This window comes from Taudactylus pleione, unplaced genomic scaffold (assembly GCF_031769625.1).
Source record: "Taudactylus pleione unplaced genomic scaffold, aTauple2 ptg000539l, whole genome shotgun sequence".
NCBI classification, from domain to species: domain Eukaryota; kingdom Metazoa; phylum Chordata; class Amphibia; order Anura; family Myobatrachidae; genus Taudactylus; species Taudactylus pleione.
The window spans coordinates 3,839,809-3,973,970 of record NW_028284941.1 but is presented as its reverse complement, the minus strand read 5'-3'; the positions used below and the strand labels follow the sequence as shown (position 1 = coordinate 3,973,970).

At 45.4% G+C, this 134,162-nt stretch overlaps 2 protein-coding genes across 2 annotated transcripts; one reads left to right on the top strand and one right to left on the bottom strand.

Annotated features, from left to right (window-relative positions):
- Positions 1-12,503: 12,503 nt before the first annotated feature.
- On the bottom strand, positions 12,504-45,923 carry LOC148500940 (protein kinase C delta type-like). Its single transcript, XM_088451162.1, has 8 exons — positions 45,681-45,923; positions 20,801-20,925; positions 20,655-20,715; positions 18,985-19,140; positions 18,655-18,716; positions 16,298-16,322; positions 14,289-14,417; positions 12,504-12,791 (listed from the first exon to the last, which is right to left on the bottom strand). The coding sequence occupies exons 1-8, from the start codon at positions 45,921-45,923 to the stop codon at positions 12,660-12,662; spliced, it is 933 nt and encodes a 310-aa protein (XP_088307288.1). The 3' UTR covers positions 12,504-12,659.
- Positions 45,924-51,174: 5,251 nt separating this feature from the next.
- On the top strand, positions 51,175-113,204 carry LOC148500939 (protein kinase C delta type-like). The gene is made up of 9 exons (XM_088451161.1): positions 51,175-51,604; positions 56,148-56,248; positions 72,664-72,837; positions 75,877-75,968; positions 77,213-77,275; positions 82,080-82,218; positions 92,827-92,982; positions 109,088-109,216; positions 113,076-113,204. The coding sequence occupies exons 1-9, from the start codon at positions 51,175-51,177 to the stop codon at positions 113,202-113,204; spliced, it is 1,413 nt and encodes a 470-aa protein (XP_088307287.1).
- The last annotated feature ends 20,958 nt before the right edge of the window (positions 113,205-134,162 follow it).

Below are 134,162 nucleotides of genomic sequence, written 5' to 3'. Positions count from 1 at the left end.
GCTCCATGCACAGCAGGGAGATTTGTTACTGTATTTGCCTTCCTGCCCTTGCTCCACGCACAGCAGGGAGACATATTACTGTATTTACCTTCCAGTCCTTGCTCCATGTACAGCAGGGAGATATGTTACTGTATTTGCCTTCCAGTCCTTGCTCCATGCACAGCAGGGAGACATATTACTGTATTTACCTTCCAGTCCTTGCTCCATGCACAGCAGGGAGATATGTTACTGTATTTGCCTTACACCCCTTGCTCCATGCACAGCAGGGAGATATGTTACTGTATTTGCCTTCCAGTCCTTGCTCCATGCACAGCAGGGAGACATATTACTATATTTGCCTTACAGTCCTTGCTCCATGCACAGTAGGGAGATATGTTACTGAATTTGCCTTCCACCCCTTGATCCATATACAGCAGGGAGATATGTTACTGTATTTGCCTCCCAGCCCTTGCTCCATGCACAGCAGGGGGACATGTTACTGTATTTACCTTCCAGCCCTTGCTCCATGCACAGCAGGGGGACATGTTACTGTATTTACCTTCCAGTCCTTGCTCCATGCACAGCAGGGAGACATGTTACTGTATTTGCCTTCCTGCCCTTGCTCCATGCACAGCAGGGAGATATGTTACTGTATTTGCCTTCCTGCCCTTGCTCCCTGCACAGCAGGGAGATATGTTACTGTATTTACCTTCCAGTCCTTGCTCCATGTACAGCAGGGAGACATGTTACTGTATTTACCTTTCAGTCCTTGCTCCATGTACAGCAGTGAGATATGTTACTGTATTTGCCTTCCACCCCTTGCTCCATGCACAGCAGAGAGATATGTTACTGAAATTGCCTTCCACCCCTTGATCCATATACAGCAGGGAGAAGGAGAGGTTCTCAGGTGCCACAGCCCAGTGGAGGAGTAGAGGCAGAGTCACTGTGTAGGGAACAAATGATGTTGCACTGACTGACCCTTAACCCTATTCATATCAAAGGTGCTGGTAATAACTCACCATTAATTACTGTAATTCCCAATGGTGTTTTCACATACGCTGCTCACTATCAAAGCTACAGAGCGACAGTTGTTTCACTATTGTACAGATGTGTTTAACAAACAGACTGCTATATGTTTCATCATTAGATTTTTATTACATTTTTAAATAGGGAGGTATGGGGGTACACAAAAAAGGAGAAGGGATTGGAGGGTACAAAACAACACAAAAATACACATGATATAACAGGCTGCATACGGGTATAACATAATAACATGTAGTAGCACAAAGATGAATACCAAGCAAAACCAGACCATGAGGGAAGCATCAATCTATTCACAGGAGGTGCGTGGTTCAGTCAGGATGAATAGTTGGGAAGGGGACTGAACAGCAGGGCAAGGCCGAAAAACCCCTCACCGTATTCTTGCCACAGAACCTTTTAACCATTAGGGAGGATGCTAAAATTGAGTAATGAGTTACCAGAGTTTCCATCTCATAGAGGAATTGTCTTGTAGCAATAAGCTTGGCTAAAGGGGTGGGGGGGTGGGGAGAGAGAGGCTGATTTCCACTTTTGGTCTATGGCTGCCCTGGCACCTATCAAATGAAGACCAAACACATAATGATGATGTTTTAGTACAGAGTAAGGCCAGAGGTGGAGAAGGGCCTGATTCAGAGACAGACGTAGTAGCAGTTACAACAGCGTCTTTTTACACAGCGCAACAACATACTTATGCTAATACCACAGCCGTGGGAATTCGTACAGAGACGCCCGACGGCTGTGTCTCATGCACCGCTTTGCATAATAAGTCGCTCCATTGGACATTAGAGCAGCCCTATGGTTGCTCAGCATGTCAGTCGGAATATGGCTGCTGATGCCAATGAAACTGTGAAAAAAAAGATAGTCGCTGTCCGCAACACGCCTGCATCTAGCTAGCCCCCCTCTTACCACTTGGGAACACCCACTGAAATGGTCTGAGTCCAAATTCATTCTGCATCCCCTGGTAGTAACCATCGGGATGTATGCGCAGGCTTAACATATCGGCCGCTTGCATCCGACATCGACGCTTCACCTCTGAAACAGGCCCTAAGTCAGATATGAATAACTTTGGACATCAATATGAAAACCTGATGTAAAGTAGTTGAATGAAAAGACAATCCCAGGAGATGTTCATGATGCTTTCCTTCAGGTCACAGCTATGCCACCAAAATTATGAGTACTCTAGTCACATTTTATACAACTTGATAGCTGTCAAGTACAGTGAATTAAGCAATTTAATATACATTTCAGTGTGGTTTAATTCAGGGCCGGTGCCAGGGTGTTTGGCGCCCCCTGCAAACTATAAATTTGTGCCCTCCCATCTGCTATAAATGCACAGTGTGCACCTTAGGCCCGCGCCACAAAAAATGTGGCATGGTCTCACAAGGAAGGGGTGTGGCCACACAATAGTACCCCCAATTCAAATTACGTCACACAGTAGTAACAATCTTATTCACATTACGCCACATATTAGTGTTCCTTACACATGCCACACAGCACTGTACTTACCTGAAACCCTGTGCATGCTGCCGCCAGATAGGTACTCGCGCTTGGCACTATGGGAGAGACGTCATAATGTTTCCCCTCTACACACACTGTGGGAGCCAAAGGTGGAGCGAAGAAATGAGCAAAAGAGCAGCTGGGCGCCCGCTGGTAACAAAATCTCAGTGGGCGTCTAGCAAATGGGGAACACATCAGCACCTCTCCACCCTGCTGCGCAGGGCCAGCTTACCTTATCACGCTGGCCCTGGTTCAAACATCTTAGAGGAAGACCATTGTAACGGTTGGGGGACTTATTTGAGGGACCTGGAGGTGATCAGAATTTATACCAGAATGATATCACACCTCTAGATGTAACGTTTATAAGCCTGTTTAGAATCAGGAGGGAAATGGAGTGGGTTCTAAACTCTCCACATTTCTCATAACCAGTGGTGAATTTGCTTATATTGATAATGGTCAGAAGTCAGCAGACCAGAAAGGTCCTGAAGCTGCACATAGGGAAGTATGGAGTCAGGGGACAGCAAGTGATAAGTTTGCTCTGTGAAATAAAAAATGTTGATTCAAATTTCCGGCCTCCAACCACCCCTCAATAGCCGGCCAGTCACACTCCTTTTTAGTTCTTCTATTCCATTCTCTGGGAGAATCAGCCAGGAGTTTGACACTTAAAACCATATCTGCACTGTGTGAAAATCCTGCATGGAATTATGTTTTCCTTTGAGTGCCCGCAGATGTAGGGTGCTTTGGCACTGAGATGCTCTAGCAGCATGTTGTTTTATGATAGTTTTGTGTAGGAAATCACTGACAATGGTCAGGAGAACAAACACAACCAACTCTGGCTGCAGATGGCAGGGAAGGCTGAGGATATTCTATTCTGGCACCTCACCCAGCTATCCCCTGCTCCTTATATGGGACTGCCCTGCCACTGGGTACAATATAGTTGATACTGTTGAAGGTGGTTACCATGTTGCTATCATACTGAGCACCACAGCACTTGTAAGTACACCAGAGTTCCAGCTGCAAGTGAGTGACTTCCCTCTCAGTTGGGAGAAGAGCATTTCATTTGGAGCCAGAACTGATTGACTAAGGGCCTGATTCAACAAGAATGCAGTTGCTAATACGGACGCAATCGGCCGATTGTTGCATACTGCGAATGCGTATGGATCGTAGTGTGAGTGCGAGAACTAGCCATTGCGATCAAAGTGACAACGCAGACCCATCGCAGAGTGATTGACAGCAAGTGCCGTTTGTGGGTGGTGATGGGGGGGAGTGGCCGGCCAAACACAGGCGTGCCATTGCATTTGATCGCGTTGCATGGGTGTGCATAAATTATCCACTGCGATGCCCTATGCATTCTAGGGCCCGATAGCGTGTGAGGAAGATAGCAATTTCTGAGTAAGGTCAGGGCTTGTGCAAGTGTGCGTGAGGCTGCGATGGTACTCAATTGTACCAATGGTTTCGCAGTCTTGCTAAACATTATTGATATGTGTAAGGTAAAGTGGGCGTGCTTATGGAGTGCAGCGTGCATAATCGCTACTGCATTCCGCAGAGAATGAGGCCCTAAGTCCTGCACAGAAATTCCAAATCTTTGATGTTCAGCTAAAGCTACCACACTCAGAGAACTGTTCATTACGGGCCGGCTATGAATGTGCTGGAGCCTGGGGCAGGTGTTTAGCACTAGACAGCTCAGCACCTGGTCTCTAGTGCATTTGTGTTTCACTGATGGTACCCTGCCAAATTACTCAGGCCTGCAGCTCCAGCTCTCTTTTTTATATTACCCCTGCAGGAAATGTCAACAGGTTTCAAAACATCAATGGGATATGAATATGTGAAAGATTACCACAATAAGGGGCATATTTATCAACTATCAGGTTTAGATCCGATGACTAAAATTTCTTATCCCCGCTATGTGTGGTAATAAGAAATTAAGGGCCTGATACTGATATGTACGTAAACTCAATGGTTTACATGCAAATTTGATGTTTGGGGGACTGTGCATGCACAGAACGGGTTCTGCGTGATGGCAAACATTTCCCCCTTAGCCACAGCATGATTGGCATGTCGCAGCGTTTGGGGGAGGGGGGGGCGACCAAGACAATGGTGATCTGATGTAGCGTCTAAGGACACTGCACTCTGGCACCTCGCTTCCTTGCAGCTGTGCAATACTGTCCACATTGGCATCAGGCCCTAAGATTTGACCGAATGTTAAAAATATACACAAGCAGGGACAGGGGCTCCAAAAGGAGTCTGTCCCTGCGATGTGTAAGAAGTGATCACATTCACTTCTCTTTCAGGACCACATGGCACTAATGCACATGCATGGAACCCTCTCGCAGTAATTTAGGCAGAGTGTAGTCCATAGGCTACTGCGACTAACACTGAATATGCCATTAGTTGCTGGAGCCAAGCTTTGGAATGCTTTGCTTTCTGGAGCTTGGTAAATCTGACAGCATAGCAGCCCCTATAGAAACCTATGGGGGCTGTTTCTGCTGTCAGAAATGGAGGGACCTCGGCAGATATCGGAAATATTCCCCGACGGAACGCCTGCCGTTTGGGGACGGCCCCACTGACATCACGAGTGATGTCAGTGGTGAGCTTCCGGCTCTATTAAGAGCCAGAAGCTCACTGGGGCTTGCAGGAATGAGACCCAAGCCCCGATGGTCGAGACCATCGCAACCATCACCTGGCCGCTCGCAATAGCTATGGGTGGTCACCCACAGCTATGCGAGCGGCCCGGAAGCCGAACCACACAAAAAACGCCCTGATTCTGAGCGAGCGCCCGGCTCTGAATCAGGCCCTTTGTACCCATCCCCCCTCCTCTGCGCCTTTAATTTCAACACAGGGCAAATTTTATTTTAAGTATCAAATGCTTGACTTCCGGTGGGCGGACCAAACGACCTGGCCGCACTTTTAATGGGCTCCCAAGCCGGCTCCATATAGCCGAGACATAGCGCCGCCGGAGAGACTCACTGCCTCACCTAAAGCCACCCTGAGGTCTCTAGGATAACGCGGGTAAGAGCGGCGCATGCCCCGGCCCCCCGCACTGCCCCACAACACCGGAGTACAGCTGCATTGGAAAAGCGGCACTGCCCGCGGCCGCCATCTTGGATCGCGGCCGGGCATAATCTCTCCCCTCCCCACCTCCAGCAACAGCCACCGGGGCTACCATTAGACCCGAGGAACAAGCGGGACGCCTGGACACCGTTTCAGGGACGTTCCTCAGTTATAAGCTCCCCGCTGGCCACACATCACCCGCGGCCGCCATTTTTCAGACCTGAACAAGTTGCTGCAGCCAGCGCTTACCTCCTTTCACAATCCTCTCTATTTGCTGCTCATACCAGGGAGCAGGGTGGTGTTGCTGGGTCCTCATACTGTGATCTTGTCTTGTCTGGTCCAAAGATAGTGCTCACAAGCCATACTATAGGTTCTAATTTACAGACCCAGTGTCATATATATCCTGAACACCTGGGGCTCCCCCTAGTGGCTCCTGATTAAATCGCACGTCACATCCCTATACCATGGAGAAGTTTGTGGCCAGACCACAGCGTGCACCTAAAGGTCAAACTACTAAAGGGAAAGACAAAAATGTAGCTCCATCATCATCTCCTGACTCTCCTACTTCACCTCCAGCTGACAATATCCTGGACGGAGCCTCTAACTCGACTCAATTTAGTACCGCCTCAATAGCTAAAGCCCAAGAAATATCCGAGCTTCTTTCTCCCTTGCTTGACAAATAACTGGCCGGTCTCAAAGAAGCTATAGAATCAGCAGTTTCGCAACTTAAGGAACATGGTCGACGCTTTACGGAAGCAGAACAACGTATCTCCAATGTTGAAGATGAGCTAACAGAGGCACAAAGCGTAATACGTACACAGGAATCAGCGATCTCTGCTATGCAGGAAAAATTGGAAGACTTAGAGAATAGGAATCGCCGCAACAATTTAAGGTTAATAGGCCTACCGGAATCTGTTAAGCAAAGAGATCTCATGGATTTTGTCTCTAAATGGTTACCCTCTGAGCTCAATTGCTCGGCTTCTTCCAGTACCCTCATCATAGAATGAGTTCACCGCATAGGCCCTGACCGTGCTTCTGACCAGAGAAGACCTAGGCCTGTCATAATGAAAATGTTGAACTACCTAGACAAAACTTGCATACTGGACGCCTACCGTAAATCAGAAGGCCTCACCTACCAGGGGCACAAATTGTTGTTGTTTCAGGACTTCTCGTATCAAGTAGCAATGAAAAGAAGGGAATACTCTACTATTTGTAAAGCATTATTTGATCTGGGACTGAGATTTGCATTAATGTACCCTGCGAAGCTGAAAGTCCTACATAACGGCAAACAACACTTTTTCGATTCTCCATCGTCTGCAAAGACTTTTCTGGACTCTCTAACTGACCAAATCACTCCTCAAAATGATATCGTGACTTAAGAAGATACATTTAATTGTACAAATCCATCTCCTATAGCAAACATGGAGAGTTTGTTATTGGAAATATATATCTTATGCTTGTTTTCAAGATTTCTGGTTATTTCAACAACTGCTAAACGTCAACGGCAGAATTGTCAAGATAATCTCTGGTTTGTTGTTTTTTCCCCTTCCTTTTGCACATTTACCATTCCTCCTCTTTCATATCCCCTTTTTTATTTTCTTTTATTTCTTTTTTTCAATTATCGATACTTTTATACCTCACTGGGTTTAAATAGGCCCGTAGAGCCTTATTTTTTGGTTCTAAAAATTTTCAAAAATTGTAAGACTGCATTATGTTTGTTATATTCCATATATTATGGCAGGTCATGTTTTTGTTTTTGTGTTATGTGTATTTCTGTAATGGCACTTTCAAAGTTTTACTGCAGGCACTCTCTGCGTGCTGGGACTGAGAGCGTGATGGTCTCTTTACGATGGTTCACTTTTTTGATCTACAGGACAGGTATAGGATAACACAATGTCTCACTCTATTGCTGATCTCACTAAAACACAAAAAAACATAAGATTTTTAACTTGGAACGTAGAGGGTTTAAACACCCCGATTAAACGGCGTAAAATACTACAACAACTTAAAAAATTTAAACCTGACATAGCAGTGCTACAGGAGACCCATTGGAGACAGGGTGACCCCAATACTCTTAGAGACTCATGGATAAAAGATTATACAGCTGCATCTTTCACATCTAAAAAAAGAGGGGTGCTGGTGATTTTCCATAAATCTTTAAAATACACAGTTGTAGACTCGATCCTGGACACCGAGGGCAGATTTCTCTTTCTTAAACTGAATTTAGAAGGTGAATTAATCACGCTTGTCACTTTGTACGCTCCCACAGGTCACAACAATGCATTCTTCTCCGATCTCTACGCCCGACTCCAGAATTGGGCAGAAGGCGCCCTCGTCATAGGAGGAGACTTCAACACTACTCTTTCTCCTAGTCTGGACAGAACGGGAGCATCCGGTGAGTGGCGGGGCAGCACATCTCCAACGCTACAACTTCTAATTGAATCTCTCGCCCTAGTAGACCCATGGAGACACCTCCATCCCTTAGCACGTGATTACACGTTTTACTCCCACCCCCATCACTCCTCAGCTAGATTGGACTTCTGGCTGGTCTCAAGCTCATTAATTAATAGGATTCAAACATCTCATATAGAAAACATAGTCGTCTCCGATCATGCGCCTACATGGTTCACGTTACAACTATCTACCCCCAAAACATCTTCCTTCAATTGGAGATTCCCCTCATACTTATTCACTTCTCCAGACTTCAAAAAATACTTAGAACTACAATTTCTTAATTATAATAATGATAATGCTTCTCATATTGGCGACATATCATTGTTTTGGGCCGCATCTAAACCAGTAGTGAGAGGGCATATTATGGGATATGTTTCCCATAAACGCCGTAAACTTAACACACGTTTCACGGAATTGAGTAAAGCCCTATCACAATCGTATGCCATTATGCTGCAAAATAACAACACAGAGACACGGCGGAATTATTTGAATAACAAAAATTTATATGACACATTGTGCACTGAAAGAGCCCAATATTATCTAGATTTCCAGAAACATCGCTATTTCCGTTGGGGAAATAAAGCGGGCAAACTGCTAGCTAATATAGTGAGAAGTCAGAAAACATCCTCTCCCATTCTTTCTCTTAAAGGTCCCCTAGGATCATTACATACCAACGAGGACATTGCGGCCTCTTTCTTACAATATTACACAGACTTATACTCCACACAGGATGATAACCCTGTTCTGGGGATGAACTTTTTGAAAGAGGCTAATCTACCTTCCCTCTCTGAAGAGGCCCGCGACTCCCTAACAACTCCTGTTTCGGAGTTGGAGGTTGCTCTAACTATCAAATCCCTGGCCAACGGAAAGACACCCGGCCCAGATGGCCTTAGTGCCGAGTACTACAAAATATTAAATCCACTTGTAACCCCTCATTTAGTTTCCTTATTTAATTCAATATTGAAGGGAGCCTCAACACCACCAGACTTTAACCAGGCCCGAATTATCCTTCTCTTGAAACCTGAGAAAGACCCTACGCTGACCCAATCATATAGGCCAATATCTCTGCTCAACCAGGATTTTAAAATCCTCACTGGTATTATCGCTCAACGTTTACAATTAGTATTGCCACATCTCATACACACCGCACAAACTGGGTTTATGAAAGGACGACACTCAGTGATCAACGTCCGACATTTGATTGCAGGATTAACTAAATCTCACCAAATGAGAAATAACCAAACGCTCCTTGTCAGCTGCGACGCTGACAAGGCCTTTGATAGGGTGTCGTGGAACCATCTACTGCGCATCTTCCAGCTACAAAATTTTGGTCCCGAATTTATTACATTATTCAAAACAATATACCACACTCCTATAGCATTCCTAACAGTTAACGGCCTGAATACTCCATCCCTTAGACTACATAGGGGCACCCGACAGGGTTGTCCCCTATCCCCTTTATTATTTAACCTGGCTATAGATCCTCTTATCCGCACCTTTTTGCTATGTCAACAATGGCAGGGAATAAATATCGGAAATAACACTTTGAAAGTCTCCGCGTATGCGGATGACTTATTACTGTATTTTGAGAACCCACATTCTGCCATACCTAAACTCCTTCATATCCTGAAAGACTTCCATATTACCTCTGGTTTTTTGATAAATTATAACAAAACAGAGGCCTTGGCCCTACACTCGGACGTCACAAAAAACTGGAAAAATACTTTCCCATTTAAATGGGCCAAAACAACTCTAAAATACCTAGGCCTTAATATCCCGGCACATCCCTCCGCCCTATACTCAGTCAATTTCCCTGCTTTAATACAACGTACACTTTTAGATTTTGAAAAATGGAAACATCTCCCACTCTCATATCTCGGTAGATGTCAATTAATTAAAATGATATCTTTTCCTAGGATTTTATATTTTTTTCAGATGCTCCCCTTGCTTCCTTTAGAATCTGATTTAAAATTGATTAACAAAGCGATCAGCAAGTTCATTTGGGCGAACAAAAAACCCAGGATTTCACTATTCAAACTCAGCCAACCACCTGCTTTAGGCGGAATTAATCTCCCTTGCTTAAAATCTTATGCTATTGCGTCAAATTACCGATACGCAATTGACTGGATTAGAGGAACAAATGGATTTGCTGACACGCTAATAGAACAATCTTTTAGTGTTGAAATGCCATTAGCTAGTTTGCTACACACACACGACCCTTGTCTCTTCCACCTCACGTAGCACAAAATCTACTACTACATACTACATGCTTGGCTTGGCGACGAGCCAGAACTCAAATGAGAGTCCCTCCCAATGTCTCCTTGTTCCTTCCTATCGGCCATAACCCAGGGTTTGATGCTGGTTTTCTAACACAGACTTTCAAAACCTGGAACACACAGGGATTGCGTTACATATATCAATTATTGGATCTCTCCACAATGACTATTTACTCTCATAACCAAATACAGGAAAAATTTCCCTGTATCCAAATCCCTTTATTTATATATTTCCAAATACGTAGTTATGTCAATACTTTACTCCCTAAAATTCCCATTATACCTGGGAAAAATGGTTTGGATGATGTGCTGTCTCGCTGCCTCTCTATGTCATTTTCCACTTCTATGCTATACACCTATATACGCCGGGAAATAAATTTGGAAGTGGAGACAGTGGGATTTGCCAAGTGGCATTCCACATTCCCTAACATACCCCTATCCACCATTTTGAAATCTTTTGTTAGACTCAATAAGCAATTAATTTCGGCTTCATACGCGGAAATGCAGTATAAATTATTGCATCGTGCCTATTTCACCCCCAAATTAAGACTCATCACAGGTACTTCCACAGACTCAAATTGTTTTAAATGTGGTCAACCTGATGCGGATCTAATGCATTGTATGTGGCACTGTGCGGAGGTACAGAGGTTCTGGTCCTTGGTACACACCTATATATCCACCAAGTTGGGAATTGCTTTTGAACTAACACCCGAGTGGGCTATGTGGGATATTGTACCATCATCTGGGTCATCCTGTGCCCCTGGAGGTGCCCGTCTATTACTAGCAAAGATTGCAGCAGCTGCGAAAAAAACATTATCATCTCAATGGATATCCACTGACACTTTAACGCTCAGTCTTTTACAACCTAGAATTACACACCTATTTAATATGGATTGGCTAGAACTATCCCTTAATAAAGACAAGGAAGCAGAGAAGTTCTTTAATATTTGGCTTCCATATGTTCACACATTAACACCTCAGGTTAAAGACACGCTTCGAGCTGCAGTTCAACTTACAGCCTGGTATAATGAAGAAACCTTGTCTTCAGGTGAACCACCATTTTAATTCCTGTATTGTTACGTTCCTCATGGATACATTGTATTGCACATTACTGTTGTGGTCCCTGTTGATGTCTTGTCATTTTCTGATCAACATGTTATATTGTTTATTGCGGTTTTACAATAAAAATATGTTTTAAAAAAAAGTATCAAATGCTTGGCTGAGCCTCTGTATCCAGGTAGGTAATAGAGATGGGCAAACCTGCTGTATGGGATATTTGCCTGATTGTGCATTTGGCCTCAACATGTAGCACATTCACTTACAAATGCTAATCTTACCTTGATCTTCTAGGTGCTGTAGCGGATCACGTGTAGAGGATGTGAGAAGACTGATGGTAAACACAGAAATGATGTATGTTCTGGTTTGCTAGGGCCGCAGAGAAGTGATGGGCGATGTTCTGCCACATAAAAAGTAACAGGGCCATGGAGGAGGCCAGAAGTGTGTCACGGCAGGATTGACTATATCCAGGGCCGGATTAAGAGATTGACGCTAATGCGATTTTAATGCAAATTGAGCGATTGTTTGCCAACACGCCTACGTAATAGCAACCCTGCGCATGCGCAATCGCATTACAATTACGGATGCACAGAGCATCCCATCACAAAGTGACTGACAGGTTGTCAGTGTTTGGGGGAAGGGGGTAACGGGGAATGGTCAGAAAAACGCAGGTGTGTCTGTCTGTTTAATCAGTTACATGGGCGTGCATAAATTAGCCATTGCTATTGCATGCGCAGCTCTGCATGTCAAAAGAGCTCACAAAGCTGCGGCAGGTCAGACCTCTTGCAAGGGTAAGGTGGCCGCCGATGTGCTTTGATGTTACCGATATTTATGCAGGTATGCGTCGTCGCACGCAGGTAAGAAGGCAGCAGTGGGCATCTTTATGCTCGGGTGATCTTTGCAGACATTAGCATATTTTCAATGCTGCGTTGCGTATGAAATTGCAGTTGCGATCGCATTAGCGTCCATCTCTGAATCAGGCCCTAAGGGCATAATGGGCCTGGAACTGAAAATGTTCAAGGGCCTATACTAAGAAAGTAAGGAGCTGTGATCAGCGCTGTGTGGGTGGTGCCAGAGCCAAGTGGGCGTGTACACTCCTACACTAACAGCCGCACTGTCTCCATAAATACATAAAAAGTGACAATGCATAAGTTCTTGAGAAAACTAGAAATACAATTTTATTACGTATGATTTATAGCCAACTGTGTGGCCAACTGGTCAACATCATGGTGCCATGAACGTGGGCCTATTTTACTGTGGAAGCCTGGAGCTGGAGCTCCACCCGCCCCATTGTTAATCTGGCTCTGACTATATCATAATCACAAAGGAGAAGCCACGGAAATGCTCTTGATGGAAGGAGCCGATTTCCCAGTCCCAGGCGGATCCTGCTGTTGGCATCAGTTGTTGTAATGTCAGGTGCGGGAATGACTCCTCAGATGGCTGCAGAGAGAAGGAATATAAGATGTGTATTTCCTATAAAGAGTGAGAGCAAACTCCCTTATATGTGTCAGACAGATCCATTTACTGTGAGAATAACCAGTGATACAAATAAATTATTAAGTATAAATGTTATCTATCTGGCTAACCAGCTATGTCTAATTATTATATATTTCATCCATATTAGGGGAATTTACATTCACCTTCCCCGATTAAGGAGTTCTATCACCTGGCTGCAATTTACATAACCAACTACAAGTGTCAGAGGCTCAGTAAGAAATGAGTCATGGCGCCTTCACTATACTCTAATTCACTTTTATAATGCCAGGGCCTGATTCATACTTGGGAATAGAGTATTATAGTGCAAGTAACTGTGTACCTGGACAAACCATGTAGCAAAGCAAGGGGTGTGAATACATAAATTTTTTTTCATGCATGGTAAATACTGTCTGCTTTTGCCTGTAGCCCACAAATGCTGGACTGCTTTATTTTTACACTACAATATAGATTTTAGTTTGGACAAAGCCATCTCACATCTAAATCTTTCTGCACATTTATATCTGCCCCCACTTGCAGTGGAACATGGTTTTACCCAGGTGAACACATACTTGCTCTATCGTACTCCATTCCCAAATCTGAGTCAGGCCCCTAGTCAAATCAGACCAACATAATACCAGATTCTCTGACTTTTTATTCAAAATTGGGAGATTTATCAAGTTGCAATTTGTTAAAATTATCCCTTTTTGGATAATTTTTGGGTCGAATTGCAAAAAGGGTCAACTGACTGTAAATCACTGGAAAATGCCATTTAACCACTGCACCACATTACAAATTGCCATCCTGGTGTTTAGCCATTACAACAATACAAATTGTTAGATGTATAAAGCAAACCACCAAATTAAACACCAGTAAAATAGAGGTGGTTGTGAGAAGCGAGATAGCTAAGTCAGAGGCAGATTTAGCTGTCTTGTATGTCGACATGTGGGGAAAACAAATCCTTCTTCCTCTTTATTAAACAGGACATTCTATTTAGGTGTTACCAATACAGTAGAGAGGAACACAACTTATCTAGCCACAGATATGGGGCTGTCCCCGATTGGTTGCCCATGTATTAAGTAGGCGGAGTTACTTGAAATGAATCCATATCACTTTGGGAGCTACTAAGTATAGCTGAGGCCAGAGTAGCACAGAGTGGGGGGCAGACTGTGGTGACTCAGCATATGCTAGCTCCATTTATTGCTTTATTGTGGGGTGGAAAAAAAATGTATTTAAACTAAAGGCGCACTTATAAATTAGGGGAAGGCCCTCTGTTACTTTGCATTGGAAATGGGCATGCCTAGTTGCAGCATAATGTATTGGGAGAAAAAAAACAAAAACACATAGATGTGACATGAACCCGATTAGCACCCAAAGTAAAATGATTTAGGCAACTTGCAGTGCTTTCTAGTCTGCCCAGAAACGCACACCTTGGTAAATCTCCTCCAATATCTCTGCACTTACTGTGCCGGGTATGAAAGGGGGTTCTAGCTGGAGGGCTTCCAGCTTCACCCAATCAATGCTCCGGAAGAAAGGGTGGTACCGAATCATTCCATCCGCACCCAGACGTCTCGCAGGATCTTTGCTCAGGAGCTGATAAGAGAAACAAGAGCACAACTGTGTAACAATTCAGCTGTAAATGAGTCTGTAACCCATACTGTGTATCTAGACATTAGGTACTTGCATAATCACACAAGGGGGGGGGAAATCCCTTTGGCCACTAGCAGGTGAGTTCAAGAATAAATGTATAACAAGATATGGGGCATCTACACCAAATGATATTTCAGAAATGTAACAGACTATCAAATAACGTTAACGATCGATATCTGATCGTCCTGCATGTGTTGGATGATCGTTATCAACCAACCAACACATGCACTAAACCCCTAATGACTATAACGATCCGCGATTAATGATCGCGGGTCCCTATAGTAAACAAATAAAAAATTTTTGAGGAAACCCCTTTTTTTAAAGGATATAAAATACCACTTATCTTAATAATGAAGTGTCCTGATCTGTGTGGATTATGGTAGGAAGCCACCCTTATCAATATATCTCTTTAGTTGTATCAGCTGTGAATATTTGACCTGCATTCACATTCAGATTTTACTACTTGGACTATGTTTTATTAAAAATATTTTTTGTAATTTTATTTGGAATTTTCTCTTTGTTATACTGTGATCGTTTGGTTACGAATCACCATACAAATTTGGAAATCCAATGTCTCTATAAGAAGATTACCTAATTATGTTGATCTTATGTATGATATTAAGACACTTAACTGGAATTGTCTGCACTAGATTGTCTGTGTTTTGTATCTTTACATGTTTATCATTACCGGATTGCATACCTCTTATTTTTTGCGAAAACATCCTTTGCGAAGGAGTGTTGTCCACACAGCTCAGGACACTTCATTATTAAGCTAAGTGGTATTTTCTATCCTTTAAAAAATAGTGCAGAGGGTATCCTCAAAATATTTTTTTTCTATTTATGCTCATCTTGGTGAGGATAACACCAGGGAGATATATACCCCTTTACGGAAGCTTTTTAAGCTCAATAATTGGTTGATACCAACTTTATTTGTTTCCCTATAGTAAAACAGGCTAACCTGCATGCACAGACAACGGTCGATGGTCGTCATCGACCATTCGTGCCCGCGCATCGACCGTTGTTTGCAGGGGCCAGACTCTGTAAGATCTTAACGATATGATCGTTAAAATCGTGCAGTTTATCTGACCGTGCCGGGCCATAAGTGGGTATGATGTCTGTGTTGTAAAATATGTATATTGAGTACCCAGTTTTGTCTGTTTATCCCTGACCGATATGAAATGGACGTTCTGCTTGGCTGCTTTGGTTATTGCTATGTATAATGCATAAACACAAATAGTAACTGCCAACATGCATTATGTGTCTGTGTAGTCATGACATTAAGGATATTGTAATAAATCCACAAAGAAAATGACTAATAATATACAAACCCAATTTTATTCACAACATTAAATAATCAAACACAAGAACATGTTTCAACATAAAAGTAGAATATAATATGAGGTAAAGAAAAAATCCCAAAGGCATTTCTACCAATTCACAATGGGGTAACATTAACATATGCAATTATTGTAATATGTGCTTTATACATTTATTTTAGATGGGTTTTATAATTATTTTGCAGGTATATGATTATTGTCTAGGTTTATTATGCTGCATGTGTTCCCTCTGGTTTGTTTGCTTTTGCTGTCTGATAAGGTATTTAGGAGAGAACATTTGGTGGGTATCACTCTGTTAGACAAGGGTTTTGTGGCAACTCCGCACAGAGCAAGGAGGTAATGAATATTAGTCAATATCCCCTAGAACTGACCTATGGTGGTCACCTGTAGAAACAAATATTCCTAACCTATTCTACATACATATAATAGTAGTTATGTTGGGTAGTCAGTGGTGCTCCCCTCAAACATGATCAATATGGTACTTACCAAAAAAGGGGGAAAGAAGAAGACTCTGTGTGGGGGCACACTTGTAAGGAGAATAACTAATTAAAACTTAACTTTTAATATTATATACAAATAAAACCATACTTACCTACATTGCTGGGCAGCTTTCCGGGAGCAGCAGGAGGGGACCTGCTGCTCTCCTCTTCAGGGGGCGGGACCAGACGATAGATGGCATTAGGCCCCGCCCCTTTACAGAAAACCCCCGTGATTCGCGGGTCCGTGAGGAGGGGGCGGGGCTAAATGACGCGATTTGCCCAATTTAGCCCCGCCCCTTCCCGGCGGACCCGATAATTTCAGGTAAAATCTCCCCATCCTGCCCACTTCACTAGGAAGGGGGCGGGATGCGGGAGATATGCCTACTCTTCCGGGATCGCGGGGGGTTACCCGAAAAATAGGGAGCCTCCCGCGATTCCCGGGAGAGTAGGCATGTATGAATAAAACACTATGGAGCATAGTAAACAAATCTGATTTATAACAATGACTACTGCAGGACGAGAAGTATAATCCTCAGTAAAACATACAATTCAAAAGTATCATACTGTAATATAGCTGCCGGTCTGTATAATTAGGCTCCTATAAAGTTCATTACAGGGATATGATCCCCAGATAATGAGCACCAATCTTGGTCTCTCATAAATAATATGAGTATTGCTCCTCCAGATTATTGACTACCATGCTTCAGATTAATGTATATCATGGTTCGGATTTAACCAATTAATTCGATTCAAAATCTTATTCCAAACAACTGCCCTTGCTCCACTCCGAGATATTTAACAGTATAAGTGATTACTATATATCTTCCTTGTCTGCATATAACCCCTCAAAGAGAATACAGTGTAAATCAGTCCTCTGGAACTAGAGTGTAAATTTAAAGATGGTCAATCCTCCAGAATACTATGTCATAGTTAATACCAAGTACACAACATATGTATCCACAAAGTGCAATGTGTATAGTAGATATAACTTTTCGAAAAATAATTATTGCAAAATCTTCTGTATTATTCATCAGCTATTCACATAAAATCCAGGCAAATAATTCCATATCAGGTATATCTCCTCACAAAATTGCTGCAGAATCCTATTGATGCTGGCTTGTATTCCTGTATTATTCATAGGCATGGGCAGTCACATAAATCCCTCATAAATACAGGCAACTAATTCCATATCGAGCAGACAGAGCAAATGCATTTAGTGTTTAATGTCCACATAATTAGTAAAGGACACCATATTTAGTAAATTGATACAATTCGCAGACATAATAATGCACCAGCTTGCTGCAAAGCCAATATTACGAGGAGCTATATATTAGAAAAAAAACTTTAAAAATGCACATATATTTAATATCGGAGTTATACAGGTACTTTCAGTAAATATCTTGTGGATACACACTTAGAGATGGATACAGCACAGGATTAATTTTCTTCTTACGTATCCACACCGGTTCCTGCAGCCTTTATTTGTTTACATTGCCTCGCCTATAACCCCATTCCATTGATCCTGACAAGGACCCCACTGTTTGCCAACATACATGCAAACAGTGGCGTAACTATCGTGGGTGCAAGGGGTGCAGCTGCTATGGTGCCAAAGCTGCTTCTGTGGCCAGCCGCTTCCTTTGCACACAGTCACGCATGTAAGGTGGGCCAGTCCAGTCAGGGCCGTCGAGGGGGGCTCGGTGTCAGCGATGTTGATTTAGTGCTGGCCCACTAGCTGATTACAGCTGGTGCACTGGCAGGCAGACATGGAGAGAAAGCGCCGTTGGTCGCGAGGCGTTAGTGGCTCCTGATTGGATGCCGGTCCACAAGCGCCGTTTGACTCGCGGGACTCAAATTGCGCCGCCGCTATCTGTCCATGTAATTAACTGGCAGCCCAGCCTCAAATCCAAACCTACTGGCTGCTGATGGCACACAGGGAGCCGAGAGGCTGCTGGAGGGACACGAGGAGGTGAGTTGCTGGGGGACTATAATGTGTAAGGGGCACTACTATTGTTTGGAATAATGTGTTATATGGAGCACTACTACTATGTGGCATAATCTGTAAAAGGTATAATGTGTAAGGGACATTACTGTGTAGCATAATGTAAAAGGTATAATGTGTAAGGGACATTACTGTGTAGCATAATGTATAAGGGGCGCTACTACTGTGTGGCATAACCTGAATGGGGTCTGTGTTGGGGGCAAATGTGTGGGGTTTTTTTACCTCTGGGGGGGGGGGGGGGTCATTATAAGATCTTGCTATGTGGCCTACAAAGTTACGCCCTTGCATGCAAGCACAGAGGCTCTGGATTTAATATGAACTTTCATGAGTCATAAAGTTTGCCAAGACTGAGGTTAAAAGGATACTTTTGTAGTTTTCTCACAGGTTTTTGCAGACTGCCAATTTCCACTGGAGCCAGCCCCAGAATCTGTGTAATTTAAGAATGTGCCCATTTTTAAGGATTGGGTGATAGTATGTGGCCCTGATGAAATTCAAACCTAGGCAAAAACCTAATCCTGGTCAAACTACACCACCTTGCCAAATTTGGTGGAGCTAGGTCCAAAACTCTGGCCGTGCATAAAGGACAAACAGATGGACAGACACGTTTTCTAGCTTATTATATAGAGGTTTCCCATAATAAATGAGAGATCTGACAACCAGAGCTGTATATTCAGCACTTACACACACACACTCACCTTTTCAATTATGTTCTCTGCCTCAAGATTGAGAGAAAAGTCCTCTACACTGAGCAGCCTAATGTTGAACTGGGAATCTCTGGATAACATCTGGAAGAGGACAACGCCAAATGAAAACCAATCGGCTCCAGCATTGTACTTGTGGCCACAGAGTATCTGCCAAAACAAAGACGCAATTTACTACATGCTATTGGGAAGATATAATTAGCTGCGGTAAAATCTATGTTTACTGCTGCTTCATTTAACGCGTAATTGCACTTAGAGCTGCTATGCACGCTAATGCTTAACTCTCAATGCAATTGTAAGTGGTCATGCAGTAATTTTCTTTTATGTTAGCCACGTTAACTGTTGGGAAAAATGGGGAAATCACTACCACAATAAAACGTGCAAACTAACAGCAAATTAATGCTCTTGTTTAATACATAAAAATGCCTGTAAGTTGATTTTTCTTTTTTACAATTTACGCTACTTTTAAAAATGTGTTAAACCCCCTGTAACTCCCACCTACATGCTTAACCTGTCCCATTCATAGAATACTTCCATATACCTGTCCCACATCTCTGAAAGAGGTGTTGTGCCTGACACAAAGCCCTGTACACGGCACAAAGTTTCATCATGTTGATGGAAAGAGGGCTCTACTGACGCATCAAACGGCCCTGAAAGGTTAGATGATAAGTTACTGCCCCCCACCCCTGAAGGCTTGCTTCGGTGGTAAGTAGGACCCAGTCCTGGATCCAAAAGGGACGTCCTCCACCATGTCGAACTTTGAGACCAATGACCCCAGAATCTGCATGCACGAGTGTATGGACACCACACGCTGACTGAGAAAGGTGCGTATTCTGGCTTGTAAGGTCAAAATCTTATCCGGAGGGAGGAAGACTCCGAGCTCTAGAATCCAAAAAGGCTCCCAGGTGGAGCATCTCCTGGAACGGAGATAGCGTGGATTTCCTCCAATTGATTACCCAGCCGTGGGACTGTAGGAGCTCTACTGTCAGACATAGATGATCTGTGAGAACTGTGCCAGGAGAAGCAAGTCATCCAGGTAAGGTAAGATTCTGATGCCCTTGTGTCGAAGATGTGCTGCCATTACCATCATGGGCCGTGGACAGACCAAAGAGAAAGGCCTGAAACTGACAATTGTTGTTTTGTACTGCACACCTGAGGAAGCGTTGGTAACTGTGGCATTCTTTAAATAGGCATCCGGGATATCTAATGATGCCATAACGTCCCCAGGTTCCAATGCTAGAATAATGGACCGAAGGGACTCCATGCGAAACTTGGGAATCTGGAGAAATTTTTTCAGGTGTTTCAAATTGAGAATGGGTGGAAAAGAGCCGTCCGGCTTCTGAAGAAGACACAGACTGGCGTAAAAGCCTAACCCTCTTTGGGATGGCAGAACCGAATGATGACCCCAGAGGCCATGAGAGAGCGAATAGATGCCTCGAGAGCTTCTAACTTTTCTGGCTGCGTAGTAAGGCCAGTGGAAAAGAACCATGGATGCTGTCGAAAAGTGAGAGTGTAGCCCTGAGACGCAACATCTCTGACTCAAGGGTCTATTGTTGTCTGCATTCACATTGCTGCAAAATGACGAAGCCAGCCTCCCACTCAGAGGTCCCCCGGGAGAAGGCCCGTCCCATCATGCAGCAGGCTAGTGGACAAGGATTGCTTACCTCTTGGCTTGGAGCTCTTAGAGGCCTGGCTTCTGGGAAAAGGCTAATCTCCTGCTTTGCCCTGTGGACGAAAGGAACCCGATACTGAAGCTTTAGGTTTCGGGGTGACAACAGACGGCAAGAAAGCAGATTTAGATGATGCTAACATTGCCACTATATTGTCCAATTCTGGACCAAAACAGACCATCACATAGGGAAGGGCCTCCAGGACCTTCTTTGGATTCCGTGTCCTCCTTCCAGGTGAACAGCCAGATGGCCTTTCTGACCGCCACTGCAGAAGCTGAAATTTTAGAAGTTAAAATTCCTGAATCTATAGCTGCTTCAGAGAGATAAGAAACAGACTCTCTAACATTGTAACCATAGTGACCAAGTCATCTCTGTGTGCGCCAGAGAAAAGCCCTTTCTTCACATAAATGGTTTTTAATAAATTTGCTAGCTTCCTATCTGTAGGATCATTAAGAGATGCCATATTAGGAATAGGAAGGATGACCTAATTACATGAATAATATGGACATCCACAGGGAGAGGCAACTCCCTCTTAGCCCTATCCGCTGCTGGGAGAGGGTTAAAGGTAGAAATGCGCTTGGACACTTGAAGCACCTAGTAGGGTGAGTCCGTGCCTCCGCTAGGAAGTCTTGTAGCTGAGCGGAAGACGGAAATGCTATAACTGTCTTATTCTGCCTTTTAAATACAGGTGCTTTGGATCTGGGAGGTTGCTCTGAGTCCACCACTAGGAGAATGGGCTTTACTGCTTAGACAGGAGCCACTACGTCTACTGTGGACATAACGCAGATAAAGAAGTAGGGCTTTCGCATATATATAATCTGTCCAGTGGTGTCCCCAAGGTGACCGAAGCACAGACACACAGTACGAATATACTGACATGCACCCAGACCACTCAATGCTGAGAATAAGTAGGCTAATAATGTTATGAATGCTCATCTAACCATCTTAGTAATAACAAGCGGGGGCTGATTGCATAATCTGGCTTTGAAATGCGAGATATGGAGGAGACAGAAGCCCAAATGTCTCTCCCAGAGCTGTGCTGAGGCGGGCAATGCATAAAATGGCCGCTCAGCATCTCAAAGGAGGTGGAGGTTTGAACCTGTCTGCAGTGAGAAATCACACCCAGGGCTGGGGAAGGGACTAACAGGAGGAGCCCTGCTTCCCCGTCTGGTATGGACCCCAGGGTATCGGCCAGCACCGCTATTAAGCGGTGTTCCAGTGGAGACAACCATTGCCCTGACAACCAACACCAGCGGTGGTCTCCTGCACCGCAGTGACTGCCGTGGGTGTGCAGCTCCCTGCTAGCAGGGAGCCGCCCTTACCTGTGAGCCGCCGACTGTGGCATGCGGCTCCGTCCTGTGGAGTCCGCGGCCAAAGTCACTGACCCAGTCGCCAGTACTGCGGCACCGGCGCTGACTTGGTGGAGCACACGGTGACGGCGTCCTATAGGACGCCCTGCACCGCTTGATCAGTAAAGAAGTAAAAATAAAATAAATCTAATGGAAGGCCACTAAAAAGCAGCCCCCCTGACAAGGTGCCGCTCCTAGCCGGCATCAAACTACAACTGGATTGCCTCTGGCTGGGGGCGGAATATAGAGGAGCCTGGGCTTGTGGGTCATTTTATTAACTATTTGGTGCCTAGATTCTCCTCTCCAGGCTATACCCATTGTCATCCCTGTGCCCCCTAGTGGAGGAAGAAAAAAAGCCTGTGGCCAGCAGCGTTAAGTTGCATTTAGCCTAAACGGGTTAACGTAGTTAATTCAATTCCCCCCTATAGATTATTTCTCATGTAGCTGTAAATTTGTACAAAAAACACTCAGTAAGAGCAATATTTTCCATTGGGTAATCCCTATATATGTATGCATGTAATACATGTAACACACATATGTAACACATGAATGATCAGAATAATTCTATTGGTAAATACTATAAATTATAATTATAAATGTGTGCAGAGCCCCATGTTTTGGTTTTGATTATAAACCATCTGCAGGTTCTGGTTTTGGCAAACAACCGTGATGTGTTATGGCTTTGGAGCCATTTTTCTTTATACATTAGTATTTGTATTATTAATATTCCTTTACAATCATTTATAGCCCAGTTACTAATGATCACCTCACACCTGTCAGTAAAGACCAATACTGGTTGGAGGCTGCAGTAAGCTGGTTGGCTAACATTAGTGACATAGGTATGTAGTCATTATGCCGCCAAACACTGTAACAACATTCACAAGGCCAATACCCGCATGTCTGCTGTCATAATGTTGAGTCATAGGATTAAAATAGGGTAATAGAATGACTGAGCGCTCATCCTATTACCTTGTCTAAATCGAACTACACTGAGCTGCTTATATATACACAGCGCAGCATACTATTATCTACCTCAATATGATTAAAATGTTGATACCCAAAATGTGAACATATGAAATGTTGACAATAGAAATTTTAAAGTTAGGCTAAAAATTGCGTGTCAACATTATAAACCCGTCAACATTCTGAAGATATCAACATTTTGTAACTATCAACATCATGGCATACTTGCCTACCTTCCCGATTTGGTCGGGAGCCTCACGAAAATCGAGTGCTGCTCCCGACCTCCCGGGAAGGCAGGCAAGCCTCCCAGCTGCCTCTCCTATCCTCCCGCATTTACATGTAAAATGCCTGCAGCAAGGAAAGGGGGGGGGCGGTTTATGCGATTCACGTGGAATCACGTTATTTTGGCCCCGCCCCCTGCTTCACACTTCCTGTAATATCGGCAGTGTGTAGTAGGGGCGGGGCTAAAATGACGTGATTGCGTGGCTCCGCCCCCGCCCCGCCCGCAAACTCGTCGTCTGGCCAAACCCGCCCCGTTTGCTGGCCACGCCCCCCCAGTCATGCCGATCTGGCTGTCTCCCGGAAGGGACAGCCAGATAGTCGGCAAGTATGCATTATGGGGTCTAATAATGAATGTCGACAAAACATACGGAACCTGTGATAGCTTACATACAGGTCTGTCCTCATACACTATTGCAGCAGTGACGCCAAACAACCCTTCTCGGCACGCCAGGTCCCGTGCAGCTGGGCTTGTGCTGAGCATCTTTTTCGGTTAAATGTGCATGTTAGTCAAAATGTTATCCAACAAAACGGCTTAATGAGACCGACGTCTCTGGTACACAATAAGAGGTGTTTTGCTGCCACTGTGATGCGAATATGAGGCAAATGTAAAGACAAAGTCACTATGCTACAGCTCCAGGTGGCTCATGCATCTCGTGCTGCATGGTGTATTGAGGCTAGGTGCATGAGGACACATCTATACTAAGGGAAAGGAGTGATCAATTGGGGCACGAACTTGGAAGAATACAGTACATGGTGGAGGGCTGGAGCAGATGAGACGAGAGGGCGGTGTGGCCGTCACACAGAGCGCACTGTGCCCTGGGGCGGAATCGGCCGCCCGCAGCAATTTCTATTTGCCGGGCCGCCCTTCGATTTCAACTCCTGTTCACTACAAGCAGGGTTATTTCAGAGCCGAACGTTAGGAAACACCGTTCCTGAAGCTCTTTTCATAAAGGAAGTCATCAGGAACGGCGTTCCGGAACCCACGTGCTAGCTCTGCAATCACGCGCCGGGAATCCATCCATCAGCACTAATGGAATTAAGAGACACTAACAGCTAACGCAGCATATCGAATATAGTGCCGGCCGTGTGCCAAGTACAGCTCGCAGTCCTAGCAGCCAATCAGGAGTGGCCGCTCCTGATTGGCTGCCAATCTGCAATTGGCTCACGGCCGCTCCATATTCAAAATGCTGTCATTACGGTGTAATGGATGGCTGCCCAGTCCGCGACAATCCTCCTCCTTTCCTTCCATATTTAATTCATAGTCATGTGGGCTCCCCAAGTCCCAGCCTTCCCTGGCCTGTGCCCCCACCTAGTCCAGAATTCCCTGCCATGTGCCCCCCTAGTCCAGCATTCCCTGCCCTGTGCCCCTTCACATTCAGCCTTGCCTGCCCTGTGCCTTCCAATAGGATCCAGCATTCCCTGCATTGTGCCGCCCCAACCATGTCTAGACATCCCTGTGCCCCAAATACGCTCAGCTCACCCTGTCTTGCACTTTAGTCTAGCCCTACCATCCCTGCGGCCCATTTTTCCCTGTCCTGTGACCCTCCAGTTGCAACCTTTACTGGTCTCCCATATAATCCCCCACCACCCACCTTTTACCTTGTGCCCCCATTAACCACTTTTCCCCTGTGCCCTTCACAAACCACTTTTCCTCTTCCTGCCACCCCCTTTGAAGGCGATGGAGTCCTGCTGGCCGATGATCAGAAGCGACGTGGAGAACCTGAACACTAGGGGAGTTACAGGTCAGGGAATTCTGGACTAGGGGGTACAGGGCAGGGAACGATGGACTGGGGGACACAGGGCAGGGAATGCTGCACTGGGGTGGGCACATGACAGGAAACGCTAGACTGGGGGATACAGGGCACGGAAGGCTGGATCTGGGGCGCACATGGCAGGAAATGCTGGATTGGGGGTGCACAGGGAAGGGAAGGATGGAACTGGGGGTTACAGGGCAGGGAATTCTGGACCTGGGGCAGAAAGGGCAGGGAAAGCTGGACCTGGGGGGGGGGCACATGACAGGAAATGCAGAACTGGGGGGGGGTGCACAGTGCAGGGAATGCTGGGACTAGGGGAGAGCACAGGACTATGAATATAATGTGGAAGGAGAGGGATTGGCTCCAGCCCAAAGCTGGTTAAAGTCGCAGGGTGGGTATTCATTCAGTGACAATCATGACATGAAGAGATACTAACAGCCACAGCATTTTGAATATGGCACCAGCCACCATATTCATATAATCAGGAGTGGCCGCTCCTGATTGGTTGCCAGTCCGCCATGGCTGTTAGTGTCTCTTCATGACATGACTGTCACTGGATGGATTCCCAGAGTGCAAATGCATTGCTAGCAGGCGGGTTCCGGAACGGCATTCCAAAGTCATTTTTGAAAAGAGCTTCAGCAACGGCGTTCCGGACCATTCCGCCTCAAAAATAACCCTGCCCATAAGCAGCAGATCTCTAACCGTCGCATCAGGAAATAAAAGTTCAGTTCCAAGAGATTCTGAATGTGAGGTGGCATATGGTTAACAAAAGTTTCTGTTTTGGTACTATTGACTCTGTAATCCAAGTAACTACCATAGGTATCGAGTTTGAAAATGAGATTAGGGAGGGAAATTTAAGGGGAACACAGAGTCAAAAGCACATCATCTGCAAATAACTAGATTTTGTACTGTGTATTACTGGAGTAGAATACCCCTTATACGAGAATGTACGCGAACGCAGGCCAAGAATGGTTTGACTCTGAGTGTAGAGGAAAGGAGTCAACTTGTATCCCTGTCTAGTCCCATTTCTCTCTCAAACTAAACACAGATAAACATAAGCCATTAGTCAGAATGGAGGAAGCAGGATTGAAATATAAGGCAGCAACTGCAATTTTTCCTTAAGCTGAGCTGCCAGAAGAGTATCGGGTTTATTACTCATCTCATAAATATTTGGTTGAGCCAGCATAGGGCCCTTTCTGTCTTCTCCCCCAGGAGAGTTTGCAGCTTCTCTCTGGATTTTTAAATAAGTTTGTAAAAGGAGGTTGAATTAGTTTTTTTGTGGGTTTGTTCCAGATCCTGAAATTGAGTAGAGAGCTAAGTAATACTTTCAGGGGGATATTTACTAGTGTTCCCGCTAGGCTGTTTTAGCGGGGCGCCACGCCCTGTCTGATTTCTGAAGTGCAGAACGCGCCCTGCCCTATTTCTGAAGGGCAGAACACGCCTTACCCTATAGTGCGGCAGCCCGCTGAGACAGCCTGTGGGTTCTGCCTCCACCCGCGGATTGCTGTGTCCCGCGGATGGTCAAAACGGCAGCGCAGCGGTCACCGCCGGTGAATGGACGCCGGGCGCATGCACCCGGCATCCATTCACAGTGACCGCAGCGCTTGGGGGCTGCCCGGCATGTCCGTTAGTACCGGGCACGCCCCCTTTTCGGGCGCGCACCTTAGTTAGTGCCCTAACTCTGGGTCTGGCGCCCTGCCTCCCGTCGGACCTAGAGTGAACACTATGTTTACTATTGTTTGATTTTGATTTTAGTGTGATTTTCATTTGATTTTGCATTTGGAGATTTACTAAAGGCAAAATCGAATGTTAAATCAAACATAAAAACGAATTTCACTCCAAACCCACTCAAAAATCGAACATTGGAAAAACATTGGTACTTTTACAAACAAAAACACACAAATCCCTTATTTACTTGTATTCTATTTGAAATCAAACACAAAATCAAACTTCAAATCCTCAAATGTATAGACCTGCTTTATGCTTTCGATTTTAGCATAAGCAGGTCGGATTGACACAGATACATACATACATAAGTGAGATGCATGCATGTATCTTACTGTAAAAAGCTTGTTAAGTGTTAATTTTTTTTTATTTTTTTTTAAAGTGGGGTCCCCCCCTAAATACACAACCAGCCCCGGACTTTGCATAGCCAGTCCTGGTTGTGTAAGTACAGGCTCAGATCCGGTCCTGGTTCTTGAATTGCAGGGGAGAAAATGCATAGGGTTCCCCTGTAATTCCCATAACCAGCACCGGACCCTTTATAGCGGGGGTGTAATGTCACAGCCAGGGAAACCCTATCACCAGGTTCCCCAGCCGAAACATTACTCCTGACCGCTAGTCAGGGAGCTGTTCTTTGGCTGAGATAGGCGGGGGCTGACCTCTCTCAGCCAATGAATGCTCAGATACGGCTCTACAAAAAGGGAGAAGCCGCGTCTGAGGGCTTCATTCGGGAGGTAACAACCATCGTGGTTGTTACCTAGTTAATGGGTCGCATTTCTCGTTTTTTTATGTTACAAAGACCTAGGATGCTTACAGGGAGAAGTGGACCACCAGTCCAGGTAATGTAGGTGAGTATGAGTGAGTGTGTAGCGTTCCCGCTAGGCTGTTTTAGCAGGGCGCGGCGCCCTGCCCTCCTTCTGGAGGGCAAAAAGCGCCCTGCCCTCACAGCCTGCGGGTGCCGTCCTCACCCACAGGACGCAGTGTCCCGCGGGTGGAGAAACATGCGGTGTCCCGGTCACCGCCGGAGAATAGAATTGCAGGGGAGAAAATGCATAGGGTTCCCCTGTAATTCCCACAACCAGCACCGGACCCTTTATAGCGGGGGTGTAATGTCACAGCCAGGGAAACCCTATCACCAGGTTCCCCAGCCGAAACATTACTCCTGACCGCTAGTCAGGGAGCCGTTCTTTGGCTGAGATAGGCGGGGGCTGACCTCTCTCAGCCAACGAATGCTCAGATACGGCATCTATTCTCCCTTTCTGCAGCGCTTGGGGGCTGCCCGGCATGTCCGTAAGCGCCGGGCACGCCCCCAAGTATGACGAAAAGGGGATGCGTCTTATAGACACGCCCCCTTTCCATGACCACGCCCCCTTTGCGGGCGCGCGCGCATAAGGTTGCCCTCTCTGGCTCCGGCGCCCTGCCTGCCGCCAGAGTGAACACTAAGTGTGTATGTATGGATTACAGCTATACTATCACGGTGTGTGCGTGTGTATTGTGTTTATTTAAACATTTCTTTACAGGTGAACTACAGGTACCAAACGGGCCCTTAATGCCCGCTTGCTGGTACTTGTGGTTCTCCAAGTACCAGCATGCGTGGGAGGCTTGCTGGGACCTGCAGTTCTACTGTAAAAACAATGTTTACACATCTTTTTTAACACTACACTTACACTATCAATCCGCCACCCACCGCCCAGGGGTGGCGGGATGTGTAAAACAATGTTTACACATCTTTTTTAACACTACACTTACACTATCAATCCGCCACCCACCGCCCAGGGGTGGCGGGATAGTCCCGGGCTATCAGCCTAGGCCTAGAGAGGGGAACCCCTTTATTGGGTATTTTACTCCCCAGGGATCCCTGGCCTGGGCTGACTAGCGGTCAGAAGTAATGTTTTGGCTGGGGAACCCAGTGATAGGGTTTCCCTGGCTGTGACATTTTTACATCCCCGCTAGAAAAGTCCGGTGCTGGTTGTGGGAATTACAGGGGAACCCTTCGCATTTTTTCCCCTGTAATTTCAGAACCAGGACAGGATCTGAGCCTGGTGCTGGTTGTACTAAGTACAGGGATACCCATACGCAATTTTTTCCCTGTACTTACACAACCAGCACTGGCTATGCAAAGTCCGGGGCTGGTTGTGTATTTAGGGGGGGACCCCACGTTTTTTGTTTTTAAATAAAAAAAACACTTAAAAAGCTATTTACAGTAAGATACATGCATGAATCTCACTGATGTATGCATGTATCTGTGTCACAACGAACTGCTCATGCTGAAAATGAAAGCATGAAGCAGTGCTATTCATTTGGGGCTTTGAAGTTCGTTTTGAAGTGGAATTTGCTGTTCGATTTGTACATGAACATGTAAAAACAAACAGCAAATCACTGTTCATAGTCGAACCAAATCAAATTCGACTTAGAAAAGGCTTCTAAAATCGAATTCTAGTAAATGTGGGATTTGAACTTTCGTTTTGATTTGTGGTGAGCTAAATCGAACATCAAAACGAAAGTAAAAAAGAACTTTGATAAATATACCCCTCAGTGTCTTTTCTGATTGGAAGCATATTTAATAATAGCCCCATGGACAACAAATTTATAGGCATCCCAGGCTGTAGTAAGGAGTGTGTTTGGGGTCAAATTAAATCAAAGTGATTTTGAATCTGGGTTTACAGATCCGGCAGCAGCAGGGAGGACCATCCGCCAGTATATTCCAGCGCTGCCCACCCAGTGTGTACCCGGTGGCTGCAGGGAGGAGCAGCTGCCGGAGACATATAAACATGGAGAACCTCTGTAGCACCAGTGTTCTGCATTCACCGATATACTGAAAAACACAGATATTCCACACAAAAAAAAAAAAAAGATTTTATGTGGTTCCTAATTTCGTGTCCTATTGATTAGAACAATCCTATAGCAATCAAGAATATCAATACAGGACTGCAGAATAAGGCATGGTTATATAGTTTAAAAGTGTGTAAAGCACAGGTTCATGCACAGTATAACATAAATATTGCTATTTTTATGGTAAATTGTGTTTAAAAAATATACTGTATATATATTTTAAATTAAATCCTGTTGGCTATAAATAGATGTTCTTGTCCTAATTCAATCATAAAAAACAGACAATTTTTGACCATTTTTTTGGAAAAAACATTAGCCAGGTAAGTAGTTACTGCACAATAGCATAATATTATGAAGTCATGCACAGAGGTAAGCCGGCCATTGCTACAAATACACAATCACGTCACCCAGGAGTGTCCTATTTCAGTGACCATAAAATCTGAGTGTTCAAAGGGATTGTTATTATTAATAATAAACTTTATATATATGGTGCCACAAGAAGTCCGCAGCGCCGTACCGAGCATGCACATAGGCCGTGATTCAGAGATGTACGCTTATGCCATCGCAGCTGCAAATTTGTACACAACTGCTATGCAAAAATATTTAAAATGTCGCAGCCGCTGGGAGATGTACTGAGACGCCCACCTGCAGCTTTGCAAATCCAAGCATCTGCATAAACTGCAGCAGCATCTGCGTACACAGACGCAACATCGCTCGCAGATCATTCCATTGTTGCAGTCCTGAGTGAGTCTATTGTCGCGCAGAATGACCATGGCAATTGAGATGCCAGAGCCACATTCTTTGTGTACAGTCACAGGGTGAGACAGGCCCCCAAAACTCCCCATTACCTCCCCCAAATGCTCCAACTGTCAATCACACTGCGAATAAAGAATCGATGCGAGCAACTACGGTAATGGCTCCTTGACGCATGCTCGGTTTAAAGATGATCGCTAAACTCCGTAAACATCAGAATAGCGTACAATTCTGAATCATGCCTATAACTCGTATTGGCTTGTACATGTCTTTCTGCAACTTTTACTAGAAACAGCTTAATCTAACTGGCAGCCCCATGTGCTTTTTATTCATGTTTCTATGTATGTGGATTGGGATTTTTTTAGGGATAGCAATTGAAAACTGACAGTTATTAGCAACCACTGATGTTTCTGATTAGATGAACACTAGGAAGCACTGTCTGCAGCTGACCTCCTTTGCATGTGCAATCTCTTGGGGTCACTGTGAATGTGCACTAGCCAATGAATGGTCACCTTGCACTGGCCACATGTCGCCTCTGTTCAATGGCTGTCTTACGATAGTTTGTTTTCATTGCCTGTGAACAGTACAACTGGATAACATTGCATCCAATGCAGAGAGCATAGCAGTGTTGCGTCTGGTAGCAAAAAATAAATAAATAACATTGCCTCATAAAATATTGCTAAAATATCCAGCTTTAAGAAGATAAAAACATTGGGGGGGGGATTCAATTCAGTGCGTTGTAGAATAGTCGCAGGAGGGAGCTCCTGCAGCTACTCAATACACCACGCTGTTTGGGTGGCTAAAGGATTTCTTCTCGCACCCCCCTGGGGATGCGAGGAGAAATCAGACAAAAGAGCTGGGCGCGCAGCTGTTTACTGGCTTAGCGCGGCGCTAACAGCCGAACGCCCCGGCACTTTAGTTGGAGAATGCCGGTTACCGCGTCTAAACACCCAGGTTAAGTCGCGATAACCGGCATTCTCAGACTTACCTGCTTCCCGACAAGGCACACAGCGCATTGAATTGCATTGCCGCGGGAGCTCCCTTACGCAGCTATTCAACATTGCACTGAATTGAATGTTTAGAGTTGCAGAAATATGCTTTAAATTACAGACACCAGAAGGACATGAACTTGAACCAATGCCATCAGGAAAAAGGGAGCCTATTACCCAATTAACTTCATGTGTATATGTATATATAAAGACAAATGATATAAAATGCATGTGGCCCATCAGGCTCTGGCATAACACAGGGCTCATCTGACCCAGGTAACCTTAAGAACAATGTCCAAAATACTGGCCAGGATAGAAGACAAAGCCCCCAGAATGAGAACAGCTCTAATGAATTGTTGTGTATACTGCACACACCCAACCTGCTGCTCCCCATAGAAGATTATTTATATAGCACTTCCTCTTATACGTCTGCTGCTGCAGAACTCGTCAGAGTCTGTGACAGACCGGGAACGAATCTCTATAGCCAACAGCACTCCAGACCCAGTCTAGCCAGCACTGGTACATACATACAGCTCTTCACTGCTGCTAGCCCCAGCACCACCAGCAGAAACACTCACTATATCCCTTGTACCCGGATCGCTATATCTTAAAATCATGTGCTCAACTATTTTATACCGAGGCACACTATTGATAACGCGTCTGCGGCACTCCACACGGCAAGCGCTTCTGGGAAATGTAGTTCTGCGCGTCGTACTCGCCATAGGCTGCGGGGAGTAATAAACTACAGCTGCTGCAGAGCGCACTTCCTGTGCAGGGCGAGAGCAATCAATCGTCAGCAATCCTTGCGGTGCTAGATAGTAGATACTAGTTTTTCTTGTAGCTAGAACTGTGTTGAGCGAATGAAAAATACCACATCATCTACTATTGTTCTGGTATAGAGAAGTGATCATTACAAAAAGGTTAAACATTCATTTAATTCACTAATAAAATAATAGATTAATCACTAGTTATTCATGTTTGGATAAGGGTTAAATAATAATGCACTTGCCGGCAAGAATTACATGTTAGCAGGAATAATCAGGAATCTTGCTTATGCTTAGATAAGAAGAACCATGGCCTTACTATGGGGTTTATTCAAAATGACTATCTAAATCCATCAATTCTTTCTCACTGAGAATCAGGGCCGGATCAAGGTCTGTGGGGGCCCCAATCAATAAAATCAAAGTGATTATATGGGTGATGTTATAAAAAAGTATAATGTATCAACCAGCATTGTGATATATATATATATATATATATATATATATATATATATTTCTGTGTAAAAAAAATAAAAATATATGTATATATATATATTATATATATATAATATATATACACACACACACACACAGTATACATGTGTATATAGATATATGACCACACACATACTACACACAGTATAAATGTATGTGCGTATATATATATATCTATATATCTATACACACACATTTATACTGTGTATGTGTGTATATATAATATATATATATGTACACATATATATATATATTATATATACAGACAGTATGTGTGTACATACCCATACATTTATACTGTGTATGTGTGTGTATATTACATATATATATATATACATACACAATATAAATGTGTGTGTAGGTATATATATATATATACTGTGTATGTATGTGTATATATATATATATATACGCTCATATAATACATTAATGATAATAATGTGTGCGGTGGTGGGACAGCGGGCTACCTTTCCTTCAGCCCTCAACTCCACGTCCCGCCGCCCGGGGAAATGGTTCCTTGAGTGCCCGACTCAGCTGCTATGCCCCGCACGCACTTCAGGGTAGGTAGCCTGGGCTGAGAGTAGCCACAGTCTCGCGAGATTTGACATTTTTACAGCAGCTGCCGCGGATAGCAGCAGGGAACAGTTAAATGTTAGTAGAAGCGGCCGGGGATCGGGGACAGTGTGTGGGGCCCCCCTATGTGTGGGGGTCCCGGGACGACCGCCCCTGTCGCCCTGCCTTTAATCCGGCCCTGCTGAAAATTAGTCCACACCAAATAGCCTGATAATATAAAGACATCAATGAAAAGCACAGAAGGAAGTCAAAAAGATTAGGCAAGTGTTTAGTACAGTAACCACCAACTAGAAAATATTCTTATTAAATTAGAGAGATGCATGCCAGTGTTCAGAGACCTGCTACATACATGTTCCATACATTTCTCTCTGCACTCGCTTGTGTGTTTTACTCATACCCCTTTCAGACAGAAAAAAAAATTACCGGGTTAAACACTTCAACCCAGTAATTTGCTGATTTAGGGCCGTATTCAATGTGAGGCGAAAAGTCAGTTTCCGCGATACTTTTTCACCGATGATGTCATTTTCGCCTGTTTTGAGTTTCCTCTGTATTCAATTTAGAAGACTTTTCGCCTAGGCAATGCAATGTAATAGGCGAAAAAGTTTTGCCTATGAATAGCAGGTGGAAAAAAGTGCAGAATTGCGGTTTTGGGGTACAACATTGCGGGAACCCTCGTGCAGCCTTAAGACAGTCCCCTAAAGGTAAACTGTGTCAAAAAAAGTTAAACAATATTCGGGACACCCAAAAAAAATTATGTTTAATTGTGGGGGTAAAAAGAAAAAAGGGAGAACAAAGGCCCTCATTCAGAGCGCTCGCTATTTGCGGTCGTTCGTTCTAAAACAAGGGGTGGCTATTCAAATGAACCGTTCGCTAATTGCGGTCTGTTCACGCCTCTAAGTCTGAACGAGCGCGCAAAACTTGCGGTTGTAATTTTGTAAAATATGCCCCGTTGCCGCTCGCACCATACGTCATGTCCGCTATTTATTAGATTAATCGAGTACATCGAACAGCGTATGAACTGCTCGCTATTCTTGTGGCTGTTTTTTTCAATTGCTATTTTGCGAGCAGTTCGGAGTAAAAAAAAACCAAGTGACGTGGTCAATGACGCTGCTGTATTAATTATGCACTCCCTTGAAACGCCCGTTTTGACCTTTAAGCACGCCTGCGATCTAATTCCACACCCCCGTTTTCAAGCACCATCCCGTTACCACCCACATACGCCTCCTTCTGTCACTCAAAATAGCAGGCATTCGCTATATAGCGAACAAACGATTTTCGGCCGCACTGACTGGTTCGCGCATGCGTATTAAAATCCGTACGCATGCGCAGATGTGCGAACATCGGTCAGAACGAACGAGCGGCTGCTTACGAGCGGCTCTGAATCAGGGCCAAAGTGCCAAACTATCTAAATTAATTCAGGTCGGGTCCCCATGTATGCGGTAGGTGTTTTCTTTATTGCGGGGACAAGCGGCAGGTGCAAATTTGCAGATATGTAAAAATAACTTTAGGGACTTAAAAAAAATGCTTACCCCCCATTTTCATGTACCCCAAATTTGATAGGAATAGTTATTTTCCCCCAAAAAATAATCTAAGTGCTATTCTTTACCACTTCTTCATAGCCGCAAAATTGCACCTTGCGGCTATTACAAACCCTGACTTCCTTCAGCAGGCCAAAATGGGGGTACCCATAGTGATCCCCCATGTCTGGACATCTTTAGGGGGGTCCCAGGCATATTTCCCTAAAATACCCGTTTTTTTTCTGTAAATGGGGTGAAAGGTCATTTAAAAAAACAGGGATAATTTTTCAATTGCATATAGCAGGTGAAAAAAAGTGCAGATTTGGGGTTTAGGGGTGCAGGCTTAAAAAAAAAAGCCTGCACCCTTGTGAATGCCCCCTTAAAACGAAATGTGCCACAAAAAAAAATCGGGACACCTGAAAAAAATTATTCATAATTTTGGAGTGAAAAGTAAAAAAGTAAAAAAAAAAAAAATTGTCAAACTAACGAAATTAATTCTAGTGGGGTCCCCAAGTATGTGGCAGGTGTTTTTTTCATTGCGCAGAGTAGCGGCAGGTGTATTTTTGAAGAATTAAAAAAATTACCTATAGGGTCTTAAAAATATGCTTACCCCCATTTTCATGTACCCCAAATTTGATGGGACCACTTTTAAAAATGAAAACCAGCACTCTTCTGCATCACTTCCTCAATGTCGGGAAAAATAACCACCTGCCGCATCTATTTAAAAAGCCGACTTTCTTCTGCAGGCAAAAACGGGGGTACCCATAGTGGGGATGTAATCGGGAAACCGGCTGTCTTAAACGCGACAGCCGGCTTCCCGATTGCTTTATCCCGGCGTGGGTTAAATGACAGGCGTCTATATCTAGACGTCTGTCATTTTCCTGACGCTGGGAGACTGGACCCTTCGATCGGGATGCCGGGCGCCGCGAGCGAACAGCCACGGGGGGGGAGGGTTAGGTTTAGGGCACCCGGGGGGGACTTAGGGTTAGGCACCCCCCGGGATGGTTAGGCTCCCCGTCTGGGAGGCACGCCCCCGGCACGCCCACCAAAGGGGGCGTGCTGTCAATCAACATCGACAGCACGCCCCCTTTGATCAGACACAACGAGCGAAGGAAAGTCCTTCGCTCGTCGCGTCTGGCGCATGCGTAGGACGGAGCTCCCGCCGTCGTGCGCATGTGCAGTGCACACCATCGACCCACTTGCGAGCGGACAGCCGCTTGCGAGTGGGTCTGAAACAGGCCCATTGTCCCTTATAACCAATACAGGGATTATAACCAATAACCAATACTAATTATCCTATTTAAATGTAAATATATCTGTTTATTTTTATATATGACATCTTCATAAGGGGGGTAAGGTGTAATCAGGGAGATTGCTAGCATCTTCAGGGAGACAGGGAGATTGATGCTATTTCAGGGAGTCTCCCTGACAATGAGGGAGAGTTGGCAAGTATGGTGCAATACTTTTCCACCTGGAAAACAGGCGGAGGCGAAAAGTCCAGCAGGCGAAAAGTCTGGACTTTTCGCCTCAAATTGAATACGGGCCTTACACGGGTATTTCTTCTGACTGAAGGGGTCATGCCGGGTCTAAATACCTGGGACTTCAACCCAGGAATTTACCAGGGTCGGAGACACGGGAATTTAGACCCGGGTTGAACCTTTCAGACAGAATAAATACCCGTGTAAATCAGCAAATTACCAGGTTGAAATGTTTAACCCGGTAATTTGCTCTTCTGTCTGAAGGGGGGTACAGCCAGGAAATGGCAAAACATCCCGGTACGCAAATGCCGGATAAAATCAGAGTATTTTGCCATTTTCTGTCTGAAAGTGGTATAAGAGGGCTTCCCTGACAAAGTAAAAATGGGCAAGGCACGGTACAAAATAGTCTTTATGGTGCTGTGCACAGGGCCTAGATTTCTCAAAAATTAAACAGAAGCCAAATGTGCTGTACGGTGTTACGAGGACTGTATGCAATATCCAAGCATACTTGCCTACTTTTGAAAAAGCATTTCAGAGAGATTGTGAAAGCAACACCTATGAGCGCGGCGGTAAAGTGGGCGTGTACTGCTACATCTGAGGGGCGTGTCATATAATTGATTTACAACCAAATGTAAATGATCCCCAAAGCAGTTAGTAAGATTTAGGCCTGTATTTAATTAGTTTCGCACCCGCGATACTTTTCCGCCTGCTGCACTTTTCGCCTACATCGCGTGTTTTGGCCGCAGAAACTTATCAGGCCCCTCCCCGCTATTTGCCGGATTCAATACCAAAGGATGCGAAAACGCGTCCCGGCGATATTCAAACAGTCGAAAAGTGCTGTCAAAAATGGGGAAATCAGCCTAACACCGCCCAAAAGATGCACTAACATTGGGGATCAGTATAGATGTCGCCGATTAGCCCCCCTTGAGCTATTTGGGGTACTTAAGTGCTTTCAATTGCCTCTATATAGCGTCTTTTGCACAAGTTGTGAAGAATAGCATTAAGCAGTTTTTTTTTGTGAAAATAAGTAGTCCTGTTAAATTAGGGGTACATGAAAATGGGTGCAAGCGTGGTTTAAGTTCGCAAAAGTGAAGTTTTAAGTGATGCCAAAAACGCACCGTCAGCAAGCACCTGCACTAAAAAAAAACACCTCCCCCATACTTGCAGACCCCCAAAAGTATATTTTGCTACTTTTTATGTGTGTAGCCCCACTATGTATTTTTTTCGCCCCCATTTTCAAAGTAATTTTTTAGCGTGTTACTTTTTATTTTTATTTATTTTTACCCAGTTATCCTTTAGGGGGGCTGTTCCAATTGTGCTGAGTGGTTTCCGCACCTTTGCACCCCAAAACCGCATTTCTGCACTTTTTTCCGCCTGCTATTCATAGGTGAATCTTTTTCGCCTATTACATTGCATTGACTTTCTGCGTACGCGAAAAGTGTTTGCAATTAAATACGGCGATACTTTTCCGCCTGGCGAAATGACATCATCCGCGATACTTTTTCGTGGATTCGGACTTTTCGCCGACAATTGAATACGGGCCTTACTTGTTGATGAAAACATACTGATATTTTTCAGAAAACGCATATAGCCATAGGGATCATTGTGCTTTACAACCAATGCAGGGAAATGATACTAATGATCTCATTTGAATGTATATATCTCTGTATATATCTCTGTTTTTTTTATATAAAAGCTTCATAATGGGCCTTACCCTAACACCGTCGAGATGATGGCGGTTGGGATGCTGGCGCCGGAATTCTGATTGGTGTCAGAATTCCGGCGCCAGCATCTTGACTGACGGGATTTAAACTATGGCCCTCATTCAGAGCCGTACGCTCTGAGCAGAGCGCACGCTCTGAATGAGGGCCGTCCTCCATAACTATGGAGCGTCCTCCTGGACGCTCGTATAGCTGTGGGTCACCACCCACAGCCTATACGAGCATGCAGTTTGATGGCCGCGATGGTCGAGACCATCGAAACTGCGTACAAAAGCCTGTGGTTGAGTTTTTCAACCACAAGGCTCGGAGTGATTTTGGCTCTATCAGAGCCAAAATCACTCCCACTGACATCACTAGTGATGTCAGTGGGCCGGCTTCTGACGGGAGGCGTTCCCGTGGGAATGCCCCCGTCAGGGAGGCACGCCCCCGGCACGCCCACCAAAGGGGGCGTGCTGTCAGTCAACATCGACAGCACGCCCCCTTTGAAGAGACACTACGAGCGAAGGAAAATCCTTCGCTCGTCGCGTCTGGCGCATGCGCACGACGGAGCTCCCTCCGTCGTGCGCATGCTCAGTGCAGAACATCGACCCACTTGCGAGCGGACAGCCGCTCGCGAGTGGGTCTGAATCAGGCCCTATATCCCATTGTGTGAGGATACTGGAAGTTACACACAGTGCAGGACTTGGGACAGTCAGCTCGGAGTCCCGTCGGCGCGTGCGATCACGGTGTGCAGCACTCACTGCTCAGTCATTTCACATCTTCCATTCTGGGATCAACATTATCACTCATAGGCCCTGATTCAGAGCCGGACGCTCTGACCAGAGCGCTCGCTCTGAATCAGGGCCCACCTCCATTAAAATGGAGCGTCCTCCTGGACGCTCGTATAGCTGTGGGTCACCACCCACAGCATATACGAGCGTCAACAACATGGTCGCGATGGTCTTGACCATCGCGACCATCGGACTTGCGAGAGAAACCCTGTGGTCGGGTTTCTCAACCGCAAGGCCAGGAGTGATTTTGGCTCTATCAGAGCCAAAATCACTCCCACTGACATCACTAGTGGTGTCAGTGGGGCCGGCTTCAGATGGTAGGCGTTCCCATAGGAACACCTCCATCTGGCAGGCACGCCCCCGGAATGCCCACCAAAGGGGGCGTGCTGTCAATCAACATCGACAGCACGCCCCCTTTGGTGCGAGACCCTGAGTGATGGAAAGTCCTTCGCTCGCCGGGTCTCGCGCATGCGCACGACGGAGCTCCCTCCGTCGTGCGCATGCGCAGTGGGGACCATCGACTCACTAGCGAGCGGACTGCCGCTCGCGAGTGGGTCTGAATGACCCCCTTAATCCCATTTACCCACCCCCATTAAGTAAATAAACGTTTCATCCCATAAAGCCTATAATAGCGTTCCCGCTAGGCTGTTTTAGCGGGACGCGGCGCCCTGCCCTCCTTCTGGAGGAGGAGGGCAAAAAGCGCCCTGCCCTCACAGCCTGCGGGTGCCGTTTTCACCCATGGGTCGCAGTGTCCTGCGGGTGGACAAACATGCGGTGACCCGGTCACCGCCGGAGAATAGACGCCGGGCGCATGCGCCCAGCATCTATTCTCCCTTTCTGCAGCGCTTGGGGGCTGCCCGGCATGTCCGTAAGCGCCGGGCACGCCCCCAAGTATGACGAAAAGGGGATGCGTCTTATAGACACGCCCCCTTTTCATAACCACGCCCCCTTTTCGGGCGCGCACGCGCACAAGATTGCCCTCTCTAGCTCCGGCGCCCTGCCTGCCACCGGAGCTAGAGGGAACACTACTATAATTAGCATTATTTAATAAATAACCCTTCACCCGACCTTAAATTAATAGACATTGCCAAGATGCCACTGTTATATTAAATATCCCTCATCATTAAATGAATAGTTCCCACCCACTATTAAATGATTTACCGCACCACATCAAAAAATTAATAGCCCAGCCCCCACCCCATTACATAAATTATTAACCCTCACAATAATAAATTGCTAACCCACAAAATAATAATAAAATTAATAGCTCAGTGCTCTCCCTATTACATTATATGGTTCATCCCCACTACACTAATAAATTAATAGACCAACCCCGTCAGGGCCGGATCTAGGATTGTCCGGGGCCCCTGTGCAACAAACTTGTGGGGACCCTAGTTGGAATTGGAGTGGGGGCATGAGAAATATGCATCGGGGACGGTATTACTGACCAGTTGAGTGGTAGAGCTGGAGAGGGATCCGGAACGGTGTAGAAGGCACAGAAGGAGTGGAGATGAGGAAGGCACAGGAGGGAGAGAAGTTCTGTCCAGTGGCAACTCCACAGGAGCCAGTACCCCCTGTGGTACTCAAGGGGGTGGGAAGACCCAGAGACTGAAAGGCTCCAACAGCAGGGATGCGCTCCAGGGCTCAGTAGAGAAAGCCGCCGTGGCCGGTATGATTGGCTTTCCGGACACCCAGAGCACCGACCCGGATTAAGAGCAGACCTTCTGGCGGTGAAATATCCACGCGGGCGGCGGGACACTGCAGGGCTCCAGAGTGTGGCTGTGGCTGTCACATGGATATGCAGCTGTCCCTCTCTGCATTCACGCCGCTCCCTGCAGTTTGCAGTGCAGTCCAATTAGAAACATCCTGCACAGTGCAGATGGAAGTGCCGGTATGTGAAACTTCTGCAAACAGGCACACTTCGAGTTTATACAGGAGGACCGGAGGCAGCAAAATGCTGTACTCTGTTATCTGGTTATTGTGGGCCATTTAGATGTAGGGGCCCCAGGACGACCGGCTCTGAGCCCTATTACATTAATAGGTTCCCCCTCCCCATCTCCTCCACTTTGATTCTCTTTTAGCTTTACAGTAACAGCTGCAGCCTCCACAGACATCTGGGGGTGGAGTCACTCTGGGTGGCTGCCTGTGAGGGGAGCAGCAGCGTGCCAGCGTCTGTCCTACACTATGACAGATAGCTAAGGACGGCTGGCTTCTGCAATAAATGATTGACCTTTGATGTGTAGCAGCCGGCATAACTGTAATTAAACGCCACAAGCCACGGCCACCACCAATGTTAAAAAGTCAACACCGTATATGCACTGTGGGATCAGGGAGTAATGTACAGTCAGACAGGTGTATATCTACCACCTACCTGTGGGTAGCAGCTCCGGGTGGCGCACCCTCGGCCGGCGCTCCTGGCAAATGCCATCCTGGTGAATGCCATCCTGGCTAACGGGTAGATACACTCCTGCTTACAAACATGATTGCATACACCATCAGTCAAACACAATTACTTTTAAACAAACCCACTCTTATCCCTGTGATGCCCAGCGTGTTTAACACTCGGACAGACACGATTCTTAGTAAATTTACCTCTATGTGTAGGTTTTGAAAAAAAAAAAATCTGCTCTTTAGATGAAAATGCTTTTTTTTTTCAAATGTTTGCCGTCTCAAGTGATGACTAGGCAGCCGCTCCCATGGCAAGGCATAAGCACGCCCACTATGTCTGGGCGAGCGATCACTCTGTGTTTATAGACACCCACCAGCCTGTCTTTAGCCGCCCACTTGTGTACGTCATCTCCAGGAAGTATATCCAACTATCAGTACATCGGGTTCCATCAAATCTGACTGCAATGCTTGAGGTTGACTGTACCCTACCGCAAGCACTGCGAGCGCTTCAGTGTAAAAAAAAAACAGGTGACGTGTACTATGACGCTGCCTGTTAATTATGCACGCCCCAGAAACGGCGTGAAAAACACTCTGGCACGCCTGCGTCCGCAACTCCAGTCCCCCGTTACTACTGGCCTGCCCCTGTTACCACCCACAAACGGCCTCTCCTGTCACTCAATCCACTGGGCTGTCTTTGCAGTGTGAGCGAGAACATTCTGATCGCTTGTACTATTTTGCGCACGTGCACTGTGAACTACAGGCATGCGCACATTAGTGAACATAGGCCCTCATTCAGAGCCACTCGCTAGCGGCAGTACGCTCGTTCCGAGCGATGTTCGCACATCTGCGCATGCGTACGGATCGTTATACGCATGCGCGAACCAGTCAGTGTGGCCGAAATTCATGTGCTCGCAAAATAGCGAATGCCTGATAATTTGAGTGACAGGATGAGGCGTATGTGGGTGGTAACAGGGGAAGGTGCTTGAAAACGGGGAGTGGAAATCAGAACGCAGGCGTGCTTAAAGGTCAAAACGGGCGTTTTATGGGTGTGCATATTTAAAACAGCAGCGTCATTGACCATGTCACTGGGGTTTTTTTAAGCCAGAACTGTTCGCAAAATTGTGGTAGCAAAAACCAACCACAAGAATAGCGAGCAGTTCAAACGCTGGTCGATGTACTCGATTAATCTAATAAATAGCGGACATGACGTATGGTGCGAGCGGCCAGGGGGCGTTTTTAACAAATAAACGAGCGTATGTTTTACTCGCTCGTTCAGACTTAGAGGTGTGAACAGACTGCAATTTGCGAACGGATCATTTGAATAGCCACCCCTTGTTTTTGAACGAACGACCGCAAATAGCGAACGGCTCTGAATCAGGCCCATAGTCTGCAACAAGCGCCCGCTTGCTAGCGAGTGGGTCTGAATGAGCTCCTCAGTCCCCCATTTACTAACGAGTTTTATCACCAAAACGAGTGATAAATTTCACTGTATATGATAAATGGTGCTCCAGCCAATCAGCTCCCAACTGTCATTTTTCTAACAGTTGACAGTTGGGAGCTGATTGGCTGGAGCATCATTTAGTATACACAGTGAAATTTATCACTTGTTTTGGTGAACTTGTAAGTAAATGAGGCTCTTACTATGTGTACAGTAGGATGAATATGGTAACCCAGTAAGGCCTAACATTTTATAATGAGACAACCTACCACGCTAAGGCTCGTATTCAATTTGGAGTGAAAAGTCCGTTGCCGGGCTTTTCGCCGTCATCTGAGGTTTTGCCGGTGAAAACTTATCGCGCGCACCCCCGCGTATCCCTGTATTCAATGCCAAATCGGCAAAAACGGGACCGGCGAAACGTAAACAGGTGAAAAGTCCTGTCGTTTTTGGGGAAATCAGCCTGACACCCCCCAAAAGATGCTCTGACATGGGGGTTTACTATGGGTACCCCCGATTAGCCCTGCTAAAGCTACGTTGGGTCTTTGAATGGACTCAATAGGCGCTATTTAGCATCTTTGGGACAGGGGTGAAGAATAGCATTTAGCATTTTTTTTTGGTGGGGGGGGAGGAAATAAGAAGTTGCTAAAGTGAAGCATTAAAGAGTGGCAAAAGCGCACCTTCAGCAAACACCTGCAATCCAAAAACACCTCCCCCATACTTGCAGACTCCCCCAAAGGCTATTTCGCTAATTTTTTAATTTGTACCCGCACTTTGAATTTTTTTGCCCACTTTTTCAAAGTGCTTTTTTGGGGTGTCCTTTGTTTTTTTTTATGCAATTTATGTCAAGGGGGGTGTAAAAAGGGTTTAGGGGGTTGCCTCAATTTTGCAATCCAAAACCCCAATTCTGCACTTTTTTCCACCTGGTCTCCATTGGCGAAACTTTTCCGCTTGGTACAATGCGCAAACTTTTCGCACCGGCGAAAAGTCGGACGAATTGAATACGGGGATAAGTTGAAACCAACAAAAATAAAGCCATCGGCAAAAAAGTAACTGACTTTTCGCTTCTAATTGAATTCGGCCCTAAGGGTTATACTTACTAAAATGTGGGTTTTTAGTAGTGGAGATGTTGCCCATAGCAACCAGATTCTAGCTATTATCTTTGGCGTCTTTTTCAAGTAGAGTGTTGGTGTAAACAAACACTCCTTATGATACACTCCTGGACTGCTATATGCAGATAGTGAAGGCAATCCTGGAGTGGTGCTCAATTAAAAAGTCTCCTTAGCGCAGTGCATCGAAACGCGTAGAATAGAGTGTTTAGCATTGGTCTAGGGTGCCTGCATACATATGTTATACTGAACTTACCCGGGCTTCACCTTCAGTATTTATTCTATCCATATGGTACGGCTACCTATTACCTTTGTTGTTTTATTCATTAAACATATTTATTATATAGTACCAATCATACTTCTTTTCTTTGATATTCCATATCACTGGAGCTAAACTGGATCCATTCCAATCTCCACATGGTCTAAACCATTGGGATCAAAGAAACCTTTAAGTGCTTTGCACCAACCTATCTGTAGTGAACATACATGTGAGAATCCATTATATATCCTGTCCTTCACAGGTGGTGATTGGAAACTTCTTGAAAATACCATCTATTGGGACTTTTGGAAGCGCACATTCTTGGAGAGGATCCTTCATTGTGCACCTATTTTCCATTCAACATCACATTTGGAACATTTGAATGTGACCGTGACATCTGACCGTGCATACACACGGTCAGAATTTTCTTCAGATCTGAACGATAACGATTTTAAAAATCGTTCATATCTGAAGGAAAATCTGACATATGACATGTTTGAACGATGAACGATGCGCGTTCCCGATGGTCAGATAACGATATCTGACATCTGATGTGTTTGCAGTCAGTTTTGGACGATTTTAGTCATTTTAATGCAGTCAAAAATCGTTCATTGTTCAAATCGTTGGTCAAATCGTTCATCAATTCGTTCAGATCATTCAAATCGTTCAATCGTTCATCTGACACATCTGACAAATCTGACTGTGTGTATGCACCATTAGATTATATTTTTTATATTATTGTGAATTTTTTTTTTATTTTCCTGTTTGTTTATTTACAAATGGTCGATGGTTTGAAAAAAAATCTACTACCATCAACATTGGAGGTTGAAAATATCTGGAGCGCAAGTGAGATTGTTCATTTCTCTGTGCATATTTGATTTATATAAGTTTGGTGACTTATTTGTGAACTTCTCTGCAGCTTCAGGGTGTAGTGTAGCATTCCCGCTAGGCTGTTTTAGCGGGACACGGTGCTCTGTCCTCCTTCTGGAGAGCAAAAAGCACCCTGCCCTCCAGAAGGAGGCCAAAAAGCGCCCTGCCCTCACAGCCTGCGGGTGCCGTTTTCACCCATGGGTCGCAGTGTCCTGCGGGTGGAGAAATTTGCGGTGATCCGGTCACCGCCGGAGAATAGACGCCGGGCTCAAGCGCCCGGCATCTATTCTCCCTGTCTGCAGAGCTTGGGGGCTGCCCGGCGTGTCTGTCACAAGAGTGACGAAAAGGGGACGCGTTTTAAAGACACTTTTCAATGGCCATGCCCCCTTTTCGGGAACGAACAAAGGTGCCCTCTCTGGCTCCAGCGCCCTACCTGTCGCCGGAGCTAGAGTGAACACTAGTAGCGGCATTGGCTCAAATAGTTTATTTAAACTATTTCTTAGACTGAGTCTACTTGAATATGGCTGCCTCATCTGACTTCCTGATTATCAATCACTATATCGCTATTAATATCTTGCAAGAACTGAAGAAGATATTACCCCCCCCCTCTATGTCAGAAGCATTTATAATAATGCTGCCAAAGCCTGGGAAGGATTCTAGGTTACCAGACTCTTATTGCCCTATATCACTGATCCCTAACCTAATGATGCCAAAATATTGGCAAAGATGTTGTGTATAAGATTAAACATAGTAATAACTAATACAGTCCACCTAGACCAGACTGGAATTATGCCTGGACAATCCACAGCAGTGAACATTAGACGACTTTAAACCCATATTCAGGCCTCCCATGGAGCTTCCAAGTCTTATACAAAAGTGGGAAGAGGAGGTAGGCCCAATGTGTGATGAATACTGTTCTCTAGCCCTTGGTAGTCCAAGAGAATCCATGGCAGCTATTAAAGTCCAGCAAATTCAATTATTTATACTACACAGGACTTACCTCATCCCTGTACGTCTCCTTCAATTTGGGGGGCATGCTGATGATATTTGTCCTAAATGTGGGTGTTCCCAAGGGACCTTTTGGCATCCCTTTTTGGTCCTGCCCAAAGGTGCACAGTTTCTGGGGCCAGGTAATTGGAGTGATTGCATCATCAAATATACTCCAATCTGCTTTGACTCCGGCAGTTTGTACTCTTGGTACTTTGGCTGAGGATGTTTTTGATTGGTGCACTAGACAATACATTCTTAATTTATGTACCTTGGCCAAAGTTTGTGTAGCGAGAGCGTGGATGGCTACTACGGGTCCTGAGTTTCAAGCGTGGGTTTCTCTAGTTAATACCACAATATCTCATGAGCGGTATTTATATACTATTCGTAAAGCTGAATCCAAGTTTGACCAGATTTGGTAGATATGGTTACATCTACATATGCTAAATTGCCGCCGGATCAGCATACTTTACCTAGTCTCTAAATTTTATGTTATGTTTATTGAGTGGGAGTCAGACTATGGTTGGATCTTGGTATATATGATTATTTAATGCATATTGGGAATGGAGGTTTCTACATTATCTGCCCTAGCATTTAAGTGTTAAAGCTCTAGCGTAATATATATTGTATATTCTCTATTAGATTATGTTGATACTATTCTGCACTGTCTATTATTCTCTTTTCCATATACTTTTATAATATGTTTGTATATGCTGTAGTTTTTTTTTTCTTTATGCTCTGCAGTTTGTGAATGTGACATTTCTATTAGGTGGTCTATATATTCGCGATGAATATGTTTTACGCTTTTGATGTGTGATAATTATTGGGCTTTTTTTGTTTGCTGTTTTATTGTTATATTGTATTGTTTAATTGGAAAACATCTTCAATAAAAAATACTCAATTTAAAAAAATATATATCATGCAAGAACCATATAATTGCTGCAGTGGTACAGAAACATGACTGTCCCGGTGACAATACTAATAGTAGGTGAATTAGAATGTGGCCCAAATATGGGTAATAATCTTAGCACAGGAATGCGGTAAAAACATTAGGGGTCTAGTTACTAAGCAGTGTTAGGAGACAGAGTGAAAAGTAATAAGTCTGTGATAAGTGCCAGCCAATCAGCTCCCAAATGTAATTTTTCAAACACAGCCTGTGAGATGACAGTTGGGAGCTGATTGGCTGGCTCCTTATCACTTTTCACTCTGTCTCCTAACACTGACCCCTAAGTGTCTTGAACTGTCATCATACAGATTGACACTAATTTGATGTATCAGGCGGTGTAATGAGTGGAGAAGTGGACTTTTGGAGATAATGCCCATAGCAACAAATCAGTTTCTATTTATCAGGTCCACTTCTCCACACTTTTCACTGCATGATACATAAACTAAATGTGGAACATCTATCTGGATCTCAATTTAGAGACAGCACATCATATAATTGTCCAGTAATCAAGATATATTTCTGGTGGCAATACCCTCCCGGAAGCTCAATAAATTGCGTCATCGTGGCTCTGCCCCATGCTCCACAACATCAGTAATCTCAGCATTGCATAGCAGGGGGCGGGCTATGCTGATGTGTTGTGGCATCATGCCCCCAGACCTTCCTTCCTCAGCCAAGCCCCACCCCTGACCCACCCACCTCTGCCAAGCCCCACCCCCACATTGTTGACCTAGCTGCCTCCTCCTGGAAAAGGCAACCAAAAGGTCGGCAAGTATGTATTAAATATAAATTGTTGTATAGCGTGGCCACACATGGAGTTGAGAGAACATTTTGCTGACATATTCTAAAAATCACTATTCTCTCTCTCTATTGTTATACCATATATGTGTATGTTATTGAGTTTTCTAATAAAGGTTTTAAATGCAATGCTTTATGCTCTCTCCTTTTTCTTTGTTTTAAATGCAAAGTACTGTCACTGCTCTCTGATCATTGGGCCTGATTCAGACCCACTCGCGAGCGGCTGTCCGCTCGCAAGTGGGTCGATGTTATGTACTGAGCATGCGCACGACGGAGGGAGCTCCGTCGTGCGCATGCGCCAGACGCGACGAGCGAAGGAAAGTCCTTCGCTCATTGTGTCCGATCAAAGGGGGCGTGCTGTCAATGTTGATTGACAGCACGCCCCCTTTGGTGGGCGTGCCGGGGGCGTGCCTCCCTGACGGGGGCGTTCCCACGGGAACGCCTCCCGTCAGAAGCCGGCCCACTGACATCACTAGTGATGTCAGTGGGAGTGATTTTGGCTCTGATAGAGCCAAAATCACTCCGGAGCTTGCGGTTGAAAACCTCAACCGCAGGCTCCGGCTCGCAATTTCGATGGTCGCGATGGTCTCGACCATCGCGGCCATCACAAAGCACGCTCGTATAGCCTGTGGGTGGTGACCCACAGCTATACGAGCGTCCAGGAGGACGCTCCATGAAAATGGAGCCCGGCCCTCATTCAGAGCGTGCGCTCTGCTCAGAGCGTACGGCTCTGAATGAGGGCCATTATCTCCACCTCAGGATGAATATAGAGAGATCAGCATAAGAAGAAAAAACTTTATTATTAAAATAAAGCATTTTTTCTTTAGAGTAATATATGGGGGTAGATATACTAAGTTGTGGTTTGTCATAGCCTCTGATTATTGGCAGCTTTGACCAGTGGATATAAACGACAAAAGAAATCAGTGCTAAACCAGCATGGTTTAGCATTTATTTCTGTTATGGCTTAAAATCCATCAGTCAACATTGCTGCTCATCGGCGGCTCTGACAAAACATGGATTAGTAAATCTACCCATCGCCAAAGAACAACCAATGTACATATCCTAGGCGTTAGCAGCACAATCGGTGGAACATATAGCATAAGGTCCTCCTAAAATTCAAACTACCTGCTCTAGGCTATGCCAGCTATGGCTGCTGTCACTATAACAGGGAAACTCACAGTGTGACTCCTCCTTCCCCCATAGTGCCAGCCAGCTCTAGGCTGGTCAATGGTTTTTGTATTCCCAAGGAAGATGGAGCCCACAGAAAAAAAACAAAAACCTGATCTGTGCATATCCAAGGTACTCTCATCAGCAAACTTGTGAATAGAAGCATATTTAGTGTCAGTATACATTGATAGAAAACAATAATAGGTACAGCCATGGGCGCTGAAAGCCACCACTGGCCTGCGTTTTGAAGGGAGCCATGGGCAAATCTCGGGGAGGTGTGGCCATGACCCTTAAAAAAAATAAAATAAATAAATTTCCACATAGGAAGCGCCGATGGTCGCACAGGGGGACATTTTTCCCCCTCAGCAGCACTGCAAAGGTGGACACCTGGCCATTCCAACAAACCCAGGCCCAGGTAACTACTGTAGTACCCAATCCCCCTCCCCCCTCAATGCCCCTGGATATTCCATAGGTAACATCTAGGGGCCTCATTTACAGTTTGCTGTGAAATTGCTGCCCAAATGTAAATGTAAGCATAGTCACAAAATTGCATGTTTACATGTATGATTTGCGCTGCACTTATGCGAAGATGCGTACAACCTAAGATTCCGCTTATACATGCAGCTGGATGAAAAGTACTCTTATCTAGAGGGTAATAAAATAAAAAAAATTTAAGATGAAAACATTGTGCTCCAACAGAGCTGCCATGACAATGTAGGATGGGCTCAGTACGTTCTCGGGCAATCTCAGCACCATGTGCCTGACTGGCTAAACATGGGATAACCGCTGTCTTCAATGTGGCAAGTCACTTTTTACCTGCTACCTATGGTTGGTTTTATGGGCAAATCTAATTTATGCCCTTGGTGTTTAGAGTTGGAAGCCAGAGGTAGACATGATTGGGGATATACCTGATATATAGGGGTGATACAATATTAGTGCATTGATACATTAGCATCTCAGCTTAGTTAGCAGTAGAGTGTGAGCTAGATTGTGAAAAACCTTTGTAAGATTTGGTCAATCCTTCCATACTCCATATCCCCCCTAGGCCAAAGAAAATTAGAAAGAAATGATAAAATGAAGTACATTGTGATTACCTGTCATCCTTAGGTTCAGTTATGTGTTGGTGGACAGGGTTGCACTTCTGTTTGTCTACATATTTTATGATTGACAGCCGAAAGCACTGGTTTTGCCCATCATATTGACCATAAATAATTTGATTTGGTCTTGGACCATCAAACCGTGGCACCCATGCAAGTACTCAATGGCACCTTAAGGCACCATGTGATTTAGTTTCGGAACCACTGACCTAATAGATTTCAGTGGAACATTTGTGATGGAGCAGAGGTTGTTGAGCTGAGAACTAACACACATTTTTTTATATGAGTTTGGACAAAATAGGTAGTATAGAGATAGGTGTACAACACAAATCTATGGCAAATTATTGTTACTTTTGTTGTCTTTCAAATACCTCAACCTGTTATTAGGTTACTTGTTGTGTCTTAATCTGGGTACACACTATACAATGTATCGTATGGTATACTGCATGATATCATATAATATATTGCCCCAATGGGATAATGTAATTAATTACATGGTACAGTAACATGTAGCATGTAACAATACATTGCGCCATCGTACATGCAGTATGTACGGCGTGTGCAATGTATCACCGTTGTATGGTGTGTACCCAGCTTTATTCACCTGCAGCATTTCTGCAGCTGACTCTCCTTCTACTGCATCAGTTCTAACCTATAGAAACATGCTGACAACCAGGATCACTAATAAGGGGGCATAGCATCCTCCCTCTCAGGTGCCCTGGCCAATTGACCTGCTTGCTTTGCCCAAACACCTCACCTGTTCATTGAATGTACTCCTATATACCTCTCATGCATCATGGCTTAAAATTGTTAGTAATTAATAACATTATACAATGTAATATTGTCATCAAATTTCATTTTAGATGTTTTGTATAAATGTAATATGATAGCAAATATAGTTACTGAATAATTTTCTTTTATGTTCAAATGTTTTTTTATGTGTTTTTATGTTTCTGAATATTACAAAGCTATTTTATTGGATAAAATATAAAAACTATTTATATATGTAATTGGTGAAGGTAGATGTATATCAATTTCACATGCACTTTATTCATATACACTTATCATAATGGAAAGATAAATATATAGGATACAATTCTGTAATGCATCACATCTGAAGTAAAAATTCCAGAAGACTGAGCAGTATAAAAATATTAATAATATACATACTGTAAGTGAACTGTTTGAAACATAAATGAGGCGTAAATTAGCATCAAATCAGTTATCAAAATGATAAAGCCCTAATAGAAGAAAATCCATAGATCAATTCTATCAATCCTAATAGGACCAAACTCATTAAGAATAAATCTATTAGAAATACATGACAGTGGGTAGAGAGAGAGCAGGTGCATGGTCTCACGGCCACAGGGTTCCGAGCTCTGATCTGGCTGTTGTCTGGGGAACCGCGTTGTTTACATCTGTCAGTCTGAGTGGCAGTTGGTGGTTGTAACTGACCTACCTGAGCTGCGCAGCCAGAGAGAGAGAGAGAAAAACGAATGAAGATGAGCGGGAAGAAGATAAGCGGGGAGAAGAGGAGCGGAGTTGCTGTAGCACCCGGCACAGCACGAGATGAGTTTTATTTGAAAACTGGCACCATCAGGGAGACAGGACAGCATGGAGGGAAGACATCAGGCCAAGGTGTGAAAAGACCAAATGAAGATCCACACGGAGGCAAAATGAATAAGAGCAAAGATCTTGAGTCAAAACATCAGAAGAGGAGGAGAGAGAGTGAGAAGAGAGGAGCACAGGAGCAGCAGAAGAAGAAGAAAAAGAGGAAACACCATGATGATGGGCAAGGAAAGAAAATCAATATTTACAGGAAGAGGAAATGGAGACAAGTTGATTTTGCCATGGACCCCGAGATAAAGACCGATCAGAAGACAAGGGTAGACGTTGAGGACTGTCACTGCACCGATGACCAGGATAGACCAGGTAAATAGGGTAAAAATGGTTTTAACAGAAAATTATTTCAAAATATGGTGAACTTGATCTCCTACCATTACTGTGTTAAACTGTAGCTTGTTGCATGTCTAATTTGGTTTACTGAGCCATGTTTCACTCATATGGTGGTATCGTGACAACCATAAATTAGATGAAAGTATTTTGAATTCAAGTCAATCTCATAGACATACGAGCCATAGAACATAGAAACCTTCCAGTGATTCCCACTATAGGTAATCTATTAAAGGCTATTGCCTTTAAATGAGTTTAATATGCATTAGTACAACAGATAAACTATAGGAGGGCACAGGGTCCGTCATTACTAACTGTCAGTGCAGCGCAGTCATTCCTAACTGACAGAACTGTCACATTCAAGTGACCTGGAAAACATCACCTATTAGGGCTCCTGAGGACTGAGGGGGAGATTTATCAAAGCTTGGAGAGAGGTAAAGTACCAACCAATTAGCTTCTGTCATTTTACAGACTGTGGGCCTGATTCAGCAAGGATCGCAGTTGCCAATACGCCAATCGTTCCGTAATACAAATGCGTAAGCATCGCAGTGCGTGTGCGCAAACTACCTATTGTGATCGGGACTGCGATTGCAGAGGCTACACAGACCCATAGCAGAGTGATTAACAGGAAGTGACATTTATGGATGGTTATGGGGGGGGGTGGTCAGCCGAACGCAGATGTGCCAGTACATTTGAACACGTTTCAGGGATGTGCATAAATTATCCACTGTGATGCCCTACGCAGCCTGGGGCCTGATAGTGTGTGAGGAAGATAGCAATGTCTGAGTAAAGTCATAGCTTGTGCAAGTGTGCGTATGGGTCCGATGTTGTTTGATGTTACCGATTGTTTTGCTATATTGCTAAGTATTACGGATGTGAGACAAGGGAAAATGGGCGTCCTTATGTGAGGCTGTGATTGCAATGCTATACTGCGATCACAATGCATTTGCATATCACCGCTGATATTAGCAACTGCAGTAGTGAATCCGGTCCTGTGTTTGAAAATAACTGATAGGAGCTGACTTGTTAGTACTTTGGACCTCATTCAGAGTCGGTTGCAAGCGGCCGCTCGGTCGTATGCATCCGATGTTTCCAAACCACGCATGCTTACGGTTAGTTGTGCGCATGTGCGTACGAGACCGAGCGGCCGCCTAAGACCGACTCTGAATGAGGTCCTTTATCTCTTTCCAAGCCTTGATAAATCTCCCCCTTAGATTGAGAACCACTGTATACTAAATTAATAAATCAACACATACGCCTCTACTGGTTAATGGGCATATTCAAATAACACTGATAGGCAGTAGAGTATTTGATTGGTGATAAACTCTATTCCAGGAACATACTTAATACATCAAAATAATAGTGATATATAATAGATTATAAATAATGAAAAAGCAGATTTCCAAGACGGGATGTAGCAATGAGACCGGCGGCTGCGAGGCTAGAATCCCGACAAGGGACTTAAGCAGGGGCGTTTCTAGAGAGTAGGGGGCCCGTATGCAGTTTCCGACACGGGTCCCCTTCTCTCCGTCTGGCAGCCGACAGCGCACTGAGCTGTGCGCGGCCAGTGCCGGAGTTATAGACTCTGGGCATTAGAGTGTGCCCAGAGTCTATAGAGTATGCGCATGTCACTGGGAAAATGGCCACGGCGGCCATTTTCCGTGTACTGCGCATGCACAAACGACGGGAAAATGGCTGCGGCGCCGGACCCCCGCACAGACGTGGGACTCCAGAGAGGTAATACTATGGGTGCAGGGTTTGAGGTGTGGGGCCCCCCTGGCCACACCCTGCACCTATTAGAGATACGCCCCTGGACTTAAGACAGGCGTCGAAATACCAATGCCTATTTTAATCCTAACGCCGGAATCCAGGAGGACGCATGCCCAAATGAAGGTAAGCCAGGGCGCCGCTGGTGTTAGCTACGGGGGAAGGGTTAGGTAAGTTAGCAGGGTTAGTGTTAGGTTTTGGGGAGAGGTTAGGGTTAGGCACCTCTAGGGGGGAGGGTTATACTTACCCGACCCCTGTCGGGATACCAACCATATGGATGCCGCTGTCGATATTGTGACAAGAGGCATCCCGACAGCCGGCATTTCATACCCATTACTTCCAAGACAATGTCCTACATAACTCTAGTTTGTAAAGCCACCATATTGTAGGGATATTTCAATGACCTTTGACCTAGTAAATTAATCAGCCATGTGATATACCCAAATGTGTCTCATACATCGGCTGTGGTTATTTATTTGCAGTTTTTGTTCCCTATCTTTATGAGACAATATCACAAATTAAATATAAACTATTCCAGATAGTTTACTTATTATGTACTGTGTTGCACCATGTGTTACGTGTATGAGTACAGTGCAAGACTAGTACCTGAGCCTCCAGTGGCCCTGACATGGCATGCTTCTCATCCCATACACATGTCACTATATACTTATGTAAATAAATAATGTAGAATAATGTAGATTATAAAATATAAATGTTTATTACATATTTAATTATTACATCTACCAACAGAGTACAAAACAACAATGAGACATTTCTAGTTAGAAAATTACCATTTTTAATGAATTCCCAGTATTTTGCAATTACCATCTACCTGATATAGCTGCCTCCGTCTCCATCATTATATGGGCAGCACCATCCCATTCAATAGTAATTGGGCCAGAGCTGTAACTAAACATTACAGCTGCCTGGGTAAGAGAAAGCACAGACACCCCCCATATTGATATTAGTGATAGTTTGCAGACGTCATGTCAAATCTCTTTTAACACCAAATTGACGTTATTTATAATGAGTCTGACTTACCCATTCTTGCCTACTCTCCAGGGACTGCCGAGAGCCTCCCAAAAATCTGGTGCCTCCCCCGTGACCGTCGCCCCCGTAACCCTTTTGGTTGGCATTTTGGCGCTCGGGATGACGTCGCCGGTATCCTGATGTCCTTCGGCGTATGAGCGTCGATATTATGCCGGGCGGCAGGATTACGGTGGCGTTATTTTGACTGCCGGCATCCCATCCGCCAACATATAAACTGCATCCTGTACAGTGGACGCTCAGCTTTTTCTATGTATAGCAGCTGCTCACCAAAGCAATATCTTAAAGAAAATGGGAAATAAACCCTATAATGTAAAAGGAAATGCATGTGATATTGCTGAATATGCTCTCCCTGTGCTGTTCTTCCCATATGTTTTGTTGTGCTAGGCAGCCTTAGTGACACCCTGGGCAGCTGCCTAATGATAGCACCAGCCATGGGAGGGAGGGTTCAAAATAGTAAAACCCAGCAACAGGGAGGATATAATATGCACTAGTAGTAATATACTGGGTTAGAGACACTAACAGCAGAAGATCAGTGAACAACATGGAGTAAGGGACTCTGGGCTGAGTGACTGATATTTGTGTTATAGACCTCATATGGATAGTAACACCCTGAACATAATTATTAATTAAGAAGTGTTAAAAATGATAGTAAATTGGAAGCAAATTGCACATCACAATGACAAAAGTTGTTTTCAATAAATTGTTACTGTGAATTGGGGAGTTATGTTTTAAATGATCTGATGGCGGCTTTAGCTTTAATATTAAAGGACCTCTATGTCTAACATACAAAGAGGCAAAACAAATCCCCCGAAAACCCGCAAAGTATGAGCATCCCCTAAATGTAGTATGGCCCCTGTAGCTAACGTCACCTTTAGATAGAATTAGCCATTGTAGCACATAGGCTACAGATCACAGAATGTACCCGGAGAGGGGTCCATGGTCTGATAACCGTGCATGTGTAGTAGGCAGCTGGGATCACTTTACTTTACACATAGCAGGTACAGGCTCCTATCACAGTCCCTGGATGTAATTCTTAATACATCTCTGTGGTACATAATTTCCTATTGATGCAATTTAATAAATGTGTCCCAAATTGTCTTATATATAACAACTACTAATACGTTTAACAAATCATTGGTGTATCTATAATGGGTGCAGGGTGTGCGGTACACATGGGCCCCTGGGTCCAGTGGGGCCCACACTGCACCCATATATAATGATACTTACCTCTCCGGAGTCCCACGTCGGCTGGTGCTGCAGACAGAAATCACCAGGAATATGGTGTGACGGTCGGTTTCCCTATGATTTTCATTATTATTTTACAAGCGCAGATGAGATCTCTGGGAACATAGCGCGGGCGCAATATACACGGAGACCTGCGCGTTCATACTAGAATTTGGCACAAAGCCAGAGTCTACAGCGCTGCCAGAGAGGAGGGGGGCCCACAGGGAGGCTGCACCCGGGCCCTCTCCTCTCCTAAACCACCCCTGTAACAAATGTATATGTGGGTGTAAATGTTACAGTAGTGGTTTTGTAGAAGTACATGTATTTTAGGCTTAATGATTCTTTACAATGGGCTCTAAAATAAATAACTCTCATAGTACCCCAGTGCTGCGTCTGAATACGGATTTGTGTAACCTTTGATATTATCTGACTCTTTTTCTAAATAACAAATTCATAACCTTTTCCTATGTTACCCCAATAGGAGGAAGCAGCATCTCACCAGCCTGCCCTGGGGACAGAACCTCTATTTCCATCGAGAGGTTCACGTTCCAGCGAAAGATCGGCCAGGGCAGCTTTGGGAATGTAAGATTTGTGTTTTCCAGTCTGCTCTGTCATGATTTAGGGGCCTATTCATCATCAGGGGCAGAGTTGTGGCCGTGGATACTTATTAATTACCAGAGCAATTCAGTATTGCCCCGGTGTGGGGACAGCTGCTCCGAAAAGCAGCAGTGTTACTTACCGACCTGAGGTCACGCATGTGCACGGCTGCCGGGCACTCAGTGCAGAGGTGGCAGAGGGATCCGGTCAGATCCCTCTTTGCAACCCTGGACCTGGACTCCTGGAATCAATACAATCTGAAAATGGCAATGGTACCTGCAGGTACACTCCGAAAAATGTAAGTTTATAAAGTTTGCTAAATGCTAGGTAGTCTCATCTGGCCCCTAATAATGAATGGGCTTGTAACGTAAAACATGCATGAGAAAAGCATTTCCACATGTTTAACAGGCCCATTAGTGATGATGAATAGGCCCCTTAGCCTTATGCCTAACAGTATGTATATTGTAAATATAGCAAACTGCTATACTGCCAACTAGAACTTTGCTATATATACTTCATTTCTAAAGGTTTGTGTCCAAATACCATCTGCACCTGTTTTTAACAATGTGAATAGTTATTACATGTGAAAATGGTGATGTGTGTGCGAGGGTGCAGAATGCCCTATCTTCTGCTGGAGGGCATTGGGCAGATTGGGGCATCACATGCCGACGTGTTTGGCTGGAAAAAGGTGCATCCAAATCAGTATTTTAGGAAAATGCTACTTAAATAACCATATTAGTGAAGTGAATGAAGGGGGTAGTATAATCTGCTCATTGTGGGTAGTCACACTACCTATTTATGGAGACTTGTGGACTTTGGTAATAATGGTAATACATTTATTTAATAATGCTTATAATAATTACCGTATATACTCGAGTATAAGCCGAGTTTTCAGCACAAAAAATGTGCTGAAAAAGTACCCCCTCGGCTTATACTCGAGTCAAGTGTAGCGCTGACCGGACGGAGTTCGGTCAGCGCTACACACTGCCAAACACACAGCCGCCGGAGCCTGGAGCTGCGTGTTTGGTGTAATCAGCAGCCGCTGAGAGTCTGTCAGACTCTCTGCGGCTGCTGCTGCTCCCACTGCGGGAGCCATCTTCTGGCTCCCGCAGTGGGTGATGGGAGACACGTCGTCATGACGACGTCTCTCCCGTGCAAAGCGGCCGGAGGAGCGGACAGCGGCGGGACCAGGAGCGGGAGTTTAAGGTAAGTGTTTATTTTTTTTCAATTCTTTTCACGTCTCTCTCTACTAGGGGGGGGGGGGGAGACTACAGGAGGCACTACCAGGGGGCGATGACTACAGGGGGCACTTCCAGGAGGCATTATCAGGGGGCACTACCAGGGGGCGATTACTACAGGGGGCACTACCAAGGGGCATTATCAGGGGGCGATTACTACAGGGGGCACTAAAAGGGGGGATTACCACTGGGGGAACTACAAGGGGGGGATTACTACAGGGGGCACTATCAGGGGGGGATTACTACAGGGGGGGGTTACTACAGGGGGCACTAAAAGGGGGGATTACTACAGGGGGCACTAAAAGGGGGGATTACCACTGGGGGAACTACCAGGGGAGGATTACTACAGGGGGCACTACCAGTGGGGGATTACTACAGGGGGCACTAAAAGGGGGGATTACTACTGGGGGTACTACCAGGGGGGGATTACTACTGGAGGCACTGAAAGGGGGGATTACCACTGGGGGCACTACCAGGAGGGATTACTACTGGGGGCACAACCAGGGGGAATTACTACTGGGGGCACTACCAGCTGCAGCCATTTCCCACACTAGGCTTATACTCGAGTCAGTAAGTTTTCCCAGTTTTTTTGGGTAAAAGTAGGTACCTCGGCTTATATTCGGGTCGACTTATACTCGAGTATATACGGTAGATGCTCTTTCTCAGCAAAAAAAATTAAATCCGTCTTTGCTGGAAGTTGGGTGAAATGTTAGGTCCATCTTTGTATCTAAAAAAAACACTTATTTTTACACATTCTGAGAATTTAATATTAAAATTAGCACCGAATCATTTCAAAAGAGAACAAATCTCTACAAATCATTCCATATCTATATATGTGGGGAAAATGGTTGTGTCACGTGTACACATACACAGAGAAAAAAAATTGTATTTTACATTAATTTTATCTAAAGAAAAATATATTATAAAAAGTTATTTGTACTTCATATATTATCTATGTAACTGAATGTGGGTGCGAACTACAATATTTGGGCCATACCACAAGACTTTTACATGTAATAACCACTCTCTAAACATGTAATAAATTGTCTCACTCTCTAAACATATAATAAATTGTCAGGGTGACACATTTAGTAATGTTATGATTAAAGCAAATGAATATGTGGGACCCATCAAAAGAAAGGGTGAAAGGTGGGTTTCCTCCGGGTACTCCGGTTTCCTCCCGCAGTCCAAAAATATACTGGTAGGTTAATTGGTACCCCACAAAAGTGTGTATGTTTATGAGCATGTGGTAGGGACAGAGGTGTAGCTTGTGGCCAGGGTGCCCAAAGCACGAGCGTGCTACCGCACCGCCCCCTTCCCCCCCAAAAAAGTGTGTGCCATATAATATAACCGCTACATATATACACATACATACATGGCTGGGTCATACATACATACAGGGTCACACATACATACAAACATATACACATACAGGAATGGTCACACATACATACAGGCAGGGTCATATACATACATACACATGCAGGCTGGGTCACACATTCATACATACATAGACACACATACAGGCAGGGTCACATACATACATATGCAGGCAGAGTCACACATACATACACATGTAGGCAGGGTGACATACACACACACACACACAGGTAGGGTCACATACATACATATACAGGCAGGAAGGGTCACACATACAGTACCAGTCAAAAGTCTGGACACACCTTCTGATTCAATGGTTTTTGTTTATTTAAATTATTTTCAACATAATAGATTAATACTGAAGACATCAAAACTATGAAAGAACACATATGGAATTATGTTGTAATCAAAAATATTAGATATGGTAAGAACTTACCTTTGTTATCTCTATTTCTACGAAGTCCATAGGGTTCCACAGGATACCTTGGGGTATAGGTGATGACGTCAGGCATCGGGCACCATAGAGTTAAGTTTTCAGCCTCCCAGGATGCACTAGGGTCCCCCTCCTATACCCCGCCCCCGAGCCAAGGCATCTCAGTTACGTACCAAGCCATAGGCCGGAGGAGGAGAAGGAAGAGAGAGAAGAAAGATCTGGACACACACAAGAATCACATTCTCACCAGAGGGAGATGGAAAAACCGGTGACCAGAGTAAAGCCCATCTGCAGCACAGGTGCGACAGGGCGGGAGTCCTGTGGAACCCTATGGACTTCGTAGAAATAGAAAGTTCTTACCATATCTCATATTTTCTACATCAGGGTCCATAGGGTATCCACAGGATACCTTGGGGATGTCCCAAAGCAGTATGCTTCAAGGGTGGGGACGCTCCTGAGCTTAAAGGAGAATCCGCCGCCCCGAAGGAAGCATCCTGAGAGGCAAAGGTGTCAAACGCATAATACCTCACAAAGGTATGGACAGAGGACCACGTGGCAGCCTTGCAGATCTGGACTGCAGAGGCACCACGTCGAGCTGCCCAGGAAGGACCCACAGACGTAGTGGAATGAGCCCTCACAGAGGATGGAACCGGAAGGCCTTCATGAAGATAATCTTCAGAAATTGCCATACGAATCCAACCTGCCAAAGTTTGCTTTGAAGCAGGCCAACCCTTTTTACGGAAGCCATAGAGGACAAACAAGGCGTCCGACTTCCTAAACGAAGAAGTGCGGTCAACATAAATCCTTAATGCCCGCGCAACATCCAAAGTGGCCTCACCCACTGAAAGATCAGGTGAGTTAAAGGCCAGCACAACGAATTCCTCGTTGATATGGAAACGTGAAACAACTTTGAGAAGAAATTCAGGACAAGTGCGCAGCACTGCCCTGTTCCCATGAAAAATCAGGAAAGGGGGTCTACAGGAGAGAGCCCCTAAGTCAGAAACACGTCTGGCCGAAGCGATGGCCAGAAGGAAAATTGTTTTAGCTGTCAGCCATTTAAGGTCCACTGAGCCCAGTGGTTCACACGGCGGGCCCTGGAGAGCCCTCAGGACCACAGCTAAATCCCAAGGCGCCACCAGTGGAACAAAGGGCGGCTGAATTCAAAGAACACCCTGCATAAAGGTGCGCACATCAGGGATTGTAGCAATCCTACGATGGAACCAGACGGACAGGGCAGACACCTGCACCTTCAGAGAAGCAAGGTGAAGCCCATGGTCTAGTCCCACCTGTAGGAAAACAAACACTCTAGACAGACGGAACTCCCGAGGGGCATAACCTCTCGGTCGACACCACTGGAAGAACGTATGCCACACACGATGGTATATCCTTGCAGAAGATGGTTTCCAAGCTCTTAGCATAGTTTGCACTACAGAGCTGGAAAACCCCCTGGACCTTAACATGGCCGTCTCAACAGCCACGCCGTCAAAGACAGCCGAGTCAGGTCCGGGTGAAGACAAGGACCCTGTGACAGTAGGTCTGGTCGCAGCAGCAACCGCAGAGGACTGTCCACGGACAGATCCTGAAGGTCTGAGAACCAGTGCCGCCTGGGCCATGCGGGAGCTTTCAACAGGAGCGTCCCTCCTTCCTGTTTGAATTTCCGGATTACCCGTGGAAGAAGGGAAAATGGAGGAAAGAGATATGCAAACCGGAACGTCCACTGGACGGACAGAGCATCCACCAGAGACGCCTTTTCGTCTCTTGTTCGAGACCCGTACACCGGCAACTTGTTGTTGTGCCGTGACGCCATGAGGTCGATCTCTGGAAGACCCCACCTGTCCACCAGAAGTTGAAAGACATCCGGGTGCAGAGACCACTCCCCCGCATGAACGTCCTGGCGACTGAGAAAGTCTGCCTCCCAGTTGAGTACTCCCGGGATGAATATGGCCGATATGGCCGGGAGATTGCGCTCTGCCCAGACTAGGATGCGGGACACCTCTACGAGTGCCGCCTGACTTCGGGTTCCTCCTTGCCGATTTATGTAGGCCATGGTGGTGGCGTTGTCTGACTGGACCTGCACGGGGTGACCTTGGAGAACCCAATGTGCCTGCTGGAGAGCATTGGAGTTCCAAGATGTTTATTGGAAGCTCCTTCTCCGCTTGAGACCATCTGCCCTGGAACAAGTGTGGACCCGTGACCGCTCCCCAGCCCCGAAGGCTGGCATCCGTTGTCAACAGGACCCAGTTCGCCACCCAAAATGGACGACCCTTGTTGAGATGGGTCGTTTGCAACCACCAGGCTAGGGAGAGACGAACCTCCGGAGTGAGCACCATCGTCTGGGACATTAGACTCTGAGGCAGTCCATTCCATTTGAACAGGATCAATTGCTGCAGAGGTCTGGAGTGAAACTGGGCATATTCCACCATGTCGAATACTGACACCATGGAGCCCAGTTACCTCATCGCCGAGTGCAGGGACACACGGCGACTCTGCAGACAACTGCGCACCCTCAACTGTAAGGCAGATATCTTTTCCCCCGTCACAAAGATCCTCTGCTGTCTGGAGTCCAATAAGGCTCTGAGGTGCAGAATCCTCTGAGACGGGATCAGGGTGAACTTCTACCAGTTTATTAACCAGCCGTGCCTTTGCAGTACCGCAATCGTCAGATCCAAGTGGCGTATGAGGATCTCTGGAGATCCTGCTACCAACAGAAGATCGTCCAGGTACGGCAACATGCGGTCTCCCTGCAGCCGCAGGAAAGCCGCCATGACCGCCATAACCTTGGTGAACACTCGTGGTGCTGTCGCCAGGCCAAAAGGTAACGGCCGGAACTGGAAGTGATCGTTGCGGATTGCAAACCTGAGGAAGTGTTGATGGCGTAAAAGAATAGGGACATGCAGGTAAGTGTCCTGTATGTCCAACGACACCATGTAATCCCCAGGTTCAAGCGCCAGAATGATGGACCGTAGTGTCTCCATCCGAAACCTCAGCACCCGCAAGGACCTGTTGAGGGCTTTGAGGTTGAAAACCGGACGGTACGACCCATTGGGTTTCTGCACCAAAAATAGATTGGAATAGAAACCCTGGTCCTTCTGGGAGAATGGAACAGGCACTATAACTCCAGCCTGGAACATAGTGTGCAAAACTTTCCGCAGTTCCAAGGCTTTGTTCCGGTCTAAGGGAAGACCCGTGGCGAAGAATCGGGATGGGGGCATACCCGTGAGAAACCACTTCGTGAACCCAATTGTCTGTCGTGGTTACCGACCAACACTGGGCGAACTGCAGCAGGCAGCCTCCCACTTTGGGGTCCCCCAAAGGGAGGCCCGGACCGTCAGGCCGCAGGTTTGTCATCAGACTTAGGGGCCGGACGTCTGGTACTACAGGCCTGTTTCCTGGGCTTGGCCGATTTCTTGGGGCCAGCCTGTCGGGGAAAAGACTGTGTTTTAGGCCTACCTGGGCCCTGTAAGGCCGACGGACCTGAACTGGAAGGGACCGCAGCAGACGGGAGACATGCAGACATGGCTGCCGCCAGCGTGGCCACAATTTTGTCCAGATCCGGACCAAATAGGACGTCTCCATTAAAGGGTAAAGCTTCCAAGCCCTTTTTGGAATCAGCGTCCGCCTTCCAGGATCGCAACCATAAGGTGCGACGAGCAGCAACAGCTGCCGAAGAAATCCGAGATGTGAGGGTACTGATATCCAAGGCCGCTTCTTTGATATAAGTGGCCGAATCCCGGAGATTGCCTACCAACTCGGCCTGTTCAGCTGAACAGTCAGAATCCAAAGACGCCTCCAAACTATCAGCTCCACAGCTCTGGCTACCCAACATACGGCCATAGCTGGCCTGGATGCCCCCCCCCGCGAGGGAATAAAACTTTAGGCAGATCTCCACCTTATGGTCCGTATCATCCTTCAAGGAGGACATGGAGGGCATGGGCAATGTGGCACTTCGGACTAGGCGTGTCACATGAGAATCCACCTGTGGAGGAGATTCCCACTTATAAGCCACCGCTAGACGTCTTTGAGGCTGATACCGTTTGCCAGGGTGTTTCCACGCCTCCTCTAAATGGTCTACTAACTGACCCGAAAGAGGAAACACTGTGGCGTCACCCTTAATATCCTTAAAAAAGGCATATTTGGACACCGGAGGATCGTCATCCTCAATAACTAAAGCTGTGCGGACTGCCCGAATAAGGCCAGGAATATAAACCTTGGACTTAGCGTCCGACTCTTTAGTACGGAGAGGTTCTTGGTCAGATAGATCCAGAATCTCCCAATCATCGGTCGTCACGTCGTCATCCTCATAAGGAGCGGACAGAGACGCCACCGGCCGCTTATGTGGCCGCAACACAGACTCCCCTTGTAACACGTCCGACAAATGCTGTACAGAACTTGTCAGTGAATTAACCCACGCAGGTTCCTGAGAGACCTGGGGAGGGGGAATAGGGAGACTCTGGGGTACCATCAGTTGTCTCAGGAAACCCTGCATAGGTGACGACACCACTGACTGCTGGGACAATCCCATTTGTGAAAACGCAGGTGGCGGAGCTAACTGGCCCACTAGGGTTGTAAGCGCTTTGGCGAAACAAGCCCAGGGCGGTTCCTGTACCGGAGCCATGACAGTAATTGGCCGCGCCAATAAATAACACTGCCGACATAGCCCCTCCGCGTTACCCTCCCCCTCCGCTATTGGTACCTTGCACGTAGTACATTGAAGCTGGAGAGGAAATTCACTCTCAGACAGGATGGTAAGTATGTGACCCCTCTCACTAATACTCGTTAGTATAGTGTGAGAACCACCCTGCAATCACCGCACCGCAAGGGCTTTAGCAGAAGAAGAGCAGGGACAGTGAAATGGCTGACAGTAGAAAGTGAAAGTACAGGCAGCAGACGCTAGCAGAAGTCACATACAATGCAAAGAAATTAATCCCTGCACTATCAGCGCTGTTCTTCAACTACGCAGACACAGAGCCTGGTAGGACACAGTGCTGCATACACAGACCTGTTTCAACGGAGGAGAGGTATGCCGGGGGACCCAGACCACGATGCCACCGATCAACAGCTTCCAGCAGTGTTCACCATGCTTTAGGAAAGATGGCCACCGAGGAGCAGAGAGGAGGCCGGCCTGGGGGAGGAGCGCTGCCACAGGGCCAATCGGCAGGTGCAGAGAGGGCTGTGTGCAGCGGTGGAGGCGCTGGCTGTGTACAGGGAAGGCGCGCTCCCGTGGCATGCAATTAACCCGTGGGACGCCGCAGCGCTACTGCTCAGCTGCGGTCCTCTGTCCCAGGGGGGTACTGGAAGCGCAGGTTGGTTACCTGGCTCCACGCTGCAGCCAGTCCCCAGGGAGCCCCCTGCCTGGGGACTCTGGACCATGTTACAGCAGAGACCCACCGCGGGACCCCGCTGCTTACCTGCTGTCCCCTTGATTCCGGCCATGGTCCAAAACATCTGGGGTCACCGCTAGCTGTGACCCCAGATGCTTACCAGCATCCCCGGATCAGTACCGGTGTTCTGGTACCGTCGGGGTGTAGGGAAGACAGCATGGACGTCAGTAGTGACTGTCCATGCTGTACTTCCAGATGTGCAGCCACAGCTGCTGCGAAGAAAACTTCAGGGGCTATCCTTAGCCCCCCTCTAAACAGGTGCTCCGACTCCGAGCCGGGCACCAACGAAACTGAGATGCCTTGGCTTGGGGGCGGGGTATAGGACGGGGGCCCTAGTGCATCCTGGGAGGCTGAAAACTTAACTCTATGGTGCCCGATGCCTGACGTCATCACCTATACCCCAAGGTATCCTGTGGATACCCTAATGGACCCTGATGTAGAAAAAGTGTTAAACAAATCAAAATATGTTTTATATTTTAGATTCCTCAAAGTAGCCCCCTTTTGCTTGGATGACAGCTTTGAGGTAGTCTCCTGGAATGGTTTTGAATTAACAGGTGTGCCTTGTCAAGAGTCAATCTGTGGAATTACTTGCCTTGTTAATGTGTTTGAGACCATCAGTTGTTTTGTGCAGAGGTAGGGTTAGTACACAGTGGACGCCACTATATGACTACTGTTGTAATCCATATTATGGCACCAACCACTCAAGTCAGTAAAAAGAAATGACAGTCCATCATTACTTTAAGAACATTTCAAGAACTTTGAAAGTATCCTCAAGTGCAGTTGCAAAAACCATCAAACGCTATGATGAAACTGGCTCTCATGAGGACCGCCCCAGGAAAGGAAGACCAAGAGTTACCTCTGCTGCAGAGGATAAGTTCATTAGAGTTACCAGCCCTAAAAACTGCTACTTAACAGCACATCAGATTAGAGACCACATAAAGGCCCTCATTCAGAGGCGGTCGCAAGAAGCGATCGCTCTCTCTGAATGAGGGCGGCCACTTCTTTTTTTTAGTGCGGTCTCCTGGTCGCTAGCTAACCTTTTCATGAAACCCAGTAGCACAGGATAAAAGTAAAATAGAATTTATTCACAGAAGAAATATAATCAGCAAGGTCTCATATAAAGTCTCAAACAGCACAAAGATTCACATATGCAATAATAAATATAGGAGAAAATCCATGCGGCGTGGCTAGGGTTCGGAGCGGGGTTGAGCCCCGTGATACGGAGAAGGTTGTAGCAGGGTTGAGCCCTGTGATGTAATAAGATTCCGGAACAGGGTTGAGCCCTGCAGCATGGCGAGAGTTTGGAGCGGGGCTGAGCCCTGTGATGCGGAGAAGATTGTAGCAGGGTTGAGCCCTGTGATGTAATAAGATTCCGGAATAGGGTTGAGCCCTGCGGCGTGGCTAGGGTTCGGAGCAGGGTTGAGCCATGTGATGCAGAGATGATACTGTAACGGTGCAGTTGACAACTGTAAAAAGGATGCGTTCAATATCCACAGGAACGGAAAGACAACAGGCAAAGTAAATAGTGCAGCAAAATGATGAAACCACAGTGATGGAGCAGTAAGCAATACTTAGGCAATAGGAATGCTGGGCTCTGTAGTGCAGCGGGTAACTGGCATCAGAAGTTCATCTGGAATATAACAAAGTCCACAGTAATCTACAGGCACAGCGGGGATCTGGCAGGAGTTCAAGAATGACCTGAAAGCAAAGTTGCACAGACACTGAGACACAGTTAGTAACAGGCTTTATACTACAGGTCTGTGATCCATAGGACGTTTCAGAACATGTGACCCAAATGGAATCAGGTTTGAAATAATGAGCAATCTAGGAATCCCACAACCTGCCGACACCTGGGAAACAGATGATCACTTTAAGACTCTATCCCCTGAATGAGAAGCATGCCAGCAAGCAGGATAGCTCCTCCAACTTTGGCAAAAGTAGTCTATCTTTATGTACTGAAATAGTCGCAGTCCTGACACTACCACAGCATTCTGCAGCGCCATGCCATCCCATCTGGTTTGCGTTTACTGGGACCATAATTTGCTTCTCAACAAGACAATGACCCCAAACACACTTCCAGGCTATGTAAGGGCTACGTGACCAAGAAGGAAAGTGATGGAGTGCTGCATCAGATGACCTGGCCTCCACAATCACCCGACCTAAACCCAAATGGGCTGTTTTGGGATGAGTTGGACCGCAGAGTGAAGGAAAAGCAGCCAAAAAGTGCTCAGCACCTCTGGGAACTCCTTCAAGACTGTTGGAAAACCATTCCAGGAGACTACCTCATGAAGCTGATTGAGAGAATGCCAAGAGTGCGCAAAGCTGTCATCCAAGCAAAAGGGGGCTACTTTGAGGAATCTAAAATATAAAACATATTTTGATTTGTTTAACACTTTTTTGTTTACAACATAATTCCATATGTGTTCTTTCATAGTTTTGATGTCTTCAGTATTAATCTTCTATGTTGAAAATAATTTAAATAAACAAAAAACATTGAATGAGAGGGTGTGTCCAAACTTTTACCTGGTACTGTACATACACATACAGGCAGGAAGGGTCACACATACAGTACATACAAGCAGGAAGGGTCACACATACACATACACGCAGGAAGGGTCACACATACACTACATACAGGCAGGAAGGGACACATACAGTACATACAGGCAGGAAGGGTCACACATACACACATACTGTACATACAGACAGGAAGGGTCACACATACACACATATAGTACATACAGGCAGGAAGGGTCACACATACTGTACATACAGGCAGGGAGGGTCACACATACAGTACATAAAGGCAGGAAGGGTCACACATACAGTACATACAGACAGGAAGGGTCACACATACATACACACATACGGTACATACAGGCAGGAAGGGTCACACATACACACATACAGTACATACAGACAGGAAGGGTCACACATACAGTACATACAGGCTGGAAGGGTCACACATACAGTACATACAGGCAGGAAGGGTCACACATACACACATATAGTACATAAAGGCAGGAAGGGTCACACATACAGTACATACAGACAGGAAGGGTCACACATACACACATATAGTACATACAGGCTGGAAGGGTCACACATACAGTACATACAGGCAGGAAGGGTCACACATACACACATATAGTACATAAAGGCAGGAAGGGTCACACATACAGTACATACAGACAGGAAGGGTCACACATACATACACACATACGGTACATACAGGCAGGAAGGGTCACACATACACACATACAGTACATACAGACAGGAAGGGTCACACATACAGTACATACAGGCAGGGAGGGTCACACATACACACCTATAGTACATACAGGCAGGAAGGGTCACATACACATACAGTACATACAGGCAGGAAGGGTCACACATACAGTACATACAGGCATCAAGGGTCACACATACAGTACATACAGACAGGAAGGGTCACACATACATACACACATACAGTACATACAGGCAGGAAGGGTCACACATACAGTACATACAGGCAGGAAGGGTCACACATACACACATACAGTACATACAGACAGGAAGGGTCACACATACAGTACATACAGGCAGGGAGGGTCACACATACACACCTATAGTACATACAGGCAGGAAGGGTCACATACACATACAGTACATACAGGCAGGAAGGGTCACACATACAGTACATACAGGCAGGAAGGGTCACACATACATACACACATACAGTACATACAGGCGGGAAGGGTCACACATACATACACACATACAGTACATACAGGCGGGAAGGGTCACACATACACACCTATAGTACATACAGGCAGGAAGGGTCACATACACATACAGTACATACAGGCAGGAAGGGTCACACATACAGTACATACAGGCATCAAGGGTCACACATACAGTACATACAGACAGGAAGGGTCACACATACATACACACATACAGTACATACAGGCAGGAAGGGTCACACATACAGTACATACAGGCAGGAAGGGTCACACATACACACATACAGTACATACAGACAGGAAGGGTCACACATACAGTACATACAGGCAGGGAGGGTCACACATACACACCTATAGTACATACAGGCAGGAAGGGTCACATACACATACAGTACATACAGGCAGGAAGGGTCACACATACAGTACATACAGGCAGGAAGGGTCACACATACATACACACATACAGTACATACAGGCGGGAAGGGTCACACATACATACACACATACAGTACATACAGGCGGGAAGGGTCACACATACATACACACATACAGTACATACAGGCAGGGAGGGTGATAGACATAACTACTGGGGTTTAACCTCTCTAAGTTACCTAAATGTGGACCCTGCACACAGCTTCTTCCTCGACATGCTGCTGTAGCCTCGCCCCCTGCTGGGGTCAGATGAACATGTGCTGAGCTCCACCAATCAGGGCTCAGCACAAGCTCCTCTAGTGACCAGGAGTTTCTCACTAGAGCAGGAAGGCAGGACAGGAGCTGCTGTTCCTGCTGCGGACCCGGCACAGGCTGTCAGCTACTTGACAGCTGCTCTGGAGTCCGACTGCAGGGCGCCCTCTGGTAAGTAAGGCGCCTGGAGCTTGCGCTCCAGTGGAACCGCCCTCCCTATGCCCCTGGGTAGGGAATATGGATTGTAAGCTCCATTGGGGCAGGGACAGATGTGAATGGTAAGATATCCTCTGTAAAGCGCTGCGGACTATGGCCCTCATTCAGAGCCACTCGCTATTTGCGGTCGTTCGTTCTAAAACTAGGGGTGGCTATTCAAATGAACCGTTCGCTGTTTGCAGTCTGTTCACGCCTCTATGAACGAGCGAACAAAACTTGCGTTCGTTTTTTGGAAAAATACGCCCCCTGGCCGCTCGCATCCTACGTCATGTCCGCTATTAGATTAATCGAGTACATCGACAAGGGTATGAACTGCTCGCTATTCTTGGGGTTGGTGTTTGCTACCACAATTTTGCGAGCAGTTCTGACTATAAAATAATCTAGTGACGTGGTCAATGATGCTGATGTTTTAAATATGCACACCCATAAAACGCCCATTTTGACCTTTAAGCACGCCTGCGTTCTGATTTCCACTCCCCATTTTCAAGCACCTTCCCCTGTTACCACCCACATACACCTCTTTCTGTCACTCAAAATAGCAGGCATTCGCTATTTTGCGAGCACATGAATTTCGGCCGCACTGACTGGTTAGCGCATGCGTATAACGATCCGTACGCATGCGCAGTTGGGCTAACATCGCTCGGAACGAACGAGCGGCCGCTTACGAGCGGCTCTGAATCAGGCCCTATGTGTGCGCTATATAAATAACTGGTAATAAATAAATACCCTTTGCAGACAGGAAGCATACTGGATTGTTTGTCTGAAAACACTTGGGCTCAATGACATGGTAGAATTAAATAACATCTAATATTATTAAACTATTCTACTGTTTGTGTCCAGAGTGTGGCACCTACTTTCTCTTTATTGTTGGGTATGATTATCCTGTGAAAGCATCTGGGAAAGATATATTTCATTCTTATGCCCCTATTTACTGAAATGCGCATTTCAAATGCAGTTGTAGTGTGATACTTCTGCCCAGATTCTCAAGCAGGGACAGAGCTTGCAATAAAGCTCTGTCCCTGCGAATCCACTTCACACACTTCTCACTATGGGGCCCATTTATTAAGGATCGCATTTTGCAATGCGATCAGGGCATGCAGTACCGCCGAATGTATGACCCGGCACATGCAGGGAGACGGGCTCCGAAAAGAGCCCGTCCCTGCGATGTGGCCGGAGCGCATTCCGGGCTGCTGCGCATGTGCAGTCCCGCGGACTGCACATGAGCGGCGCCCATTGCCAGCGGAGGGATCTGGAAGATCCCTCCGCCGGCTGAAATCCGGGTAAGTGCCCATAGGACACAGCGGCTAACGCTATCTTCAGATAGCGTTAGCTGCTGGGGCCAATATCGAGAATGCTTCGCATTCCCGATATTGATACATTTGGAAGCATCGCATCCCCCATAGAAACCTATGGGGGAGGCGGCTGCCGGCGGCAGTGGAGGGATCGCAGCAGGTATCTCCGATACCTGCTGCGGTCCCTCCTTCATACATTCGGGGGATACTAAGTATTTGAGGTAAACACCTGTTTTCGGGGAATTTACCTCAAATGCACTTTGATAAATGGGCCCCTATATGTTTTTACAAAAAATACAATGAGAATGTGCCTGCACATGTGCTGCCAGCTCACCAACTCCCGCCCCCTGTGCGACCACCACCACACATGAATCCCCCCTGTTCAGCTTATACTTACCTGTCCGGTGATCGGTGCTCCGGTGAGATCCTTGGGATTCTGTTCATCTGGTCTCCTCTCCCCTGCACCGTAACCCTGGTCAATTGCTGTATACAGCAGCTGACCAGGGTCACAGTGCAGGAGCCCGGAGACCAGCTGACCGGAGACCCAGAGGACCTCACCAGAGCACTGATCACCGCTCCCTGCTATTTTTTAAGTGATCAGCTTGTGGTCTATTTAGACAACAAAGTTGATCACAGGGGCCGGCTCCCGCCTCTGCTCTGCCTGTCAGGGCAGAGCAGGAGTTGGGAAAACAGGGGAAAGCTTGGATAATGCCACCTGAAGATAACATTATTATCACAGGGCTTTCCCCATTATTTTTAGTAAATCTGAGCAGATCACATTTCCCATTACAAGTATGGGAAATGTGATTTGCTTACTAAAAATAAGCAAATTGAAGGGCTTGATGTAGTTTTTCACATTATTTTAGTTAAAAAAAGATTGATCAATAGAGCCCAAGAGAGCCAATATATATATATTATAACTTAATTTATGGACATCTATGGTTTGATTTCTCTGCATGTGTGGATTGCACGGGTTGTTTTGTTGCTGACATTTGGTGAAAATTTAATTACAATAACCCCTTTATAAATATATTTACAGAGAAAAATGTTGATGTGTTCAATACTTACTTTATCCGTTGTGTCTATATATATATATATCTCAACCACCCCCTTGTGGTATTCCTCAGGGGCATGTTGGGCGGTACATTATGTTTCTGTTTGATTTAAAGTAAACCCTGCTTGCTTTTACTCAAACTATATTAGCAAAGGGACGTGACCTATGCCAGGTCACCACAGTACACCCCATCCTGGCCCATTCCAGCCCCTCTCTGTCCACTGCTCCTTCATGCTCCCGCTCTTCAGCATCCTGCCCCCTCTCCAGGATTGGATTGGCCCACAGGTACAGGGGAAATCCCTGGTAGTCCCCACTGCCTGAGGGCCCCACCCCCCTCTAGGTGTCTTGTTCCAGACTGTGCACTAAATTGTACACTGTTACTCTAATGGTGGGTCAGTTACATTCTAGAGCAGAACATCGGTAACATCAGTACTCGGTTGTTCTTCTCTAGAAACTACGCCAATATTTACCTATTGGTAAAGCAAGCCTCTCTGGTGGTTGACCCTTAAGCATGTGCCCCCACTACTGCATTCCCCTGGTGGGACCTTTATGCCCCAGTCTGACACTGCCCCTTTCTACCCACTGTACGCTCCCCGCCATGCTGTCTGCTGTGCTGTCCCCATCTAATACTCTCAACCCACCCATTCTTCCTGCTCCCTCCCTCCCGCAGCTGCATACTAACCTGTCCTGTCTCCCTAGCAGTCTGAGCCATTCGGGTGAGCTTCCCGGCTCCTAAAGCACATATATGTAGGAAACAAGACAGACCTTAGAGAATTATTATAATATTCCATCAAATCCACGCTGTTATATAATTCATTGCATTCACATTTTTTTCATTAGAGTATTGGCGCTTAAACAATACCATATATTACCCTTATCCATGGACACAGTAAGTTATCATTACTGCATGTATGACCCATACCTCATATGTGAATCTCTGACATATTTATTTGTCTTTCTTCCTGACTCTGTTATGTCTCTCTGTTCTGTACAGGTGTTGCTGGCATATGACACCGTAGCCAAAACATCGCTAGCGCTGAAGGTGCTGAAGAAGAGAGAGCTGCAGGACGAGGATGTGAGGACGGCCGTCTGTGTAGAAAGAAGACTTCTCCATGAGGCCGTCGGGAGCAACTTCCTCATCCGCGGGATTTGCGCCTTCCAGACTCAGGTACTTTTGTGAATATTTCTATGAACCCACTTGGACAGTAAAATGTTGTTGTGGTTCCTGAGCATCATTACATGCTGATTGCAGGAAGCAGCTTCAAGAACTGTCACACAGACACATCTTTCCATTTGTAATAGTAATATGGTGGCTTCTGTGTACAATTGTATGTAGTTCTTTTACCATGACATACTAGCACTACTCTATAACATACTGCATTCATACACCTTGCACACTTTCCTTCTCTCCCTGAAAATCTGTGAGACTCCTGAATTTCCTAGTGAAATGGCCAGGACAGGGGGAGGCGTGATGATGCATTTCTCTGCACATTACATCATTGTGGCCTCACCCCCCTGAGCGATGTGCAGTGATGTGATTTGTGTCACCCCACCACCCACCACTGGCCACCTGCATCTCCCCTCCAGGATCTCCAGCAGGGTGGTGTGACTGTCATCCTATCAAGTGGTTTACTCATTACGGGGCTCATTGTGAGTCACACGCAAAGTGGCTGCATTTGCAGAAGCCTGATTTACTACCTTATGTTACTGTGACATTCCATTCAACTAATGCAAGGTGGAAAGCCGTGCCGCCCACTTTAATTACGACAACCACTGTACTGTCATCATTAGTATAAGTACCTGCACCAGTCCCATGCTAGATGCAAGAGATCTGTCAGAAACAGGCTTCCCTTCCCCGTACATACAACTCACACAGGGGCCTATTCATCAACACTAAGTTAACGTTTTTAAGGACATTTTCCTTAAATAACGTTATTTTAGTATTCATGAAGCCACTTAGCACAGGAAATATCACTGATATCTCTTTGCTAAGTTCCCCTGCGTTAATTTCCACACTCCCCATATATTAGTATGGGGATGTGGAAATTATGGTATTCATCAAATTCCGAAAATTATGAATTTTCGGAATTTGATGGAGGAACTATCCGCCACTGTGAGTAAGCGAATAGCAGGTGAGACTTACCTGCTGCCAGCTGGACAGGTCCCCCAGCGTCTTCCTCCGGCGGTCTGGTGCGTCCTCTGGCTCCGGAGGCTGGTCGGACACTGTGTTCTCCCAGCAGAACACAATAAAGATTAGAAAAAAAAACAAAAACTTTTTTTTTTCTCTAATCTGTACTGTGGTGTGCTGGGAGACCATGTGACAGACCAGCAGGACGGAGCCAGAGGCTGCTGCGCGGACAGGTAAGTGCTGAAGAAGGGGGGGTGGAGGTGAGCGGGGGGGAGGGGGTGCAGGTGAGCGGAGAGGGGGGACACAAACTTACCGCATGTGTAGGCAGTGCTGTGCATGCACTGGGTTAACGAATGTAACAGCGCATGCGCAGCACTGTTTCCAGCTGCGGTAAGATAGTGTAGAGAGGGATAACTATCTATGTCCTGAAAATTTGTCATCGCAAAAATGACAGCTTTTCGGAATAGTCAGTTATGGAGAGGAAGAATGATGAATTCCTCTGGTACTTAGGTAGAACTCCATGCGAGTTCTAAACCTAATTACTTCCAGGGAAAGTTTAGTAATGATGAATAGGTCCCACAGAGCTTTACATAAACTCCCACATGTCTGTGCACTTGCATTGTTGGTGCCCAGCTCCCGCCTAAATTCTCAACTTCACATAAAAACTGATCCGGCCACATTCTGGCCGTGATTCAGAGCCGGACGAAAGAGCGCTCGTTCTGAATCAGGGCGGTTTTTTTTTTTTTTTGTGACTACCCACAGCTATAGCGAGCGGCCAGGTTGATGGTCACGATGGTCAAGACCATCGCGACCATCGGGCTTGCGACGAGACCCTTGTGGTAGAGTCTCGTGGCCACAAGCCCCAGAGAGATTTCGGCTCTAACAGAGCCGGAATCTCTCCACTGACCTCAATCGTGATGTCAGTGGGGCCGCCCCCAAACGGCAGGCGTTCACATGGGAATGCCTCCATTTGGGCAGCCACCCCCCCGGCCCGCCCACCAAAGGGGGTGAGCTTTCACTCAACATCGACAGCTCGCCCCCTTTGTTGCGAGACCCGGAACTACGTCGCTAGCCGGGTCTCGTGCATGCGCACGACGGAGCCGGCTCCCTCGTGCGCATGCTCTGTGGGCCACCATCGACCCGGTTGCGAGCGCTCAGCGCTTGCGACCGGGTCTGAATCAGGCCCTCTGTCCGACTAAGAACAGGACAGAAATACACACAAATGTGTAAATTTGCACCTGTGCTCTATGTAGGAATCCACCATTTGCATGCGTCTGATCTGTCTGAGTCAGTGACCACAGGTCATTTGTACTGTGTAAATTATGGTGAGTTATGTGCTGATGTCTGTGAATGTATAGATATATTGCCAACTGAACTGCCGGCATGTGTCGTTTTTCCTGCCAGGAGTGCTGCACCACTAGGGTATTTATATATATATATATATATATATACACACACAATTGGCTTTGATCCACAGCACTCAAACATCTACGGTGCCAGTGCCAAAATTATACAAGCTCAGCACTGACCATTATATTCCAAACTGTACTTTTAATTCCAGGGAATGTTAGTTCCAAAGTATTGCAATAGTTTGTCAAACTGACCAACCACGTCACGGTCTTAAGGAACGCCTCCGTTTGTGAAACCACCCCCTCGCCACGCCTACAAAACGGGGCGAGCTGTCGATAAAAATCGACAGCCGGCCCTTTTGTAGTGAGCTCCGGAGCTGAGAGAATTCTCTCTCGCTACGGGGCTTGCACACGCGCAGTGAGGCCGCCGCACGTGCGCAGGGCCAAAACATCGACCCGGTTGCAAGCGCTCAGCGCTTGCGACCGGGTCGGAATGAGGGCCTATGTTTCTACAATGAGTTTAAGTGCTTGCTCACTGGCTTAAAGAGACAGAACCACACCCAAGCATACTAACTAATGACACCTGGGGATGACAAAATTTGTTTACATATGGGAACTTGAGTGCAAGAACAAGTGTGACCACAAAAATTGAACATAGATTTTAAATACTCATTATGCTTCTTCAATATACCTATCATATTAATATTGACCTTTGTCTGTCCTGTTATAGGAGCTTCTTTTCCTAGGAATGGACTTTGCGCATGGCGGAGATCTGGATGAGCTGCTCCGTAAGAGAGACCACCTGGACATCAAGACGGCAACGTAAGAGCTGAAAATGAGGTGTTGGGAGAATGAGAGTAATGTTACAAACAGAGTACAGGGGTAGATGAAGGACACGCAGGACAACATACAGAAAATATGGTGTTGGGAGGATGAGAGTAATGCTACATACAGAGTATAGGGGTAGATGAGGGAGGCTACATCACACAGGATAACATACAGAAAATGTGATGTTGGGAGGATGAGAGTAATGCTACATACAGAGTACAGGGGTAGATGAGGGAGGCTACATCACTCAGGATAACATACAGAAAATGAGATGTTTGGAGGATGAGAGTAATGCTACATACAAAGTACAGGGGTAGATGAGGGAGGCTACATCACTCAGGATAACATACAGAAAATGAGGTGTTAGGAGGATGAGAGTAATGTTGCATACAGAGTACAGGGGTAGATGAGGGAGGCTACATAACACAGGATAACACAGCACCATGTCGAATGCTTTTTCAGCATTTAGTGACAGTATGACTTTATCAGAGTGGCCCGATGACTCAATGTTGATTGATTGATTTGAAATCGATTAAAATCAACCTTCAGTAAATATACCCTTGGTGTACTGGCATTTGGATTGAATATCCGGCTGCCGCTTAACGGGCGGTTCGATTCCCGGCTCCGGCAGCCCGACAAAATAGCAGAGCCCGGCAGCGGAAGCCCGACAGCGCTGGAAATCCCGATCGTCTTACTAACCTAACCAACCCCCCTAACCCTAACCATCCTTAGGGGTGCCTAACCCTAACCTCCCCCCAAGTGCCTAACCCTAACCTCCCCCCTCTAAGTGCCTAACCTTAACCCCCCCTTCCCCGCTGCCTAAACCTAAGTCCCCCAGGGGGGTACCTAACCCTAAGTCCCCCCCGGGGGTGCCTAACCCTCCCTCCCCCTAGCCTAACCCTCCCAGGGGGGTGCTTAACCCTAATTCCCCCCTCCCCGAGTGCCCTAAACCTAACCCACGCCCCTGCAGCTGTCCGCTCGCAGCACCCGGCATTCCTTCGATCGGTATGCCGGGCGCCTATCTCCCGGCGCCAGTAAAATGACAGGCGTCTAGATTTTAGACGCCGGTCATTTATCCCTAGGCGGGATAGAGGATTCGGGAAGCCGGCGGTCGGGATTGCAGCCGCCAGCTTCCTAAACGTATCCCGGTGTACTGTTTATCCTAATTTCATATAAACTCTGAGTTTATATGAAATTGTCATATATGTTTACAGGCGTTTCCTTTTTTCTCTTATAAGTTTCTACGCGGCTGAAATCACATCTGGCTTGCAGTTCCTGCACTCAAAGGGCTTCATCCATCGGTAAGATATTTGTTTTCTTATTTTAGTAGTTATTTGTTTCCTGTCCAGGTTCTGCCATTACTGTAATTATTATATTTCTTTGTACGTTTGTATCCAGGGGCGTTTATAGAGAGGAGGGGGCCCGTGTGCAGTCTCTGACACGGGCCCCCTCCTCTCCGGCCGGCTGCGCACTGAGCTGTGTGCGGCCAGCGCCGGAGTTATAGACTCTGGGCACTAGAGTGTGCCCAGAGTCTATAGTGTATGCACAGGTCACCGGGAAAATGGCCACGGCGGCCATTTTCCCTGTACTGCGTATGCGCAAACGACGGGAAAATGGCGGCCATTTTCCAGTCGTTTTACAGCGCCGGACCCACGCGCCGACGTAGGACTCCAGAGAGGTAAGTAATATTATGGGTGCAGGGTGTGCGGTGTGGGGCCCCCCCTGGACTCAGGGACCCGTGTTCCCCGCACACCCTGCACCCATTATAGATACGCCCCTGCTTGTATCATACTGTAGCAGGTAAGTTCAGATGACCAATGGGAGATTGAGATAATGCAAACAAGTTAGCTTTTTATTCCAGGCTTGAAAAGGCATAGCCAGTGTAATGGCTTCTTACATAAGACAAACATAGTTCAGGAACAATAATACAGCTTAAGGCGCACATCCACTCCGATTTCTATGAGCGATTGAACGATATCGTTATCATTCGTTCGCTCATGAATCGGGCACATTAATGTCGAAACGACCAGTGATGTGCGCTCCCGCTGGTCGTTTCCGACATCAGTCATCGCCCGAACATGCTGGTCAACCTGGCGATAACGTCAGGTTGTGCATGTTAGGGGATGATTGATGTTCCTACACTGAATAACTGATCGTTCAGTGTAGGGACAGTACAGACTGTAAAATGACTGCACAATTACAATGTTGTAATCGTGCAGTCGTTTCAAAGTCTGCTAGTAGATGTGCGGCTTTACGTGAGAAAGCAGTTCAAACAAGCAGAGTATTCCCAGCACAGTCATGGTTCAGATTGTCCAGCATAGAGAGAGCTGCTAAAGGTGCAACCTCTCCCTCACATTTCCCCTGACTAACTAACACTACCAGGTTTATACCTTAGCTGGTCTTAACTGAGGTAAGGGTGTGTTTCCTATCTGGCTACAGGAAATTTACCCTTTCCTCAGAATGTGGGAGAGACCCACTCTGTCACACATACATACATTGATGAATGTTGTAGACTGACCATATACAGTATATATTCCCTATTATTTAATGTCATCTTGTTGCCCTTTAGGTTCTATGGTTCATCTGTGATGATTGCTTATTAATATAAACATTAACCTCTATATAATGAAGCCCATACTTACCGACTTTTAGCTCCCTCTTGCCGGGAGGGAGCTGTCGAGCTTTCACGACGGGAGGGCGTGTCGCGGCAAAAGGGGGCGTGATGCGACAATTACTCATCATTGGGGGTGGAGCATTGGGTGTGACAGCGTGATCATGTCACCGTGGCCCCACCCCCTCATCACAATGCCAAGATTTTCTGCATCAAGAAGCAGGGGGCAGGGCGGGTGGGTCCCGGCCAAATCGTGAGGGTAGGCAAGTATGCCCAACGGGGCAGATGGCTCTATTAGCAAGTTTTGCAGTACATAATATATATAGTGAATTAATTTAACAGCTGCTACTTTTATTGCTGAAAAGAGTTAAATTGTGCTGCTGGAATACAAATATAATTTCAACCAGCAATGAAAAGAGCACAATTCTGGTTTACCATCTCCCGCAGCAGAAGGACTATGGCCCTCATTCAGAGGCGGTCGCAAGAAGCGATCGCTCTCGCTGAATGAGCGCGGCTGCTTCTTTTTTTTAGTGCGGCCTCCTGGTCGCTAGCTAAGCTGTGGGTTACCACCCACAGCTTAGCGACCGACCAGGATGATGGTCGCGATGGTCAAGACCATCGCGGCTTGCGACGAGACCCTAAGGTTGGGTCTTGGCAAGCGCAAGCCCCAGGGAGCTTTCTGCTCTGTTCGAGCAGGAAGCTCCCCAATGACATAATTGCAAGCGTTCACTCGGGAACGCCTCCGCTTGGCCGGCCACCCCCCCTGCCCGCCTCCCAAACGGGGCGAGCTGTCAATCACCATCGACAGTTCGCCCCCTTTGGTGCGAAACCTGTAACGACGGACCGCCCGTCGCTAGCCGGGTCTCACGCATGCGCACTTCGGTGCCGGCTCCAAAGTGCGCATGCCCAGTGGGCAAACATCGACCCGGTTGCGAGCGCTCAGCGCTTGCGACCGGGTCTGAATAAGGCCCTATGTACCCCACCCTGTGTGTTATGGCTCCTATCACCTCCAGCATTGCTCTGCCATATATTCCACTTCCTTTTTCTATGAAGTTACCAATAAATGAAAAAGACTGTCAGATCCTATCCATACTTAGGCCGGGATGTACTAAAGTTGCGGTGACCATTCCGCCAGTCACCGCAATCTTACTAATCGTATATGTACTAACATATGCGATTAGTATCGCAAAGGACAGCTCTTGCGATAAGAGCTGCCCTTTGCAAAGCAACCGACGCCAGGTAATGGGGTCTCCGTGGGACCCCGCTCCCTCCGAGCCCCGGGAGCTTCCTGCTGGTCACCTGTGCAGGAAGCCCTGGGCTCCTCCTCCTCCTTCCTGCACCCGGAAACAGATTAGGAGGAGGTGGAGGACCCAGCAGGAGCACGGGACGGCAACCATGGAGTGCAGGTGAGTGGGGGCCAGGGCGGGGCGGCGAAGTGTCGGGTGCGGGGTGCGGTAAGAAGCCCATAGGCTTCTATAGGGTTTTTCTGGCGTCACCCTCCACACCGAAAAAAGGGCGGCTGGGGCTTAGTACATATGGAAATGCGATAAAAAATGGGGTTACCGCATTTTTCCTTTAGTACATCCCGGTCTTATTGTGTTACTCTGGCTGCATGGGAAATGTCTAAGTTATAGGAAAATGAGCATTGTGAGATAAAGATTTCTACTGCAAAAAGGGACTTTCTTGGGACACTTGGGCACACTGGAGCCATACACTGAGATTCTGTAGTCCCAATTGTGGTAATAGCACTGTATTGCTGAATGGAAAGATGGCTAATATTAGATACTGTAAATAGGCCAATTCTTACATTCGCAAATACTTTTCTTTACCATGGCACTAAATACATCAGTCTGCAAGAACCATATACTGTATACAAAATTACAAATGTTATAAAAAGTGTGTGTTAGCAAATAAAACAAACATATTACAGCTCATTGGGTGGGCTGCCAAGGGGAACCAAAGATCTGGCACAATACAGTGACCATAAGATCAGCAGAGGACTCAGAGAGAGGATCCAATGACAACCAAATGCTAACTTGTATGTGAGCTGCAATGCTAAGCTCCATAGCAAGGAGATCTGACATCCTTAAGCTGCCCATCCACTACTAGATGCGGGGACAATGGCACGATTACGACATCATAATCGTGCCGTCGTCCCCCTAGGGGTGAAGTGCATGCACTGAACGTTCAGACGTTCAGTGTATGCAGATCAATTATCCCCGAACATGGCAACCTGACAGCGGTCGTCAGCTTAACCGCTATGTTCGGGTGATGATAGATGTTAAAAACGACCAGCTAGCACGCGCATCGCTTGTTGTTTTTAACATTTTACTGCCCGATTTGCAGACGATTACCAAGCGATTGGGCGATAACGACGGTCATTATCGCTCAATCGCTAAGGTTTAATCGTCTAGTGGATGGGCAGCATTAGGGGAAAATTTACTAAAGTGAGAGTTTTTAGAAGTGGAGATGTTGCCCATAGCAAAAAATCAGATTCTAGCTATTATCTTCTAGAAGGTGCTAGTTAAATGTTAAGTAGAATCTGATTGGTTGCTATGGGCAACATCTCCACTTCTAAAAACTCTTACTTTAGTAAATGTACCCCGTAAGCTGGGTAAAAACTAGACGCGGTGTGTACCCAGCGACAGCAGATGCGACTGGACAATACATTCCGTATACATTGCACAATCTGATATATGATCACCCGATATGCCGTTTCCCGCCGCATCCAGAAACATGGTGTCGGCGTTAGATCTTTAGATTGCCTACACTGCAGGCAGATCTGAATATGCGACAAATGACACACGGAAACGCGTGATAGTGTGTACACACTGGACCATGTGGATGATTTGTTGTTTGGAATCGTCCCAAAACGACAAATTATCCAATATATCATCTAGTGTGTACTCAGCTTGGAGAGATCGTTTGAAGATTGGACACCAAATTGTGTGCATATTGTGTGGAGATCGTGTGCAGAGCTGCCGGGGAGAGTTTCAAGGGAAATCGTACATAAATTGTACACATCGGCTGATCGTGAGTACATCGGTATGTGTGTGGGCACCATTAGAACCACTATATGCTGGATCTCCCTGCTACTGAGAGAGAGCAGGCCAGCACAGAGGGTTATCTGTAAAGGTCACGGCTCTATGTGACCCAGCTAAATAGAGCAATTGGTGGGAATTCTGGGGATGAACCTCCGCTAAAGTTCTTATACCTAACATACTGTCATTGGGTTTGGTAAAATTGATTGGTGGAAAAAGCCTTTAAGTGCTTTACTGCCTTTTGAATGGTGTAATAAATATAAATATTGGGCTAATTTATATGTTGACATATCTGTTTCATGTACAGATAGCATTGTATCATATGATGTTATATCATGTAATGTTCCATCTCAAGTACTTATTTTACTTAGAAAATCAATAATATATGTTAGAATAGATAAAATAGAAATAGTTATAGAACAGATGGAAAATGTGGACTCTCCCTTTTCACAGTGATATAAAGCCGGAGAATATCCTGATAGATGGTGCAGGCCACATTAAGGTAGCAGACTTTGGCCTAGCACTTAACAACATGCATGGAGATATGATGGCCATTGGATATGCAGGAACACGGGGCTATATTGCACCAGAGGTGAAGAATAGAGTAGTTTCTCTTATTTGATATTTATTCCAAATAGCAAGTACACATCTAAAGCCAATAATCACATCATAATCAGAGTGAAGCAAGCACAGGCAGAAAGACAAGGTGTATTATACCATATCTGTGTAGCATCTATCTATCTTAATCAGGGCGATTGAGAGCAGTGCCTAGGTATTGGGGAACATGGCCAAATTAAAAAATATGCTTGCTGCACAGGGAGACACCATGCTCTGCAAATGGGGGGTATTGTCTCCCTCATCAGTGCTGCAAAGGGGGATAATGTCCCACTCAGCAACTGACCCGGCCACTGTGTGTGGCTCCGCGCTCTGCAATGGGGGCCATTTTCCCTCTCAGCAGTGCTCTGCAACTGACCTGGCCTGGGCCCCTGTCAGGTCCTTCCACAAGCCCAGGCCTGGGTACAAGGTACCCCCCTCACGGTGACTCTTATCTTAATGCTGTCTGGTTTTACATGATCCTGTATTGTACCTAGCGAGAGGACTGATAGAACGGCCATTATTTAGATGATGCAGACAGAGTTAGTGGCAAGTTGGACATAAATCACTCAAACAAAATAGTATATTTCGGCACATTGCAGAGCTGTCCACATCTGGATATGCCCCACATCTGCATTATATGTGCCTAGTTTGTACCCGCCCTCTAACAAGTAGGATTATATGCTCAGAACTGCTGGTCTACATGAACCAATGTCTATCCTTTCCCACCCCTCCCCTGTTATCCAGTTGCAATGAGAAGGTCGCGCAGGTGTACAATTCAGCATGTATATGCGTTCACGTTCTGAACATGCACAGGGCAAAATAACACAAGATGTGCTACACAAACTGGCACACCACTCACTTTGTATCAGCCCCTATTTGTACATCAAAAACAGTGGGTATGCAGTCGGGAAGCCGGCGGACGTAAGCTCGACAGCCGGCTTCCCGACTGCCTTAACCCGGCGAGGGTTAAATGACAGGTGTCTAAATCTAGACGCCTGTCATTTTACCAACGCCAGGAGACCGGCGTCCGGCATCCCGATCAAAGTGATGCCAGGTGCCGCTGCGGACAGCCGCGGGGGGGGAGGGTTAGGTTTAGGGCTCCTGGGGGGGACTTAGGTGTAGACACCCCCCAGGGAGGTTAGGGTTTGGTTAGGGGAGGGTTAGGGTTAGGCACCCCCGGGGGGGACTTAGGTTTAGGCGGCGGGGAAGGGGGGGTTAGGTTTAGGCATTAAGAGGGGGGATTAGGGTTAGGCACTGGGGGGAAGGTTAGGGTTAGGCACCCCTAAGGAGGGTTAGCGTTAGGGGGGTTAGGTTAGTTGATACTTACCTGCGGACGATCGGGATTTTGAGCCATGTCGGTCAGCCGCTGTCGGGATTTGAGCCGTGGGATTCCCAAACAGTGAGTCCCTTTATACATTCTTGCAGCTGCTGCATGGTAATGATGCTTCTACTCTGCTTCCTATCACCCAGTAATTCTAAGTATTTAAACATATCAGATTTTTCCAGTTGTATTCTTCCCACAGCCTATGTGCAAACCCCTTTACTGTATATAGTCACTTTGCTGCTATGCATTAATAACCTACATAGCTTAGCGCTATCAGCAATCATGGATACCATACTTTCAAAGCTATATATATGCTAACTACATGCTATCTACATGCTGATTAAGAAAAAAACTGAAAAAGACAGAGCCCAATACTGATCCCCTTTGGTGCAACACAAATAACTATACATTTTAACTAGAAATGAGCGGTTCAGTTTTACTCGGTTCTTTTCACCTAATTAGCGCTAGTTCGGATTTATCTTATTGGCTATCCAAAACACGTGATAGCCAGATACGAAATACGATTTGGTTTTCAGATCCGAACTTAACCGAGCCGAAACCAAACAGCTCATCTCTACATTTAACCCAACTAGAGCAGCTCTTGGTTTTCTATTCTTCAATCAGTCCTCTCCCCCAGAGCTAGCCCTCTTATTTAGTACACCATATGCCAAATATGGTGTACTAAATAAGTATAATCCAAATATGACACATTGGTTTTAATCAAATCCTGTTTGAGACTTAATGCCTCACAAAAATAAAACAAGATTGTTATCCATCACCAGTTCTATGCATTAACAAATTATATTCTACAACAAATGATGATGTATGATATGCTTTAATTAAATGCTCAACAACTGTTGTCAGATGAGAGCTGGCCATACACCTGCACGACCAGCATAAGATCCGATTCATCATACGATTCCCTTGAATTCCCCGGAGCTCCCTGGCAGTCCCGGCAGCATGTTTGTTGTTTTTCTTAGCACAGGATCTGTCGTATGATCGATCCTGTGTCTCACAAGCTCATTAGGGAAACAGTCATTGAAGCGACTTGAATTGCTGCACGATGGATCGCATGAACAAAATAAATGGCACGATCTGCACACGATACGTTGGAACATATGGCCTGCACATCTGATAATAAGATCCGATTATAGGAGATGCGGGAGCGCTCATCGGATCTTACTAAAATAATACACGATTTTCACAAGATCCATCTTATGACTCATTGAAAATCGGGCAATCGGCCCGAAATCGTGCAGGTGTATGGCCAGCAATACATGTCTATACTATGCTGGTTTGGATTTTGTCCTTTTACATTTTGGCTATTCATCTGATTTATGCCTTCTTATCCAGGTGCTTTGTCTTAGTGTTTAGTTGTAACTGCTTCTCCTCCTGCAGTATGTTAGACTAGTGACACGTAATGGTGTATACGTATAGGCTATTACTACATACCCCATATCCTGGCATTTTTTTATCTTGTTTCCTAATTATTTAAGAAATCAGCTTTATCTTCTGTAATAATTTTTTCCAATTTATCTTTAAGTGTCCCCATATTATCAGGCTTCATTCTGTTGCTGCATATACTATTTTTTTTATTATTAAATTATATTTTCAGTATCAATTAAGCATGAGGCTCCATTGGAAACTTTTGTGATGTGTGGCTGCATATAACATGAGGAAAACCTTCCTTGATTTTTTTTTTTACTTAGACCTCTAAGGACTGTGGGGGTCATTCAGACCCACTCGCGAGCGGCAGTACGCTCGCAAGTGGGTCGATGTTCTCCACTGCGCATGCACACGTCGGGCTTTCCATCGCTCTGGGTCTCGCACCAAAGGGAGCGTGCTGTCGATGTTGATTGACAGCACGCCCCCTTTGGTGGGCGTGCCGGGGGCGTGCCTGCCAGACGGAGGCGTTCCCATGGGAACGCCTACCGTCTGAAGCCGGCCCCACTGACATCACTAGTGATGTCAGTGGGAGGGATTTTGGCTCTGATAGAGACAAAATCTCTCCAGGGCTTGTGGCTGGGAAACCCGACCGCAGGGTTTCCTTCGCAAGTCCGATGGTCGCGATGGTCAAGACCATCACGACCATCTTGTTGGACGCTCGTATATGCTGTGGGTGGTGACTCACAGCTATACGAGCGTCCAGGAGGATGCTCCATTTTAATGCAGGAGGGCCCTGATTCAGAGCGAGCGCTCTGGTCAGAGCGTCCGGCTCTGAATCAGGCCCTGTGAGCGAAAACAAACAAGGTTTTCCTTCCCGGATAATTTCAGTTGTATTAGTGTATTAGGACTGTAGCACCTTGTTACATTGTCAGACCTCACCTGTACAGAGCCCTCACTCTCACTAAGCTTTGCACATGAAATTATGGATTCGTATTTCTCTGCTAGCACTTCTAAAGGCGGATATCCACTTGCCGATGTAAATGGACGATTGAACGATAATGACATCGTTATTGTTCGGTCGTTCATTAAACGTGCAGTGGATATGCCGGCAACGGGTTGTAGTCTGGACCCTGACGGTCTAAATGCCGACCGCCGGCTTCTAAATGTAGACACCTGTAATTTGCCCGACATAGGGAGACCGGCGCCCAGCATCCAGATCGGACGGATGCCGGGCGCCGCAGCGAACAGCCGCGCGGGGGGGGAGGGTTAGGTTTAGGGCTCCCGGGGGGGACTTAGGGTTAGACACCCCCTCGGGAGGTTAGGGTTAGGCTAGGGGGAGGAAGGGTTAGGATTAGGCACCCCCGGGGGAAGGTTAGGGCTAGGCACCCCCGGGGGACTTAGGTTTAGGCAGCGGGGAAGGGGGGGTTAGGTTTAGGCACTTAGAGGGGGGGTTAGGGTTAGGCACAGGGGGGGAGGTTAGGGTTAGGCACCTCTAAGGAGGGTTAGGGGGGTTAGGTTAGTAAATACTTACCTTTAGGACGATCGGGATTTCCTCTGTTGTCGGGCAGCCGCTGTCGGGAATTGCGGCCGGTGGTAATACATATCACACACCTGGCAACGACCAGCAATGCGCGCTCCCGCTGTTCGTTGTCGACATCGCTCATCGCCCGAACATGGCGGTCAACCTGACGATATTGTCAGGTTGAGCATGTTCGGAGATGAGGGAAGGTGCCTGTACTGATCGACATATCATTTAGTCTAGGCACTGCACAGTATAATGAATGACTGAATGATAACTATATCGTAATCATTCAGTCCTTCATTGTTGGAAAGTGGATACCCACTTTAAGAGCCTTTGGTTTGCTTGCTGGTGTATAGATATCAGCTTCTTCCCTCACTATTCTACCTTTTCTAACCCAACAACTTTGGCTTCACAAATCTTCTTCTCCAACCCATCCACCTCAGCTTTCTTCTTCAGACTTCAGCTCTGAGGACTAAGAAGTTCAGCTGGAAATGGTGGCCTGATTCAGAAGTGTACACTGCTCCGTCCGCTCTTGCTTCTGTTGGCGGAGTCGCAGTAATGATAATATGCTATTTCAGACTTCCCCTTGTGTACTAGCCTGCACCTGAATGTGTAAGCACTAAGACACCCACTATCAGCCACTCTACACACTGTAACATCACCAGTGATTCAGGACACACCACCATTGGCACACCATCTACCAGGGGCTGGCTGGCAACTTTTAGCCTGGGGGGCAAATGCATGCAGGTGGCCCTGGCAGAGGGGTAGCGTGTAGCCAGGGTGCCCGGAGCACGTGTGCGCTTAGGCGCCCCCCTCCCTCAAGTGTTCCAGGGAGGCGGGTCCATATGGAATTAATGCAAAGTAAATTAAAGATATGGGGCAGCCCCCTGTAGTGGTGCCCATATACAGGCCACCAGTAGTGATCCTCCTATGCAGTGCCCCTTATACAGTGCCCCCAGTAGTGGTCCCCCCTGTGCAGTGCCCCTTGTGCCCCCAGTAGTAAGCCCCTTATATAGTGCCCCCAGTAGTGGTAACCCCTATGCAGTGCCCCCAGTAGTAGCCCCCCCCTTGTAGTGCCCCCAGTAGTGTTCTCCCTCTTGTAGTGCCCCCAGTAGTAGTCCCCCCTTTGTAATGCCCCAGTAGTAGTCCCCCCTTGTTGTGCCCCCAGTAGTGCTCTCCCCCTTGTAGTCCCCCCAGTAGTGCTCTCCCCCTTGTAGTGCCCCCAATAGTGCTCTCCCCCTTGTAGTACCCCCAGTAGTGCTCTCCCCCTTGTAGTGCCCCCAGTAGTAGTCCCCCCCTTGTAGTGCCCCAGTAGCATCCCCCTCTTGTAATGCTCTCCCCCTTGTAATGCCCCCAGTAGTAATCCCCCCCTTGTAATGCCCCCAGTAGTAGCCCCCCTTGTTGTGCCCCCAGTAGTAATCCCCCTTGTAGTGCCCCCAGTAGTGTTCTCCACCTTGTAGTGGCCCCAGTAGTAGTCCCCCCCCCCCCTTTTAGTGCCCCCTGTAGTGGTCCCCCCCCCTCCCACAGTACACACACACACACACGTAATAAATAATAAAAAAAAACACTTACCTGAATCCCCGCTCCCGCCGCCGCCATCCGCTCCTCCGTCTGTCCTCCCGGGCAGAGCCGCTCTGCATTATGGGAGAGACGTCATATGATGTCATGACGTCTCTTCCATTACCCACTGCAGGAGCCGGAAGATGGAGCGGCTCCTGTGGTGGGCGCAGCAGCAGTCAGTGAGAGTCTGACAGACTCTCATTGGCTGCCACTCAAAACAAACACACAGCTGCCGGAGCCGGCGGCTGTGTGTTTGTAACTGTATAGCACTCTGTCCAGTCAGCGCTACACGCGCGGTGCAGCTGTGTCACACAGACAAAGACTGCCCGCGGCCCGCATGGCGCTGCGGCCCGGGGGGGCACAGGGCACCCTGCCCCCCGGCCCAGCCCGCCACTGCCATCTACACAGTGTCGTAAGTGCAGCCTAGACCCCCGGAGGCAAGTTATAATTTGGTGCCCCCCCCCCGTCACAGTGTGCAAATGACACTGTGCAATTCGCATGCAGACAGGCTATAGATAGATGAAGGCAGCAGCTGATGGTCTGACATGGAGCTCTCCACTAGTGTATGGTGGCTTCTCAGGTGCCGGGAAGGGGTGCCATGTATTGGGTGGTCATGACGTTACACTCTGGGTACATAGGGGGGAGAATATGTTGTGGACAATGGATGAGGTGCCCCTTCAGAGCTAGAGCCCGGCGGCAGGCGCCTCCATTGTCTCCCATAGTTCTGCCCCTGCATCTACAGTAACACGTGTCCTATGGCAGGTGCAGTTTCTCTGTCTGAACTTGGCCTCTGTGGCTGTGCATCTGAGAATGACCCACATGAGAGCAACCTATTTTTTTCAGAATGTCTATCGCTTTTGCCATTTCATTTTATATACCCTCTGTGCCATTTCTGACACCTTTGTGCGTACACTCAGGGTAACACATGCGCTGTGAAGTTTTCTGAATGGTTTGCGCATGAGCAGTACCAATAATCACTAAACGTCATCTGCATTGCTAGTGGTTTGCATGCGCCTCTGAATCAGGCCTGGTGTGTCTGATAGCTGTCCCAGCCATGTGGATGTCTCCTGGGAGCAACCAACACACTGACAATCTGGATTTATTGGATAATAAATTACCAGGAGAGTGATCAGCCTGTGACTGCAGTCTTTGTTTGTGTGCAGTCATTGCCCAACCACTAATCATTAGACCAGAGCACTGAATAATAGGATATACTGTATACACTGTATCCCGACCACACATTATCCTTAGGTTACAAATGAGATGGATAATGTAAGATATTACATAGACACTGTAGTTTGGACACATGGCTGCAGGATCTGCTATATAAATCTATAAATACATGAATGACACATACTCTTTCTCAATCATGTACAATTTGTATGGCTAATGATATGTGCATGTATCTTGGTGTATGTGTGCACTTTATAGCTGTAGCAAATGAGATACAGGACAAAACAAATAGGTAGAGTAGCCGGAAGAGTAGCTTAAGCATAGTAAATAAAGCATATGGGAAAGATTTCTGGACTGCACAACCTGACTATATATATAATGGGAGGTGCTACCTGATGAGACTAATTGCAGGCACAGAAACAGACAAATCTCAGGTGCACAACTCCAAATTATTAATAATATATATAAATGCAATACATTTTTTCAATCAATAGAGGTTTTTAGCATAATCATGGCCAAGGTTATGGGCCTACCCACCATATCCAGGTAACCTCTTTCGGGTGGGTCCCTAACATACTAGGGTTCAAATCCAGAGTGCAGGACCCCCCAAAACTGGCCCAGCCAAGCCGCCCCAGGGCACCACCATAGTAAGAAAAGTGCAGTGTAAAGAGATAGTTAGGAGCAGCTGCAGCTGCATATAAAGAATGAAAATAAAAAAGTGAAGTACATATATATATATAAACACACACAGCTGCTCCTATCTCTTTACACTGCACTTTTCTTACTATGGTGGTGCCCTGGGGCGGCTTGGCTGGGCCAGTTTTGAGGGGTCCTGCACTCTGGATTTGAACCCTAGTATGTTAGGGACCCACCCGAAAGAGGTTACCTGGATATGGTGGGTGGGCCCATAACCTTGGCCATGATTATGCTAAAAACCTATATTGATTGCAAAATTTTATGGCATTTATATATATTATTAATCATTTGGAGTTGTGCACCTGAGATTTGTCTGTTTCTGTGCCTGCAATTAGTCTCATCAGGTAGCACCTCCCATCATTTATATAGTCAGGTTGTGCAGTCCAGAAATCTTTCCCATATGCTCCATTTAATGTGCTTTATTGCACTTCTGAGGGAAAAAAGACGCCCTCATTCTGGACTAGCACCCTTCCTTATTGGTTTAAAAGCATGGAGTATGGTAATGTATATGCACACTGTATTAGGCACAATTCTAGGTAAGTCCTACAAGTTATATACTGTAGTGCAACTTTGGTTCATTTTTGGGGTGTGAGTCCCCCTGGATTGCGTTGGTTAATCTGTCTCAGGGCACCGCATTATAACACATTTTCCTTTATAACACATTTTAACCCTTCACTGTGTGTGTTTATATATATATGTACTTCACTTTTTTATTTTCATTTATATGCAGCTGCAGCTGCTCCTAACTATCTCTTTACACTGCACTTTTCTTACTATGGTGGTGCCCTGGGGCGGCTTGGCTGGGCCAGTTTTGGGGGGTGCTGCACTCTGGATTTGAACCCTAGTATGTTAGGGACCCACCCGAAAGAGGTTACCTGGATATGGTGGGTGGGCCCATAACCTTGGCCATGATTATGCTAAAAACCTCTATTGATTGCAAAATGTTATTGCATTTATATATATTATTAATAATTTGGAGTTGTGCACCTGAGATTTGTCTGTTTCTGTGCATAGTAAATAAACAAGTGTAAAGCATACTTGCCTACTTCTGAAAGCTAGTAGGCTGTAGTAGAATCCGCAGCATGGACGCCACAGATGGGGCGTGGCCAGCTCCGACCAAAGGGCATATCTAGCTTCACTTAAAGGGGCATCTATTCTCACTAAGGGGGGTATTTTTCAGAAGTAGATGAAAACTTATGTAAAATGCATAAACTAAAATAAAGCATTGGAATAATAAAAAAAAGAATACACTTTTCTAAAATATGGCTGAATGTTTATTGTTGTAAATTATTTCATAGCTACAGTAGCACTGTTCCAAGACAATGGCGTATGCATAAAAAAGGGACATTAAAGTTAGACAAAATAAATGCAGATTTGAGAGCAAAGGGTAGGGAGAGCCCTGCTGGTGAGAGCTCACAATCTAATGGGAAACAGACAGAACTATGGGGGCAGTAACAAGGGTGCACCAGTTTTAGTATAGGTGGGAGTATGGTTGTCTATTGTAAAAGGGTGGGCTTTCACATTAGTGAATGTGAGGAGGTTCAGTGTGAGACTGGGGCTGTCTGGACTAACTGGATTGCCTTATCTTGCAAGGTTATGATCTCATTAGACAGCTGTCATTCCAGAGAACTGTCCACAGAGATCACAACCCTGCAAGATAAGGTAATCCCAACCTTAACTCTCGATCCTTCCATCCACGAGAAACCATCTGCGCAGAGCAAAGCAACAGTAAACAAAGCTGCTTAGTTTACTGTTAGTTTGCAAGCTCTGTCATACAATAAACAAAAGTCCCCGAGTATCTCCTACTTACATTTGCTGTTTTTCTAGGGGATCGGTTTATAGTCATCAGGGGAAGGACGCTGCTGCCTCCAGTCACTGCCATGTGACTCCGGGTGGGAAGGCACTGCAGGGAGTCTGTGTGATTATGTGCTAGTCAGCCACTGTTGCTCACAACCCCGCGGTGGCCAGCCTCTAGCACTGCAGTAGCAAAGTCACATTGTAACATCCTCCTCACTCAAGCCCCATCTCTGCCCCATCCAGACTCGCGCATGCGCAGTCCGGGTTTTCAACAGCACAGTGAGGAAACCGGGAGGTTTTCTTCACTTTCTGGGGCAGCGGGAGCATCTTAAAACGTGAAATCGGGAGGGTTGGCAACTCTGGTGTAAAGTATAGTTATATGTTTTCCACTTTCTGATATCACAAAGAGCCAGATATTAAGTGATAAAAAAATCAGTAAATAAAAGAATATGTTCACTACTTTTTATACAATTTATATAATTTACAATATAATTTCTCTGAGCATTAATGTGTTACTTGTATGTATTAGTTGCATTGATACATGGGAATTATCCCATGAAAATATTGCTCTTACACCAAGGTATGTGATGCTAGAACAGTGTTTTTTGAGGATGTAGTCAGGAAGCCAACAGTCTAAATGCCGACCGCCGGCTTCCCTACTGTCTAATCCTGGCAAAGTACTAATGACAGGCGTCGAAATCCCGATGCCTGTCATTAGACCTACGCCGTGAGACCGACGCCCGGCATACCGAACGAAGGTAAGTCGGGCACAGACAGCCGTAGCGGTGGGGGTTAGGTTTAGGGCTCCCAGGGACGACTTAGGGTTAGACACCCCCCTGGGAGGGTTAGGTTTAGGCTAGGGGAAGGGGGAGTTAGGGTTAGGCGCCCCCGGGGAGAGGTTAGGGTTAGGCATCCCCCTGGGAGACTTAGCGTTAGGCTGCGGGTTAGGGGGGGTTAGGTTTAGGCACTTAGAGGGGGGTTAGAGTTAGGCACTTGGGGGGGATGTTTGGGTTGGGCACCCCTAAGGGAGGGTTAGGATTAGGCTGGCGGTAATACCTACTACACCCGTTTTTTGACCAGATTAACATTAACATTGTTGATAAATAACCTATAGCATAAAGAAATTTGTGTCCTTCTTTTGGCAGATCTGCAATGACAAAGAGTACAATGCTGCTGCCGATTGGTATTCATTTGGCGTTGTGCTCTTCCAGATGCTAACCGGAGATTCCCAGTTTAACATCAGTCTGCTCGGTTTTGAGGACTATTCCATCACCCCTCAGGCAGAGAACATCATTGCAAAGGTGTGTGTGTGTGTGTAAGTGCTGAATATACAGCTCTGGTTGTCAGATCTCATTTATTATGGGAAACATGAAATAAGTGATATATTTATACCCGCTCAGTTATATATAATCCTTACACAGAGTGCACCCAGTTTATAGTGCGGGAATGCAACAACATGCTAGGACATACACAGTACTAGGAGAAAATCTTATATGCCTACTGATGTCTAAAGTGAGATTAATGAATGAATAAAACTAAAGTTTATTTGTTTATTAATTAATGGCTTTTAATTGAAAACAATGAGCGTTATCTACCCTGTGAAGGAAAGAATGTAGTTTATCTTCCTCCGCTATCACCCACTTATGATTTAGTTTGTCCCTTACTGTGTAAGATTTTTGTTTATTTGCATCCGCCATCTTACAGAGGGAGCAGCACACCCCACATTTACCGGTTTCAAATAAATGTGTCACATCTATTGTGTCATGTGACATGTGGGAGGAAAGAGGAGCTTAGGTGCCTACATCTTACAACACTGGACAGATCACAGGAGACATTGGGCAAAATGTACTAAGCGGCGGTTTGACGGCGGTTTCTATTCTATTCTAAACCCCGGTGGTTTGGTGGAGGTTTTGCAGTGGCTTCTAAATTACAGCCCTGTTCTCTTATATTCTAAAATGTGTTCTGACTGTGGTTTGGCGGCGGTTTTGCTATCTGCAGATTTACTAAGTCCAAAACTGCTGCAAAACTGCCATCAAAACACATTTTAGAATACAATAGAAAAGGGCTGTCATTTAGAAACCGCTGCAAAACCGCCACCAAACCCCCGGGGTTTAGAATAGAATAGAAACTGCCGTCAACCCACCGCTTAGTAAATTTTGCCCATTGAGTACCCCATGCTACATCATAACCAGTGTTATAAAAGGCTGCGCTGTTACCAAGGTGCACTATACATGCAAACCAGAGGGACACATACATTTTTAAAAAACATCCTAATAAATGTACAAAATAATTATAGATCTCATACATACTAAATGACAACAATGGAATATGTTAGTATAAATTAAAGGGGTTATTGTAAATAAAAGGGGGAAATTAAGGTCAGTGAGACATATGCACATGTCTGTTTAGTACCAAGGAACCTGGGACATAGCAAGCAGAGTAAGCACAAACCTCCTGGTATACTAACACAGGGACAGTCTATGGATACCGTCCATTGCATAAATTGCGTTATACCCCTTTTCCACCAGCCAAATAACCTGTGGCTTGGTGTAAAAGGGTCCTTAAATAATAACCTGGGTTGAGTGACCTGGGAATCCGAACCTGGTAGCTACCAGAGTTGAACGTGGGAAGGACCTAGATAATGGTGTGGTGTAAACAGCATGACCCAGATCTCGATGACCCAGGTCATGCCTGAAAAGAGCAGATTGGCTGGCTTTAGTAGCGCTTAGAGTTTACATCATCTCCAAGCGTCCACTGTAACGCTGGAAGACCCGGGTCCAGTGAGAACGGCTGGAAACGGAAATACCTGGGTTCAGCCACTGGTATAAAAGGGGTAAAACCTGGCTCTGACCTGTGCTTAGTGTCCAGGTTGGAGCCGAGTTTTTGGTGAAAAGGGGTATTTTCAGGGATGCAGCGCTTACGATAAGCAGAAAACACAGCATAGAAGTGCTGATTTCTCTAGGCTAATATACTTGGAGACACAAAGCACCCTTGTAGTATTTGTCTAGCTTGGTTTCATTTGTTTTGCTAGCACACGTGTATAATTCTAAAAATATGGTATGTGTTATATGTGAAATCTGCACATACAAACACTTCTACATACAGCAAAGACGTAGGATTTCTGGAAGGGGGTTTCCATATTTTTGAATGAGGTATGGCCTGGGAAATTTTAAAATATAAATATATATATATATTTTTTTATAACAGTATATTTCATTGAGACAAAGATTCAAGTACTGATATATACTAAGATGCATATGAGGGTACAATATACATAGTTTGATGACAAATCAAAAATGTGCACAGCAATAAACGACTTCAAATCACAAGCAATTCAAGATGGCAGTAAAACAGTTAAACACAATTGGTAAGTTTAGATCAAACAATTTTTTGCTATTTGATGTATATATATTTATTGCCACAATTATATTTTCATAGCTATAACAAAAGTCTTGTTGCTTCTGAAAAATAGCACTGCCATATACTAATATATTTTAGCGGCAGTGCATTATATGACCGTAAGGTTTTTTTGTTTACCACATGTTTACTTTTACATTGTAGAAGTAACATGTTTGTGCTTTGATCTAATAAGAATTATTATTTAATATGTTATGAATAAAATTAGTCTTGTTTATAGTTATTTTCTTTACATATTTATTACAATCTCATTATACTGATACTGCATTACTACATTATTACGGGTACATAATGCATGTCTTATACACAAAAATCAAAAAAGAACTACACCTGGGCGCTATATAAATATATTTAGAAGTGGATACATCCCTTTCTCAAAGTTGGATCCTTTACACCTTCTCCTCTTCCTCCAGAAAACGGATTGATGTTACAGGGTTTTTTTCTCACGACCAGTTGACATGTGGAAAAATATATCCATATATCAATATTTCAGGAGGTCAATTCCAATCTTAGTTCATAGACAAGGAGATCAAAATCCCCAAATACCCTGTGACACGCCAGCGTACCCCACTCACAGCAGAAATATGATGTGTGTTCCTCAAGAGGTTTCTTTTAAAGATCCCATCACCCGGAAATTACAGAGAGATAGAACAGCAGTATCCTGCGTACCGTAACTCACATCAACACATGCAGAAACACCATATAAAGGTTTCTTTGGTGGGAAAACATAGCAAGCGTACCGAAACTCACAGTAAGAACAGTGATTAACCACTCATAATGGTTTCTTTTCTCTGTATCCGTCAATGTAGAATAGACTCCCAAAAATTGCAATCAGGGGATACCAGATTAAAAAATTTATTACCAACAAACTTAGTTCCACAGCACCAAAAAGTTAATCCATAAATAGTACAATAAATCACATGCGAAAAAATAGCAACAAATAGAAAAATAAAAATAAATAGATAAAAATGGCAAATGATCTCCCTTGTGGATAACGTGGGTAATGTCATAAACAAGGATTTGGGCGATAGTCCAAAAAGAACCCAAAGCTTATAGAGACATACCTCACCACAGGGGATCTGAAGAAAACACTCCTTAGTCGACGCGCGTTTCAGCTCATATGAGAGCCTTTTTTAAGACATGTAAGGAAGTGTAATACAGACCATTATTTAAACAAACATCCGCCAATCACGTTATCTCGTGAGGCAAACCCCCTAAATGGAAGCCAATCCGAGTGTGCCAAACTCACATGTCAGGTAATCAAGCTGTTTGCGCACACTGTGCACTGGAAGCAGCCGGATAGCACGTAGCCTACACTCCTCATAGAAGCAGAGTCGCGTCACATGTCAAACGGAAGTGACGCGACGCTTACCGCCGGGAGCGGAAATACCCTGTTGCTTAGCGATGGAACGCAAGCATAACTTTGTAAGTGGCACACCCGGAAATGAAGACTGAACATTACATAACATAAATCAAAAATAAGACACATTATAAAAACACAATAGTCATCACGGAAGAACAACTGAATAGTTAGCCAAAACCTATAATTATAGACTATGACGCCGATGTCTCATTTCATGTCGTGGAGCAGTTGTATAAATTCAGCGTGTATTGTTCAGATCTTCATTTCCAAATATTGTCCCGAAAAAATCTATAATTCTTCATAAAGTTCCATAACCAAAAAAAATATGAAAAAAACAGAAAAATAATGTTAGAAACAAGATCGCAATTAACATATTAAATCAAGCAAAATCATAAAAACCATTTTAACTCAAAATCTTTATTTAACCCTAACGGGGCAAGAGTCTTCAAGGAGAAAATACACTTCATTTCAGCCTTAGCTAGCATAGTGGCTATATCTCCCGATCTAGGATTGCCCTTGATTGCTTTTAATCCATAAAAACCCATTACACCATTCAAGGAACTACCATGAAATTCCTTAAAATGCATAGATAGCGCATGGGTCTCTAATCCTTTCTTTATGTTACGTACATGTTCACTAAGTCTCACTTTTAAAGGTCTAGAAGTACGACCAATGTAAAATTTATTACATTCACATTGAATCCCATATACTATATTTTTGCTGTTGCAGGTTATAAAATCTTTTATATAAAAATCGTTGCCGTTAATCTTAACTGTTTCTACTTTATTTCTTCCATCTCCTTTTATAGACCTACATCCTACACACGAACCACATCTGAAGAAACCTTTAGAAAGGATTTTCGTCCTACTATTGGATGGTTCGAGAAAACTTTTTACCAATTTATTCTTGAGATTAGGAGCTTTTCTGTAAATACATCTTGGCTTATCTGGTATTTTAGTGCCTAAGATTGGATCTCTCTTGAGAATCCCCCAATGCTTCCTGAGGATCTTTTCGATATCCCTATGTTGTTTAGAGAAATCGGTGATGAAAGCCCATTGATATTCATTATTCTTATTCAAAGAGGGTTGAGTTGTTTTCTCTTTAAGGAGATCTTTCCGTTCCAGCCCCTTCACTTTGTTAAAGGATTCATTAATATTGTCCTCATCGTACCCACACGCTTTGAACCTAACTTTCATTTCCTCCGCTTGCGTGTGAAAAGTTTCTAGGTCTGAACAATTTCTCCGCAACCTTTTTAACTGGCCTAATGGAATTGAATCGAGCCAGTTGTTATGATGGCAACTGGCCATATTTATAAAAGTCCCCGAGTCTGTCGGTTTAGTATAATTTTTTGTTTCTATTTTCCCATCTTTTACATATACAGTGATGTCTAAAAAGTTCAAGCTAGTTTGACTAATTTCGAAAGTTAAAAAGATATTTCTGTTGTTATTATTCAGATGGTTACAAAAAATGTCCAAACTGGGTCTATCCCCCTTCCATATGAAAAATATGTCGTCTATGTACCTATGGTAGGACACCAAGTCCGCCCCGAGCGCACCACTACCCCACACGGCTTCCTCCTCCCATATACCCATGAAGAGGTTGGCGTAGCTCGGAGCGAACTTGGTGCCCATCGTGGTACCTGTTCTCTGTAGGAAGTACTCATCCTTAAATAGAAAAAAATTATTCGTCAAAATGAAGTTGATACTTTCTAAAAGAAAACATTGCAAATCTTTCGATAGATTTGAGGTGTCAAGAAAATGTTTAGTGGCTGCTACTCCTAAATCATGCCTAATGATGGTATAAAGGGTGCTTACATCTGATGTTACCATGAAAAAATTGTTCTCCCATTTGATTTTTTCCAGAGAAATTAAAAAATCTTTTGTATCTCTCAGATGGGATCTATTACGGACTACTAGGGGTTGAAGATAAAAATCGATGAATTCGGCTAGATTCGAAGAAACCGAATCCACACCAGAGATAATTGGTCGTCCTGGGGGATTACATAGACTTTTGTGTACTTTTGGCAACACATAAATCACTGGTGTGACAGGTTTCTCAATCAAAAGGAAAGATGCTTCCTTGTGCCCTTTTTTTCGTACTTATCTATCAAGATTTTTAGTTTATTACAAATGATGATTGTGGGATCTCCACGTAGTTTTTTATACGTTTTAATGTCTTGTAATTGCCTATAGACTTCACACTCGTAGTCTTTTGTGTTCAATAATACCACTCCTCCACCCTTATCGGCGGGTTTTACAATAAGATCTTTATTCTCTTTCAGGCTTTTTAAAGCTTTCCTTTCTTTAATTGTTAAATTACACCTATTTTTATATGGTATATTACTATTCTTTTTTTTACCTTCTATATTCAATTTTTCAAAATCTCCCAAAACTAAGGCATTGAAAGTATCTAAAAAGGGACCTCTAACATGTTGTGGATAAAAGACTGATTTCGGACGAAACGGAGTGACAGACGTCTCTTCCGTCGGTATCTCATTGTGAAAGAATTTTCTTATTGTTAATTTTCGAATGAATTTTTGAGTATCCACAAAGATGTTGAACGGGTTAATACTACAATTCGGAGCATACTTTAAACCCTTTTCTAACAAGGATTGTTCATCTTTAGATAAAATATGAGAGCTAAGATTAAAATTTTTTACCTTTGAATATTTCTCCAATGAGTTTAGATTTGTTATAATCTCAGTGTTTCCACTACTTTGATCATTATCAATAAATGTCTTGTTTTTCTTATTCTTCTTACGATTTCTTTTTCTCTTATTCCTTTTGGGGTTCCTAACTATTTTACTTTTCTTGCCCCCTCTTTTCCCCCTTGTAGTGGATTTCTCAATTACTTGTAATTGTATTGATAGGGGCTTTCTTCTAAAAAAGGAGAATATGCTCTAGCCAATGGTGAAAAACGGTTCCCATGACAAAAGGAACCCGAGAGGTCCTCATTTCTGTCATATATATTCTTCTGATTCCTGGAGTAATCGTTATGATAGTACCTATTTCTATTCATTCTGAATTTATCATTATGTTCCACATTACTGTATCTTTGTTTATTCCCTGATTGGTACCTATCTCTGTTGTTATATGTCTTAATTGGAGGGAATCGATGGTATCTTCTTGAGACCTCCCCTCCTTGTTTGTATTTATCCTTCGGAATTATTGGGATAGACTGATCATAATATGGAATCCTAGGAGTTTTTTTTCCTTGTAGCTCACTTCTGCATCCAATATCAGTTTTGTCTCGATTAAATTTATTAGATTTTTTAGCAACAATAACTTTTTCAGCTTTTTTAATTCTATATTTAATTCCACTTTCTAATTGTTTAAAGATTTCAGAGTTGCTATATGGTGTTACTAAAGATTCTAAAATACTAATCTCTTCTTCTAAAGATTTTAATTCCCTTCTACGTTCTTTAATTATTAGATCCATTAGTGAAAATGAGCAATCTTTAGTAATTTTCTCCCATTCACTTCTAAAGGTCTCATTAGCCGTAGAAAAAGAAGCTTTCTTATCAATTTTTAATCCTTTAGGAATGAGCTGATGTGCTATATAATTCTCTAATGTAGCTACCTCCCACCAGATCTTATTTTCCTTTTGTAAAACTACTTCAAGTTTTTTCATCATTCCTTCAAGATCTTCATCTATTAATTCTATGGAATCATTACTTTGATTAAATAGTTTGTCAGAAATTAGACGTCTTTCTTCTCTGAAATCAAACATAGTGATAACAATTGCTGCAGGGTGGTAAAAACTTTTTAAATGGTGACCAAAAAGATAGCAATATATAATATAATAAAAAAGTTTCTACCCAGTCTGCGCACAGTCGCCAATAATGGGAGTTCTCAATGATAGTGAGTGTCACCACACTCACACATAGACAATCTTATACACAAAAATCAAAAAAGAACTACACCTGGGCGCTATATAAATATATTTAGAAGTGGATACATCCCTTTCTCAAAGTTGGATCCTTTACACCTTCTCCTCTTCCTCCAGAAAACGGATTGATGTTACAGGGTTTTTTTCTCACGACCAGTTGACATGTGGAAAAATATATCCATATATCAATATTTCAGGAGGTCAATTCCAATCTTAGTTCATAGACAAGGAGATCAAAATCCCCAAATACCCTGTGACACGCCAGCGTACCCCACTCACAGCAGAAATATGATGTGTGTTCCTCAAGAGGTTTCTTTTAAAGATCCCATCACCCGGAAATTACAGAGAGATAGAACAGCAGTATCCTGCGTACCGTAACTCACATCAACACATGCAGAAACACCATATAAAGGTTTCTTTGGTGGGAAAACATAGCAAGCGTACCGAAACTCACAGTAAGAACAGTGATTAACCACTCATAATGGTTTCTTTTCTCTGTATCCGTCAATGTAGAATAGACTCCCAAAAATTGCAATCAGGGGATACCAGATTAAAAAATTTATTACCAACAAACTTAGTTCCACAGCACCAAAAAGTTAATCCATAAATAGTACAATAAATCACATGCGAAAAAATAGCAACAAATAGAAAAATAAAAATAAATAGATAAAAATGGCAAATGATCTCCCTTGTGGATAACGTGGGTAATGTCATAAACAAGGATTTGGGCGATAGTCCAAAAAGAACCCAAAGCTTATAGAGACATACCTCACCACAGGGGATCTGAAGAAAACACTCCTTAGTCGACGCGCGTTTCAGCTCATATGAGAGCCTTTTTTAAGACATGTAAGGAAGTGTAATACAGACCATTATTTAAACAAACATCCGCCAATCACGTTATCTCATGAGGCAAACCCCCTAAATGGAAGCCAATCCGAGTGTGCCAAACTCACATGTCAGGTAATCAAGCTGTTTGCGCACACTGTGCACTGGAAGCAGCCGGATAGCACGTAGCCTACACTCCTCATAGAAGCAGAGTCGCGTCACATGTCAAACGGAAGTGACGCGACGCTTACCGCCGGGAGCGGAAATACCCTGTTGCTTAGCGATGGAACGCAAGCATAACTTTGTAAGTGGCACACCCGGAAATGAAGACTGAACATTACATAACATAAATCAAAAATAAGACACATTATAAAAACACAATAGTCATCACGGAAGAACAACTGAATAGGCGTCATAGTCTATAATTATAGGTTTTGGCTAACTATTCAGTTGTTCTTCCGTCTTCATTTCCGGGTGTGCCACTTACAAAGTTATGCTTGCGTTCCATCGCTAAGCAACAGGGTATTTCCGCTCCCGGCGGTAAGCGTCGCGTCACTTCCGTTTGACATGTGACGCGACTCTGCTTCTATGAGGAGTGTAGGCTACGTGCTATCCGGCTGCTTCCAGTGCACAGTGTGCGCAAACAGCTTGATTACCTGACATGTGAGTTTGGCACACTCGGATTGGCTTCCATTTAGGGGGTTTGCCTCACGAGATAACGTGATTGGCGGATGTTTGTTTAAATAATGGTCTGTATTACACTTCCTTACATGTCTTGAAAAAGGCTCTCATATGAGCCGAAACGCGCGTCGACTAAGGAGTGTTTTCTTCAGATCCCCTGTGGTGAGGTATGTCTCTATAAGCTTTGGGTTCTTTTTGGACTATCGCCCAAATCCTTGTTTATGACATTACCCATGTTATCCACAAGGGAGATCATTTGCCATTTTTATCTATTTATTTTTATTTTTCTATTTGTTGCTATTTTTTCGCATGTGATTTATTGTACTATTTATGGATTAACTTTTTGGTGCTGTGGAACTAAGTTTGTTGGTAATAAATTTTTTAATCTGGTATCCCCTGATTGCAATTTTTGGGAGTCTATTCTACATTGACGGATACAGAGAAAAGAAACCATTATGAGTGGTTAATCACTGTTCTTACTGTGAGTTTCGGTACGCTTGCTATGTTTTCCCACCAAAGAAACCTTTATATGGTGTTTCTGCATGTGTTGATGTGAGTTACGGTACGCAGGATACTGCTGTTCTATCTCTCTGTAATTTCCGGGTGATGGGATCTTTAAAAGAAACCTCTTGAGGAACACACATCATATTTCTGCTGTGAGTGGGGTACGCTGGCGTGTCACAGGGTATTTGGGGATTTTGATCTCCTTGTCTATGAACTAAGATTGGAATTGACCTCCTGAAATATTGATATATGGATATATTTTTCCACATGTCAACTGGTCGTGAGAAAAAAACCCTGTAACATCAATCCGTTTTCTGGAGGAAGAGGAGAAGGTGTAAAGGATCCAACTTTGAGAAAGGGATGTATCCACTTCTAAATATATTTATATAGCGCCCAGGTGTAGTTCTTTTTTGATTTTTGTGTATAAGATTGTCTATGTGTGAGTGTGGTGACACTCACTATCATTGAGAACTCCCATTATTGGCGACTGTGCGCAGACTGGGTAGAAACTTTTTTATTATATTATATATTGCTATCTTTTTGGTCACCATTTAAAAAGTTTTTACCACCCTGCAGCAATTGTTATCACTATGTTTGATTTCAGAGAAGAAAGACGTCTAATTTCTGACAAACTATTTAATCAAAGTAATGATTCCATAGAATTAATAGATGAAGATCTTGAAGGAATGATGAAAAAACTTGAAGTAGTTTTACAAAAGGAAAATAAGATCTGGTGGGAGGTAGCTACATTAGAGAATTATATAGCACATCAGCTCATTCCTAAAGGATTAAAAATTGATAAGAAAGCTTCTTTTTCTACGGCTAATGAGACCTTTAGAAGTGAATGGGAGAAAATTACTAAAGATTGCTCATTTTCACTAATGGATCTAATAATTAAAGAACGTAGAAGGGAATTAAAATCTTTAGAAGAAGAGATTAGTATTTTAGAATCTTTAGTAACACCATATAGCAACTCTGAAATCTTTAAACAATTAGAAAGTGGAATTAAATATAGAATTAAAAAAGCTGAAAAAGTTATTGTTGCTAAAAAATCTAATAAATTTAATCGAGACAAAACTGATATTGGATGCAGAAGTGAGCTACAAGGAAAAAAAACTCCTAGGATTCCATATTATGATCAGTCTATCCCAATAATTCCGAAGGATAAATACAAACAAGGAGGGGAGGTCTCAAGAAGATACCATCGATTCCCTCCAATTAAGACATATAACAACAGAGATAGGTACCAATCAGGGAATAAACAAAGATACAGTAATGTGGAACATAATGATAAATTCAGAATGAATAGAAATAGGTACTATCATAACGATTACTCCAGGAATCAGAAGAATATATATGACAGAAATGAGGACCTCTCGGGTTCCTTTTGTCATGGGAACCGTTTTTCACCATTGGCTAGAGCATATTCTCCTTTTTTAGAAGAAAGCCCCTATCAATACAATTACAAGTAATTGAGAAATCCACTACAAGGGGGAAAAGAGGGGGCAAGAAAAGTAAAATAGTTAGGAACCCCAAAAGGAATAAGAGAAAAAGAAATCGTAAGAAGAATAAGAAAAACAAGACATTTATTGATAATGATCAAAGTAGTGGAAACACTGAGATTATAACAAATCTAAACTCATTGGAGAAATATTCAAAGGTAAAAAATTTTAATCTTAGCTCTCATATTTTATCTAAAGATGAACAATCCTTGTTAGAAAAGGGTTTAAAGTATGCTCCGAATTGTAGTATTAACCCGTTCAACATCTTTGTGGATACTCAAAAATTCATTCGAAAATTAACAATAAGAAAATTCTTTCACAATGAGATACCGACGGAAGAGACGTCTGTCACTCCGTTTCGTCCGAAATCAGTCTTTTATCCACAACATGTTAGAGGTCCCTTTTTAGATACTTTCAATGCCTTAGTTTTGTGAGATTTTGAAAAATTGAATATAGAAGGTAAAAAAAAGAATAGTAATATACCATATAAAAATAGGTGTAATTTAACAATTAAAGAAAGGAAAGCTTTAAAAAGCCTGAAAGAGAATAAAGATCTTATTGTAAAACCCGCCGATAAGGGTGGAGGAGTGGTATTATTGAACACAAAAGACTACGAGTGTGAAGTCTATAGGCAATTACAAGACATTAAAACGTATAAAAAACTACGTGGAGATCCCACAATCATCATTTGTAATAAACTAAAAATCTTGATAGATAAGTACGAAAAAAAGGGCACAAGGAAGCATCTTTCCTTTTGATTGAGAAACCTGTCACACCAGTGATTTATGTGTTGCCAAAAGTACACAAAAGTCTATGTAATCCCCCAGGACGACCAATTATCTCTGGTGTGGATTCGGTTTCTTCGAATCTAGCCGAATTCATCGATTTTTATCTTCAACCCCTAGTAGTCCGTAATAGATCCCATCTGAGAGATACAAAAGATTTTTTAATTTCTCTGGAAAAAATCAAATGGGAGAACAATTTTTTCATGGTAACATCAGATGTAAGCACCCTTTATACCATCATTAGGCATGATTTAGGAGTAGCAGCCACTAAACATTTTCTTGACACCTCAAATCTATCGAAAGATTTGTAATGTTTTCTTTTAGAAAGTATCAACTTCATTTTGACGAATAATTTTTTTCTATTTAAGGATGAGTACTTCCTACAGAGAACAGGTACCACGATGGGCACCAAGTTCGCTCCGAGCTACGCCAACCTCTTCATGGGTATATGGGAGGAGGAAGCCGTGTGGGGTAGTGGTGCGCTCGGGGCGGACTTGGTGTCCTACCATAGGTACATAGACGACATATTTTTCATATGGAAGGGGGATAGACCCAGTTTGGACATTTTTTGTAACCATCTGAATAATAACAACAGAAATATCTTTTTAACTTTCGAAATTAGTCAAACTAGCTTGAACTTTTTAGACATCACTGTATATGTAAAAGATGGGAAAATAGAAACAAAAAATTATACTAAACCGACAGACTCGGGGTCTTTTATAAATATGGCCAGTTGCCATCATAACAACTGGCTCGATTCAATTCCATTAGGCCAGTTAAAAAGGTTGCGGAGAAATTGTTCAGACCTAGAAACTTTTCACACGCAAGCGGAGGAAATGAAAGTTAGGTTCAAAGCGTGTGGGTACGATGAGGACAATATTAATGAATCCTTTAACAAAGTGAAGGGGCTGGAACGGAAAGATCTCCTTAAAGAGAAAACAACTCAACCCTCTTTGAATAAGAATAATGAATATCAATGGGCTTTCATCACCGATTTCTCTAAACAACATAGGGATATCGAAAAGATCCTCAGGAAGCATTGGGGGATTCTCAAGAGAGATCCAATCTTAGGCACTAAAATACCAGATAAGCCAAGATGTATTTACAGAAAAGCTCCTAATCTCAAGAATAAATTGGTAAAAAGTTTTCTCGAACCATCCAATAGTAGGACGAAAATCCTTTCTAAAGGTTTCTTCAGATGTGGTTCGTGTGTAGGATGTAGGTCTATAAAAGGAGATGGAAGAAATAAAGTAGAAACAGTTAAGATTAACGGCAACGATTTTTATATAAAAGATTTTATAACCTGCAACAGCAAAAATATAGTATATGGGATTCAATGTGAATGTAATAAATTTTACATTGGTCGTACTTCTAGACCTTTAAAAGTGAGACTTAGTGAACATGTACGTAACATAAAGAAAGGATTAGAGACCCATGCGCTATCTATGCATTTTAAGGAATTTCATGGTAGTTCCTTGAATGGTGTAATGGGTTTTTATGGATTAAAAGCAATCAAGGGCAATCCTAGATCGGGAGATATAGCCACTATGCTAGCTAAGGCTGAAATGAAGTGTATTTTCTCCTTGAAGACTCTTGCCCCGTTAGGGTTAAATAAAGATTTTGAGTTAAAATGGTTTTTATGATTTTGCTTGATTTAATATGTTAATTGCGATCTTGTTTCTAACATTATTTTTCTGTTTTTTTCATATTTTTTTTGGTTATGGAACTTTATGAAGAATTATAGATTTTTTCGGGACAATATTTGGAAATGAAGATCTGAACAATACACGCTGAATTTATACAACTGCTCCACGACATGAAATGAGACATCGGCGTCATAGTCTATAATTATAGGTTTTGGCTAACTATTCAGTTGTTCTTCCGTGATGACTATTGTGTTTTTATAATGTGTCTTATTTTTGATTTATGTTATGTAATGTTCAGTCTTCATTTCCGGGTGTGCCACTTACAAAGTTATGCTTGCGTTCCATCGCTAAGCAACAGGGTATTTCCGCTCCCGGCGGTAAGCGTCGCGTCACTTCCGTTTGACATGTGACGCGACTCTGCTTCTATGAGGAGTGTAGGCTACGTGCTATCCGGCTGCTTCCAGTGCACAGTGTGCGCAAACAGCTTGATTACCTGACATGTGAGTTTGGCACACTCGGATTGGCTTCCATTTAGGGGGTTTGCCTCACGAGATAACGTGATTGGCGGATGTTTGTTTAAATAATGGTCTGTATTACACTTCCTTACATGTCTTGAAAAAGGCTCTCATATGAGCCGAAACGCGCGTCGACTAAGGAGTGTTTTCTTCAGATCCCCTGTGGTGAGGTATGTCTCTATAAGCTTTGGGTTCTTTTTGGACTATCGCCCAAATCCTTGTTTATGACATTACCCACGTTATCCACAAGGGAGATCATTTGCCATTTTTATCTATTTATTTTTATTTTTCTATTTGTTGCTATTTTTTCGCATGTGATTTATTGTACTATTTATGGATTAACTTTTTGGTGCTGTGGAACTAAGTTTGTTGGTAATAAATTTTTTAATCTGGTATCCCCTGATTGCAATTTTTGGGAGTCTATTCTACATTGACGGATACAGAGAAAAGAAACCATTATGAGTGGTTAATCACTGTTCTTACTGTGAGTTTCGGTACGCTTGCTATGTTTTCCCACCAAAGAAACCTTTATATGGTGTTTCTGCATGTGTTGATGTGAGTTACGGTACGCAGGATACTGCTGTTCTATCTCTCTGTAATTTCCGGGTGATGGGATCTTTAAAAGAAACCTCTTGAGGAACACACATCATATTTCTGCTGTGAGTGGGGTACGCTGGCGTGTCACAGGGTATTTGGGGATTTTGATCTCCTTGTCTATGAACTAAGATTGGAATTGACCTCCTGAAATATTGATATATGGATATATTTTTCCACATGTCAACTGGTCGTGAGAAAAAAACCCTGTAACATCAATCCGTTTTCTGGAGGAAGAGGAGAAGGTGTAAAGGATCCAACTTTGAGAAAGGGATGTATCCACTTCTAAATATATTTATATAGCGCCCAGGTGTAGTTCTTTTTTGATTTTTGTGTATAAGATTGTCTATGTGTGAGTGTGGTGACACTCACTATCATTGAGAACTCCCATTATTGGCGACTGTGCGCAGACTGGGTAGAAACTTTTTTATTATATTACATAATGCATGTCTGCTGTTATTTCTACAGGTATGAGTGTTATGCATTGTGGCCCTGATGCTGACTTGTAGCTGCTACCACATTGCGTACACAGAAATTAATGTTATCTTTGCCCGTATGCAGAGTTGTACGTATCTTTGCTGTGCATCTGCCCCAATACACAACATCATCAGTGAGCACTTGTTCTCCAGCCTATAGTGATGCACTTACTTGCGTCCTGATTGTTAGCACTCAGAGACACAGAGCAGAATTGGACTCAGTCAGTGGGCATTCCTGAGTGGTGGCTACACATATGCGGTCGTGTCGCTGTAAGCGGTTGCATCCAAAGACGCACAACCACTCACACAGGTGACCATACTCACACGGAGCGCAAGTTTCAATGTGCATCTGATAGTGCATCTAAAGATGCATCAAGACAGACCTGCACCACTGCAACAGGGTGTCTCAGTATTAATGACATCGGCCGCAGCATTAGCATAGAGTCGCAGATACGGCTGCAGCAAAAAACGCATGTGACTCAGAATCAGCCCCATACTTGTGTACACTCAGTCCCACAGCATGTGCAGTGTGAGGACACACAGGATACACTACATAAACAGGCAGACGTTCCAATGAGCATCAAGCCCTATGTATAGAACCTCATGTACATAAGTGTATTGTACTGGTCATCACTGTACGGTACTGCAGGCACATTGTGGTGACCTAAAAATAAAAGATAATATTATGATGGACGTATCGCCAGTGTAGCCATGGTGCAATATGTATTTCATATCTGTGTCAGGTATAAATGATGACCTGGCAGCACGATTTACATCATTTGAAACACATCATAGCCACTTATATTCTGCCATGTTTGAAACATTATTCAGTGCAGATGCTGTATTACGGTACCTGTCATTTATTCTTGTAATCAAGGCTCTTTACCACTGAATAATGGCTACCATACAGTGGGCCTTATATATCAACGAGTTTTATCGTTCACAACGAGTGATATAACTTGTTGTGTATGATAAATGATGCTCCAGCCAATCAGCTCCCAACTGTCATTTTTCAAACATGACAGTTGGGAGCTGATTGGCTGGAGCACCATTATCATACGCATTGAGTTTTATCACTCGTTGTGAATGATAAAACTTGATGATAAATAAGGCCCTGTTTGTCTTATATATGAACTCTGTGTTATATATGGGTTACAGACTCATTTACAGCTGAATTGTTACATAGTTGTGCTCTTGTTTCTCTTATCAGCTCCTGAACAAAGATCCTGCGAGACGTCTGGGTGCGGATGGTATGATTCGGTACCATCCTTTCTTCCGGAGCATTGATTGGGTGAAGCTGGAAGCCCTCCAGCTAGAACCCCCTTTCATACCCGGCAAAGTAAGTGCATAGACATTGGAGGAGCATTATACATGTGAAGAGTTATAAAGGTTCATCGTCAATTTTGCCCTCTAGTCTGCCGTATATATTACCTAGGGCAGGGGTGGCCAGACGTTTGGACTCTGTGATCTACTTTTAAAACTAGAAACTTTTTGTGATCTACCGAGCCTGAAAAAGGGGGCGTGACCTTGCAGCAAGCGATGTGGAGGTCTGTCCTGCCGAAATCACACATAGTATCCCCAATTCAAATTACTCCACACAGCAGCACAATCTTATTCACATTACACCACATAGTTGTGTCCCTTATTCACGTTATGACACACAGTAGTGCCCATACACAATGCCCACAGTAGTGATCCTTATGCAATGCCCACTGTAGTAGTGCCCCTTATTCATTGCCCCCAGTAGTAGGGCCCCTTATGTTAAGCCCCCTGTAGTTGTTCCCATTATGCAGTTCCCCCTGTAGTTGTGCCCATTATGCAATGCCCCCTGTATTAGAGCCCATTATGCAATGCCTCCTGTATTAGAGCCCATTATGCAATGCCCCCAGTAGTGACCCATATGCATCTGGGTGGCCGTTTATTGCCCACTCCTATGTTAGACAGACACAGGGGGTGCTTCTGGCTGGAGTGGTACAGGAAGGGGGGCATGGGGCTAGGGAGGCTCGAGGCTAAAATGTCACAGAGTCTCAATAAGGCTCGAGAGTCACAGGGGGCATGAGGCTGGAGAGAAACAGGGAGGACTTGATGCTGTTGAGAACAGATGGTCATAAGGCTGGAGAGACACAAAGGGGCATGAAGGTAGAGAGGCACAGAGGACATGAGGCTGCAGAGGTACAGGGAGACATGAGGCCTGAGAGGCACAGGAGGGATGAGGCGCAGGGGGGCATAAGACTGGAGAGACATGGGGGAGCTAAGACTGGAGAGACACATGGTTCATGAGGCTGGAGAGACACACGGGGTTATGCGCCTGAAGAGACACAAAGGGGCATGAGGCTGTAAGGAATATGAAAGTATGAGGCTGGAGAGACACAGAGGGATGACACTGTAAGGCACTCACACTGGGTAGCAAATTGGCAAATGACAAATCAAAAATAAAAGTTATATATAATCTTATTGGCCTTCATAATATTTCCTATAGTATAGTTGTTGATAAATTACTTACTAATGTAATATCCTGATGTAGTAATGGTATAGGTTGGTGTCACCTTGGTAAGGGATGGACCTTCATGGTATGTTTTCTTCAGCAGCAGCTACACCACTGTTTCAACGCAGATTGGAATGATAGACCATGCAGATCACATAGTGTGTATGGCCTTTTTGCGCACTCCACGGTCGCATGCGATATCATCCGGTCGTTAAAGAAGGACAGAACGAGGGATCATTCCGTCATTCATTACATCGCTCAATGTGTACCCATGGTACGATATGTTGGCCCGTCGTGCCAACATATCGTCTGGGTACACATCAGCTAGTGTATAACCAGCATTACACTGGGGGCTTTATCCCACTCTTCATGCCACACAAAAAGAGACACTCCTCTTCCAGCACTTCTCTGACACCTCCTTCCATCCTACCCATATCTATTGGATGTAGACACGTAGAAGTGAGTGCTCCAGAGTGGCTCCTGAAGTGATATGAGTTAATGTTATGCCCACCTACTTAATAGATGGGCACCCAATCAGGAGTAATCTTTTATCTCTGAGAAGGAGCCTAATGTTCGTTTCCTTTAGGAAAGGCATACCTTGATGCACGGACCCAGACTTTTATTGTGGCACCCCTAGCCGAACGTGTTCAATGTTCATTAGCACATCTTGTTATTGATATGATACCCAAAGCCTGCTTCATGTGAACCCCCTAGAACCCAGGCTAGCGAGGTCTTCCACCAATAACAGCCCATTGTTCATTTAGAACTAGGTGACGTACACCGGTACTTAGGCAGCCGCCTGGACTTATCACTCGGGGTAGTAGGGTTTCACATGAAGATACAATGGGATATTGTGGTGAGAGAATCAACAGGAACAGAAGCTGGTACACAATTAATGCGGCTTTGAGAGTCGATGGTGCGGCATGGAACCGGAAGTAGAAGTGAATACTAATCGATGTGGCTTTGAGAGCTAATGGTGCAGCTCGGAGTCGGATGCAGAAGTGAGTAGTAATCGATCCGGCTTTCAGAGCCGATGGTGCGGCTTGGAGTTGGTTACAAAAGCTTGTACACAGTTGATGCAGCTTAGAGCGCTGATGGTACGACTTGGAGCCGGATGCAGAAGCGAGAAGTAATCGATGTGGCTCTGAGAGTCAGTACACAAGTATGAGTACCAGTTTATATACAAATTAGTGTACTGCATCCTTAAGAGTTGGTACACAAGTTGGTGTACAAGTTTGTGTACAAATTAGTGTACTGTGTTCATGAATGTTGTTACACAAGTGTGTGTATTACTTAGTATACAATGGTACGGATTTGAGAGACGGTGGCTGCACGGATGCTGCTGATGCGGCTAAAGCGCTTAGGAGAGGCTGGAGAGCCTGTGGCAGCATGGACGCTGCTGATGTGGCTAAGGAGCCGTAGGAGTGGCTAGTGAGCCGGTGGCAGCACAGCAGCTGCTGAATGGGCTAAGGATCCGTTGGAGAGGCTGGAGAGCAGGTGGCAGCACGGATGCTGCTAATGCGGCTAAGAAGCCGTAGGAGAGGCTGATGCGGCTAAGCAGCCATAGGTGAGGCTGGTGAGCCGGTGGCAGCACGGACACTGCTGATGTGGCTAAGGAGCCGTTGGAGAGGCTGGAGAGCTAGTGGCGGCACGAACGTTGCTAATGCGGCTAAGGAGCCGTTGGAGAAGCTGGAGAGCCGATGGCAGCATGGACGTTGCTGATGCGGCTAAAGAGCCGTCGGAGAGGCTGGAGAGCCGATAGCAAGGTGATACCGCTGGAATACCCTTCCACGAGGTGTTAGAGAAAGCTGATGATGTGGCTGAGCCGAGAGGACCTACAAGAATGCGAGGTGTCAGCGAGGCGGCAAAAGGTCAGCGTGTTCAAATAGGAAGACAAACTAATCATGCTGTGCTATGGACAACACGTGACCTCCTGAGACGTGCAAATCGCCTAGCAACTGAGAGAACCGGAACAAAGGTGTCATGAGAAGGTAAACTGCCAGAAAGAGACAAGTCGTGGCCGCGACTTGTAACAGTTATTGAAGGGGTAGGAGGGATTTTTGAATATTTTTTTACACATGCTAATAGGTGATTGAGCTCAAACTGCCAGCGGTTAAGCTATCTCCCCTGTACCAACAATCTCTATGTTTTCTGGCAGGTTTGTGGCAGTTTACCTTATACATCTGATGTTTTATATATTTTATATTGTTTTTGTGGCTAAAAATTTAGACTTGTCTTATATTGTCGTGTTTTGAAAATGGTGGTATTTAAGCAGTTTGCTATCAGTACATCCTTTCATAGATCAGCTGTATAGAAATATGCACAAGAATCGTCAACAATCAGCAACTTAAGCAAACCGTAGCTTCAAAAAAATTCCCCCATTGCGTCTAATGTCAGGGAATCTATTATGTTGGTCTGCAGTGTGTAATGTATAAAATTTACTGAATAATAGTGAAGCTGCCAAGACTCATTTCTCCCTGAAACTTGTTGTAGATATAAACCTTCCATTCAAAAGATAAAACACCTTATTAGGGGGGATAATTGTGAATCTCCTTAATGGGTATAAAATGTTTAATAATATGAGATGCAGATGATAATGTAGACACTGCTGGTTGGCCAGATAACTATTTGCTGTATGACTGGTTATGAATACATTCTCAGGGTAATAGATAGTTTATAGGAAATACACATCTTATATTCCTTCTCTCTGCAGCCATCTGAGGAGTCATTCCCGCACCTGACGCTAGAACAACTGATGCCAACAGCAGGATCTGCCTGGGACTGGGAAATCAGCTCATTAGACCAAGAGCATTTCCGTGGCTTCTCCTTTGAGAACATCTAGCCCATCCTGCCGTACCACACTTCTGGCCTCCTCCATGGCCCTGTTACTTTTTATGTGGCAGAACATCGCCCATCACTTCTCTGCGGCCCTTTGATTGCTACTATGTAACATCAACGTGAGATTACTAAAACTATTTTTCAGAATTTTTTCTGTCCTGTTACATATGCTATATTATGTATTAGGTTTTGCTGCTAAATGCAATGTAATTGTAGGTCTGAAAAGAACATTAAAGAACCATTAAAGAGACCCAGTAACTCAGGGCCTGATTCAGCAAGGAACGCAAGTGAGAGAACGCACACACTCGGCTGAAGTTGTCGCACTGCACATGCATCGCACTGCGCATGCGCGAACTAGCCAGTGCAATTGGGCAAGGGTACGCAGACTACACGCAGTGTGTACGCAGAGCCTTCTGATATTGATTGACAGGAAGTGCCGTTTGTGGGTGGTGACGGGGGGTGGTCGGGCGAACGCAAGCGTGCCTGTGCACTGGGACATACATAATTAAGGCAGTGCGGTGCCATACGCAGCCAGACGACTCGATGCACGCAGGAAGTGGGCAAAATCCTGCTCGACATCAGGTCAACCTCTATTGTGCCTATGGTTCTCAATGTTACCGATGTTTCCGCTGTCTTGCGGACTAAGGCTTTGAGTAAAGTGAAGTGGGCGGCATTGTGTAGTGCTGGGCGTCTGCATCTTATGCTGCAGATGCTTATACGATGCACATATATTCGCAGCGGCCAAGTGCGTGTGTGCGCACACTTGCGTTCCTAGCTGGATCAGGCCCTCAGAGTCAGGGGCGTAGAGAGCCCTGCCGGGCCCAGGCGAATAGGGGGCGTGACCCAATCACAGGAGGTGTGGCCATGCCCTCTTGAGCAAAAAAAAAAAAAACAGTTCTGCAGCGCCGCGGAGGGGGGCACTATGAGCCCCTCAGCCCGGCGCAAAACCGGGGGGGGGCGCGATCAGTGTTATTGCTCCCCCCCACAGGCATAGGAGACTGCTGTGGCTGCTGCTCAGCAGCCACGAGCAGTCTCCCACTGCAGCTCAGCACACACTGGACCTCATTCAGACCCGCTCGCAAGAGGGTCGATGTTTAGGCTGTGCGCAAGCCCCGGAGCGAGAGAGAAATTCTCTCGCTCCGGAGCTCACTACAAAAGGGGCGGCTGTCGATGTTGATCGACAGCTCGCCCCGTTTTGTAGGCGTGGCGGGGGGGTTGTTTCACAAATGGAGGCGTTCCTTAAGGAACGCCTGCCGTTTTGTGGGCGGCCGCACTGACATCAGCAGTGATGTCAGTGGGGAGCTTCCTGCTCGATCAGAGCAGGAAGCTCCCTGGGGCTTGCGGTTGCTGAGACCTAACCTTAGGGTCTCGTCGCAAGCCCGGGTGGTCGCGATGGTCTTGACCATCTCGACCATCAACCTGGTCGGTTGCTTAGCTAGCGACTAGGAGTCCGCACTTTAAAACCCAAGCTGCCGACCTCATTCAGAGCAAGGAGGGAGAAAGGGAAGGGAGTGGCGCTGGGCCCCTCAGGAAGCCCGGGCCCGGATAAATAATACCCGCTCCCACCCTCTCGGCGGCCCTGCTCAGAGTTAGCATATAAAGATCCATTGACACATTAGTCTGCCTATGTCACTTATCATTTTATCCAATTACTTATCCTGTCTAACATTACAAGTGTTTCCACTGTATACAATTATGTTGACCAAAATAAAATTATTTCTTACTATTTAGACTTTCTTCAGCACCTGGATGATCATGAAGCTCTGGTCGATGGTCCTGGAACACAGTTCGGATGCTGATGGTGAAGGTGGAAGATCCTGCTCCTGACCTCGGTCCCTGCACATAGAACAACAGGGAAACAGCCCACCTACATGGCTATACTATACTGATCTCTTCTTTACGTAAGTACCAGCAGCTGCGTACACATTCACATTTCAGGGCTCTAACTCTAGCTGAACCGGTGAACAACTACAATTACAGGCTAGGTGTAGTGCACTCTCTTAACAAGTCACCACTATACTCCCCATTGACACATTTATCAAACAAGGCAACTTTACCAACAGCTTATCATTAAAGGGGGCCAGACTGTGGGAGACTCAGTGATGAGGTGACAAGGCTAAATGTTGTGGAACATTCCCTCTTACAGGGGCCTACACACTAAACTAGAGACTAGCACCCCCCCTGCACCATGGGTGTAATGTCCGCCTAACAGAGGGTGATAAAACCTACTATATAGGGCCTAATGCCCTCAGCAGCTCAGGCCCAGTGCCTACCCAACAAAGGGCATAATGCCTTTAGTGGCTCAGGTCTAATGTCTGCCTAACAATGGCCAACAATACTACTAATGATATAGGGCCTAGTACACTCAGTGGCTTGGGCCTATTTCTCACCTAACAATGGCCAATATCAATTGTAATTGTATAGGGCCTAGTGTCCACAGTGCTCGTGCCTACTGTCTGCCTACCATTGGGCAATATTAATACTAATTATTTAGGACCTAGTTCCCTCAGTGACTCAGGTCTAGTGCCCACTTAACTTTGACGAAATTGGTATAATTTATTCTAGGGCCTAGTGCCCCACTTATGACGTCTGGGCCTAATGCTTGCCTACTGCGCCCAGACCTAATGCCTGATTGAGCCCACAGAAACTAGTGCCCAAACTCTAATAGTCTAGGGTTGATGCACAAGTAATAGATTTACCAGTCCCATAGTCTTTGGCTTAAAAGCCTGGTTCAGCCATGACTGCTACAAAGTCTTTGCCTTATGCGGGCTAACACCTACTGCATCAGGGCGTCCTGTATTCTTTGTCTTAGGAAGGCCATCTTACACCACATCAGGGCTTCCAGCAGTCTGGGAGCAGTGGCTGGCATTAGTTTCTTTTCAATGGCCACTGCTGCTTCGGTACTTCCGGTATCTTCACTGAACCCTCTTCTCATCGTCTCTTTGATCTTCAACTGGGCAGCAGTAAACTGCCTCAGCTCTTTTGGGATCCAGGTCTGCCGCCATTGCCGAGGCCAACGCTGGACAATTCCAGACTTAGACTCTCCATCATGCTAGGGTGTCCATCAAACCCTGCTGCACCAGTGGATAGGGCCTGAATCATTCCGGAGTTGTGCCACCCTGCTTAGGGTCCCCGTCTGTCCCCGCTACAAGATCAGTCGCACCACCTGAAGGCTTACATGGCAGTGCCAACTGATGGCTTAACATCTATATCCTTGACCTCCAGTGTCCCCCATAGGATGATAAAAAAATTCTAAATAAGGAGTGTGATTGGCCGGCTATTGAGGGGTAATGGTGGAGGCCGGAATTAAAATACTTTAAGTAAAACAGCAAAGGGATTTTTGTACTTACATTAAGTTCTTTTCTCTAAAACAAAATGACAAGAGACATCATTCCACAAAACATTTAACCTGGTAAACAGGAGAACTAAAGTGTAAAGGGTGGGTGTGCAGTGTCCACCAATGGATTCAAAGAAAATTATTTAACATAAGAACAAAAATCCTGTTTTGTCCATCATAACATGGGGGACACTGGACCTTGGAGAAGTACCACATCTGCTCCAATGGGTTGCTATGCCCAACAGTTGCAGTGCATAACACCTTCTTTCCAGCCTAGAAACCACCTTTGATTGAAAAGCGAGCTTTGTCTGAAGAACATCCCACAGATACCCTGCAGGATGTTCAATATATCTCCCAACATGGCGCACTCCCTCTTCAGCCGCAAGGCAATGGTGCATGAGCATCTCCTTCTAAGGCCTGCAGAACTACTCTAGCCTGCCTTGCAGGTGCAACCTGGTATAAGTCCATAATTCCATACACCCTATGCCTTCAATCTGAGAGTAAGAGGTTATACACATCGTACCCCAGGAAGTTGAGCCAGAGTCATCCCCATCGGGAAGTGTTCCACCGGAGGTGGCAGTCTGGCCATCGGCCCTTCAGATGTAGCTGGTTGTTTTTGGTTGTTGTCCATCCTCTTTGCGGTCCAGATCCTGTCAGCTACACCAAATGTAATGCCAACAATAGCTCTGACCTAATGCCCACCTAGTAATGGCCAATGAAAATGCTAATTATATAAGGCTTAGTGCCCACAGTGCCCAGGGCTATTGCTTGTCTAACAATGGTTAATATCAATAATATATATATATATATATATATATATATATAGAGCCTAGTGTCCTCAGTAGCTCGGCCTAGTGTCCGCCTAGCTTTGGGGAGCTACTTCTGTTTCACTCTAGTGCCCTCCTTATGATGTCTGGACCTAATGCCTGCCTACTGTGTCCAGGCCTAATGCCTATTGGTGCTCGGACCTTGGTGGTCTAGGGAGCATACACACTAATGGGGTTACCAGTCCCATAGTCTTCGGCTTAACCAAGCCTAGTTCAGCCACGACAGCCATGTCTTTGCCAGAGGCTGGCCAATTTCCACCGCCTGAGGGCTTCCAGCAGTCTTCACTAGAGAAGCAGTGACCGGCGTTAGCTCTTTTTCAATGGCTACTTCTGCTTCAGGACTTCTGGTATCTTTACCAAACCCTCTTTCATAGGGCATCAGCCCTTCGATCATCACCTGGGTAGCAGTGGCTTGTCTTGCAATCCAGGCCTGTCGCCAAGCCAAAGGCTGACGAAGGACACTTTGAGACTCAGGCCTTCCACCTTGCTAGGGCAATTGTCAGGCTCAGATGCACAGGCCTGAATCATACCATATTCAGACCCACCACCTTGCTTTGGGTACCTGTGTGACCCCACTACAATATCAGTGGCACATCCTGCAGGCCTGCACAGCAGTGCCAATTGATGGCTTAACATTTATATCCTTGACCTCCAGTGTCCCCCATAGGATGATAAAAAAATTCTAAATAAGGAGTGTGATTGGCCGGCTATTGAGGGGTAATGGTGGAGGCCGGAATTAAAATACTTTAAGTAAAACAGCAAAGGGATTTTTGTACTTACATTAAGTTCTTTTCTCTAAAACAAAATGACAAGAGACAACATTCCACAAAACATTTAACCTGGTAAACAGGAGAACTAAAGTGTAAAGGGTGGGTGTGCAGTGTCCACCAATGGATTCAAAGAAAATAATTTAACATAAGAACAAAAATCCTGTTTTGTCCATCATAACATGGGGGACACTGGACCTTGGAGAAGTACCACATCTGCTCCAATGGGTTGATATGCCCAACAGTTGTAGTGCATAACACCTTCTTTCCAGCCTAGAAACCACCTTTGATTGAAAAGCGAGCTTTGTCTGAAGAACATCCCACAGATACCCTGCAGGATGTTCAATATATCTCCCAACATGGCGCACTCCCTCTTCAGCCGCAAGGCAATGGTGCATGAGCATCTCCTTCTAAGGCCTGCAGAACTACTCTAGCCTGCCTTGCAGGTGCAACCTGGTATAAGTCCATAATTCCATACACCCTATGCCTTCAATCTGAGAGTAAGAGGTTATACACATCGTACCCCAGGAAGTTGAGCCAGAGTCATCCCCATCGGGAAGTGTTCCACCGGAGGTGGCAGTCTGGCCATCGGCCCTTCAGATGTAGCTGGTTGTTTTCGGTTGTTGTCCATCCACTTTGCGGTCCAGATCCTGTCAGCTACACCAAATGTAATGCCAACAATAGCTCTGACCTAATGCCCACCTAGTAATGGCCAATGAAAATGCTAATTATATAAGGCTTAGTGCCCACAGTGCCCAGGGCTATTGCTTGTCTAACAATGGTTAATATCAATAATATATATATATATATATATATATATATAGAGCCTAGTGTCCTCAGTAGCTCGGCCTAGTGTCCGCCTAGCTTTGGGGAGCTACTTCTGTTTCACTCTAGTGCCCCCCTTATGATGTCTGGACCTAATGCCTGCCTACTGTGTCCAGGCCTAATGCCTATTGGTGCTCGGACCTTGGTGGTCTAGGGAGCATACACACTAATGGGGTTACCAGTCCCATAGTCTTCGGCTTAACCAAGCCTAGTTCAGCCACGACAGCCATGTAGTCTTTGCCAGAGGCTGGCCAATTTCCACCGCCTGAGGGCTTCCAGCAGTCTTCACTAGAGAAGCAGTGACCGGCGTTAGCTCTTTTTCAATGGCTACTTCTGCTTCAGGACTTCTGGTATCTTTACCAAACCCTCTTTCATAGGGCATCAGCCCTTCGATCATCACCTGGGTAGCAGTGGCTTGTCTTGCAATCCAGGCCTGTCGCCAAGCCCAAGGCTGACGAAGGACACTTTGAGACTCAGGCCTTCCACCTTGCTAGGGCAATTGTCAGGCTCAGATGCACAGGCCTGAATCATACCATATTCAGACCCACCACCTTGCTTTGGGTACCTGTGTGACCCCACTACAATATCAGTGGCACATCCTGCAGGCCTGCACAGCAGTGCCAATTGATGGCTTAACATTTATATCCTTGACCTCCAGTGTCCCCCATAGGATGATAAAAAAATTCTAAATAAGGAGTGTGATTGGCCGGCTATTGAGGGGTAATGGTGGAGGCCGGAATTAAAATACTTTAAGTAAAACAGCAAAGGGATTTTTGTACTTACATTAAGTTCTTTTCTCTAAAACAAAATGACAAGAGACAACATTCCACAAAACATTTAACCTGGTAAACAGGAGAACTAAAGTGTAAAGGGTGGGTGTGCAGTGTCCACCAATGGATTAATAGAAAATAATTTAACATAAGAACAAAAATCCTGTTTTGTCCATCATAATATGGGGGACACTGGACCTTGGAGAAGTCTCAAATCTGCTCCAATGGGTTGATATGCCCAGCAGTTGCAGTGCATAACACCTTCTTTCCAGCCTAGAAACCACCTCTGGTTGAAAACCGGACTTTGTCTGAAGAACATCCCACAGATACTCTGCATGATGTGGATTATATCTCCCAATGAGGCGCACTCCTCTTCAGCTGCAACGTGATGGTGCGGTGAGCATCTCTTTCTAGGGCCTGCAGCACTACTCTAACCTGCGTTGCAGGTGCCAGGTATGCCTTGCAGGTATAAATCCATAATTCCATGCACCCTATGCCTCCAATCTGAGAGCAAGAGGTTATACCCATCGTACCACAGGAAGTTGAGCCAGGGCCATCCCCATCAGGAAGTGTTCCACCGGAGGTAGCAGTCTGGCTGTCAGTCCTTCAGATGTAGCTGGTTGTGTTGTCTATTGTGGACTAGATCCTATCAGCTACGCCAAATGTAATGCCAACAATAGTTCCGGCCTAATGCCCACCTAATAATGGCCAATAATAATGCAAATTATATACGGTTAGTGCCCACATTGCCCATCTAACAATGGTTAATATCAATACTAAATATATAGAGCCTAGTGTCCTCAGTAGCTCGGCCTAGTGTCCCCCTAACTTTGGGGAGCTACTTATATTTCACTCTAGTGCCTAGAGCTCCCCTTATGATGTCTGGACCTAGTGCCCACCTACTGTGTCCAGGCCTAATGCTTATTGGTGCTCGGATCTTGGTGGTCTAGGGGGGTTGCACAATAATGGAGTTACCAGTCCCATAGTCTTCGGCTTAACCAAGCCTAGTTCAGCCGCAACAGCCATGTAGTCTTTGCCTGAGGCGGCCCATTTTCCACCGCCTAAGGGCTTCCAGCAGTCTTCACTTGAGAAGCAGTGACCGGCATTAGCTATTTTTCAATGGTTACTGCTGCCTCAGAACTAGTGGTATCTTTACCGAACCCTCTTTCATAGGGCTTGTCTAAGCTCTTTTGCAATGCATGCCTAAGGCCAAGGCCGACGCTGGACCCTTTGAGACTCAGGCCCTCCACCTTGCATGGCCCTGAATCATACCAGATTCAGACCCACCATCTTGCTTTGGGTCCCTGTGTGACCACACTATAATACCAGTGGCACTACCTGCAGGCCTGCACAGCAGTGCCAATTGATGGCTTAACATCTATATCCTTGACCTCCACTGTCCCTCATGGGATGATGACAAAAGTATAAATAAGGAGTGTGATTGGCCGGCTACGGAGGGGTAATGGTGGAGGCCGGAATTAAAATACTTTACTTAAAACAGCAAAGGAAATTTTGTACTTACATTAAGTTATTTTCTCTGAAACAAAGCGACAAGAAACCGCATTCCACAAAACATTTAACCTGGAAAACAGGAGACCTAAAGTGTAAAGGGTGGGTGTGCAGTGTCCACCAATGGATTCATAGAAAAGAATTTAACATAAGAGCAAAAATCCTGTTTTGTCCATCATAATATGGGGGACAATGGACTTTGGAAAAGTCTCAAATCTGCTCCAATGGGTTGCTATGCCCAACAGTTGCAGTGCATAACACCTTCTTTCCAGCCTAGAAACCACCTTTGGTTGAAAAGCGAGCTTTGTCTGAAGAACATCCCACAGATACTCTGCAGGATGTGGAATATATCTCCCAACATGGCACACTCCCTCTTCAGCCGCAACGCAATGGTGCATGAGCATCTCCTTCTAGGGCCTGCAGAACTTCTCTAGCCATGCACCCTATGCCTTCAATCTGATAGCATGAGGTTATACCCATCGTACCCCAGGAAGTTGAGCCAGGGCCATCCCCATCAGGAAGTGTTCCAGGAGGTGGCAGTCTGGCCATCGGTCCTTCAGATGTAGCTGGTTGTGTTGTCTATCCACTTCGCGGTCCAGATCCTGTCAGCTACACCAAATGTAATGCCAACAATAGCTCTGGCCTAATGCCCACCTAATAATGGCCAATGATAATGCTAATTATAGAGGGCTTACTGCCCACAGTGCCCAGGGCTATTGCTTATCTAACAATGGTTAATATCAATACTATATATATATATATATATATATATATATATATATATATATATATATATATATATAGTCCAAATTCTCGGCACTGGGCTATATGAATATCAACTGCTGCCGGTGCCCTCCTTCATAAATAACAGGTATACATGCAAGCGGCGGCACTCAAGCATAAATCAGAAATAAACACACGGGAGATCCGTATCAAGTCAAAATACTTGATACGGATCTCCCGTGTGTTTAATTCTGATTTATGCTTGAGTGCCGCCGCTTGCATGTATACATATATATATATATATATATATATATTGTGACACAGTCAGGTTAGGGGGTCCCTCTCCTGGGTAGAGGACTCCTTCCTTTCACACACAGCAGCTGGGAAACAGTATGCCAGACTGGATTCGAGTACAAGCTGGTCGGCGCCAGTCTTTATTGTACAATGTCAGAAATAATATAAAGAAAACATAAACATAAATCCTAGCCCTGTCGGGGCACTAACTTCACAGGTGGTTCCCTCACTACCAAAACCTGGCAGGGCCTAATGCCCTCACCAGCAACAAAAGCACAGCACAACACTCACGGATAGGTTTTCAAGTGTCTCTGAGCAAACTCCCTGTCTGCTCTCCCAGGTGAGACAATCAGCCCTCAACACACTAGGCTTATATTGGCCACTCTCTGGTGGAAACCCTAACAAGCCTGTTACCAGGCTGCGAGAACCAAAACCTGGAGTGGCCGTGGGTGGAGCCCTCCCTCTCCTCTCACCCACAACCCCCAGGTCCCAAACCGGCTTTTCAAAAAGCCGAAACTCAAGCCTGCTACACTGCAGACTTTCTCCTGGGGGTTTAAAACACATAAGACAGGAATCTGGGACAAATGTACCTGCCACAGACCACTTTACCAATGATCCTATCACATATCCCCCCCCTTTGTTTCGACCTGTGGGGCGGAACAACTGAAGCCCCCAAACAATGAACGCGTGACAACGCGTCAGCATTGGCCAGCTGGCTTCCTGGCCTGTGTTCCACTGAAAATTTAAAAGTTTGTAACGCCAAGAACCATCTCGTAATTCTCGCATTACTGTCCTTATTTTCGGACATCCACTTCAAAGGGGCATGGTCAGTGATCAATTTGAACTTTCTTCCAACCAAGTAGTACCTGAGAGCCTCTAATGCCCACTTTATGGCCAACGCCTCCTTCTCCACTGTGGCATAGTTTCTCTCATGTACATTCAACTTTCTACTTAGATAGAAAATAGGGTGTTCCTCACCCTCCTTGTTCTGGGACAGGACTGCTCCTATACCTACTTCTGATGCATCGGTTTGTACTATGAATTCCCTTTCAAAATTAGGAGTCATCAGGACTGGTTGGGAACACAACGCTACTTTCAACTCCTGAAAAGCCTTCTCTGCCTCAGGACTCCATTCTACCATGACTTTTTGTTTGCCTTTGGTCAGGTCAGTCAGTGGGACTGCCATGGTGGCAAAGTTGGGTATAAACCTCCTGTAGTACCCCGTAATTCCCAAGAAGGCTCTCACCTGTTTCTTATTCAGAGGCCGTGGCCAGTTTTGTATGGCATCAACTTTATTGAGCTGAGGCTTTATCAGGCCTCTGCCAATGGTGTATCCCAGATATTTTACTTCCTCCATGCCTAGACAACACTTTTTTGGATTGGCTGTCAAACCTGCCTTATAGATGGAGTCCAACACTGCTTGTACCCTGGGTAAGTGAGACTGCCAATCAGGACTATGAATGACCACGTCATCCAGATAAGCAGCCGCATACCGTCTATGGGGCCTTAGAATCCTGTCCATCATTCTTTGGAAGGTAGCAGGTGCCCCATGTAGCCCGAAGGGCAACATCTTGTACTGAAACAAGCCCTCTGGCGCTGAAAAAGCTGTCTTTTGTTTGGCGCTCTCGGTTAATGGTACTTGCCAATACCCTTTGGTTAGGTCAAGAGTGGTTAAATACCTTGCCGTCCCTAGTCTCTCAATCAGTTCATCCACTCTTGGCATCGGGTAGGCATCGAATTTTGAAACACTGTTCAACTTTCGGAAGTCATTGCAGGAACGCACACTCCCGTCGGGCTTTGGAATCAACACAATGGGACTTGACCATTCACTATGTGATTCTTCAATAACCCCTAACTCTAGCATATTTTTAATTTCTTTCGACACCGATTCTCTTTGTGCTTCTGGTAACCTATAGGGCTTTAGATTAACTTTAACCCGTGGGTCAGTGATGATGTCATGTTTAATGACCGAGGTTTTCCCAGGTACGTCAGAGAACAGCACCCTATTTCTGATCAGAAACTCCTTGACCTCTTGTTGTTGAATTTCCGACAGGGTTTTTGCCACTGTCACTTCGGGAACTAAGGGCCCTGGATTTACTGGAGGGGCTCGGACGGCCGACAGTACCGTTCTATCTTTCCAGGGCTTTAACAGATTTATATGGTATATCTGTTCCGGCTTTCTTTTCCCCGGCTGGTAAACTTTGTAATTGACCTGCCCCACTCTTTCTAAGATTTCAAAGGGCCCTTGCCATTTAGCCAAAAGTTTATTTTCCACAGTGGGAACCAACACTAACACTCTGTCCCCAGGAGCAAAGCTGCGTAACCAAGCATTGCGGTTGTATACCCTCTGCTGTGCCTGTTGAGCCTGTTCCAGGTGCTCTCTCACTATCGGCACAACCGCAGCAATTCTCTCCTGCATTTGAGAAACATACTCAATCACCGTTTTGTAAGGTCTAGACTGCCCCTCCCATGTCTCTTTGGCAATGTCTAGTAACCCCCTTGGGTGTCTCCCATACAACAAGTCGAAGGGTGAAAACCCGGTGGAGGACTGGGGAACCTCTCTTATGGCCAACAATAAATACGGCAATAAGTAATCCCAATCCCTACCATCCTTGTCGACCACTTTCCTAAGCATGTGTTTTAACGTCTTGTTAAACCTCTCGACCAGCCCATCGGTTTGGGGGTGATAAATCGAAGTTCTTAACTGTTCAATTTTGAACAGGCGGCATAACTCTTTCATGACTTTTGACATAAACGGTGTACCCTGGTCAGTTAGTATCTCCTTGGGTATACCCAGCCTGCTAAAGACATGAACTAGCTCTCTGGCAATGGTCTTGGTTGACGTATTGCGCAACGGGATCGCTTCCGGGTACCTGGTAGCGTAATCCATTATGACCAGAATATACTGGTGTCCCCTGGCAGACTTCATTAAGGGTCCAACCAAATCCATCGCTATTCTTTCAAACAGCACCTCTAGAATAGTCAATGGAACTAGTGGACCCTTAAAATGTGGCATGGGAGCATGATACTGACACTCATCGCAGGATGCGCAAAAGTCAGACACCTCTTTATGAAGCCCGGGCCAAAAAAACTCTGCATATTGGTTTTCTCTACCCCTAGATGGCCTGCCGTTATATGACCATGGGCCAGATCCAACACTGTTCTTCTGTAGGCTTTGGGAACTATTAGTTGTTCCACAATATCTTCCCCCTTCTTAGTCACCTGATATAACAAATCCTGACACATTGCCATGTGGGGATAGGACAAAGGACTATCAGGGTCTACGGGTTTACCATCAACTACTTTTACATTCTCCCTGGCTTTTACCAAAGTAGGGTCATTCAATTGCTCCACGGCAAAGACCTCTCTTCTGACCTCTAAATCAGGCAGACGATCACCTGGCCCAACAACACTTCCCACCTCAATGGGAGGCACATCAGTTGGCGGGCCACCGTCACGTTCCACATTCTCTAGTTCGCCAACCATAGTAGAAAAAGGGAATAACTCTGACTCAGAAGAAACTCCGTCCTCCACTACATCGACAACCTTCTCAAATGGATCGGGGTTGTTCACCTCTGGAACAAAACGGCTTTCCCACAACTTCCAGAAGTGAGCAAAGTCTCTCCCCAATATTGCATAGTACACCAGACCATGCACCAAACCCACAGAAACTATAGCAGAGCCACATGGTGTCTCGATGTTCACCTCGGCCGTAACATAATATCGAGTATCCCCATGTATGCAGGTCACACCAACAGTTTTCCCTGTATGCCTCAAGGGGCTCACCAGCTCAGCTTTTATAAGTGTCACCAAGCTACCAGAGTCTAACAGTGCCTCTACTCGGTTGCCATCTACAGTGAGTACACACATGTGCTTATCAGTCTCAGCCTGCCGGTCAGCCTTACAGGCTGTCTGTGCAAAGAAAGACCCCCTGCGGTAGACATGAGCAGTATCACATTGCATAGGTTCAGTTGTAAGTGAACAATTTGCGGCAATATGGCCGAAGCCACCACATCGGAAACACTGAGTCATATTAATGTCTAGTCGTTTACGGGACAAGAACCTTCCTGGCCTGGCAGGCCTATCTCCAGGTTCTACACCCTCAGTCTTAGGTACATTCCACCGCCCAGCACCCTTCTCCCCTGGAACAGTCTTACCAGTGTCTGTGGGAGTTCGCCGGTGCGCCATCGGGGCTCGGTGGGGCATACTCATCAGCTCCTCAGCCGCCACGTACCTCTCCACCAGCTCGACCAACTGGTCCGCGGACTTAGGGTCTGCATGGCTCACCCACTTGCGCAGAGTCACAGGTAATGATCGCAGGTACCGGTCCATCACGACCCTTTCCACGATCTGTGGTCCCGTCAGCGTCTCGGGCTGTAGCCATTTTGAGGACAGATGGACGAGGTCATGCATCTGTGAACGTGGAGGCTTGTCCTTATGGAACTCCCAGTGGTGGACCCGTTGGGCACGAACACAGGTGGTGACTCCCAAGCGAGTTAGGATCTCCTGTTTTAGTTTTTTATAGTCCTTGGCATCAGCCAGGCATAAGTCGAAATATGCTTTTTGTGGCTCCCCAGACAAAAAAGGTGCCACCAGACTTGCCCACTGCTCCTTGGGCCAACTCTCCCTTTCGGTCGTTCTTTCAAATGCGGCGAGATAGGCCTCCACATCATCGCCCGAAGTCATCTTTTGGAGGAAGTGACTGGCTCGTACGGAGTGAGTGGTGGTGGGAGGACCAGTATTAACATCTCTGGGCCGGGCGACCAGGTGCTGTACCACCTCTCTTATGGCCTGGCTGTTTTCCGCTAAGGCCTGGCGGGTTTCCTCAATGGCGACCTGTTGAAGTCTGTTAGTCTCCTGCTGAGCTCTGGTAGATTCCTGCTGAGCTCTGGTAGATTCCTGCTGAGCTGCTGTAGCTTGGAGCAAGGCCTTAATAATTTCCTCCATTTTGTCCTGGGGTGTAGATTGGAAGTTGAACCTTGCCTCTCTGAGCATTGGCTGATGCCTCCTCTATGGGACTCCAAGGACACAGTGTTATTTCCACACTCACAAATTGGGTGTCTGTCCCTTTAATTTTTAAATGGAAAGTTTTCCTCTTGCTGCAACTTCAGTGTGTGTGGTTGCCCGCATTCTCCACCATATTGTGACACAGTCAGGTTAGGGGGTCCCTCTCCTGGGTAGAGGACTCCTTCCTTTCACACACAGCAGCTGGGAAACAGTACGCCAGACTGGATTCGAGTACAAGCTGGTCGGCGCCAGTCTTTATTGTACAATGTCAGAAATAATATAAAGAAAACATAAACATAAATCCTAGCCCTGTCGGGGCACTAACTTCACAGGTGGTTCCCTCACTACCAGAACCTGGCAGGGCTAATGCCCTCACCAGCAACAAAAGCACAGCACAACACTCACGGATAGGTTTTCAAGTGTCTCTGAGCAAACTCCCTGTCTGCTCTCCCAGGTGAGACAATCAGCCCTCAACACACTAGGCTTATATTGGCCACTCTCAGGTGGAAACCCTAACAAGCCTGTTACCAGGCTGCGAGAACCAAAACCTGGAGTGGTCGTGGGTGGAGCCCTCCCTCTCCTCTCACCCATAACCCCCAGGTCCCAAACCGGCTTTTCAAAAAGCCGAAACTCAAGCCTGCTACACTGCACACTCTCTCCTGGGGGTTTAAAACACATAAGACAGGGACAAATGTACCTGCCACAGACCACTTTACCAATGATCCTATCACAATATAAATATATATATATATATATATATATATATATATATATAGCCTAGTGTCCTCAGTAGCTCAGCCTAGTGTCCGCCTGTTACGGATGTCGGGGATCCGACACCCAAGAATCCCTGTGAAAGAACAGGTGGAAGGAAAAGTCTTATCGATTGTAAGTGGACACTAATGTAGGCGTTTGCACCAGATAGCTGTAGCAGTAGGCCAACTGGTGAAGATGAAGCTGGTGCCGAGGATTTAGCTGAGTGGCTGGGCGGAACAGCTGAGGCTGAGATAGCGACTTGCGGCCGATGTTGCGGCTTTAGGCCAATGTTGCGGCTTGAGGCCAATGTTGCAGTTTGAGACTGATGATGCGGCTTGAGGCCGATGTTGTGGCTAGAGCCTGATGTTAAGGCCTGAGGCCGATGTTGCGGCTTGAGACTGATGTTGCAGCTTGAGGCCGATGTTATGGCTTGAGGCCGATGTTGTGGCTAGAGTCTGATGTTATGGCCTGAGGGCGATATTGCGGCTTGAGGCCGATGCTGCGGCAAATGACCGATGTTGTGGCCTGAGGCTGATGTTGCAGCTTGAGTCCGATGGTGTGGCTTGAGGCCGAAGAAGTGCGGGCTGTGGGAGAACGGCTGCTTGAGTGGCTAAGAAGCCGGGTATGCAGGCTGTGGGAGAATGGCAGCTGGAGTAGCTAAGAAGCAGAGTATGCAGGCTGTGGGAGAACGGCTGCTTGAGTGGCTAAGAAGCCGGGTATGCAGGCTGTGGGAGAACGGCAGCTGGAGTGGCTAAGAAGCCGGGTATGCAGGCTGTGGGAGATCGGCTGCCAGAGTGGTTAAGAGCCCGGGTATTCAGGCTGTGGGAGAACGGCAGCTGGAGTAGCTAAGAAGCAGAGTATGCAGGCTGTGCAAGAACTGCTGCTGGAGTGGCTAAAAAGCCGGGTAACAGTCCACAGTGAAATAGCTGGAAGTAAATAGCTGACCATGCAACCGAGCCGAGCGCTGTGAAAAAACCACTATAGCCGGCAAGGCAGCTAGACTCCAGTGTGTAAAAATAGAGGAAGGACTCATCAGGTGACCTGGGAGAAACCCAGCCCAGGTCTCAGCCGTCTTGTTCTCCTGGGAGCAGATCCAGTGGGGAGAGGAGCAGGAGAATCTTGAGCCATATGCAAGTCCTGGACACTGCCTAGCTTTGGGGAGCTACTTCTATTTCACTCTAGTGCCTAGTGCCCCCCTTATGATGTCTGGACCTAATGCCTGCCTACTGTGTCCAGACCTAATGCCTATTGGTGCTCGGACCTTGGTGGTCTAGGGGGGATACACACTTATGGAGTTACCAGTCCCATAGTCTTCAGCTTAACCAAGCCTAGTTCAGCCACGACAGCCATGTAGTCTTTGCCAGAGGCTGGCCAATTTCCACCGCCTAAGGGCTTCCAGCAGTTTTCACTTGAGAAGCAGTGATCGGCGTTAGCTCTTATTCAATGGCTACTGCTGCCTCAGGGCTTCTGGTATCTTTACCAAACCCTCTTTCATAGGGCATCGGCCCTTCGATCATCACCTGGGTAGCAGTGGCTTGTCTTGCAATCCAGGACTGTTGCCAAGCCCAAGGCTGAAGCAGGACCCTTTGAGACTCAGGCCCTCCATCTTGCTAGGTCAATTGTCAGGCTCAGATGCACAGGCCTGAATCATACCATATTCAGACCCACCACCTTGCTTTGGTTACCTGTGTGACCCCACTACAATATCAGTGGCACTACCTGCAGACCTGCACAGCAGTGCCTACTGATGGATTAACATCTATAGCCTTGCCCTCCAGTGTCCCCCAAGGGATGATTAAAAAATTATAAATAAGGAGTGTGATTGGCCGGCTATTGAGGGGTAATGGTGGAGGCTGGAATTAAAATACTTTAAGTAAAACAGCAAAAAAAGTGATTTTTGTACTTACATTAAGTTCTTTTCTCTAAAACAAAATGACAAGAGACAACATTCCACAAAACATTTAACCTGCTAAACAGGAGAACTAAAGTGTAAAGGGTGGGTGTGCAGTGTCCACCAATGGATTAATAGAAAATAATTTAACATAAGAACAGAAATCCTGTTTTGTCCATCATAATATGGGGGACACTGGACCTTGAAGAAGTCTCAAATCTGCTCTAATGGGTCGGTATGCCCAACAGTTCCAGTGCATAACACTGTCTTTCCAGCCTAGAAACCACCTTTGGCTGAAAAGAGGGCTTTGTCTGAAGAACATCCCACAGATACCCTGCAGGCTGTGGAAGATATATCCCAACGTGGCACACTCCCCCTTGGGCTGCACGCGATAGTGCGGTGAGCATCTCTTTTCAGGACCTGCAGCACTATTCTAGCTTGTGCTGCACGTGCTAAATGGGGAAGTGTTCCGCCGTAGGTGGCAGTCTGGTTGGTGTGTTTTTAGATGTAGCTGTTCGCTCTACCTGGTTGTTTTAGCTTGTGTTATCCATCCTGTTCGCCGTGCGTGCTAATCCTGTCAGCTACACCAAAATGTGCGGTCTGAGTGCCAGGGGTAAAAGCCTGAAGCAGTGCAGGTGTAGTCTGGCACTTACCTAAAGACACTCGCTTTCACCTTCAGGCCGCTGATGAAGCTACAGCCATCAGTCCTGGAACACAGGTCAGATTTGGATGGGGAAGGTGCAAGATCCTGTTTACAGACCCAAAAACACTCTTGTCCCCTTAATGGAAAAATGGTGCTGATCTCGGTACATGCAAAAAGAAAACAAGGAAGACAGCCCACCCACAGGCTTTACTATATTAACCTCTTCTCTAAACGTGTACCAACCACAAATGGCCTGACTACGCAATCCCATTTCAGGGCCCTAACTCTAGCTGATCTGGTGAACAACCACAATCACAGGCTAGGTGTAGTTCTCTCACTTAACACGCTACCACTATACTCCGCAATAACACATTTATCAAACAGGGCAATAGTACAGATACAAGGCAACACACACCAGCAGGTACCTTACCAACAGCCTACCTTTAAAGGGGCCTGACTGTGGGACATCTAGTAATGGGATGACAAGGCTACATATTGCAGGGCATTCCCTATTAAGGGTACCTACAACTAACCTGGGGCCTAGCGTTCCTCTGCACTATGGGCCTAATGCCCACCTATCCAGGGAGTTATAAAACCTACTATATAGGGCTGGAAGTAATGCCCACAATGATTCGGACCTAATGCCCGCCCAATATTGGCCAACAATTATACTATTTATATAGGGCCTAGTGACCTCAGTATCTTGGCATAGTGCCCGCCTACCTTTGGGAAGCAACTTATATTTCCCTCTAAGACCATCACCTCCCTTATGATGTCCAGGCCTAATGCCTACCTACTGCACCCAAGCCTACTGCTTTGTTTGTGCCTACAGGACTGGGCCCCAAACCCTGCTAGTGTATAGGGATACACAATAATGGACTTACCAGTTCCATAGTCTTGACTGCCACATAGAGTTCACCTTAGGCAGGCCAGCTCCCACTGCCTCAGGGCTTTCCGTAGTCTTTGCCTGAGACAGTCCAACTTCCACCGTTTCCAGCTGTCTTCACCCGAGCAGCAGTGGCCAGCATTAGCTCTAATTAAATGGCCACTGCTGCCTCAGGACTTCTGGTATCTTCACTGACCCCTTTCGTCAGACATCTAGTCTTTGATAGTCATCTGATTAGCGGCATCCTGCCTAAGCTATTTTGGGATCCAGGTCTGTTGCCATGCATGAGACTGACGCCAGACATTTAGAGACTCAGGCCCCCCGTCTTCCTAGGGTGTCAGTCAGGCCCTGCTGCACAGGGCCTAAAACATTCTGGATTTAGGGATGCCTCCCTGCTTGGGGTCCCCATGTGACCCAGCTACAAGATTAGTGGCACCCCCTGCAGGCTTGCACAGAAGTGCTAACTGATGGCTTAACATCTACATCCTTGACCTCCACTGTCCCCCCATAGGATGATAAAAAAAACATAAATAAGGAGTGTGATTGGCCGGCTATTGAGGGGTGGTGGAGGCCGGAATTAAAATACATAATGTAAAACAGCAAAGGGATTTTTGTACTTACATTTAGTTATTTTCTCTGAAACACAGTTGTCACGACCAGCATTTCACAGCATGGTGGTCGGCGGCTGATACCTGTGAGGATGCTGTGGCGTCTGGTGGTGGTGCTGGTGCCTGCCGGGGAGCACTGGCTGTGCGTAGTCCTGTTTGGGCATATTGTCACTCTGTGCTGGTTAGGCCTGGCAGTGCTTCTGTTCCGTTCTGGCATGGGCGCCGCCATCTTGCCTCCGGTCATGTGACTTAGTTGCCCTATCCTAGTGGGTCACATGCTCTCTCTGGCCTCTCACAGTGCAGCACTGGGTATTTAAGGGAATGCCGAGCTTCCGCTCATTGCCAGTGCAACGTGTTTTTCAGCGTGAGCTGAGAGAGAGTGTTCCTGAGCTAGTCTGCCTGCCTGTTGGATTCTGCCAAGTCTGCTATACCTGAACCTGCTCCTAAACCCTGCTAGATACCCCTGCCTCCTCCTATTGCCTCTCCCACTGCCTGAGTACCTGTGTCAGTCATTTACCTTGCCCCTTGCCTCCACTTGCATTTCCTCTGGACATTATTGTTTCTACCAGCAATCACTTCAAATCTGCTAATTCACTTCAGCCTGCCACTCACCTCAATCAGCAATTCACTCAAACCTGCAGTTCTTCTCAGCCTCACAAACCCCGGAATACTGAATTACCTTCTGTTGTCACTACCTGGACTTTTTCCCATTGCATCACTACAGTTCCCAAGTGCACTTCTGTTTTGCCCCTTTCATGTCTGTCAAACCACTTATTAAAAATTCCACATTTATTTTTAAATCAGTTCCAGTGTCTGCTCCTTATACCACCCTGGGTCCACAACAAAACCAGAACCTCACAGTTTGCACTGGCCCAATGGACTCGGCCATTTGACAGGAGTCTGGAGCAGATTTATTCCAGTGCATCGCAGGCCGTTTGGAAAACCTGGAAGCTATACAGCACCAAATGGTCCAGTTTCTACAGATGTTTAAACGACAGGATAATCTGCAAACCTCGTTATTCACCCCTGGGGTGTCAGCAACTACACCTACTCCTGTGCCTGGTAATACAGGGAACAGGGTATCTCCTCGTTTACATCTTCCTATGCCAAGCAAGTTCGATGGCAATCCTAAACTCTGTCGTGGCTTTCTGAATCAGTGTGATATACACTTTACCCTGCAGCCTGATAACTTTCCTACTGCAAGAACTAAAGTGGCATACATTGTGTCGCTGTTGTCCGGTTCGGCTTTAGATTGGGCTTCCCCACTCTGGGAGCGTTCTGATTCGCTACTGGATAACTATGCGGACTTTGTTTTATCATTCAGGAGGATTTTTGATGAACCTGGACATCGTCCAGTATCATGACCCTAAGACAAGGATCCCGTCCTGTCAGCCAATATGCCGTGCAGTTTCAGATTTTAGCATCAGAACTCATGTGGAATCTCAGCTTTCTGGCATGGGCTTTCTGACCGACTAAAAGATGATCTGGTCACCTGTGACCTTCCTGCTAACTTAAACGATATGATTTCCCTCTGTAATAAGATTGACCTACGCTTCAGAGAACATCAGGCTGAAAAGCACAGAACTGACCGGCCAAGGTCATCTACTCCTCTCTCTACTACCCATCCAACCCCTCCTTCTACAGATGAAGAGCCTATGCAGGTGAATCACACCCATCTCTCCAAAGAGGAACGCCAGAGAAGAATATTAAAAAACCTCTGCCTATACTGTGGAGATGCAGGACACCTGGTGGCCTCCTGTTCCCGTAAGTCGGGAAACACCATATCCTAACTGACCTTTGGGACATCAAGTTAGGAGTAATGAGTCCGTCCTCAACCCGTAAAGATTTCGTAATAAACAGCCTTAGATTTCAAGTCAAAGCCGGTCTTTGTTGCTGCTTTGTTGGATTCCGGAGCGGCCAGAAATTTCATGACCTCCAGTTTGATTGACAAATTACAGATTCCTTGTTCTTCTCTCAAGCATTCGATTTCCTTGACCGCCGTAGATGGGCGGCCTCTGACTAATGGAGTAGTTACCAAAGAAACTCAGCCAGTACTGGTCCGTATTGGAGCCCTGCATTCTGAGTCTCTGAGATTCTTAGTGATTCCTGAAGCCTCAAGATA

What these genes read in the sequence shown, in the direction of transcription:
- LOC148500939 (XM_088451161.1), top strand. Translation starts at nt 51,175, where the DNA reads ATGAGCGGGAAGAAGATAAGCGGGGAGAAGAGGAGCGGAGTTGCTGTA. An exon ending in TCAAAGGGCTTCATCCATCG is followed by an intron (nt 77,276 to 82,079) that starts GTAAGATATTTG and finishes CCCTTTTCACAG; the next exon opens with TGATATAAAGCCGGAGAATA. An exon ending in CCCCTTTCATACCCGGCAAA is followed by an intron (nt 109,217 to 113,075) that starts GTAAGTGCATAG and finishes TTCTCTCTGCAG; the next exon opens with CCATCTGAGGAGTCATTCCC.
- LOC148500940 (XM_088451162.1), bottom strand. Translation starts at nt 45,923, where the DNA reads ATGTATTGTCTAGTGCACCAATCAAAAACATCCTCAGCCAAAGTACCA. An exon ending in TAAGAGCTCCAAGCCAAGAG is followed by an intron (nt 19,141 to 20,654) that starts GTAAGCAATCCT and finishes TTGTTTTGGCAG; the next exon opens with ATACTCTGTGGCCACAAGTA. An exon ending in CCCCTTTCATACCCGGCACA is followed by an intron (nt 12,792 to 14,288) that starts GTAAGTGCAGAG and finishes TTCTCTCTGCAG; the next exon opens with CCATCTGAGGAGTCATTCCC.